Source organism: Camelus bactrianus, chromosome 27 (genome assembly GCF_048773025.1).
Source record: "Camelus bactrianus isolate YW-2024 breed Bactrian camel chromosome 27, ASM4877302v1, whole genome shotgun sequence".
Lineage (NCBI taxonomy): Eukaryota > Metazoa > Chordata > Mammalia > Artiodactyla > Camelidae > Camelus > Camelus bactrianus.
The window spans coordinates 21,184,910-21,329,088 of NC_133565.1; the positions used below are offsets into that span (position 1 = coordinate 21,184,910).

Here is a 144,179-nt window from a genome sequence, read left to right on the forward strand (position 1 = left end):
ACCTCCGTCAGAGAACGGGAGCTGATCCCAAAACACAAGGCCGACCCCAGTTGGGGCGGCAAGAGTGGTCTCTCCCACGCGCAGTTCTCCAGTGACTCGGGACATCCAAGCCTCCCTCTCTGATAACATCAACAGATGCCGAGCTCATCGTGGGGGTCCCCTCAGTGACCCTCTTCACGCTACACACCTGGCAAGGGGTTCTCGTGAACCCTGTTTTGTGTTTGGAGGCTTGGAGAGGCAGCGAACTCGCCCAAGAGTGTCAGCTGATTCGAAGCCAGGTCTGTCCGCCTCCCAGACCCACGCCTGCCATTGATCCTCCCCTTTCCCGCAACCCCTCCCCAAGGCTCAGCCTCCAGTGCCCTGTCCCTCTGCTTACCTCCTGGCTCTTCTCTCCCTGGCATTTATGTGACCTTTTGTCCTCTATTGTTTGCTTGTCTGGGGTCTGCCTCCCTAGTCCCCCAACCAGAAAATCAGAGAGGGCAGGCTCTCGTCTGGTTCACCATGTGCATGTCCACAGCACCCAGACCAGGGCCTGGCCCACAGGGGAAACCTCTCTCTCGTGCGACGGTCTAGTCCCAGGTGTGTCTCCCCCGGCAGACTGTGAGCCTTGAGGGGGCCTGTCTCTGCCTCCACGTCTAGATGGTTCTGGTCCCTGCTGGGCCCTCCCCCTGGGGTTTAATCTCCACCCAGAGCAGGTTTTGCAGAAGCCCCCCTCCCCGGCTTCCATTGTCTGGCTGGCTCCAGGATGAGGGCTGCGGAGTCCGAGGTAAACCCAGCCTCCCCTCCTCAACCCGTGCCTTCCCCACCCAAGGACTGATGAACGCTGCCTCCTTCTGGGTGGCCCCCGGGGTCTAACAAACCTTTTCCTTTTCTGCTATTGGAGCTCTCACTTCCAAAACACATTAACCCTAAGAGCTGCCTCCTCTATGAGCAAATGAAGGTAAAAGGGCTACCTGCCCTACAGCACACAGGGAGGGACGGGCAAGCCACAGACTTCCCTACCCGCCTCCTAGACCATCCCTGCCCCCCAAGGCCACCCCAGGGCATGGGGTCAGTGGGGACAATGCTTTGGTAACAATTCTCTCTTGGGTCACAAAAGAAATTAAGAAAGAGATAACACATGCGAAACCTCGTGAGGCAGCTCCGGCCGCAAGAAGTGGCTGCTATTCTGTGCATCTTCGAGGTCAGAAGCCTGTAGGTCAGGGACTTGCCTGTGTTCCACACAAAGCTCTGTCACCCAGCCCAGAACTGACCAGGAACCTCCAAAACCCAGCCCAGGGAAGGGCCTCACCACCAGCAGTGGGGGCAGCACCACCAGAGCCCTGGTTTCTACAGGATAAGCCGGGCCATGTCTCTTCCCCACTTGACAGAGCAGATGCAAGAGGCAGGTTAGGAGGTGACACAGGCCAAGTGGGTTTCCAACCTCAAAACGTGATGGCAGGGCTGCTCTGAGGCAAACCTGGTCCTGCTCCTTTAAGAGCCACAGGTTGGAACCCAGAGCCACTGTTTCAGTAAGTGACCTTTCTGTTGGCGCTAATTGGGGAGGACTTGCCTGGATGCCAGACATACGAGGCCCCGCCAGGGAGCAGGGAGGGGCCTGGGCCTGCTCTTTCCAGTAAAAGGCAGGCGTTTTGGCAGCGGTCAGTTTAGCAGCCTGGTTGCTATTGTAAATCACAAGCTGATTATTACACTTGTTCTTAAAGTTTCCCAAAGCTGTTCCAGCCGAGCTGTGAGTTGCAACACGATTGTGTGTTAAGTTTATCGGAAGGAAGAACCCTGGGCTCTTCTCTGAGTCTTTTGACACCAACTACACGTGTTAAAACCCCAGCACAGGCGGGCTGGCGGGCGGGAGCCCTGCAGCCAAGGGTCCCGGGCCAACAGTCACAGGAACTAACCCCAACGCTGAGCGGACACACGGGGTTTACTTGGCATCAAGAATTAAGAGCTTCACCAAGACTGAAGTTTGGTCTCAGAGTCACTTAAGTAGCAGTGAAAGCCCTTGGGCCTGGCCGACTTTCTCCGACTCCTATTCAGACGGCTCCCCGCCCGCAGGCTGTGCCACCCTTCCTCCGTCTGGGCCTCGCAGGCGCAGGGCGGCCCCTCTGCCAAATTGCTCAAGTTAACATCATTTGTGTCAGTCTTTCCATTATGAAGTGCTCTTTCCCCCTTCAAGAATATACAACCCAACTCTACAATTACCCTCAAGGCTGCAGGCTGGCAGGCACGGTGTTTTTATTTCCTTGGATAGAGGGAGGGGGCTGCGGGACCCCCGCCTGGATGTGCACCGACCGGCCTGGTCTCACAGGGACCTCCCCGGCTAGACCAATATAGCAAACTGAGGGCGGCCCTGCTCCCTCCTGGCGGCAGCTCCTCCAGGGCAGCATCAAGTGCGGGACGCGGGGCTTAGAAGACAGCGCTGGCCAGGGACCGTTAACCTCAGCCACTAGGAGATAATGCTAGTCTGCTGGGTAAGGTCCCGCACCCACCACAGCTGGTGCCGGGTGGGGTGGGGCAGGGAGGGAATGTAACTTTAAAAATCTCCATTTCACAAGCTGTCAAACAGCCCTGATGACCCAGCGACCAGAGGAAAGGAGGCGAGGCGGCCGGGACGGTCACAGGTCGTGCCGATGCAATGCAACGTGTTCGCCCAATTCTAAAAATCCTTAGTAACACTTTTTAATATACAAGAATCAAAAGTACAGCAGTTTTACAATGTAGGAAAATTTAATACATACTATATAAACAACATTATTTACATCAGAAATCACTAGGACAGTGGCATTTTTCACAAATATAAATTAATTACTGTTTAGTCAACAGGTTTTTAAAAGTCCACAATTTTACAATAAAGAAAACCCATCTGTCCCCAACTGAGTGGGGCACAGATGGACTAAAGCAGCCTGGACCCTCGGCCTGGCTCTCCTCGCCCGAGCCGGCAGCCCTCAGACAGGCAAGAGGACCACCGGCGCTGGGCCCCGGGCCACTGCTCCTGCTGACGAGTAGGTTTTGGTCTGTAGGATTTCAGCGTTGCCGTGTGAATTCGGAACTGAACTGCGTTTGCACCGCGCACCCTGATGCGGCTTGCAGGTACCAGGCTAGTGTCTGCAGCACGATGTGACAAGTGTCCTGCTTTCCCGATGAAGGGCGGGAGGAATGACTACAAGGAGGGCCCAGGGCTGTGAGCGCAGGCCCCGCGGAGAGCCCGGCTGTTTCCCTCTGGCCGTCTCTGGCAGCCCGTGGGGACGCATCTGGGGGCACCTCACCAGGGTTGGGACATACGCGTGAAGCCTGTTTGGGTTCGGGTGGTACCAACTCCCCTCTTTCTCAGTCCCTATTTCTACCTAGTAGTTAAACCTCTGAAAGCCAGGCTCCACGGAGTATCACCCTCACATTCCGGGGCAGCGTCTCCCATCCACAAGCCGGAGTTTCTACCTGTGCAAACTTCTGTTTTTGATCTAAGCATATTCATACTGACTTAGGGCCACAAGGAAATGCCTCCGTTCTCCCAACCCCTCTTCAAACACACTCCAAGGCCTCGCGTAGACACTGCGTGGGGATACTGCACTCCTCATCCTCAGTTTAACACTGGTCTGGCGGATACTGCCTTCTGCTACATCATATGGCACCAAAAGTCCTGAACGTGAAAAGAGCTCCTTTTTCCTCATGAGACATCTTTGGGAGTAACTCACATCTATTAACGACTATAGAGAAAATAAAACCTTGGTGAGGACTGAAATGCAGGCCCTCCAATGACTCCTTGTGGCCTCCTCTAAATGAAAGGAAGGGCCGCCCTACTGGAGGACGCGACCTGACTTCCCACGGGGAAGTCATGCTGGGCGCTCCCTGTCCACCCCCACCAACGTCGAATGGCTCAAGGACCAGCAAGCCGGCCCACCCTTCCTCTTTGGCCTAGGCAGCGCCAACACAAGGTATGTCAGTCCTGTCAACCAGAGCTCGACCTGTGGCCAAAGCAGATGTGATTTCCCATCTCCTCCCACTGGGCGATCTCACACGTCCTCAGTGGGGTGACAGTGGCCAGGGGCGCCTCTGCGGTCCCTCGGGCTCTGCTCTGGGCACGCATCGTACAGGCCCAGGATGACCGACCCCAAGTGCCAGGAGAAGACAGGCTAGGAGGTGGTGGGCCCTCTGAGCTCCCCACACAAGCTTTGCGGACCTGGTCTCTCCCGTGGACTTCCGCCCAGACAAGCTGGAGGATGCCCTGTGTAGCACAGAGCGACAGCCCAGCAGAGACCTCTGCTCCACTGGGTGATGCCACATGGGAGGGTCCTGGTAAAGGCATTAATGGTGCTGCCCAGGACACCAGCAAGAAAGTGATGATGATTTTATGAAGTCCCCACGGGTAAGGATGGGGAGTTTAACCCTGTGAACGCCCAGTGGAAGGGTTTCCACCAGCTCTGAGCCTGGACGCTTACAGGCACACTGTATGTTCAAGTCAGTCAGTCTGTCTCCATCTAGAAAGGCCTCTGGACACTCTTAACAATACTGGCAAGCTCTGTATAAAATGAACAGGATGGAAGGCCCCAGAACCAGTGAAATGAAAGAAGCCTGCCTAGTTGACACAACCACCTTGCCTCCCGTCCTGACTCAATTTGACTCTAGTGTGACCCTTACTATCTACAGCTCAGTCACCCTGTCCCTGGATGCTTCCTGTTCTGGAAAAAAATTAACTTAGGCTTCCTCTTAACTTGATCTCACTCTAAAAGGGTTCAACTCTAACAACGTCCAACTAGCAGTGGAAACGTGTTCACCACAGGTAACTAAGTTTTATCTGTCTACCCACAAGCGGCAGGAGACGTGTGATTCCGCGTAACCTACTTCTGCAAGCTGCGCAAAGGGAACCAAGATGCAGCAGCAGACACCGACCCACTGCCACGCTGAAGCCTCCCCCGCTGGCCGCACTGCCACCTCCCGCGCTGGGAACCCGTCCGCCCCCTCCCCAGCACCCCCGGCCTGGTCTGGCCAGCATCCAGCCCGCCAGCAAGTCTGCTTCCGCTTCCCCCTCCACTCCAGGCCCGGTACCTCACCGCTCATCACAGGAATCGGAAGTCCACCAGGGATTCCAGTGCCCCAGCCACGCTCCCCCCACCCCACTCCCTAACCCCGACATTCAGCCCGCTCCCAACCAACCCACGCCAACTCCAGTGCCGCCTCAGTCCTCAAAAGTCACTGCACAGACCCGACCTTCCCTGGCACAGGGGGCAAATGAGGCCCATGTGGGAGACCAAACCTTTGAAATGTACAGTGTGGGAAAATCTAGTGTTGGTGGGGAAGTGGCTGTCGTGGAAACTGCTTCCCCTTCTCTGTTCCCCCCACCCACCCCACCCCACCCCGCACCACAGGTGTCACATAATGAGGCCTGAGCATCATTTTCTCCCAAGAACACATTCGAGGGGGGTACCTGCTCCCCTTCAAGTCCTATGACATGAGACCCCACCCGCTCGCCCCTACGCCCCACTCCCCGTCAGCAGCATCTGTCACGTCCGAGTGAAGCAAGTCACGTGCTGTCCAGCGGGTCCCAGCAGCCCTCATGCACACGCTCCTTCCCCGACCCCCGCACCGAGGTCCAGGGCGCACTGACCCTGGCAATAAAACGTTCACGGCTCCGAGATCCCTTCTTCCTTCACTGGGAGACAGCCTGTGAAACTGGCACACAGGAAGTCCCCTCTTCCTCCTAGCACCCATCAGAGTGGGAGGCCAGGACCAGGCTGGAATGGGATGGGGTGCAAAGTGCAGGAGTGGTGACCGAATCAAAGCCTCCACTCCCTGAAGTGCTCCTCCAGCCGGCGAGCTGACGGCAGCAGCGTGTCCAGAAACTCCACTCGCTGGTCTAGATGCCTGGCTCCTGTGGGATCAGACCAAAAACATCCAGGTGCTTATGACTCTCGCTCTCCCCTTCTTTCCAAGCTGTCCTTTATGTTTTCCTAACATTCCAGTTATAATCTGGGTTGTTTTTCTGTTCTAGTGATCTCTCCAAAGGAGATCTGTGATCCAGGGGTGACTTGGAATCGTGAGGAGACTTCTGAGAAGGGGGCGAGCGAGGATCTGAGACTGCGGGGTGCAGCGGGGGCAGGGGCTGTTTATACTCCCCCAACTTGTCTGTGTGGAAAGAGCGATGATGGTCCGAGGGTCCCTGGCCATGGTAGCCCATCGGGGGGCGGTGATCAGACATTCGTCGGAAATCCTGCTGGTGGTAATTCTGAGGCCTAAATTCATCGGATCGCCTCCGCTTGGAGTCGTGATGGTGCCTGAAACAGACATTCAAGGATCAGCTGAAGACGAAAGCCGGATTCCCACCCTCCTTCATCGTCCACTGACTCTTACTCGTGCATTCACATTGAAGGACACTTCCAAGGACTCAGAGGCAAATACTTACATTACCAGAAACCGAAAAAACAAAACTGGAATAGTAACAAAGGGCTATTTTATACTTATTGGCAAAACACAGCCTACGAAATGACATAAGCCTCACCAAGCCTGCAGTGAAACAAGTACACACTTGAATCACTGATGGCTTTGTAAACTCATATGCCCTTCAGGAAAACTGGCAAGATCTACAAACATTTTCATATTCCTTGACCCAGCCCAGGAGAAAAAGAGCCACAAAAATGATTCTGCAAGTTATTAGTAACAGGAAAAATTACAATCAACCTTAATAGCCAACAATAAGGACCGGGTTAATTAAATTATTTTAAATTGACTCAACGTGAAGAATATTAAAAATTTTTAGTCAGAGCCATGGCAAACTGCTTGTTAGACTATTAACAGAGAGTTTGTGTAAGCAACAATAAAAAGACAAACAGTCCAGTTAAAAAAATGGGCAAAGCACTTCAACAGACATTTCTTCAAAGGAGATACACAAATGGCTACTTAGCACATGAAAAGATGCTCAACATCTTTAATGAGCATTAATCACTAGGGAAATGAAAATCAAAACTACAATGAGATACCATCTCACACCCATTAGGATGGCTGCACTCAAAAAATAGAAAACAAATGCTGGTGAAATTGTGGGAAAACGTCAACTCTCATGCACAGCTGGGAGGAATGTAGAACAGTTTGGTGGTTCCTAAAAACTTAAACAGAACTACCACATGACTGACAATTCCAATCCTAGGTACATACCCAAAAGAGCTGAAAACAGGTATTCAAGTAAACACGTATAGACCATGTTCACAGCAGCACTATTCACAATAGCCAAAAAAAAGAAAAACTCCAATGCCTATCAATGGATGGATGGAGAAACAAAATGTAGCATAGACATACAGTTGAATATTACTAGCCCATGAAAAGAAAGGAACTGCTGATAATATGCTACAATGTGGACGAACCTCTAAAACATTATGTTAAGTGTTCAAAAATGTCCATCACAAAAGGCCACATATTGTATGATTCCATTTATGCAAAATATCCCAAATAAGTAAATCCACAGAAGTAGAATGCAGACGATTGGTGGTTGCCAGGAACTGGGGAGAGGGAAGAGTGCAGAGCGACTACTGAGTGGTTACAGGTTTTCCTTGGGGTGACCAAAGTGTTTTGGAACTTGATACAGGTGGTGGTTGCGGAACACTGTGAATGGACTAAGTGTCACCGAATTGTTCACTTTAAAACCATTTATCTTATGTGAATTTCACCTCAATAAAAAAAGAGAGAGGGGGAGAGAGAAGGAGACGGGAAGGGAGGGAAAAAAGAGAGAGACTGACCAGGTTCCAGCCAAGATGGAGTAACAGGGACTAGATTTACTCTCCTGCCTGAAACAACCAGGAAGGGACAAAATGTATGAAGCACTGGCTTTCAAGACACCAGATGTCAGGCAACAAAGAACAGTGATCCCGGGGGATGGGAAACTAATGAGATGAGCCTTATAATCACCCCCCTTACTGTTTTAAGACAGTTTCCAGGGACAGAGAAGGGGAGATCAGGAGAATCCCAGCAGACCTGAGCTTTGGGGTGAGGGCAGAGAGGTCAGGACAGCTGGGGCTCTGAGAACAGAGCACAGGAGCAGAGAGCTCTAGGAAGAGAAAGAAGTACGAAGATCAGCAAAGGTTCCCCCTGAGTACTCGGCTGAACCGTGCTCAGCGTGTGTATGTGAGGAAACTACCCAAAGGCCAGCAGGGAGAAAACCACTGAGAAGGCTGAGAGGTGCCAGCCCGAAAAAGCTCAGGGTCGCAGGGCACTGGTAAGGCACCAGGAGAGCCCCCTCCTCGGTGGGGGGAGCAACGGGCCCCTGCCTGCGCCTGGCTTCAGTTCTGCCTGACAACCCCCAACGGCAAGATGTGACAGTACCAAACTGTTTCCAAGTAACCCAACTGTGTTCCATAACAAAGCTCCAGAATGTTTATAGAAATACAGAAATATCCAGCACTCAACTAGGTATCTAATCAAAAATTACCAGGCATGGAGGAAAGCCAGGAAAATAAGACCCATAATGAGGAGATAAAGCAATCAATTGAAACTGCTCCAACTGACAGAATTAGCAGACAAGGATATAAAAACCAGGTTTGAACCATATACCAGATTTCACAAAGGTCAAAGAGAGATGTGAAAAGTTAAAAAAAAAAAAAAAAGACTCGAATACAAATTCTAGAGATAAGACTATAATGTAAAAAAAGCAAAATATACTAAATGAGCCTTAAGGCAGATTAGACATTAAAAAAGAAAATATTAGTGAACTTGAAGACAAAGCTATAGAAGCTATCCAAACGAAACAAAGAAAAAACATAATTAAAAAAAACATAGCATCAGTGAGACACATTCAAGCAGCCTAATACAGGTGTAATCAGAATCTTCAGAGGAGAGAGTAGGGGAACAGAGAAAAGTATTTGAAGAAATAACAGTAAAAAAAAAAAAAATCTCCAAATTTGGTAAGATGATAAATCTACCCAATCCAAGAATTCCTAAGCACAAGAAACATTTAAGAAAAAATATACACATTATGTAAAAAGGAACAAAGATGACAGATTTTTCATCAGAAAAGGGTAGAGGAACATCTTTAAAGTACTGAAAGGAAGGGTCAGTCTCTAAATTTATACCCAGCAGAAACACCTTTCATAAATGAAGGCAAAATAAAGACTTGCTCAGACATAGGAACACTGAAAGAATTTATCACCACACTAAAACACAAGTTCTTCAGGCAGACGAAATGGAAATGCAGATCTACACAAAGGAATGCAGGCCAAATGCCCACTGGAGCCCGACACAGCACTGCAGAAGGGTGGGGGAGCAGGGGACAGACCCCTCCTCACAGGAGCAGCCACTATTCAGCCACGGCTGCTAAGCTGATGCAGCCGGTGTTACCAGATCTTCCGAAAAGAAGGCAGGACATGGAGATGTTTGCACGACATTTTCCTACGTTAAATTCAAGGTGCAGTCCCAAGTCTGTCTTTAGCCCAGGGAAAGCCAAAGCTGCCAGGAGGTTAAAACACAGCCACATCCTGAAATTCAGAAGAATAGGTAAAACCTCTCTCGCCCTTCCTACATGTGCTAACTCTCACAATTACTCTCATGAAACCCTGGCTCGTGACGTCATATCACACAGCCGTAGCGAAGGCAGCACAAACTCGAAAGGCTTTCACCCCTGAACTGCGGGCTCCAGGCAGGCGAGGACCACAGGCGGGGGGACCCACCCCGGGACACCGGCCACCCAGCGTGGTCGAGAGCCTAGCACGGGGCTTAAAAATTTTGCTTGCTGACTGTATTATATGGCTACCATTCTAAATCTCCTCAGAGGAAGGCAGAGAACTCTCCCTGCACAAGCGTAATGATGAAACCGCAAATGGCGCCCTGACCCAGAGAGTAATACTTAAAACCTGTACCTTGGCATCCAAGGGCCTCCCACTATCCAACCTATTAACCTTCCAGGCACCCCCTCCTGGATGCCTATCGTTGGCCTGGGCCGCTGAAGCCTATTTCATCTCCCTCTGCTTAGCTGACTCCTCGGGGCCCAAAGCCAGAAATCACCAGCCTCCCCTCCTCTTCAGCCCTCAGGAAAAACTCAAAAACCCCTCCTTTCAGCCATCCGCTCAGCACACAACGTCCGCTGCCCACATAACGACTTCTCCCTAATACTCTGAAGGTGCCTTGATGGCAGAAAACGCTGGCCCAGACTTGGAACCGTGCCTGCCTGGCACGTGATGAGAAAGAGCACCTGGCGGGTAAATTCATTATGTTTCTGTTGCCTGTTTCTCTCCCCGTGAACAGCAAGCCCCTGGCAGAGGTCAGTGCCTGGTCTCTGAAGGCCTTCTGCATACCGGTCGTAATAATCTCGGTGTCCCCGGTGGTCTCGGTCGCTGCTGTACTGGTCGTAGGGTCTCTTTCTGGACAGGTTGTTGGGGCGGTAGCTCCCCGAACGGTGGGCGTCCATGTGTCGCCTGTCCCCATAATGGTGGTCCTTGTACCAGTGCTGCTCGTACTGATGGTGCCTGTCGCTGCCCCAGGGTGGGTTGCTGTTGCCACCACCATAGTTGAACTTTCTTTCCCTCTGCCAGTCACCTCGATCTGCAGGGAAAGAAATGATGATCTCATGACTCTAAGAAATGGCTGCATTTCACTTCCACTGGTTTCAACTGAAAAAGGCTGATGACGTAGGTTACAAACAAGCATTACACTTCCTCCTTCTTGACCTTTTTGTTGCTGGTTAACATAACGATGAGACTTCACATTTGTTCCCCAAAATTTTAAGGCAAAAGAAAATTCACTATCTTTTTTTCCTTCTGAAATCTTAAGAATTACTGCTTTTCATTTTCTACACCTGCTTACCTTCCAATCTGGGGCAGACCCTTAGAATGAGATTTCACTCAAAAACAAACAAAAACACTACAAACATTTCAGAAAAAGGCACTGCTGAGTTTCACAGCCACAAGGCAGTAGCCTCCGTTTACACATCTAAAGTTTATCTACCTGCTGGTACCATAAGCTGTGTGCCTGGTCCCTGAAAACCCTACCAGACTGTCCTTACTGACCCTACTATTCTTCCTCAGCCCACTCCAAAAGAACGGCACTCTCCTATAACGTGATGCCTCTGACTCCGGACTCTGTTAAGTCTCCAGGACAGAGCCAAACTGAAATCTGTCTCAGCTTCTGTAACCTCCCTTTTTCCCTGAGGAGAAGAATCACACTTATTTGAATCAGAAAACACAGAAATCCAGGAATGGAGGCTATAGCGGGTTGAAATGTGGTCCCCAAAATGTATGTCCACTTGGAACCTATCCTGTGACTTGACTTGAAAACAAGGTCTTTGCAGTTGTAATTACGGATCTCGAGTTGAGATTGCCTTGGATTTAGGTTGGGACCTAAAGCCAATGACAGATTTCCTTCTAAGAGAAGGGCAGAGGGAGATCTGGGATGAAGAGATACACGGAGGAAGGCCATGGAGAGACAGAGGCAGAGACTGGAGAGATGCAGCCAAAAGTCAAACACCAGGGACTGCTGGCAGGCACTTACAAGCCAGGACAGAAGAGTGGAACAGATTCTCCCTCGGACCCCCAGCAGGGACCAACCCCGCCGGCACCCTGACTTCAGAGTTCTGCCACCACAACTGTGAGGACACATCTCTGTTGTCTGAAGCCACCCAATGTGTAGTACTTCGTTACAAGTCTTAGGACGCTGTTAGGGGCTTAACCAGGAGGAACTATGTGGCCTCAGGGGAGATCCACCTTCTGTAGTTTGTTAAGACCAAAGGCATGCTACCAAATAAATCTCTCTTGACTCATTTCACTGGCCTCCAGCATCTTTCTAGTCAGAGTAATGCCATAAAGGAACTTGTGCAGCACCTTAGAAATTTACATCATCAAAATAATGTACTATCAACCCGTGGCTTAAATTCACTGCTGACCTACGGTGGAGCAGGCCAGAGAACCAAGAAATAAAAACTGTTTGACTACTCAACCTAAGAATTCACAAACAACAAAGAGAGACACCTTCACAACATGAAAGGATCATGTGAAGACGGCTTCAAACCAAACAGAAAAATGTCAAACGGGCTGTCAGTGTCTGTGGTATAGTGCAGACACTTCAACTCCAGCCAAGTCAGTCACTTATTTCCAGAGAAAGCAAACAGTACTTTTATTTTTCCTTGAACCCTCCATGAGGTAGGAGGAAGTACTATTAAAAAGAGGGGGGTGAAGGAATCCAAGGAATAAATAAAAGACTGCATTTGGCTTAATAAGAAAAGTACTTTGACAGGATCAGAACATAAAATCAGTGACATTACATGAAGGACACAAAACCAGTCTAATCCCAGGAAGAAAACTCAGCACAACTAATACAACTGGATCTAAGAGCATGGAAACACCTCCCCACTATCTTGTACACTCATTACCTTTTCCCTCCCAATAAAATGGTGACCAATTAATTTCGAACTAAGAAGATACGGAGCTTCTGTTTCCAGGTAATTTACAGTAGCTGCAGCAGAATTACACTCTGCCCAGAATAGTAAGAAGTGCCGGATAATCAGAAAATAATCTGTTTAAAGACATCAAAGAGCAGCCAAAGCAATGAGGACTAGAAGGCGTAAGATTCCCAAGCGCAGAAAACCCCAAAGAGGTCGTAAGAGCTGGCTTCTGCTGCGTCTGTGAGTCTCAGCACAGCTAAGAAGCTGAAGTTGGGTTTTTCCCAGCGGACAACCACTGCTGGGGGGACAGACACGGGCAGGGCCGTTGGTGGTCTCTCTACGGCACAGGGACACTGGAGGCCTGAGGGACTTCAAACACACAACCTTAGAACAGTTGCTGCATCTGCAAGGGGGCAGGAGGCTCAAAAGCTAAGCTGAGGCCTTCTGCAAAGCAGAGCAGTTCAGCGCAGTTTCACGGTGCAGAGGAAACCAAGATGGGAGTTTAAGACCTGCCGGACGGCAGGGACAGACAGTGCAGCAGGCCCTCCCCTGAGTACCCTGGAGAGCCAGGCCCCAGGAGCAGGGGGGACCAAAGGCAGACTCCAGTAAGAGGACTGCCTCCCCCTCCATGTGCCCAGGGGAGGAAAGAGTTTAAGTCCTCTCTGGGGAAAAGTGACATCATCTGGAGCTTCTACAATTTTTAAAACACAGTGCCCACCATTTAATCAAAAATATCTAGGCATGCCAAAAGACGGGGCTACGTGACTGAAAACCAAAGGGAAACAAAACACATGTTACAAAATGGCTCACAATAATTCAGATATTAGAGTTAGCAGGCAAGAATTTTTAAATACCTATAATTAATGTGCTCCCAGAAGAAGAAAAGCTGGAGAAAATCATTTTTCCTAAAAGCTAGAGAATTTTACCAGAAGACTAAACTGTACTTGAAGGTTAAAAAAAAAAAAAATCAAATGGAAATCCTAACACTGACGTTCAGAAAAGAAATGCATACTTTCCATTTTGATTATTATGGGACATTTGATTCTTTGTAAAATCATATACTATACTCCATATACTATTTTCTTTTTAGGTTTTATTCTCTATGGTTTTTCTTTCTTATTACTTTTATCTTTAAAAGCAATTCATGCTCACGGTAACCAGTGGAGTAACGGACAGTAGAGAAATTACTAATTTATCCCAGTCCTCCCACATTTTTTACCAGCCTAATTGTTATTGTGTGTATGTTTTCACATCTTTTTTGTGCTTATACAAATACATTGTTCAAATATATACGATGGAAAACAGTCTGCTGGTTCCTCAAAAAGTTACACATAGAATTGTCACATGACCCAGAACTCCACACTCCTGGGTATATGCCTAAAAGAACTGAAAATAGGTACTGAGATACAGACACACATACATGCACAGCAGGAGGAGTCACAACAGCCACAAAAGAGACAACCCGAACGTCCATCAACTAATGACTGGACAAATTATAGTGTGACCCTGCAATGAGATACTATTCAGAACAGCCACAAAAGGAATGAAGTACTGATGTATGCTGCAACTTGAATGGACCTTGAAAACTGTGTGCCAAGTGAAAGAAGTCAGACCAGTACTGTATGAGTCTGTGTGATTCCATTAATGTAAAGTGTCCAGAATAAGTAAATCCATGGAAACAGAACACACATGGGAGGTAGTCAGGAGGTGAGGAGAGGACAGAATGAAGAGTGACTGCATAGTGGTTACAGGGTTTCCTTTGGGGAGGATCAAAGTGTCATGGAACTTGACACAGGGGCGGGTCACACAATACTGTGAATGTACTAAATGCTACTGAACTGTTCATTTAAAAAGGTTGTTTATGTTATGTAGTTTTCACCTCAATAAATTTAAACACATACACAACAGATATTTTACTGTTGCTGTTTTTTCCTCAAAATTTTATTTATAAAGCCAACTCACTCTTTTTAATAATTGCTAACTATATACAGTACAAATGTCCTATTACTCATCAAGCCATTCTTTATTAATGGACATTCTATTTCCAGCGTTTTGCCATTATAAGGCTGTAACAGCATCCTCAAGCATGTATGTGTTTGCATTCCTACAGGACAGACCCCCAGAAAAAGGGCCTATGTGTTTAGATAGCTCAGATTATTCTCTGGAAAGACTGTAGCAATTCACATTTAGTAATCTGTATAAATTTCACCCTTTAATTTTTACTGATCTGAATGGGTAAACAAATTGGTTAACTTACTTCTTGCTGGTTTTATTTTTTTTTTTTTTTCCTTTCCCCAGGAGCAATGTTGGTCATCTCGTCATACTGGCCATTTGAGTCTTCTCTTCCATATGAATTCCCTTTTCCTAACCTTTGCCCATTTTTCTATTTGGTTATCCTTTTGCTATCAATTTATAAGGGGTTTTTTTTTGTATATATATATATTTCTTATTGAAGTATAGTCAGTTTATAACGTGTCAATTTCTGGTGTGCAGCATAATATAATCCTTCAGTCATACATGAACATACATTCATTTTCATGTTCGTTTTCACCATAAGTTACTACAAGATGTTGAGTGCAGTTCCCTGTGCTGTATAGTATGAACCTGCTGTTCATCTGTTTTACATATATTAGTTAGTATCTACAAATCTCAAACTCCCAAATTATCTCTTCTCAACTCCATCCCCCCAGTAACCAACCATAAGTTTGTTTTCTATGTCTGTGAGTCTGTTTCTGTTTTATCAATACGTTCATTTTTGTTTTCTGTTTGTCCTTTTAGATTTCACATATAAGTGATATCATATGGTATTTTTCTTTCTCTTTCTGGCTTACTTCACTTAGGATGACATTCTCCAGGTCCATCATGTTGCTGCAAATGGCATTACTTTACTCTTTTTTATTGCTGAGTTGTATTCCACTATATAAATATACCACAACTTCTTTATCCAATCATCTGTCAATGGACATTTAGATTGTTTTCATGTCTTGGCTATTGACTTTAAATAGTGCTGCTGCTGTGAACACTGTGGCGCATGTATTATTTTGAATTACAGTTCCCTCTGGACATATGGCCAGGGGTGGGATTGCTGGATCATGTGGTAAGTCTATTTTTAGTTCTTTGAGGAGTCTCCATACTGTTTTCTGTAATGGCTGCACCAAACTACATCCCTACCAATAGTGCAGGAGGGCTCCCTTTTCTCTACACCCTCTCCAGCTTTTATCGTTTGTGGACTTTTGAATGATGGCCATTCTGACTGGTGTGAGGTGATACCTCACTGTAGTTTTGATTTGCATTCCTCTGATAATTAGAGACATCGAGCATTTTTTTCATGTGCCTGTTGGCCATCTGTAAGTCTTCACTGGAGAACTGCTTGTTTATGTCTTCTGCACATTTTTGGACTGGGTTGTTTGTTTTTTTATTAAGTTGTATGAGCTGTTTATATATAAATAAATTCTGGTATAAAGGGTTTTTCAATATTAGCAGTTTTAACCATTTAACTATTATATATAATGCAAGCTGTTTCCCTTAGTCTCTCATATGTCTTTTGTTTATTTGTGTTGGCTATGTTCTTCTTTAAATAACAGCCTTTTGGATCTTTGTGATGAAGAGAGTAAAGCACAAAAGTCCAGCTAGTATCTCTGGAAAGTAAGGTGATTCTTCTTTTGGCACCTGTTTTAAAAATTCTACTTAATGACCCACCTGCATTACTAAAGTGTCTCTTGTTGGGGTGATTGTAGTTATCTCTTGGGTGTCCATGCATCTGTGGACCATGAGAGGCAGGCAAATGAGGCTTCTGAGGGTGAAGGTTGTGCGGGGCGTGGGACTGAGACATCAGGGAATCCCGGCTTGAGCCCGAGGCCTCTGGTCGAAATGGTTTCTTACCACCAATCACATCATCTTTCTTCTTTTGCTCCTGCAGAGTAAAAGGAAACCAAAGACTCTCAAGATCCCAGGCAGAACTCCCAAGAACAGGATAAAGATCATCACCTTTAAATATCTCCCTCCTGACTTCTGACAAGTCCCTCTCAGCCTCCCTGCCATTTACTACCTTCTTAGGAAAAAAATGCTCATAAATTCCACCAAGCTTCCCAAGCATGAACAGCCTCACAGAACTCCATCTGTGGCTCTGACCTACTAGGACTACCAGGAAGCCAATCTCCACTGACCTGCGCCTGTAAGGACATGGGCACGGACTGCAAGATGTCACTGACGGGGCAAGGACAGGTGCCCAGGCTGTCAGCATTCTCGGAGACTCCTCCTGGGCCATGGAAAACCAGGACCACCAGCTTTCTTAGGCTAACTAGAACAGACAACCCCGACTGGTCCAGTGGGAACTAGTTCCCAAACCAAAGTCATCAGGCTAAACATTTAAATGTTTGAGTAACACATCATTAATACACAAGTGAAATATTTCAATATAAAAACATCAGAAAATACAGTGAGGAAAAATAAGACAGGTGAAGCGAAAAGTGACCTAAAATCTCACCACCAAGGGAATTACTATTAATAATTTGCTCCATGTCTTTCTAAGCCATTTTGTGTGTTTGTAAATACACACACATGCGCGCACACACACATGCACAGCAGGCCCCTCTTATCTATGGGAGATACATTCCAAGACCCCAGGTGGATGCCTGAGACCACAGATGGTACTGAACTCTACATGTACTATGTTTTTTCCTATACGTACATACTTATGATAGTTTATTTTATAAACTGAGCACAGTAAGAGAATATCCAAATTGCCACCATCCCTACTCTTGTGCTTCGGGGCCATTACTGAGTAAAATAAGGACTTCCTAAACACAAGCCCTGCAACACAAGAGTCGATCTGACAGCCACGACAGCTACAAAGAATTCATGGTGGGTAGCATATACAGGGTGGATACGCTGGACAAAGGGATGACTGACGTCCCAGACAGGACAGAGCAGGATGGCTCAAGGTTTCATCACACTACTCTGAATAATGCGTAATTTAAGACTTTTATTCTTTGATATTCTTTATCCAATGTATTGTAAAAATCGTACGTGCATACTTATTTCTAGAATATTGTATTTATGGTTGAATACTCCCTGATATGGATACACCAAGTCATTTCCATATAAACATGTTTAAATCCTTAATTACCTCCTTCAACTAAATTCTTAGAAGGAGAAGTGCACATTTGAGTCTTTCTGTAAATCACACTGAACTGTCCTCCAGAAAGGCTGTGACAATGCATACTAGAACCCCTCAGCAGGACCACCACTTTCATTGTCCACCTTGGCCTAACTCCTGACACCTAGACTAATGAAGCCCTTACCCTTTACTTTACATCATGTGTCCAGCTTCAAACACTCCCCCTCAGTTTCTTCCCCAAAGGGCCTTTCCCACCTATTTCATTCCCTCCCAGGGCCTTTCCTGATTATTCTTTCAAAGACTTTTTATGACGCATAAAATTTCTACTAACACTCAGCAATATTAGTATATTATTCCTGCAAAATTTAATCATATTCTTCCATGTAAAATTAAATTATAAACTACTTGAAGGTGCTATTCCCACAGCTCAACACAGTGCTGGGAATATGTTCATGCGACACATACTTCTGAGCTCCTGCCTTCCACGTGGCACCATTCCAGGTGCTGAGGATACAGGAGAGGATGAGAGACCTAAGACAGACCTCCACCCTTGCAGAGCTGACCTGGTAGCGAAGGAGGTGTTCATGTTCCTAGACTGGCCCGGTGTGGCTAATGTGGGCAGGGCTCATGTGGCAAGGCGGCAGGCCTGCGAGTGGATATGCCTGCACAAGGGACGCTGCCCTGCGGCACTGGCCAAGTCATCCTGTGCCCAACCCTCTCTACCAAAGAAGGGGAGGCAGCTTCTGGATGCCTCGCTTGCTCCTTTACATGAGCAGTTGGGACCCTGCATACAAATGCTGAAAGGACACCAGGTACACACGGCCCAGAAAGAAGAGACAAAGCATGTGCTGCCCATAACCCTGTTACTTACCAGGAGCCACATTTATAAGGTATGTGCACGTGGAAGAAGAAAAGGCCTGGTGAACGAATGACTCCAGGACGTAAGAACACAAACACCGTCAGTGTGACTACTGGTGGAGCATGTGGGGCAACTACAGCTGATAGGGTGGAACAGCCCGCCGTATGGACAGGACAGCCTCGGCAGGCTCCTTCACCCTCTCCTGGACCTAGGCCTCCATCTGTTACGTAAGGGCCGAGCACCAACGACCTTTCTAGCACCAACAACCTATGATTCTGTGATCATCTCCCCAGGAATAAACAGCAATTAAGGTGTTTTTCTATAGAACTGGTTTTAATCTATTTGTATGAATTAGGATTAAATTTGTATTTTACCTCCTCTTCTTGAGATCTTTTCTTGTGAGCCATCTTGTATAATTTATGCAATTTTCGAGCATCAAATTCTGTAAACTTGGAAACAAAAATCCATAGGTTCCTAAAAACAAAAACTTCTGGTAAATTATAGGATTTAAAAAAGAACTATTTATTCTCTTTATGGATGACAAGCTATTGAATTTTGCTGTGGAATACTCTCCAAGTGTAGAAATTAAGTTACAGAAATAATCTTGCAGGTCTTTGCATCAATAATAAATACATGTTTAGATGCTACTGTGAACAGGGTTTGACCAAAGAGTCTGGAGTCTAGGGTTCTGTCTCATAGCTCAAATCCCAATTTATTTCACTGGCACCTAGAGCTTCAGTCCCAATGTCTCCTTCTACTTTCTGCACTTCCTGGACTCTTCCTGGACCATGCAACCCATCCTGACCACCAGCTCCCAGGTTGGGCCCTACATACAGCTGGGCATCTCTCTGTATTGCTGCCCCTTCTTTCCTCCCAGCTGTCACCACCAAGGCCTGTCATTTCTTCCTTAAAACTCCAAAGGACTCCTCCACTCTAATTCCAATGCACTCATCCTAGCATGGCATTCCTGTCAACAGGGGAGCGATAGATACCCTCTCAGTGGGCTGGGAAAGAGGCCTCACATCCTCTCACACTTTCTAGAGAGCAGTTCCACCACCCTGTGCCGTGCCACTCCGAACACTGGGCCGGCTCCCTGACTAGTACACCTGCTGCATTGTGTGGAAAGCCGTTCACCTTCCTCTCTAAAGCCTTCTGTAACGAGGCTTCAGCCATCTTAACAAACAACCTTGAAACCCTACGTCCCTCCCAGTCCCACTTTCAAGGCTTAGCTGAAGCCTGAGAACTCTCTCCACTGAAGCAAGTCCGCTCTGCTCCTCTAGGCCAGCTCAAGTGCACCTGCCTGCCTCTCGGACGACTTCCCTCCCTGACTGTCCTTCTGCGTGCACTTCCTCCTTCTTGAGTTTCTACTATACTTGGTCTTCCAATTACCACTTCATGATGGACAGTTTCTCATGAGTAGTGGGCAAGAAACTCCCAATGGACTACAGCTGGCCAGGACCACAGTGTCCGGCGCTTTAAACGCAGACAGGCCCCAGGCACGGTATCAAGCCCCCTTCGTGGATCTGTGTACTGGGATGACCTTTTGCTATCTTCTAACAGGGATTAAGTCAGATAAAAAGAAAGCCAGAAGGCTAGATACAGGAATCCGGTACTTGGAAATGGTGGCAAGGGGAAGAAGCTAAGTTAACATCTCAAAACTTGAACCTTTTTTTTTTTAATAGGTGTGAAGCATGCTATGGATAGCAGGATGATAGAAGGTTTTCTTAAACCCCTTCTTCACTCAAAAACCAGTCAGTGAGAGCAGGCATATCACACAAAGATAATTACATTAACCACGACGTACATGAATTCAAAGTAACTGGAATATGGGAAGAGACTCACTGTTAACATTGTCTTTGAGAAATTTCAGTCATGTTCTCTTAAAATATCAAAAGTGAATGTACAAATGAATGCATATGTCATGATGCCTTACAAACGGAAGTTCTGGATTAACCGCATTAATCCAAATTACAAGCAGAGTTCTTCCAATTTTTAAAGAGAAGAAAACTCATAGCTCAGGTGGTTTTAGCCTGTTTCCCTCTCACGAGTTAATAGAGAACTAAACAGTTAGTTATTACAGTATATCTGAGTATCAACCAGAGATGGGTAATGTAGTGAAATGAGTTGATTTCTAGCCCTTCCAGGTTTAAAGACTGAGTCTTTATCCTGAGAACAGGCCAGCAAATCCAGTACCACTGCATTTCTCTTATGAAACAATGACATCATCATACCTATTCAAAAGCCTGGTCTCAGGGGAATGGAAAGGAAAACTGAAGCCTGCAGGTATGTTGCCAATAGACGGCTTTCGCCGGGAAAAAAATTTTCACTAGGTGGCTGTGTCATGTTTTATAAAACAAAAATAGAGCCCCCAACACACACTCTGTCATCAAATCAGACCAGGCACTTGGAGGCCAAGGCTGGTTACCTCCGCCACAGCTTGATATGCTCCTGGTCTGAGTAAGCTTTAAGGCACTCGGCTATCCGGTCTCCGATTTTCAGCAGGCAGTTCCGGGTGTGCTCCAGCTGTTCCTGCACATTCAGCCCCTTGTCCGGCTTATCCAGCTGCTTCAGTGCCTTCTTCACAGGCCTCATCCTCTCCTTGCACTGGAACAGGCCGAGAGAGGAGAGACTTAAGCCATCTGCAGCGAAGACATATCCTCCTGTGCTTACTGCGCCCGAAACTCCCAGAGAGCATGCAGCCAGCCTCCGGCCACAGGATCACGGGAGGAGGAGTGGGCACAGCCAGTGGGGCCAGTACAAATGTTAGAGTCAGAAAAACCTGAGGTGTAAGTCCCTTTTACACCTTACTTGGCCTCTCAAAATGCTGCTGTCTTCTCATCTCCAAGAGAAGCATGATAATCTCATAAGGACATTATGAAGATCAAATGAGAAGCAAAATTACAGACCTGGCCTAGAAACTTCCCATCACAAACTACCTAAAACTACAGGATGAAATATTTACAAGTCCGTTAGACTGGTAAGAAACCAAGGGAAAAGCTTCCAGATAAACAAAGTGGACTGAACACAAGAAGTTTTGTCTCCGCCTCCCCAACTCCACCAAAACAACAGTAAAGAAATTGTCTTAAAAGCAGATAAGCCCACAAAGACAGGGGAAATGAGAGAAAACAGCAGCAACAGAGTATGGGCAGAAAGTGAAGTGACTTAATAGACTTGAGGAAACGAGATCCTAAAGTCAGCAGGGGAGGGGAGAGGTGGGGATAGAGCGGGTGCGGCACCACGAGCTACGCATGTGCAGCTCCAGGAAGGGGCCAAGGGCCCTGAGGATGCACTGGCCTGTCCCCATCCCATGCAGGACCTGGTCCACGATTCATTCCCTCACCTTCCCTGTCTCATCTGAGAGGGACCACGTCCTAGGCCACGTCTTAGCTCCTAGCACCACGCCACGGAAGCATGTGGACAGGCCACGTTCATCACGGCTGGAGCTCACGCAGCTGGGACCCCAACCTCCTCTCACGCCACGCCACCCCGTGCTCTCCCCACTCCAGCCACAGCAGCCCTGCAGCCTCCTCACGCACCACGCTCGGTCCCACCACACCACCTCTGTGCAGACTCAGGCCTTGCTCTGGCTTGTTCTTCCTCTTCTGTTACCTTTTCCATTTCCTTCAGAACCCAAATTCAGAATTCAAAGATCTCTTCTCTAACTGAACCAGCCTTCCTAATACCCCTGCCTGACCAAATTCCCTTCTCACAGGACCCTGGCAGTATCTGGTTTTTCTCCTCCAGAGCCCCAGCACAGGAGCACAGACACGGTTTGTGTGACTGTCTGACTATCTCCCCTACTCAAATGTGAAGTCTAGGGTAATAGTTATCTATCCAACGTGGTAACTCCGGTGGCTGGCACACTGCAAGTATTCAATCAATGTCAGCTCAGTGAACACAAGTTTTCCAAATGCTTCTAAGCATCCATTGCCTTTCCAATTAGGAGCACAAGTCATGAAATCCATTTTCTAAAATTCTTTCTCACTAGAGACAGAGTAAGAAATCCTAGCAGCCTGTTCCAGAGCACATGGTCTTTAGATATTAGGAGCAATGGGTTTCCAAAGTAGTGTTCTAATGCTTAGACCAACTGAGGGCTGTGTGGCAGGAACGCTGTAGGCACCGTGGCTGCAGACCCCAGCATCCCTCAATTTCAGGACTTACTACGCTGAACGTCTCCTGGTCCAGATCATCATCCTCATCTTCTCCAATGGGGACAGGTTCACTTCCTGCTGTAATATGGACAGGACCCTGAGATCGCTTTGACTTACTGGAAGATTTGGCATCACCACCTTTAGGCTTTTTAAAAAAAAAGTTACAGGGAGTCATTGTCATTTGTGTATTCCTGTCTTGCAATTTTGACTTCTGCCCTATGTCACATCACAAGTGGGTCACACAGGATGGCCTCAGTTATAAAAAAAAGTTAAAGGCCCCTAAAATGTCATGAAGCCAAACCTACTTGATTAATAACTTTTAATCATACGTCGTCCCCACTTCTGTCTCTAAATGTAGCCAATTAGAATTTGAGCTTCATCAGTGCTATTTTGGCTTCTATTCCCTCTTCCATAAAAAAAGGTAAAAACATCATCAAAAGGTTATCATAGTTGTAAATTGGCAGAGCTCTCGCTGAATAGCACGCAGCAACGTTTAGCGACAGCTTATAAATGAACATACACTTTGATCTAGGAATCTGTATTAATTAAAATATTGTGATTGAAATTTACATGAATCTATGTGGATGATGTTCCTCTATCCATGGAAAGGTACAGAGGATGGAGATATACATACATATATACAGGTATATAAAAAATAACTATGTACGAACATTTAAAAACATAAAACAATACTATGCTTTGCTTATGATTATATAACATGCAGTGAAAGTCTAAGAACACAGATAGGAGGGTCTGACACCAGCTTCAGAGCAGTGTTACAGAGGAGGAGAAAAGAGGGACAAGGATTAATGAAACTGGGAGAAGTACCAGAGGGGAGCGTCATTCAGCTGAGGGGGTCTCAGTAATGAGTGTGTGAAACACTAAATACTGTAGCCAAAAAAAGCCACTTGAAGTAAACATGAAAAATGTTAACAGCTGTGACTATCCAGGTGCAGATAAATGGATGTTGGTTAAATCCTTCTTTGTGCTTTTATTTTCACCTTAAAAATTAAAAAAAATCTTTCTATGGAAGCACAAATGCAAAGAAAGATACTTGTCACAGTACGGTTCATTACATTAGAAATTAGAAAGCAAATTTAATATGGAAAATGTAAACTGTTTCTAAAATTTTATAACCAAACAAAATCTTCCTTATCTTATTAAAAGTGATTTTAATCTTTATTAACCTGGAAAGTTGTTTTGTGGTATATTGCTAAGTAGGCAGAAAAGGCTACCCAAACAGTCTGGCCTGATTTTTATTTTATATTTGTTCTTATATGCATAATAAAAAAAGGTAGCTCACCAAGAAATCTATTCGCGTTATAACTGGATAGCAGAATTATAGCAGTTATTCATTTGTACGTTGTAACAATGATTACAGATTAATGGCAAAATAACTTCATCAGAAGTCAGCAAAACACTGTACCAGAATGCTGTGGTTTAGAGAGAAGTTCATAAAACCCCAATGTGAAGATTATATAATAGTTTGGGGCTTACCACACATTTCTACTCCAAAAACGTTAACTCTTGATAGAATTTGGTTTGAATCCTAAACCTTTCACGTATTCAGATTCATCTGTGGATTGTGCTCTTTCTACCATGAATCTGAGAATGTTCACCTGGAAATGCAGATTTCTCTCACCTGTCCTATCTCATTCCAACACTACCTCTGAAATATGCACTAAAAGAGCAAGGAAAGGCTTCTGTATTAAAGAACACCCCAAATTCACACATTCCTCTCTGCAGGAAGAGGTGCAGGCATCCCCCGACAGCCCCATCCTTCCTCTGGGCTACACTCGTAACAAGACAATTATTTCAGAGTCCTCAAACCCCATTCTATTTCTAAATCCTAGAAGGGAATTGCAAAGACTGTAGGCATCAGAGGAAGTAGAGTGACATCGGTACCTTCTCTTTCTTATCTTTCGATTTCTTCCTTTCCTTGTCCCCTTCCTTGTCTTTCCTAGAACTCATCTGCTTCTCCTTGTTCTCCTTGTTCTCTTTCTTCTTCTGTTTCTTTTTCATTGGACTTTTTTCTAAGCCATCATCCTAGAAAACAAACAAGACTATGAGCTTTTGCCACAAAACTTTATACCTACTTGTTTTCTTCCTGGAGAAAAAAAAAAAAAGCACTGCCCCCAATGGGGCATCACCGTGCCCAAAAAAGATTGTTTTCAGGCGTCTAGACTTCAAGCTACCTGCCTCGAGTGAAGTCTGCAGAGGCAGACACTCTTCACTTATATCTTCTCTTTATTTCTCACAGCAACACTCCAACATAGGCATTACCATTCCCATTCCACAGATGGAAAAACTGAGAACTGAAGAGACTATACACCTGCCAGGTATTAACTGCTGAGGTTGCTAGTATCTGAACTCACATATGCTTGACTCAAATTCATGCTAGTTCGTCTACCCACTGCTGATACCTCCTGCAACTAATCTCAAAGTACAATCACACTCAGGATAAAATCCTATAAAGTTGTCACTCACTGAAACAACACACTGAATGCTACCAATGTACTTTTCACTTTGCTTAGGCCAGAGGTTACAAACTGAAAGGCCTTGGGCCAAACCTGATCCACAGGTGAGTTTTGTTTGGCCCAACAATGAAGTGAACTGTGTAACAGCTACCCCAGTATGTTAGCCACAAGCTCCCTAGTGAACCACAGTCTCCACCACTCCCTACCACTCCCAGCAATGAGGCTGAGTGTCAGCTGCCATTTACCACTAAAATTTGCATGGTTCCCTTCATTTACTTCCGTTATCTGTGAATTCTCAATTGCTGACTTAAATGAATAACCATATTCCTCTCTCACAGGTTAAGCAAAGACACAGATTTTTCTATTTTCATTTTATCTACTCTGGTATGTAATCCAAACACATTTCAAATGGTTTTATACCAGATGGGACAAAAAATGTAGCTTAAAAAATAATTTCAACTGAAATCCAACCTCATACCTTTACTTCCCCCTCTTCTGATGGATTATCTGAGTGTCTAGGAGACGAACACTCAATTCCATGTTCATCTTTCAGCCTGGGGGCTTTGTTTTCCTTCTTTACTCGAGGCTTCCGCTTCTTTAATTTGGCCTGGAAAGGGAAAGAAAATGATGATACAACCACAAATCAAGTCCCTCAAAAGCATGACCAAATAACATTACGATTCTTTAGAACAGTAGCAGCCATATAATTCCAACAAGAAAACTTGGAGGAAATTCAAAGGAATATAACCAATTTTACCTTAAGGAGAAAAAAAGAAAAAAAGAGACTACAGGCTTATACATATCCTGTGCCACACAAAAACATCCACATCACTGAATCTACTGATTCCATTTTTTGGAAGTCAATCTAAAGATAAAATTCAAAAGAAGGAAAAACACCTTACAAACATAAAACAAAGATAGTATGTGAAAGACAATAATAATATTAGAAGACCTAGAAGCATGTTGCATCTAAAAATAAGGAAAAGGTATTTATCTACTCAACCAAACATGATACAGCAATCTAAAGCAAGCATAACCATGATCTAGTATCTCTCTACAGAACCTAACTTCTAGTACGTCCTCAACATACTATCTGGAGAATGACTTTACTTATGACACTACTATGTGAAAAAGGACAAGGTACGGGATGAGGATTTTTTCCTTAAAATTTGTTTGTAACACAGGGAAATTAATACAAATGGCACAGCTCTAAAAGCACTTAAGGAACACGCACACACAAAGACTGACAGCACTGCGTGTAACTTATAGTGTCTCCAACTGTGATTCTCTTCCTTCTAGGCCTGAACTGAGATGCAAAGTTGGGGAAATAAAAGGAATAAAGCTCAGGTGAGTCCATTACCAACTTGGTTGATCTTTTTCACTGAACAAGTAAGGCAATCGTAACTGGTGTCCAATTTCTGAATTAACTGTGGATTCTTAATATCTACTTTATCCCTGGGACCTAATATTACAAGTAGCTGAGGGTTAGCTATAGTAACAGGCAAACTCAGTGATATTCACCAAGTAACAATGTTCTAAACATGAGGAAGCAGCATAAAGAAACAGCAACAGTTATGTCTAGACCGGTGGCACTGGGAGAGATGAAGACTACTTTGAGGCAATATTTGAGAATGATTTTGTAAGGAAGTTGCCAGAGTGTTCAGGTCAATTATTACATGAAGATTCCTATTACTACCAATCAAACTGTCATTGCTGGAAGCTCAGTACAACACCTGACAAGCAGCAGGTACTGCTCTGTGCAGCCCCCGGAGAGGGCATCTCTTCCCCTGCCTGACCCTGCAGGGCTGAAGCATCAGTCCTCTCGAGGACACCTGGCCGGCGGCTACACTCACCTCTTCCCCGCCTGTCACAGCCCCCTCCTTCTCCAGACTCTTCCTGAGCAGCTTCAGCAAGTAGTCCACTCGTGTCTGCAGCTGCTTCCCCTGGGGCTTTTTATCTGTCTCCACGGGCAGAATCTTCAACAGGAAAGGAAGAGAAGCACCCGCCACCACCCAGGTCCCGGTTAGTGCATCAGGATAAACAGAGATGACACACAACTGAGCAGTCCTTTCCCTCCCCAACCACCCAAAATACAGATAAAGCCTCAGATCCTATCTCATGTCCATGGCTCCCAGTCACTGAAAATCCCTCATGAGCCGTTCTCGTTTTACAAAATGGGATGGAGAAATCCAGCTCTCCCACTGGCTCCTACCTGTGCTGTTAACAGGGTAGAACAACTCAGGTAGGAGGGGCTTGTTGGCTTCATCTGCTAGAGCATCCCAGCCGTCGTGGATTTCCTCCTTCCAGGAGCAGGGAATCCCTGGAGCTAGGTTAAAGCTTCGTTTTAGATTGAAAATGCTTCTTAGAGCATTGCCGGAGAGCACTGAGCTATGCCAGGACACAGCTGGACCTCTCAGGCCAGGCTGGATTTGGTCTCAGTGCTTATGGCAGGGTGCTGTCACCCTCTGAGAACATCGCACCTGGGATGAGCATTGTTTGACGTGCCAGGAAAAGCCCTGCCAGGAGCACAACATGGAGCGCATCCTACTAAAATTTGAGCCAGTCAGCTTTCCCTGCTTACAGCTCTCAGCACGGCCTTACTACTCGGTAGCCTGATGTGCAACAGATAGGGTGGGAGGCTCGATTTTATGGGAGAAGTAAAGCCAGTGTTTAATTCCATTACAAAAAATACCAAGGTGTGGCTCATTCTTTCTTCATGTGTAGAACTGAAATATGGTTGTTTCAAATATTCAAATACGGTCTTAAAGAAAGTGCCAACAATTAAGGCTGAGGAGTGCTTTTATTATTAATAATCTTACCCTGGTATTTGTTGCAATGAGATTACACCTATAATTAAAAATCCAAAACTTTTAAGATTTCTCCTAAAATTACCCCAAAATTTTACCTGGCTATTTAGCTTCACCTCTGAAACAGTGCCACAGTCCACTAAAGATGGTAACGTTTCCAAGGATAAAGAAATCCAAGGAATTTACTATTATACTAATTCCCAGTTTGATTCCCCACCTCCAAGAAAAGTTAAAAGTAAGTAATCAGTATAAAGTTATACAACAAAAGTCTAGAAATCTCCAGCATCGCAGAATTTCTTACTTTGTCAGTTAACTTAAGCTCTGGATCTGTTTTAATTAACTCCCAGTTTCCATAGCCATGTTCATAAATTCCCAGCAACAGGCGCGAATCATCCTCCACTCCCCACTCGACATCAAAGTGTGCTGCCTTGACACGACATGTTAAGCAGTATCTGGAAAGATTTCAAAAGTAGGGGGACATTAGAAGAGGGGCATTTGGAAATAAACACAAATGAACAAAGTATTCTGATGTGTTAGAGAAAAGACAGTGGAAACACTACGTAACTATACACAACTGTAACTTCCAATCTCTTGTCTTTCGGCACAACCACCCAGGCACAGGCACACGTTGTACTCACTTTTTTTTTTCTTCAGGGTCTACAGGGATCGATTTATGCAGCATCTCAAACTCTTCCTCATGTTGGATAATAGATTTCACGTTAACCTGAACCCCAGAGATCTTGATTGTGGGGCCTCTCTTTTTCCCAGGTCCTTTCCCTACAGGACACCAATTTCACATTCGTTACTAGGGAAACCTGTTTTTCATTTTTGAGCCACGTGAATGTAATACTTATTCAAAACAATGATGATGAGAAAAACAATGTAAACATAAGGTTTACTCTTGGATGTATTCTGGGTGCTATAAAAGCATATATTTAGATCACTGTCCAAACCACTGAAGTTACTGAAGTTTCTTTTATGAAAAAAAAAAAAACCTATAATTTTTTTTGACTGTATTCAAGATATTTTAAAATTCTATTACTTTTAGCAATAGCCTTCTAGCAGAAAATTTCAAAGCACAAATTCTTTATTTAATGAAGAAGCTAACACACCATAAACCAGACACGATGACAAGCATTTTACATGTATGGAATTACTCAAGTAACCACCCAAACCCTTTGAGGTAGGGACTACCAGTGTTTCACAAATGAGACCTTTGAGAGGCTATCACTTGCCTCTGGTCTTGCGGCTAAGAAATGGCAGAACCAAGATTCCAGGTAAGTGAGCTGCCTCCAGGGCCTGAACACTTAGCCACAGCTGACAGAGCCTCCTCTGAGTAACCTCTAACAGTGAAGGGTGACAAAAGAATGGGGGCAGTGGCACAGATAAACCACAGTCCACTGAACCATAATGACAACATCCTCATCTCTTGTGTCTGAGGTTCAACAGTCAGAGTGTCCTTTAATAATAAGGACTTCAGAGCTTTCTCCTGATACCTCCTGGCTTTTAGAGGACAGGCAAAAACACCTTCTGGTGAGGAAGAGAAAACATGCTACAGGTCAAATCCAATTACAGCACTTTCTAGTGCCAAGAAAATCTCACTATAACAAAAAGGTTTATAATACCCATTCACTATTTTATTTATTCCAATTAATTCTCTAACTCCTTTATCACAACAAAACAATACGTGTATGTATTATGTCCAAGATCATTACTGACATCTGTGATCTGTGATGTCCTCACTTACGGCCAAAACGCCAATGTGTCCACTCAGCTTTACCCACTCAGGTCTTTGCATCATTTAGACCAATTTAAACTTCCTACCGTAACATTATATCATTCATCTTGTTAGTCACTATGTATCTTCTGCAAATCAACTTCATTTGTGAGTAAATCTCTGGGATCTTACAACTGAGCTCACATAAAGGCAGGTGAGAATGCACACCTCAAAGGATCAGGGATGTAGGGGTGCATGGGATACGTCCCTAAATCCTTTGGAAAAAGTCTGTCCTTCTTTAAAAAAAAAGGGCAAGCCCTTTAGCAGCAGGGATCCCAATCCACAAGGGCCAGGGTTTGGAGACTCACCGAGGAGACCTGCTGACTTACCCTCGCTGGCATTTTCTTTCAGCTGCTCTTCGTACTCCTGCATTGCTGACACACAGCTGTTGTGAATCAACTCCCCCAGGCGCTTCAGATCTGCCACAGACTTGTCCACCAGCTCAGCATCGCGAGCTATGCATTCCAGCCTGAGCAAAGACAAATGTGGGGACACTTCAAGGCCCTGTGCCCATGCTTCTAGCGTCACGTGAACAACCACTTAGTTTCACATACACTGGCTCCTGCAAAGACACTTTTCTCTACGTTCCTTAATTGATGGTTCCAAGGCGCCAACAAGAACCCTCCAACAGTGATGAGGACTAACTTATTTTCCAAACTTAAAAAACCGTTCCTTGAAACAGTCCACAAAACAGAGTAATTTCAAAAACATGGAGGGGAGGGTATAGCTCAGTGACAGAGTGCATGCTTAGCATGTACAAGGGCCTGGGTTCAAGCCCCAGTACCTTCATTAAGAAAAAAAAACTAAATCAATAAATAAACCTAATTACTTCCCCCCTCCAAAAAAAATCCAAAAGCTCAATGGGCTGTCTGATAACAGTAGCAGGTGAAGTGCCCGAAAGCTACTTGTACTCATTTGCTTCTCTCTCATCCCTTTCCTCCCTCCAGCCTATTTTCATTCATCACAGTGTTCCTAGAAGCAAAGTACAGTTACGTCTACAATGTTTTGTTGACCTCCAGTCATCTAGAGACACTTTAATGTCTAAAAATCAGGCTGTCAAAAGGTGCCAGATCTTAAATGGAAAACAGAACCAAAATAAAAGAAAAACAAAAAGAGAAAAACTGCTACATAATAAAGTGAAAAAGAAGTAGATAAGGAACTATTACATTACTAAGCTTACCGTTCAAGAGGGAGACCAAACTTCTTATACGCCTTGATGAACCTAAGAATATGATCAATAAATCACATTACAAAAACAGATTTTTAGCTATGTTAATGCAAACACATCCTATGATGAAATATGGGCCATGAAAATTGTCAAAAAATAGACTGGGCCCAATCCTTATGACCGCCATTAAGAGAATGAATCTGAATGCCTCTTGAAAATGGCCAAGTTAAAATAATGAGTGTTAAAAAGCTATTCAAACTAAAGATCAACTTTATTCTCAATGACTGGTCATGAAATTGCTTAGGGATATAACTGAGAACAGTAACTTAACTCTAATATTATCATTTTTAGAATGTACAAGTTTATGGAGTTCAAAATGTAATAAATGATTCAGTAACCACAACTCTTGTGATAAAACCCCAACATAGTTAACTGGTCTATTCAGTCTACCACCGTTACTTTTAATTCCATACTGCATTATTTTCCAGTCAACAATACAACTATAAGATTTTTAGGAGTGCCTCAAATACTTTTTGGAATAAGGCAAAGTAAAATAAAAAAAGAACAAGAAAGTATGGCCCATATACAGGGAAAAAAAAAGCAGTCAGTGGAAATAGCCCCCATGTAATCTATGTAACAGTAAAAATACAAAAGCGGGGGAAGGAATGAACCTATACTGGAGTAAAGTTTTACTGCAAGTTTTACTTTACCACTGAAATTTAGTTGGTAGTAGTCCAAACAAAATTGTCTTAAGTTAAAATATTAACTATAATCTCCACACCAGTCACTAAGAAAATAATTTTTAAATATAGTAAAAGAAAAAAACAAGAGTATTAAAATGGTATACTAAAAAGAATCTATGTAACACAAAAGAAGACAATAATGGAGGAATAAAGGGACAAAAAAGACATAATAAGACATAAAAAACAGAGCAAAATGTAGACATAATTCTGTCTTATTGGTAACTGCATTAAATACAAATGGATTAAAGACTTTCAATCAAAAGGAAGAGATTGATAGAATGGATTTTTAGAAATCGCTTAACTATATACTGCCTACAAGAGTCACAAGCTGGATTCAAAGACACAAATGCATTGAAATAAAAAAGAAAAGATACTACACATACAGTACCCAAAAGACAGCTGGAGTGGCTACACTGATGTAACCAAAATCGAAACTTTAAGACATAATATTTTTACTGGAGACAAAGAAGGACATTTTATAATGAGAAAAGGGCCAATCCATCAAGACATATAAAATACATGCATCTAACACAAGAGATCCAAAATACACGAAGCAAAACGGACAGAAGGGGAAGATAATACAGCAATAATAGAGACTTCAACACCCTATTTCCAGTAATGGATAGGGCAATCAGGTAGAAGGTCAGCAAGGAAATGGAAAATGTGAGCAACACTAAACCAAACAGACCTATCAAACATCTACAGAACACTCCACTCAACTGCAGCAGAAGACACACTCTTCTCAAAACAATACAGTGGGGAAGGGACGATAGGAAGCAGGGTACACATACAAGACTGATGACAAATTCATAATGGTTAAGATGATACTTATGGGGGAAGGGGCTACATTCTATCAATGTTTGCACATATTTACATCTTTCCACAATAAATTGAGGAAAGAGGAATGAGTATAACATTTAGGGGGAAATAAACACTTCACAGCTTCAAATATTGACCTAAAAGGACTATTTGATGTAATTATAATATGGACTGAACCATAAAGCTAACCGTCTTCGTATTTTCTACTTTCTTCAGCCTTAAAAAAAAAAAAAAAACATGGAAACTAGGACAAAAACTGGTTTGGAAGCAACAACTTTAGATTTTTCTGGAGGGCAGAGGGCTGTGAATCAGACACCAACAAACGTGTAATAAACTGACACAGAAAGACGGTGGAAAAATTGACTGTAAGTGAGAAGAAGCAAGCTGCAGAATAATGTGCTGTGTATACTAATAAACTGAACCAAAGCACCAAACTGATACCAGCGGTAACACTGACGGAAAGCAGACTGGGTTATCCATGCTACTTCAACATTTTATATTTACACTATTTCTTTTATAGACATAGATGTATACACATACATACGTATGTATCTATGTACTTATGCACGTATGTATTCCTAGTCTTCAATCCTCTGCCCTCTCTTGTCATCGGTGTCGGGGATCCAGCCAACCTGAGGCTTACAGCATGCCCTTCCAAACCAGGTCGAGGAAAAAGCAGAGCCCCGACTAACCTCCGGATCTCTGCATCAGTGAATCCCTCCACGAGGTCCTTCCGGACGCTTCGGGGGCGGCCCCTGCGCTTGGGCTTCTTGTCGTCGTCTGAGTCGTCCGTCTCACTCTCAGAGGCGGAAGATCTCTGGGCCTGCCTCTTAGACTCAGTATCAGAGTCACTGTCATTCGTCTGAGCCTGGAAAGGCAAAGCCACATTGTACCAAAAGCCAGGTCCAAGAGGTCTAAGGACTAAGACCAGCCCATCTTAATTCTGTAATACTCAGAACTGCTCATCATATCAGGCAAGTCAATATTCCCTTGAGGAAGGAGGCAGACGGCATGTAATGAAGTAAGACCTGCTTGGGATAGTCACACTGCCAGAGACATACTGTAACGTGATTAAGCAAACGGGAATAAAAATACTTGGATTGTAGGTTCATGTCTACTTCCTTGGGCAAATCACTTTGTTTTCCATTTGTAAAACGGGGATAATAGCACCTATAATAAGGGTTTTCATATGAATTAAATGAGTCAGTGGATGTAAAAGCACTGACTTACGCCAGGCACACTATTAGCTACTATTAGCTCACGCTGATTTACTGTGATCTTGGACAAACCCAAGTCTGTTATCTCCAACAAACCAGATAATAAAGCTTAGTCTACTTACTTCAATGTTGTTGCAAAAATCAAGTTAGATACTGCCCATAGCGGTGCTTTCTAAACTGAAGTACAGTTATATAATCTCTTAGTAAGTATTTAAAACAAGTGCTGTGAACAAACACTTGAGGCAAAAAAAGGTCTGACTCTCTGAAAGTCAAAGGCTTTGCCAATTAGAACCAAATTATTAGAATTACTGGTTCTAATTTCAAAGGCAAAATGCAAACTTGTGTCACACTCAAATCCTGTTCAGCCATCTCTCAGAGCCAAGTGCAGAGATGAAACGTCTCACAGGTGCTCCGTGGGTCCTGCGCATTTTTCCATTTTCCTCTGCTAGGTCTCCGACCCTATGCCTGGGAACCCTCCACATCGGGACAGCAGCGAAAGGCCTCTTCCTTGAATAATCAGCACTTCTGCAGCCATTGCAGCCTAAGAAGTACTTTCATATCTTTGATCTCAATTGATCACCTTTTTAGTGGAACTCCGAATTCGAGGCAACATATAGATTTCCTCCAGCTCCTTCTGCCGCTCTTCCTCCTCTACTTTCTTCCTTTGCTCCTCCGGGATGATCTCATCCCAGTCCTTGTGCGGACGCTCTTCTAGCTCTTCTTCATCCTCCATTGTTGCGAAGTTGGCAACCTTAAAACAGATGGACAACCCACCGTCTGATGTTTCCCTAGTTCCCAAACACCACCTACCAAAACACCAGCTCATGCAATGCTGTGAAGGGTAACAGGACTCCTGTGATAGTAACATCATCAAATAATCAAAGTTCTACTGATCTCTCTCTCCCTTATCCCCCTCCCCACAAAATCTACTTGCCAAATCCTAAAGCTCATCAAAAACATTACTGAAAAATAGGGAAAGATATAAAGATGTAAACTGTCTTAAAAGTTTTACTGAAAGATTTGTTGTTCAATCATACACATTTTCTAAGATACTAATTAAGAAATTTTAGGTTTATTTAGATTACAAAATGCTGGATACTTAATACTAATCCATTATGAATTTACAGTTCTGTAAATTATAAATTGCTACTGAATAGAACTCATTTGAAACGATGCATAACTAAAAGCAGTAGCTATTGGTCTAGCCAACTGGTTATCTCATCATTTTTATCAAAAGTATGGAAGCTAAAGGTATATAATAATTTCATATGCTCAAAATTGTCAAAATTGCACATTAGTCTTAGGAATGAAAATGAGAATACAAAACGCAAAAAATTCCAACAAACTTAGAAGAATATTCAATGTACTTCATATCAAATATTTAATATCTAATGTCTATTTACATTGAAATAGTATGTATCCCAGAAAGAAAAACATCTAAACGTATGCATGTCATACTATGGCTAGAGAGAACACCCACCAGCTCTGGCCAGCCTCTGGGCAGCAGTGGGCAGGCCCCAGGCCTGGGCTTCACAGTCCGTTTCTCCCCGGGGTAGCCTTTATGATTACAATGAAGCTAAAAAGAGCTTTTGGAGGCTCCATCCCTCAGAATCACTTGGAGCTGACAGTGAAGTCAGAACTTTATAACTTTTGGCCAAAATTAACTCTTACTTCCAACATGGATATCGTGGATCCTCACGATTAGGTGTTTTAAATTCCACAATAAAACAAGAGGTGTACTTTCTGAGATTTAAAATTTAACATTTTTCTATTTTATAAAATGAATCATCTGGCCACTGTCTCAAATTAAGCACCATTTGTGATTACTTTAAACCTAACTTTTAAAATATCAATTGATACAAATACCAATATTGCATACATGTTAGTGGCTCATACAGCTGGGAATCGAACTATTCCAAGAGTGGCAATAACGGTTACACCAGACTCGGCAGGAGGCCCCCTGCCTACAATGTAATCACAGCTCCACACATGCGTGACTTTGGGAAATCTATTTAGACTCCTTGTGCCTCAGTTTCCCCACCTATAAATGAAGATTGTTGTAACGGGGGGGAAGGGTATAGTCAAGTGGCAGAGTCCATGCTTAGCATGCATGAGGTCCTGGGTTCAATCTTCAGTACCTCCTCAACAAGTAAACTTCATTACCTCCCCTCCAAAAATAAAAAATAAAATATTAAAAAAAGATTGTTGTAAAAACTGAAAGAATTAATATATGTAAAGCACTTACAACAGTGCTTAAAGTATACAGTAAGAGTTATACAAGGATTGGTTATTATTAGTAATCTTAAATATCTCAAAAAATGTGGGCTGTGTTTCCCACACGTTAAATTAGCATAACAAAAAAAGGATTATCAGGAAAAACGTCAATTCAGTGACATACTCCAGAAACAGAGAGCCCCTAGGGTAAGGAGATGCCTACTTTAATTAAACCAGTTGACTAGGTACTGAAACATAATGGCCAAAGGGCTTTAGAAAGACAAACGTCACCAGTAAGGTGACTTTTGATCTACTTGTAATAGGAAGAAATTTTTACACCTAAATAATCATGTAATATTCTGACCAGGATACCATTATGAAGATTACTTCTGCTTAAGAAGAGAGCAATGGTCATGGAAGTGAAATCCAGTTGAAACAGCGAACAATTCACCTCCACCCTGCCTCCTCAGACACAGTAACTCTGCCCCTAGAGCTCTGTGGTCCACTCAACCCCTTCCTTTTTCTTCCACTGAGACAATTTCTACCTGTGGCCAACCGTGGACTTCATCACAAAACACTGCTTCCTTCCACATACTTCTTCAGTCCTAATGGGCTACCACACGTAACCACCATTGTAACCTCCAGGTCTCCCCTGCTTCTCCAACCTGCGTGGAATCAACCCATGAGCCATCGGTTCAAACATGGTTGATTCAATCTGGGAAACCTCTACCACTTGGACTCTCGTATGCCTCCCAAGCCCATCTCCCACCTTGGGATTGTCAACTGATCCAACTTCTCTGACCTCACGTATTTCTGGAGAAAGTCATATGATCCTGCTGACTGGCTCCACTGCGAAGCCCAACCTTCTATATTCAGCTCTACTCCCTATCAGGTTCCTCCCAGCAACTCCTGGCCCCTGCATGGGGCCATCCCAAATCTTTCTCACTTCTCAGCAAACACCTCACTCACTTTCCTGGTAATTAAGGTCACCAGCTGGACATCTTCTCTACCTTCCTATTCCCTGAAGTATACCTTCCTTTTTCTTTCAAAGCCCAACTCCTCCATCTCTGGTTTTGATTATATCCTTTCCAGTCCAATGTGCAATCACATTTTCCTTCTTTCCTTAGACCCTTCAATATTTCCCTATTCTCAAGTTCTTTCCTCAACCTATAAACAGGGTAACACCTTTTAAAAAATCTTGCCTTGCTTGACTATTCTGTTCTCATGAGTTACTTTCACTGTTGGCTTCACTTCATTTTTAATAATGAGTATACTCAGAGCTGTTACCTCCTACTCATCTGGTGCCCAGCTTCTGCATTTAGTCCTCATCTCATTTAATATTCTGTTATATCAAATACCACTAACCACCCTGTAATTGTCCTTTAAAAAAAATCCTACCAAGTCATCAGGAGCTTCCTGTCACTCTCCATTGACCTTTCTTTGTGATGATCCTATCAATGTCTCTTCCACAACCCCTCCACAACCCGCAGAGCTCCACACCACCCAGTTCTCCACCCATCCCACTGACAACTCATTCTCAGCCCTCGTCACTGACTTCTCCTCTAGCCGCTGACTCTGGGCAGGGCGGGCTTCAGAGGTTACCCTCACGGGGAGGACTGCAGAATCTGTGCTCACAACATACTTGCAACTCTAGAGAACGATATGGGAATCTGAGTCAAGGGTAAGGGAAAAGTAGAGTGTCCTGCACCCAGAAAGTACTCACAGGCATTAGTTACTACCGGTTAATAGATCAACGCTAAGGACTTCGTCAGACAATGGTTTTCATACCTTAAACTGTGACAGAAGCTCATCTGTTGCACTTGTTGAGACTTCATTCTCTCTGGTTTCAGCCAAGCGCAAAATTTCATCAATATCCATCTCCTAAAAAAACAAGACCAACACAAACATGGTAAAAAGGCAACAGTGGTTATTAGCATTTCCTGAAAATGACTGGTGCAAACAAACCGACTCTCTTCTCCAATACTCCACTGTCTCTTACACTCTGTTTTACACCCTTTACATCTAATGTTCCAAACTTCTATTCATACAAAGGATATGTTGAAACTTCAGAAATTATAACAAATAAAATTGGAATTAAAAAGACCAAAGATAAAATCCTCAAATGTTTTTCTCATTCCTTCCCATTCAATTTAGGAAGAGCTTTGAGTTCTGCAAGAAGAAAACAGAAACTATGCCCTTCAAGTAATTACGGTTTCTCTATAAAAGCCTCAGACTTAGAATCTGCTTCCAGAAAAATTCAGACTCTCACGGATGATACTTATCAAGAAAAAAATCTTCCCTCACTATTAATTACCTGAGGCTCTGATTCTTCCCCTTCAAGTTCTTTGAAGAGATCCTCTGCTCCAAATTTCAAAATAGCTGTCAGCTCTTCTTTATTAAAAGGATTTGAACTGTAGAAGTAAAATGTAGCTGTAAGCCCTCAGGAATGTCAAATAACCTCTGCGGGGTTCTAAACACCTATTCTTCATAAAGAGGTCAAATTACTGGTGAAAACATAAATTCTGCCACAAGAAAAATGATCTCACAAATATTTCATTTCTTTCTTTTTTTTTAATCCAGAGGATAAGTTTGTGCTGGTAAACCTAACCTGACAGAAGACCAGGAAACCAATTATCTTCCTGTTGGCTCATCTATTACAACATGGTTAAGCAAGAAAGATAATTAGCAACGTGAGAGAAGGGAGCTCTCCCTTTGTCCTTTGACTCAGAAAGTTACCATTCAACTAGAATTTTCAAACTTCTCATCTCTGGTCCAAAATGAAAGAACTAGGTTCCTCTTTAATGGAAAATTGTCACCTGAAAATACTCTACTTAGGAAGAGCTCACTGGATTTCACATGTAACACAAGCTGTAACACTGCCACAGAAGATACTCGATAATCCGATCGAAATATCAACTCTCTAAGAGGAACAGTTGTGCTTCCAAATAAAGCCAGTTGAGACTTAACTCCTTTCCTTTTATACCTTTCTGTTTTCAATAGGACAAATAATCAATCTGCACACAAACATTTTTACCAATAGTAAGAAAACAGCTGCCAGTTCAACCTGGTGCATTCTTACTGCTGAGAAGGCCAAGGCAACGCTGTGCCAGGATGAAAGGGGGAGCCCAGAGCTGCCACTGCTGCTCTGCGTCATCTGCCACAGGCAGAGCCAAAAGCAGAAGGCAAGAGAGAAGGGCAGGAGAGAAAGACAGAGAGGGCACCTGAGAAAAAGGCTGACATGTCAGAAAGAGGAAGAAACGGGGAAAAAAAAAAGAAAAAGAAAATGCCATCTTGCAGTTTCGGCTTGGCCTTTTCCAGGTAATTAATGGACTATTGTCTGTTGTAGAGCATCCTATTTGAAGAACTAATTATACCAAATGTTGATGTAAAATTGACTCTGCTACCTCCCCCATCTTTCTGGCACTTACTTGGACCTTCCCGAGTTGTTTTCCAGAACCGTCCGGCCAGTGGTATCCATGCGCTGAATCACCAGATGGTCCAATACCATCTTCTTTTTGGCTCGTTCTATGATCTCTTCCTCCACTGTCCCCTTTGTAACCAAGCGGTAAATATTTACCTATAGGAAAAGGTAATGTTACGCTTACACCTGATCACACACACAAAAAAGTCACCTCTGTCTAAAACCAAGAGCGGAAATAAAAATTGATTTGTTCTATGCTATGATATACCCCTGGTAAGCCATCCACCCAAGCAGACAACTTAAGTTCATGCAATATTTTTATCATCTACAGCACATTACATTCTTAAATAAAACTGCCCCTAAGGGACTGTTACTATAGCCTTGTTCTAATGGTAAAAATGTTGCTAAAGAATATTCCATTTCACCAAAGCCAAATCGTTGGCCAAATACGAAACTTATGAGTTACCCAGTATTAGAGCAGACTTTGAAATTCATCTACAAATGAAAAAGGTGTGTGTGTACTTTTCCAACATACTTCAGAGAAAACACTGGTCATGCATAATAAAAATAAACCACTTTCAACAATACTAGAATATTTAACAACTTTTCCATATTAAAATAGAGGGAAAATTTCAGTTCTAAGTCTATGCATCATGTATCTTTCTTCAGATAAACCAGAAAGTTACTGGTGATGTACTTTTCAAACAGTGAAATGGTTCCGTAATAGACTAATCTTACAGCCATATCCAGAAGCCTCTCCCCACTGACCTGCTTCTTCTGACCAATTCTGTGGGCTCGGGCTTGTGCCTGCAAGTCGTTCTGGGGGTTCCAGTCAGAGTCAAAGATGACGACTGTGTCCGCGGAAGCCAAATTGATTCCTAGGCCACCAGCCCTTGTCGAGAGCAGGAAACAGAAGTCCTGTACACAATGCAATATACTACTTTATGCAGTGGCCTTCTCAGAAACAGTTTCACAGTCCAATAAGCCCTTATACCTGGAAACCCCTGCAGGTGTGAAGAAAAGTGAGATATGATGGACAAACTTTATGGAGGCTACAAGAATGTAGGGACTGGATGGCAGAGTGAATTTTCATTTGATTAAGAGGTAAGTGTCAGTGCAATGAACTAGGGAGTAATGTAGAATCTGATAAGGCAACAGGAACAAAAGAATTAGTGTTCTCTCCTGGCTAAAACTAGTACACAAGCAGTTAACAGAAACCAGACAAACTCAGTTATCAAGGGGGTCATTTCAGCAAGTTGCCAAGATACTGATTTTCTGGGTAAAGGTGGAGTATGCCACGTGAGGCAGTCAGTACAAGCTAGGAAACTTCACTGTGTGAACGTGCATTCATCTGTTAGGCTGGTGAGGAACACAGACACGCTGGACTAACAGATCACATGAGGGAAGCACAGGATCCTCAGTCACCACAGAACGTGCGCCGAGGAAACCAGAGCAGCTGTGGCTGCAGAGGCATGTGTGGGAGAGCCCCAGGCACTGACATATTCCAGCTGCCACAGCAATGATGACAGGGATCAGGCTGGCACAGCACACCTGCCCGCATCTGCATGCTCAGAGAAAGACGGCAGGAGGCAGAGAATAAACTCTGAGCCAGCGAAAAAGAAAGCCAAATATTTGTTTTCAGGGAATTCCATTATGTATATCAAAGGCCGACACCTTTCTGGCATGGAAGTGGCACTCAAAAGCTGGTAGCTCTGAGTTACATTTTGATAAATGGGTATATTTAATATATATACATAGACGCAATGAAAAAGTCTCCATGTTCTACATAACGGTCACATTCGGCAACACTACACCATAGAAATAAAAATGGAGCAGCTGTCTCACAAGGATTTTAAACAGGTTCAATAAAAAACCGATCAGCAGGTGTGTGGAAGCACATCCTTTGTGATCCTCGGCAGAGACACTGAGCATCACCACACTCACTCTAAAGAGAAGCCTTCAGGTAAGCACTTGAGAATGAGATACCTAAAACTTAAATAAAATCTGGGGTCTGAATGATCATACAAAATATTTTCCATGGCACTTTTCATCAAAGATAACGTGAATTAAGGTATTATGTGTGTCTATCATCAAACTGACAAAGGTTAGAAACTATGAAGCTAAGGGTGAGGTAAAATGGAAATATTCACACATAAACAGTATGACCATAAATTGGAAAAATTCAGCAAAATGTGTCAAAAATTTTGTCTACATGCTCATATATGCTTAAGTAAGCACACAATAAAGTAATAAATAATGGTACAGGCATGAGAAAATATTAGAAATCACAATTTTTTTAAATCTTTTATTACATGGGAAAATGCTCAGAGTAGAATTCTGAGTGGGAGGTGACAACAAAACTCTGTGCAGTTTGATCCCAGCTGGGCCAACATATACAGAAATAAATGTTTTCCTCCAGTATAAATGGAAACACACACAACTGAGGTGCACAGCAAGCTGTCTCTGGGATGGGAGTTTGGTACAATTTTTCTTCTTTGTACTCGTCACCATCTTCCAAAATTTCTAAATGTGCATATAATAGTTTCCCTCAGTGAGAAAGCGTTTAAACTTCTTTAATTAATTTAAAAAGGCTCAAAATGGCAGAAAACGGTGGAGAATCTATATTCTACATACAGCCATGGGCCAGGGGGATCAATCAGAATTACAAAGAAAGCAATTTTAGCCTTTTTTTATTCAACTCATACTGTTTTGAACCAAGCGTAAGGAACACAGAAGCAATCTCCACAAATAGTGAGTAATGACACTGGCTATCGCTGACGGGTGCTGTCTGGGTGCCAGGCAAGTGCTCAGCGCTGCGTGCTGACTTCTGCACTTAACCCTCACAGCAGGGCTAGCGAGTAGGGTTTGGGGCGATCGGGATTTCACAGTTGAGAAACAGGGAGGAGAGAAAGGAGGAATGGGAATTAGATAGTTATCGGTATTTTTGGTAATTCCTCTTTTCTTTAACTATTCAGAGCCTTGGTTCTGAAGAGATTAGTACCCAAAACTCCTCAAGGAGAAGTAAACTTTCAGGCTGGAGAAGCGGCCAGCATACTGTAGTCTAACTAGGCCCTACATGCACCTGGAGAGGCAGGAGGCATGCGATTCTGCAGCCACAGACAGACATGAGGAGTGTGTAAAACTCTTCAGAAAGCAGAAAAGTTAAGCCTGGTCTGTCTACACAGAACAGTGGCCCAGACTTGGGCGGTTCTAACGCTCTCTCCAGAGCAGTTCTAATCCTACCTCCAGCTCTCTCCGCTGCCTCCTTACCTCCACACACTGCTACAGCCTCACCTGCACCAAACCTCTTCTCCCCACTTCTCTCGTTCACACGGCATTTAACAGTTTGATGTGCACAAATTACAATGTTACCATGGTTTCCAATGTGTCCTAACTAGCTCTTCCATATATGCCTTAAAAACAAAATTACTTTACAATGTCAAATTCAAGCTGGAGACTTAACTGATGAACAAATGTTGCTATCTGCCAAAGCAAGGAAACTAAGCCACATTCTACCAGGGTCCAACAAATCTGAGACACGGCAAACAAACTTTTCAAGACACAAGTCATCAGATCAGAACCTTGTGCTGTCAATACAGATACATGTCAGAATCAATCCTGCTGGCCAGCCCTCCCCAACCTTTGCCTTGCTGTTGTTCTAGACCCAGAAATTTGGTATCTGGAAGCCACCAGAGAACACAGTTGCTATCAGGACTATTCTGTCATTAATCCGGACCAGGGGAGATAAACAAGCATGCATATGCTTTTTCTGGAGTGGCAAACAACAAAATCAAGAGGCAACTTTCATATTAGTGACTTCTCATTCCCTTGTCAGGTAGGAGAGCTGCACTGTGAATTTGTTTCTGAAACGGAATACGTGAAGCCAGAAAGGCTTTCCCCTTGATACGGAGCCCAAGCTGCCCAAACAACAAAGCCATGCACGGTGTACCTCAGACCCATCCGCATTGAAGTGGTCCAGTGCCTGTTTTCGGATTTCTCCTTTGATGGAACCATCCAGACGCTGTAAAAATAAACCACAAGAAAATCATAAGGTAGGAAGGTCAGCGACACTCAAAATAGACACCAGACTTGTAACCTTCATCACTCCAATACCTACTGAGTAAAAATAACCAGAACACACTGGCAGAGTGCTGTCAAGGGGCTGTGCTTTAAGCAGCACACCCTTACTTGCCCCAAGCTCTCTGGTTACAAACTCGAGGTTCTGGTGCAAAGGGCTACCTAGGCCTATCCCAGGATCAGAATGGCTGCCAGGACCCGTAAGGAGAAAGATGGCAACCCAAGCCAGGCTGACAGGCCTTGTTTGCCCTACAGCTGTGGGTACTGAAGAGATTAGGAAATACCACCACCGGTCACCTAGTAACTAGCTCCTGCAGAAAGATGACTCTCTTAGCTAACGTGGCTGAACGTTGCCCTGTTATTAAGTGCTACAGAAGCCAAAATTATTTACATAATTTTGTTTGGAGAACACTTTTCCATAATATTGAAAAGTACTAAAATTTAGTGGGTCATATATCACAGCTTTTCCAAAAACTACACTCTAAAATCAGAGCAAAGTGTCCAAGCAGGCACGATGCATCTTCAAAAGAGCCTCTGGCATTTACTAGCACGTACAATTCTTATTCTAGAGTACATGTCAACTCTAGGTCCAAAACAGGGTCACCACAGAGAAACTATATAATGTGTAAAATAAATACTAAAGAATGATTGATTACCTGTATGCTATACCTATAAAGCATTTATCACTCCTTAAAATCATTTTCACATTTCTTCCCCTTAATTCACACTTGAGATAAGCAAAATACCTCATTTTACAGAAGGCAAAACTGACCCGACAGCTGTCATCAGTGGTCATGATCAGTGATGGCGTAGGGCCGAGTCCATGCCCACCAAACCCAGAGCCACCTGAACACAAGTAGAACCGCATGTGGGAATCCCTTCTCTCCTTTCTGATGACAGACTCTACTCAGAGCCTTAACCCAAAGCTAAGTTCAAATGCCAGGTTCACAGCCTATGTTTGAAATCAGAAAACCCAAATGACCCTTTTTTTATCCTCACTGGAAGACATGATAAACCTGAGTGGACTCCAGGCTACTCCCTAGAGAGAAAACTAATGCATTCTTATTTTACTTGGCATCAGTGATTAGCTAGACCTGAAAGCTCACAGGGATCAGATGCACTGAGAGATAACCGACTTTCTATAGTGTGCCATTTCTGATCTGACCATATTCTAAGACAGCTACCAAAAGGCCACACAAGGTACTATGGATATAAATACTTTCAGGTTATGTTAAAAGACAACCTCTTACTGAGTTTTAAAGCTTGGCCTTTGTGGGAGAGAATCCAAGATTCTTCAATAACAGCATAATTACATGAGTTGGTAGAACAGTCCATCAAAAGTAAAGAAAAAAATTTCTCTAATACACCTTAAAACTCAAGCCCCATAAAAATATTAGGCCAGAAGTCAAGGTAAATTGCATTCATGTCTGTAAACAGATCACAGATAAATTTCCCATAGTCGTAACACGTAGAAAAATATTATGCTATTTAAACTCTTTCCCCTCATCTTATTTTTGTCTTTATCTTACAGGAAATTAATGAATGAAGACAAAAACCCGAAATCACAATTGTGCAGAGCATACTCAGGGACGAGCGAGGTTTCAAGTGCACTGTCCTCCTGAGCTCCCAGCCTCACAGCCAGGGCCCGCGCCCTCTGGGGTGAAAGGCACCACTCCGCCACCTCCCTTTTTCTCTCTTCCCAGGATGCGGGCTTCTGTCATCAGGCTCACACGCCCCCCTCTGTTTGCCACAGGCTTGGAGACGTAAGATACCACCTAACACACTTTTCTCTTGCCCAGTTTTCCTTCCTCTAATCCCCATCCCTCCCCCACCAAAAAAAGAATGACCTTCCCATGACCTTTCTTCATTACAGGGTAACCTAAAGGCATGGAAGAAACATTAAGACCCTCCTGGAATCTTAATCTCAATTTGTTTCAAGCAAGAAAACTCATCTTTTCTACTTGAGGGTAATTTAGCAAGTGAAGTGTACATCCCAATCCAGAGGGAGGGAGAAGAGGAAGGGAGAGACCCCGATCACCCAGCATCCTCACCTGGAAGGGATAGTGCTTTATAGTCAGGTACTCGGCCAGGATATCCAACATTCTCACCATCTGAGAGAAGATAAGGACTCTGTTGCCCCTTTCTCGAAGTCTTGTCAACAGTTTATCCAACAGAATCAGCTTCCCACTGCTCCTGATCAGGGACTGAAGATTGAAAAGACATTCCAATCGTCATGTTCAAAACCATCCTTTAATCTGCCCGTAATCTCTAAAAGTTACTGTTTTTAAAAATCATCCTTAAGCTTTTTGAAGTCCTCTGCAACCCGGCTGACAAGCAATTCCAGAAATGTTCTTTACTTGGTATCTGTGACAATACACTTTCCAGATTTTTTCCTAGCTACTTGACGTTTCTCACCTGTTTTTAAAGGTTCTCTTGATGCTCCCTGAAGAGTCATCAAGGAGGAAAAAGAGCATTTTGATAAATGCTACAGAAACTAAGTCGTCTTTAAGAAAAAAATTACAAACAAGGTAACCACACACCAAAAGAATCTCCTGTCCATATTCCCTTTCATTTTCTTCAGGGGGTTTAATCAGGTAACAGTGGTTGCAGCATTTTTTCAGTTCCATCACAATGTTAAGGAAACCAGAAGTGCTGCCTCTCGTTCCTTTGGCAAGAGCCTTGTAATTCCTGGTCAGAATCCATCTGCAAATTAAGATAAGAAAAATATTATAGATTTAAGGAAAGAGTTGGAGGTACCAGAAATTTATAAAAGAAAAGTAGTGTTCGGTGGAGATGGGGGGATAAAAAGACAGGGAGGAAGGCTTTAGTTTGTATCTCCTGCCACCTAACCAGGACCCCTCACACATCTCCAGACTGTTTCAGACTATTAATTACTCTGCTGGGTATTTGAACCTGGCTGAACACAGAAACATTAATAATAAATAACAATAACAGAAAAAAATTTATATATAGCTCATAAATGTAAAACAATGACTGTCACTGAAGCAGTCTTTATTGTAGGATAAAAGTGGAAATTAAGCTGTCTACAACTACAGAAAGCAGTTAAATAAATTAGACATACCGTAAGACAGAAGCTATATACCCATTTAAACTGTTTTAAAAAAGGGTACTTTACATGATATTCATGGTAAGTATGTTTTGTATCCCAATTTGAAAAGGGAGGTGAAATGCATAAATATTCATGCATATCAATATATATGCTTTTAACCACAAACCTCAAAATAATAGAAGTACTTTTTTTCTAAGTAGTGAAATTTCTTTACGCTTTTAGCAATCATACTTTAGGAATCTATCTCAAAGAGGAAGAATGCTCCAGGATTTTCACAGGGACAGATCTTAATTCCATGCGGGCCTAACCCAGCCAACAACTTACTTGTAATACTGTTTCTGAAGGGCCGACATCTCCACCCTGAGAATCTGTTCCACTTTGGCAGGAAGGGATTTCTCCACGTCTTTTTTGACTCTCCGGAGAAGGAAAGGCTCTAGCACCTTATGAAGACTCTGATAGCCATTCTCTCTTCCTTTCCCATGGTCTTCCTCAAAGTCTTCCCAGAACTCAAACCTAGAGATGAAATAGTACATGTAGCATTACTTAACTACACAGAAAAAAAGAAGCATTTTTCCAATTAAAATTTCTTTTAAAAGGAACTAAGTAGAAAAAAAAATCTGTTAAAAAAAAATGAATCTTCTCTATAAGGAAAAATAAATTATCAGTCACTAGCTCTTGAACACAAGAGAAGGGAAAACAAAAAGCTAAGGGGAAACACAATGGATAATGGCAGGTTTCCAATTCTGAGACTGGATCCACAGTTCACAAAATATTTCCGTGTATCATACAATTAGTACGTAAGAAAATGTGAGTTATTGTGATAACGTGTTATGCAAAAAAATTAAATCATAAACTATCTTTTAATAAGCACCAACTGATTGGGAAAATAAAATTCAGAGGGAAAAGAATAATTAGTGGCGATATTAGAGCTGTCACTGCTCTCAAAGGTGAAAGTTAGTTATATAATTCCCACCAGTCATCTTCACTGCTCATAGATTAAAAAGTTAATGGATTACAATGACGGTAAGACTACAGCCCCCAGACAAGAAGAACAAAATGTGCGATAAAAATTTAATACTGACAGAACTTGGGGACACAAAATTTATTAATGAATTTAAAAACGTATCACCCGTAATAATTCTACCTGAACTCTACAGATAAAAGTTTCTCATGTTTAAATCTTAATTCAACCATCTTTAGTTTAATAAAGGCTGTATGGCAGAAATTCATAATGGGACATTATGATCAACTTCTTTCCAAAAAAAAAAAAAAAAGAAAAATTTATTTCACGAAGCTTCGAAAAATATGCTTTGTGTCTCACCACCAAATAGCCAACAAAGTGCCTGTAAGAACTAGCTTAGTTGTGTGTGCAGGATCTGCTCTCTGACATCAGGTGGCCCTGCTCTGCGGGCGAGTCAAGTCTCACAACACTCAACTCAGTGACTCAGCATTACCTAGAACTATTTAAGACTCAAGCACGTGCTCTCTGATAAGACAGAAAATTCAAAGACAGCAAATGCCAGCACTGCTACTGGGTACAAGGATGTCAAGAGTCTGCTGCCATTTCTGAACTCATGGATGGCCAAGTGCTGCGTTAGGTACTGCCAGGTGGGTCAGCATCCGCCTTCGTGACACCTGGTCATGCCTGAAACAACCATGATCAGAGAAGTGGACAAAATGATCTTTTGGGGTGAAGATCGAAAAACATCATTGAATCTTACAGCTTGAAAAATCTAAGGTAAAGTGTATTTTGCCACGCTGCTATGAAAATACTCTAAGGACATAACATAAAATGAGGAATTAACACTGGTAACAGGACTAAAAGGAACAGTGTGAAGTGAGCCGTCTCAGTGGCTCCTCACACTAAATGTATGAAGCAACTGCAAGTGAGGGACGATCACGACCTGTCAGGCCATTTTCTGTAAAGCGGGGAGATAATTTCAAGAGAATGTTTTCATTTACTTAACACACTGTAATTAATTAAAATTATACTAGTCTAAAAACTAATATTTTATTTACAAGATTTACTTCCCTTACCATTTTAGGCAACAAATATTTTCACCCACCTAGTGTACTCTTACATTTAATATGTAATTTAATATGTACTCTTACATATTAAAGGAGTTACTGTGAGAGCATGGTTTCTTTATATACACACTCAATTGTTTCTAAACTGCCTACGGCTGCCTTCTATCTGCACAGCAGGTGAGCAGCTGTGACAGAAACCATAATGCCTACAAGATGAAAAAGTTTACCACCAGGTCCTTTAAGAAAAAGTTTGCTATTTCCCGCAGCAGATAACTGTCAATTCACAACACCATATATTGAAAAAAAAATATGGTCGGAGTGGTGAGCTTAAAATGATACCACATCACAGCCTAGAACGTCGTTACTTTACATATCTCCCTGTTTAACCAACTTCTGACCTTAACATGTCTCTCCAAGAGGAGAAGTTCAAAAGACATTGACCTTGGTCACAGAAGACCAGAAACTGATCTCAGCCCATCCACTTATTGACTGTGTGACATGGGGTTTCATGATCTCTCTAAGACAGCATATTCTTACCACAATCTGAGGCTAAACATACAAGTGCATCAAAAAGCTCAGATATGGGAAAGCAGTATACCATGTGAACAATCACCAGAACAGAGATGCGGAGCTCAACAGACCTAAGGAACAAGAAACAGAACTAAAGAGGGACACTGCATGTGATAACAAGGTCATGTGTGCATGCACCTAACAATAGAGCCTCAAAACTGACAGAAGTGAAAGAAGCAGATCATTCAACAAGTAGAGTTAAACACTGAAGTCCTTCACCCTCAGTTACTGATAGAACAACTGGACACGAAGTCAGCAAAGATACAGAAGGCTGGAACAAGACTATCAACCAAGTTAACTCAATGGACACTTACAGAACTCTACCTAACAAAAGCAGAATAAACATTATTCTTTTCAAGTACACATGGAAAATTCTCCAAGACAGAAAATATACTAGACCATATAACAAGTAACAATTTATTTAAAGCATATTCTCTAATACAAAGTTAATCACAAATCATTTGGAAAATATCTAAATATCTGGAAATGAAACAAGCTTCTGGGGGAAAAAAAACTGCATGAAAGAAGAAATCACAAGATAAATTGGAAAATAGGTGAAACTGAATGAAAATAAAAACGTAAGAGATCAACATTTATGGGATGCAGCTAAAGCAGTGCAGAGGGGGAACCTATGCCTTTAAATACCCATAGTGGGAAAAGGAAGAAAAAGACTTAAATCAATAATCTCAAGCCTCCATCTTAAGAAAACAGAAAACAAGAAAAATAAATGAAAAGCAAAGGAAGGGAGTAATAAAAAAAATGAGAGTAGAAATAAATAAAATTTAAAAACAGGAAAAAACCGGTAACATCAGAAGTTGGTTTCTTTGAAAACATCCTCAAAATTGTTAAACCTTTATCTAAAATGACAAAGAGACAAGACATAAATTACCATAATCAAAAAATGTAGTCACTATTGATCCTTCAAAAGTTAAAAAGATTATAAGGAAACACTACAGCTGTATGCCAACAAATAAGGCAACTTAGATGAAATACACAAATTCTTAAAAAGACACAAGTTAACAAAATTAAGTCAAGATGAAATAGAAAACCTGAATAGACCTATAACTAGAAAATGAATTAGTCATTAAAAATTTTCTCACAAAGAGAAGCTAAGACTCATAGGGAAACACTGGTGAATCCTACAAATATTTTAAAAAGAAATAACACACATTCCAGCAAAGATATAGAAAAGGCTAATGAACACATGAAAAGATGTTCAACGTAACTAGTCATTAAAGATATGCAAGTCAAAACCATAATGAGATACCACTACACACCCACCAGAACAGCTAGACCCCGAAAGACTGACAACATACCAAGTGCTGGTGATGACACACAGAAACTAGAAAATGCAAACATTTCTGTTTCTAAGTGTAATGCCAAATGGTACGGTCTCTTTGGAAAACAGCCAGTAGTTTCTTAAGAGCTTAAATACTTTCCAAACAACCAGGCAATTCTACTCCTAAATATCTATTCATATGTCCACACAAAGACGCAACAGCCCCAAACCGAAGCAATTCAGACTCTATCAACTGGTGACTGGACACACATACAATGGAACATCACTGCATAATAAGGAATAACTCCTGATAAACTCTGTAACATGGGTGAATCTCAAAATTATTATGTTAAGTAAAAGAAGCCAAAAACAAAAGACTGCTCAACTAGGATTCCATTTAGATAGAACTTCCAGAAAGATAAATCTCAGGAGATGAAAGCTGACTGGCGATTGCCTAAGGCTCTAAATTGAAACAGAGATTAACTACAAACAGGCAAGAGGGAACTTTTTCAGTGAGGAAAATACTCTAAAAGTAGGTTATGGTGATGGTTGCCCAACTGTATAAATTTGTTTAAAAAAAAAGTTGATTTGTATACTTACAAATGTGCATTTTATGGTATGTAAATTACATCCCAAAAGGCTGTTTAAAAAAATAAATAAACAACACATGGGGAAAGGGACCATTTATAAGTTGTTCCTTAAGCCATCCAAAATGCCTTGCTCAGTTTATGGCACACAGTAGGCACTCAAGTCTTTTCTAAATTAAAAAGAAAACATTGTGGAGCATTTACCTGTCAATTTGACAACTCTTAATTGAACTGTTCACAGCGTGCCAGGTACTATTCTAGGCAATGTGGACCGCAGATGAATAAAGTAAACAAGATCCCTGCTACTTTTGGCATAATTTAATGACATGGGATGAACAAGGAAATAAATGGAAAACAGAGGTGCAGTACAGAAAATAAAATGGGGTATGGATAATAAGCATGTCTAATAGGCAACTTTTGGTTTAATAGTCTGAGAAGACCTCTTAAAAAGTGGTGGGATTATAAGCTGAGGCAAAAATATTTAAGAAGTGGCCATATGAAGGTAAGGGGGAGGAAAAACTTCCCAGGCAAAAAGAATAAAAATGGCTTGACATGTTATAGGAACAGAAAGACGGCTAGAATGGCCACAACGAGTGATGGAGAAAGCGGTGAGAGATGAGTCAGAGTAAGGAGGGCATTCCTAATTAGGGTAACAAATTTAGATTTCAAGTATCACTGAACACCACTGGATAAGTTTTATGAAAGGTCCATATACCATTTCTCCCACAAAAATATTTTCAATAAAGACATTCCATGTAAAGACATGCTTTCGTTATCAACAGTTTAAATTCAAGATATTCTTTAACACTTGTCAGATTGTGTACCTTGTATACTTCATTTCAATTATACTGATTACCTTATAACAACACTGAGGTCTGATGCTTCCTATTTACCAGCTATTTCCCCCAAAGCATTAAATGATCCAAATATTTGGTAGACAGTATGCTTTCCTCCTTTACTTATGTCTGGTTTCTGAGCTTTCTATCATTTACTATGAAACATTTTACTACTTTCGTTGCTGCCTCAGTTCAATACTTTGCTTTCCCCAAACCATGCCATCTGTTTTCCCTAAGGTCTACTAAAAAAAAGTTCAGAAGCATTGGCATTTCAGACATTCTAGCATCTTTTGAAACACATAGGAAGGAGCTTACTTCTCCGGCATAATAAAGTGCAGCAAGGACCAGAGCTCTTTCAGGGAATTCTGAAGAGGGGTCCCCGTAATCAGGAGCCTATGGTTGGACTTGAAATCAATCAGAGTTTTATACAATAAAGAGTCATCATTCTTCAACCGATGGGCTTCATCCACTCCCAGAAAGGCCCAGTTAATACTGCCCAGCACAGTCTAAAGTAAAAACAAAACAGAACGAGCCACCAGGTCAGAAGGGAACCCAAAAGCACTTGCAAGTGTTAATTATCTCTGTACAAAAACCATCACAAAGGTACACATAGGAACATTTATTCTTCACTGACTTAAAGTCCCTCAGGACTCTTCTGTTTATTCTGTTAGTGGCCAAATTGGTGTCTACGCAGAAGGGCAGGTCACTGTCAAAAGGTATAGGGGGGGTCTCTTATGCCAGGTATTGCTGCGTGCCTCAAAGCAAAAACGCAAGAACTGGTATGCTGGGCAAAAACAACACAAAAACAAAAACCACATGATTTTGCAGTCTCTCCTTAACGAAGAGTCTTCTCCGCCTACTCTCCACCCCAACCCTGAAGCACAGAAACACCAAGAGCCACCAAGTGGAACTGTTTATACTTATACATTCTTAGTAACTGTACAAAGGAGATAACTTAAAGAGCTTCATTTTTCTGTCCCCCTCACAGAGACCAGTCACAACATCTGTTCTACAGAAATGCTTAGCAATATGATGGCACTCAAGACCAGTTTCCAATGACTGACTGGAATCTCCTAAGTTACTGGCCTCAATACCCTTTCATCCTGTTTAATTCAGTTGGATTAGGTGACCCTTCAACTGTTAAGGTTCTGTTTTTTTTAATTTATAAACTTAATATTCTTTATAGTTTTTGTTTTTTACTCATTTGTTCTTTTAAATAAGAAAAGAAAAATAACATGGCAAGTGGGAGGCAAAGACCCCACCATTTGGACAAGTTGTACTCCAAAATCCAGCCTTTTAGCTACCAACTACACACCTTATCTTTTAAGAGGATCTCGTATGTTGTTATAAGTGCATTGAACTTCAGCCTTTTGGTCTGAGAGTGAATCCATTCATATTCTCGTATCTATAAAAGAAAACGGTAATTAAGATACAACTTCCACCTTTACCTTTCTGTATCACCAGCTAGTCTTGTGACAGATGCAATAGAAATATGTCAAATAAAACTGATTAGAATTTAATGAATACCTTATACATTCTAAATTGATCTAAATAACTGAAGTACAGAGCAGTAAGAGAAGTAAAAGATCTACTGAACAGCAAAACCTTTATTATCAGAACTTCTCAAATAAATAAATTGTCACCTCCCCATGCCCCCCACCCCTGATACATCTGATCAAAGAAATGCATTTCATCAGTAATTAAACCCTGGTGACTTGAACTTATCTAGGGATCTCCCAGAATGAGAGTTTTCTTTAGGAAATATAATCTGAACTTTTTGGATAGGGCATATTTTTTTGTTAGGAAGTAAAACAAATTCCAGTCTCTGGCTTGGCCAGAAATTTCAGTAATCATATAACGGAAAGATGTGGCCCCCAAGAAAAAGGAGAGGGAGGCTTACAGGATGAAAATATAATTTAATATGAATGAAAATGTCAATGTGAACTAACACAAAAACTAACACTTTCATACTGAAGTATAATGTACATAACTGGACACATAGCAAGCACAATGGCCTATGACAAAGCTCCTACAGGTGGGTTGTGAAGTTAGGAGCTGGAGAACAGGTCTAAGAGAGCAGGTGATCACCAAGTGAGAAGAAAGAACAAAGAAAAGGAATACTGGAAAGAAAAGATAATGTCCCTGACTCCACAGTTTTTTTTCAAAGTTCACTTTCTTTGTCCTCATCTTGAATTCAGTGCTTGAAGCCATTTTGCATAATCTAGAAAGTTTTTTTTTTCTCATTTTTAATGGTTAACAAATGGATTAACAAATCTAAGAACTACCATATAGTTAAAAACTCAAAACTAGGGCAATGAAATCTACCAGAGTTTAGATTAGACAATTTAAATGAAAATATTTAGTAAAAATAAATCTGAATTAGCAATGATAATATACGGTTGTAACATCTCTAAGATTTGAGGATTCCTGATGGCTTGCTCTTATTATAAGCAATCTCTTAGAAACACTTTACTCCAACACACATACAGTGGTGGAAAAGGAAAGGTGTGGGACGAGACACTTCCTTGTCCCAAGCCCACATTCCAGCTGGCCTGGGGACAAGTGTTAAACTCTCTGAGTTAATTTCTTCCCCAGTCAGTTGGAAAGAGTACCATTTACATTGAAGACTATCATGAGAATCACAGGTAATATACACATAAAGCACCCAGAGGGTCTGGCACATAACAAGTACTTTTTAAAAAGTTAGTCATTATCAAGAAAAGATTTGCTAAACAAAGATAAACTTAAGTCCGTGTGTTCTAAGTTCCTGATGCTCAAGTTAACTTTGATATCAGACAAATAATTCTCATCTCTGCGGCTCTGAAATGGCTCATTGTCCTTTCATTCCTTTCCTGTAAGTTGCTCAACCTCACCATTTTAAAAGGATAGGAAACAAACTCTAAAAACTCGATTATTTTCAGTAATAACTCTCTTCTCAGCGAAAGTAATATGAACATTCCACAAGGTATTATTTCTATCTTATAATCCTTTATAAAGTGGTCTTAGAAGTACAGAAGACAGAGAAGAAAGACTTAATACTGCAACCCCAGCTAAGATTCCCATTCATGTACTGCTGCTGCATTTCTTTACATAATAAGCATAAGTTTTAAAGAATATCTGAATTGTACTTCTGCGATACATTAATCTCCCAAAGCCAGGGGCATAACACAGTGTCAGAATCATAATTTTACTAAAAACTATAATTGGTCAATTTCCAAAATACATTCATAACACAGATTCTATCCCAGTTCTTTTTGTTTACACACCGTATTTCTGCTCATCAGGTCACCTATGTAAACCACTACGTTAATCTCTGGTGCCCAGATTTCAAACTCCCTCTGCCATGAGGTGAGGGTGGATAAAGGGACGACTATAAGAAAGGGGCCATACAGCTGGTGTTGGTGGAACAGGTAGGAGAGGAATGATATGGTCTGGATGGTCTTTCCTAGGCCCATTTCATCAGCAAGGATTACACTGTTACTTCTGCAGAAAGAAGAAAATAAAAACAAAAAAATCATTAGCTCACACACATACACACAAAACACAAAACAGTATGTGCACAAACAGCAGTGCTATCAATGCCTCATGATGTCACCGAGCAAGACGTCGGCCGCGAGCCTCAGATGTCCTTCCTCTCAACTGCGATCAAGTCTCCTACGTAAGAAGAAGGCTGAAGCTATCAAGAGCGGAATAACAGGTAATCTAAGTACAGTCAAGGTTTAGGTTACTGCAAGAGCCTCTTCAGACTTCGTTCTTATCTTGCATTTTGCTCTCGTGCATCTACCCCTTGAAACAGAGCAGGCAGTTTTGTTATCCTGGTGTACATGAGCACATGACCTTGGGATCCATCACTACCGAAAGCAGGGGCCACCCCCAGTGCTGGTGAACCCTGTCCACTACTCCCCAGACCCACGTGCTGAGGGTGCACAGAGCGCGTTTTAAACACGTTAGTGTACAGAGGGGTAGGCTGCAGATCGGACGTCTGAGTCCCACCCCAGACCTGCCGAATCAGTGTCTGGGAAGGGGCTTGGGAATCTGTATTTTTACAAGCACTTGTGGATACTGTGACACAGGTGTATTCCCTGGACCACACTTTGAGAAATACTGCTCTAGGAGATGGGCTGGATTTCGACAGGACATGAATAGGAAGACTGTCCAGGTAAAAGGAAAATTTTTAAATTTAATTAATAAATTTAACTAAAAGTTAAAGAAATAGCAAGAGTTAGGAAAGTACATTCAGGAAATAGAAAACAGCCCATTTGGCAGGAAATTAAGAATGCATGTATGGACGTAAGGTTACAAACATTAAAAAGTTCTTGAAAATCAGGCCATGGAAGGTTTATACATACATAGCATATGCTTAATCAGTGAACCAGAGAGAACTAAAAGCAAAATTCAAATTAAAGACAATTTGATTAGAAAAACAAGACAATCTACTAAGAAGAGATTCTTCTGAGTCATTTTCCTCATATTTCTCTCACCTTTTCACACTACTGGGGAGGAAACGGGGTCAATTTTCTCCAACATTTCCTCTCCCTAGCAAACTGCCACTGCCCATTTATACACACGAGAGTAGGTTTGGATTGATTTCCCTGGTTTTATGGAATCAGACCAAAACAGCACGTTACTTAATACAAGGTTCCCATGACCAGGGCCTGGCAGCTGCTTGGAGCCTTTTCAGCTGACTCTGAATTAGTTTAAAGTAGGAAACGCTAGCTCAGGACTGCACAGGAAACACGGTGTGCTTTGGCCAGGGGCTCCAAGGAGCCCTCAAATGTAACGTGAGTAAAGTTAGATGACACAACTTCTTAAGGCTCCACTGAGCTTCGTAACTGTCCTTTAAAAAGGCCAGGTCTCACTACTCTCTGAAACAAAATTAGTTTTCAAGCAGTTTAGAACAATAGTTCCATCAGACCTCCATTCTCAGTCATACAAGCTGAATCTCCTCAAGATCTCTGATTCTCACAACTGAGTGTTAAATACTATATGAGCTTTTACAGAACAAAGAGTAGCAGATGAATCAACTGGTTCAACGGGGAAACAGTCACTGTAAATGTGTCTCTGTAAATAAAAACCATCTTTTCGGCATTGAGAAAAGCAGCTTGCATGTTACGTTTTTACTTTCAGGTTGTAGTCTAATTCTGGGATAAGAATTCTTGCTTTACCATAAAACACTGAAGAAATTAGGAGATCGCATATGAGAGAAGGAACTTGTAGACAGACGTTAAAGGTACTTCTTACACTGTATGCTCCCTGAGGACAGGAAGGTCCTGTCTTGTCTTGGTTTACTATTAAATTCTCAAGCCCTACATGGGTCCTGGCATAATAATTAGGGAATACTTGAATTTTCAATTGAATTCGGTGAATAAAATTTATGAGGACAGCCTCAAAGTACCTTTAAACCTCAAGTGCTATCACTGTCTCATCTCCTCCCCTCCCCACAAGACTACGGTGATCTTGTTATAAAAAGTAAAGGATAATTTCACAGGCTCAACAGTCAAAGACTTTCCTCTAAACGGAACAGCCAGTACAGCAACTGGGGGGCAACAGTGCCAGGGGAGATCACACACTCTTCAGCACCACTATATGAAATTAAGTTAAAGGTTTCCCTGGCCTAGAAAGAAAACTGAATTTAAAAAGACATTTTCTTCTTTCATCTGAGAATAACTTCCTTCCATACCAAAGATTTCGGCAAATTGTCTTGCTATTTATATTTACGAACAACGTATTATGACACAAGTCTCTGGCTATGACAAATTACCGCCCCCTCCCCTCAAGTAACTCAGTAAGAAAGTACTCTTTATTTCACATTAACCTGGTATGACACAAACAAACTCCCAAAAGCAACTGCTCCCAATCACAAATCTTTTTGTTTCTATAACATACAACAGAAAGGAATTCTTCGCATCTAACAATAAAAAAGGCCAGAAACAGGGAAGAAAATTTCAAACATATTTCTCTACCTACTTGCACCAGGAGTGAGCAAGCCAGTTGAGACCTTCTAGCTGATAATCACGGAGCTCCAGATTCTCTCCTCCTAAATATGCTGGCTGCTTCTTTAAGGCCACAAATCGTGGTCTCTGCTTCAGGGCCTGAAAAACACAATTTTAAAAAAGTCCAGGTCTGAAGAAAACCTTCTTCCTGTTCCTATGTTAAAATGCTAGCCATGATTTCTATGCTCTACACAAAAGCACAAAGATTTAAATTTCACATCTGAGGCACCAACCCACCCAACCCACCTGAGCCTTCGCATCGTGGTCTATATTCCCAGAGTCCCTGCATTCTGAAATATTCTTTAGTTATTGCTCCTTTTCTGACCTAAGTTTGTGAACATCATTAAACAGCACTTACTTTATGTCATCTCTACTGCATGGCAGTGAGTCCCCTATTTTCATCTTAATGTTATCTTATTCTAAACAGCACAAAACAATGCCCCTGGTCGGATATATGCTAAATGCAGCAGAACCTTACCAAAACAGCATCTGCAAATTCTGAAATGCAGCCCACCTACCTTGAACCCCTAACTGTATGAGTTTGGTTTTCTGAAGGAAAGGAAGCTGCTTTTACCTCCAGAGGTGTGAAGAATTGGAGTCTAGTAAAGCCATGTCTCTATGGTTTGCAAATGTGGATTCTGTGGCCAAATCAGTTTGGGAAACAATGGATTAAAAAGTTATATAAGCGTCATTGCTCATAACTTTTCAAAGTCTAACATGCTTGTGTATGCTGTGAACTCACAGGAGAAATTCATTCAGGAATGCTTCCCAAAGTCATTTGGCCACAGCAGTCTTTTTTTTTTCCAGGGAGCATTTCTCTGAAGATTAGCACTCTGTGGAATCAGTGCCCCGTTTTGAGAAGTATCCTCCTAATAATGCGTTTGCTAAGGGAACTGCTGACAGTTTCAGCTCTCCTCTGGGAGCACCTGGCAGGAAATGGAATCAGACGCCTCACGCGCACCCACCCAACACTGGCTGTCCACTTCCGCCAAGTCTCCTCCACAGTGCTTCTCCCCTCCGACCCTCCCCACCTGCAGCTACTTCCCTAGTCTCCACACTAATTCTTCCTTCATGGACATCTTCCTGGCAGGACATTCTGGCTTTAATAACTGCTTACTCTATAATAGAGTCTCCTACGTGCTTGCTGTTAGACGAAGCTCTCCAAGTGAAATACTGTTCCCTGCCTGCTGTCCTACTCAGGAGGGTAGGTGGGTAGGCGGGTAGGCTGATCTATATCCACAAGATAAAGTCAAAACACCCTTCAAGGTATTCAAGACATACACACTTTGAATCTCCAAGATCACCTCCCCACGCTTCCAACCCTGAGGTCTGGAAGTCTTCCTACTGCACTAGAACATCTTTCTCTTAGTATCTTCCGTAAGAGGGCAGTAACCTGGGCTCCCCTTTTCTGTCTATCCACTTCCAGTCTACTCTTCGAGGACCAGGGCGCTTAAAGGACCGCAATTTCCTCTTGTTTTAAAACCCCTTCAATGACCACTGGGGCTCGGGGACTTCTAGCTCTGTACATATTCTTTATAACACTCACGGACCTTCAGTTACACTCTGCTTAGAGGTCCGGTGCCATGAATTTGAATGTCAACTTCTCAGAGACAGAGTCTATGTCTCACATATACTTTTATTATTGAGGACCCAAACACAAACTTTATACAGAAAATGAATTCCAATGAAAGAAAAGGATCTGCACAACCCATCCAGCAAATAAAAGAGCCTGTATATTTAGTTTCTAATCTAGAATTCAGAGACATTCCCCTTTCCAGTCACTTCTCTTTAAAGTGCTTAAATTCTTTCAAGTATTCTCCACAATATCTCTTAATTAGGTATATCTGACTCTGTAAATAGTAAGAATGAAGTCAGCAAAGCCACTATTTAATTCATCCTCTCCTTTTTGTTTTGAGGGGTAATTAGTTTTATTTATTTTTACTTATTATTTTTTTTAATGGAAGTACTGGGGATTGAACCAGGACCTAGTGCGTGCGAAGCATTTGCTCTACCACTAAGCTATACCCTCCCCCTCCAACCTCTCCTTTTGTTTTCACTATTTTCCTTTGATGTCAAGGTTTCTCTTTAAAACGGGAATTATCGTGTACTTTTGTAGTATTTTCTCTTCCCAAGATCTATGTGACCAGTCCTTTGTAGCAAACCACCTTTCCCCTGAAAATGCAAAAGCCAGCATTCACCACACCTTGCATTCTCTCGTTGGGATGGTTTTTGAGTTGTTTCGACTATGAAAGCTGTCAATACAGCTCTGGAATTTCTTCCCAATCAAGGCTTCATCCTCCCAGCTGCACTCTGAATAGGGCAGTCCCATCCATTTGCATAGATATTCAGGTTCGTTGGAAGGTGCCGGCTTCCGACTGTGAGCTATTTCATATATAAAAATTTATAGATCAGCAACTGTCAATTAAAGGAGAGGAGTGACATTCTGTTTTATGTGTAACCAATGAAATGTTATGTGACAAAACTGTAAATACTCTGCAAAACATGAACTGCTCTTAAATGCTAAACAGCATTTATAAACAAGATCTCTTGCTTACCTGGAAAATCTGTTTGACCCAGTGTAGATTTGCTTGTCTTCACAGCTAAATAAATGGAAAATTAGGTAAGTTATCACCATAAGTGACAAAACAAGGAAAGCATGACATTTTAGGTCCTACAGCTTAGACTACAAATATACTCCACTATCTCACATCTTAAAAAAAAGAAAAGAAAAAGCAGTCTTGTTCTCACGGTCCTGTCTAGCGATCACTCCATTTCTCTGTTCCCCCTCTACAGTAAAACTCCCCAGGGAGACTTGTTTGTATTCTCTGTCTTCTCACTGTCCCTTGAAGCCACCCCATCAGGCCTGTATCCCCACCACTTCTTGGATCCATCTCACAGTGCCAGGCCTCCTGCCAAATTAAAGGACGCAGCCCCTTCTCCTCCCAGAGCGTGGGAATCACCTGGCTCCCGGCACCCCACGCCCCCAGTGGCTCTCCTCCCATCTCACTGGCTGTTGCCTCTCACTCTCCTCTCTGGCTTCTTCCTGCCTGCCAAAAGCTGGGATGCTCTCACCATGTGTACATTTCTGATGATTCATTACACCTTAGGCTTTAAATACTATCTATATGCTGATAAATTCTCAAATTTAGATCTCCAGCCCAGACTAAGAGGTCTAAACTCCACTCACATACGCTCATATATGCAACAGCCTTCACAGTACTATCCTATTTAGATGGCTGAGGAGTATATCACACTTACAAATATCAAACTAGGCTCTTGATTTCCACTCCAAAAATCAGTTCTTCCCTTAATCTTTCCATTTCAGCAAATGGTACCTCTAATTACCCTATTTGCTCAGGTCAAAACCCTTGGCATCATCCCCACCACCTCCTTCTCAGCCCCCACATCCGAATTTACCAGTAAATCTTGTTGGCTTTTCCTTCAGAATAAATGTAGGTCTAGGTATCTGTCTATTCTCATCAAATACGCCCACAAAATTTCATTTTTTAATACACATTACTCCCAAAAGAAAAAGCTCCCTTATTCCTGGAGCTCAAACCCTGCTTAAGTGAGTTTCCACGTACTTACCTATTACTCTTTCTACGATCTGATACTGTTTGTTCAACTCCGAAGCCAGCTCTTGTTGGCAGTTGAAATATTCCACATCTTCAGGAGAAACTTTCCCTAACCTGAACAGAAGGCAGGCAGAAAAAGTACATTTTTTTCATACACATCTATCAAAGCAAAACCAAGGTAGGAAACAGTCTTCACTTCCATTTGTCCCTTCAGTAATCTTTTACTAATAATTAGACCAGAGACTTTACAAAAAACATATGCTACTTGCAGAAAACACTGAAAACTTCAGACTGAAGGACAGACCAGTTATTCTCCTCCTCATGATGTGGCCTATTTACAAAGAAACATTTTAAAAGTAACTATTTTGTGTGATGAATTCATGTGATCTTATGTGATAAATTCATGTATCTTCAGAGATAAGGACAATAAAATGGTCTTCCAGATTTACAAGAAAACATGCCTTTTTTCATCTATGTATGAGCTTTAGGGGTGATTAAATGCAGCTTTTTTTGAAAACTAATTATTCTTAGTTATTAAAGGACAGCACAAGCAACCAGAACCTGAGTATTACTGGACTTCTGAGGACTTAAAATTTATAATCGCTTTACAACATACCCGCCTTAGGGGTACGTATTCTGTTTTTGACTCAAAAGAAAAATACATGTTTTACTGAAGTAGCACTTTTTGTACAGGAATAAAACAGGAAATGGAACCCATTTGTCCCTGTTCCTAACACAACATAACCTGAACACGCAACACTGACAGATACATCTTCAGGGGGAATTTGTTTTTATATTTTGGGGGGTTTTTTTTTGAGGGTCATTACTGTAATGTTAGGAACTTGCTATTCCTCATTAGTCAGTTTAGGTTGGTGTGTGCTACTGCCCCACATATTTCTCGTATGCAACCCAACACATGCACAGCTGGAAGTAAACTAAAAACCCAACAGGCTATCACAGTTTCAGAAATTACCTAATCATTTCTGTCACATCATTTCTGCAAACTGTGTATAACCAAGATTAGTTTTAAGTGCATGAATCATAACCCAGAGTTCTAGACTATTACTTCCTGCCATCTAAGCTACCCCAGCATAACCACAGAAAAGTAACAAGGTGCTTAAGAACATGAGCTGTGGACTCAGGCTGCCAGAATCCCAATCCTGGGCCCACTCCCGAGTTGCTCTGTATCTCACTCTTCCCACCCGTAAAATTTGGTTCAGCAGTACCAATCTCGTAGAATTACTGTGACGATTAAAGAGATTATGTGTGAAAAATGCTCCATAAGCTAGTTACTATTATTAAACTCTACAAATTTGCTGGCTATACGCAAAGAACATACAGTGTCTTCAGGTCACAATTTTATAAAACGTAACTGCAGACGCCTCCGTGCTCATTCAGATGATCGAAGCAAAATCTGATACCCCAAATAGACATGTTTCTCCAGCACTATTTAAAAACCTCCCCTTCCCCCAGGCAGCAGATACATTTCTTTAATCCAGGACAGATGATGTACCATTGCTTGATTTCATCCTCTTTCTTCTTGAAGTTCTCTAGCTTCTTTAGGCCTTTCACCTTCTGCTGCTGTAAGGACTCTTCGCTCTCCCACGTGCTATGGATGTACGACCAGCCTTTCCACTTGATAAGGTACTGGACTTCGCCTTCATCCTTTTCAGGGTCAAAGTCGCCACTAGGGTCTCCATTAGCTTCAATCGCATAGACAGTAGTAGAAGCTCCAGTGGCTGCAAAAGGATTCAGTTAAACTTTAAAAAATGTATTAAACTAGACACTGAAAAGTTTCACAAGGACACAATTGTCTAAAGAGTCTCATTTTGGATGAAGCACCAAAACCCCTCGATTTCAAACAAGCAAAAATTCACTAACAATACACAATGAACACGATCAATAATTGTAGGTATTTTTAAATTTAAAACCCTACTTTTACAATTTAAAACATTCCAAAGTTTGCTGGTGAAAAATCAAAGAAATCTTTGTGTCCAAATACAATAAAAAAGGGACAGCGACACCCTTTTGTTTTGGTCCCTACTAACTCAGAAAACAAATCTGTCTCTCCAGGAATATTAAGAATAAGGTAAGAAAACTAAAAATCTCCTCAATTATCCCTCCACCCAAAGTTCTCTGCTAATTCTCTCAACTTCAAGTGAGGCCGGATTACAGAAAGAAAAAAAAAGACAAAGAAAAAGGAATTAGGTATCATTTTGTTATTTCCCACATGGGAAGATTATTTTAAAAAACGGAATTATTATGAGATATTTCAATCTGGACACAAAAAACTCTTCCACTGCCGTCTAAAATGTATTTAACCAACGTGACACTTAACATAAGGAGACACAGAAACAACGAACTAAATGTAGACGTATTTAACGTTAATAAGCAAGAATCTGCTACATCACTGTTTTTTTTAAGAAACTAACACATCTTTAACTAGCTTAATTTTAAAATCTCAAAGACATGTGGGACCCAGCCCTATAGTCTCAGTTCTGACACAGGAAGACTGGGTCAGGAAAAGTTCCACTTTTCACAACAAACATTCATCATTTCAGAGCTGAATCGATAAAATCTGGGCCATACTAAGCAGCGATAAAAAGTGATCTGCCGGCTTCCAACAGCAGGGTCTGGGAAGGGGCAGCAGAGCCAGGTCTGGCCACAAAGGCAAAAAGAAGCCCTGAAGCAACCCAAGAAGCAGGCCAAGGAGACGGACGAGGAAGATGAGGAATTCAAGCAGAAACAGAAAGAGGAGCCAAAGAAATGCAAGGAGCTAAAAGCAAAGGCTATGGGAAAGGGCCCCCAGGCCACAGGTGGAATTAAGACATCTGACAAAAAGTAAACTCTTCCTCATGCCTGAGACGATGACCCTTAACTCCATGCCGATGACCCTTAACTCCATGCCGGCGTCTAAGTATCTGGATTCCTTGCCATAACATCTGCTACCCACCATAGCTAATGTGAAGTGTTTCTGGGAGCCTGCTGTACATTTAAGGACAACATTTGTTTAAAAAAAAAAAAAAAAAAAAAAAAAACCACAGTAATTTTCTCCCCAAAGACACATACCTCCTTTCTTTCCCAGCCTTGAATCTAAGACCTTTTCAATAGTTTCACTGTTATCCTGCTGTTCATCAACTCCTTCTCCAGTCATTTCAATGAGGTCATCTGAGTCGGTCTCAAAGTCATCATCTTCTTTATAACTGCATGAGGAATAGGGCCAAGTAAGTGAGAAACTATCTTTTCAGATTCAAACACCGCCATACACAGTAACATCCTTAGAATGAGGAAACACACTCTTCTGGCTCCACAATGCTGTTTTATAGATCAGCCACAGATAAAGTGCGCTCCAAGTTCTTTTCTCCTACTTAAAAGTAGCAATGCATGTTCGTAGATTTATTAACAACAAATGGTTTGGAAGTTACGCAAGAGAAAAACACAATCCTGGATGCAGTACAACTGAAGGAGGAAAAAGTGCTAAGCTACAGAGTAACATACCCAAAGCCTAGCCCTAGCTTTCAAATTATTAACTGGATACACTTGACAGGTTATTAATAAAGTCAGGATTCAGTTTCACCATCTCTTAGGAGACCAAAAGAAACCTACGTATCCTCTAAAGAAAGTTAAATGCCCTTTGATTTATATGAAGTAGAATATGTATGTTTGCATATAGCCATTCCTTCCTTTCACTTTCTATTAATGCCTTATATCCTATCAGTAAGCTTGATAAAATTATTATATCCAAATAACAATACATAAGCTGAAACTTGGAAGGATTTGTCTGAATAAGAGTAATTCAGAAGTGAGAATACAATCCAAATGTCTTTCCTGAAAAAGGATGTTATGAAATGAAGATCACATCACTGCTACCTCAGTGGAACATGAACTTAAAGCAGTTCTCTTTACAGGAATGAAGGCCTCCAATGATGTATCGCTATTCTTCCCATATTCTTTTTGCAAGAACCCTGACCAGATTTCTGAACACAACCTTAAGACACTGGTCGTCATTTTTGCCTATCAAATGCCTAATCCTGGACTTAAAAGAGTCAGAACCAAGCCCTAGCCAACTATACGACCACCCTCACTCACTCTAATGAAACCTTCCGGGGCATCACCTACCTAACGTTTTTAGCCGCTCTGCGACGAGTCTGCCTTTTGGGAGCTTCATCGTCCTCGTCATCCTCATCAGAAGACTCCTGCTTTTTTCTTTTTCCACGCTGAGTCTTAGGCGGCTTTTTAACACGCGGTTTGGGCACTGTTCTAAAATGAGAAAGAAAAATGACAAAGTCTTTATCACTTGGTGTCTACTTCAAATCTACATAACATAATCTGCTCTGTCTCAGAGCAGGGTTCATATTTAGGGTTAGCCGGGGGAATGTCAGACAGGTCTATTCCTAGGTCGCTTTCCCTGAGATTCCAAATCACTGGAAATCTGCATTTTCACCATGAAAGTGATTCTATTGCTAACACCCTTCAGTCATTCACAGGAGATATAGCCAGCCCTCCGCATCTGCAGGTTCCACATCCACGGGTCTCACAGCAGCAGAGTCAACCAAACATGGATCAAAAATTGATATATATTTTCCAGATATGGAAGAAAAAAAAATTTCCACAAAGTTCCAAAAAGCAAAATTTGAATTCGCTGTGCACTGGCAGTGATTTACATTGTATTTACAGCTATTTACAAAGCATTTATACTGTAGTAGGTATTATAAGGAATCTAGAAATGATTTAAAGTATCCAGGAGGGTCTGTATAGCTTATATGAAAATACTACACCACTTTATATAAGACTTGAGTATCTGCAGATTCTGGTATCCACGGGAGGTCCTGGAACTCATTCCTGGCAGATTCCAAGGGACTCTGGGTTCTAAGGCAACAGTTCTCAAATGTTCCTCAAGATCACCTGACATTAATAGACACATATGGCATGTTGCTGATGGTACTTTTTTGGTGGGCAATTTGGAAAAATCTATCACAGTTACAAATATAACAATGTTACTTCTGGGGACTGATTTTACAGATACAAAGGCACAGTAAGGTATACTGTGGTATTACATGCAATGACAAAAGATTTTAGAAAACTAAATCATCAACTAGGAACTAGTTCCATAAACAGAATACTATGTAGCTATAAAAAGGGGAGTTTTCTCACGTATTGATACAGAAAGATTTCCAAGATAATGAAAGAAAAATGCAGAAGAAGATGCATGGAAAGTTATCATCTATATAAAGGAAGTAAAGGACAAGAAATGACCACACATATATTCTTCCTTGGACGTAAAGTATACCTGCAGGACTGCCCTGCCACAGACCAACGGAACAGAAGGAGCAGATGGCCCCTCTGGTGACTCCCCTGCAACCAGGACTGAGAGCCACAGACCAGGAGCTCTCCTAAGGAAATCCCCAAGGACACCGTCGGTGGTAAAAAGGTGAAAGAAGAAAAAGGGAGCCAGACACTCATAATCATATCTGTTTCTCTCATACTTGCCACAACCAACACCACACAGATGATCAAGGATTCAGTCGATGAAGGGTAAAATCGAGAAGACAGAACTAGAATGGCATTCCAGTCCTGAGAGCTGAAACTCAGACCAAAGGAGACAACACTTGGTGAATTTCCCTGCTGGGGTGAGGGGTGAAGGGGGTGGGTACAACATCCTAAGCCAGGGATAGACACATGTTTGCGGAATATGGCCAGAGTATAAGTATTTTTTTACTTTCTCAGACAAGAGGCAAAGTTGAGGTCATTACTTATATATTTAGGTACTTACATAACAAGAGAAAATAAATTTTAACAAATATTTATTGACAAAATTCAAAATAAAATAATAATCATGGAGTACATTTTTTGTAATACAACATCTAACTAATGAGAATAGAATTTTTTTTTGAAGGGGAACTTAATTGGGGTTCAAATTTAGTTTTCCCTGTCACCAAACTAGTGTTCCCTATTCACCTATAAAAGCTATATTTAGTTCACAGGCCATACAAAAATAGGTGGGGGCTAGGATTTGGCCCAAAGGCAGTATTTGCCAACCACATCCTAAGCAATACTGCAATGAGGTGAGTCTTCCTGGGGCCTCTCTGCCTCTTATATTCCTTTCCCCATCACCAGTCCCTTATGCTGCCATCTGTCTGACCAAAAATTACCAAAGTTTCCTGCTATCTCAGCCTACTGTCTTCTCTGCACGGACTTTCTGCTTAATGTTGTATGTAAACTATACGAACAGAAGCCTATTAAACTTGAGAATCAGTTCTCCCAAAAAGGACTTGTACACTAGTCAGATACACAGGGACCTTTTTTTTAAGAGTGGAAGACACGTTCGCCCCTCACAACTAGTCCACCTGGAGTAAGAAACAGTAGAATTCAGTCTGAGCTACATACCGTGCAAACACACAAAAGCAGTGCAAGTAGCCCAGTCATCTAATCTAACGATGCAGGCTGGCAAGAAGTTAACCAGACATTCAGAATCCAGGATCACGACACACTGTATCCCATCAATTAAGGCTTGCTCTAGCACTGCATCACCCTTCTCAATCTAACACACATCAAGCTGGACCAGGAGCAGAGATGTTCAAGCAAACACTGCACCTTCTGGGGACAGGTCTTCTGGCTGTCACTTTTTTTTGCTCTGGTTCGCTCTCTGCACTGGTGCCTTGTTCCTGTTCATCTTCTGAGGGCTCCCGTTTCCACTTTTCTCTGTGATCAAAAGCAAAGCAAAATGTTTTTTTCTAAAAGAATTCTTCAAGACTGTTTAGCTTGAAGAATCTGACAAAACCAATTTTGACTCAATTAGCCAGAAAGGCAGAACATGTATATTTTAGATATTATGCTAAAAAGAGATTTTTCTAGCTCTATTTAAATGATAGTTGTGTTCCTTCCTGGGCTGTGATTAACATCTACTCCTATTTTATGTCTGGTAACAAAAATTAGTGAAAATGGAAACTAAGGCTGTATTTTTTAAACTATTTGTTTTGGAAAAAAAAATGCTGTTAAGTCTCTAATATTCTATCTTTATTTACAACTGCATTGACCAGACTGAAGCCATAATACATACTACATCAGTGGTTCTCAAATTTTAGCATGGATCAGAACCACCTGAAGGGCTGCTTGAAAGATTTCTAGGCCACATTCTGAAAGAAAACAAATAAAATGCATCTACACGATCCAAAAAAAAAAAAAAATTCTGGGCCACAGCCAGTTTGTGATTCAGGAGGCCTAATGTGAGGCCTAAAAATTTGAATTTTAACAAATTCACAGATGCTGCTGACGCTGGGCAGGGACTTCTTTGAGCACTACTATCTTAGGGACGTTTTAATATCTCAGTTAAATATACTTGACAGAACAGTCCCTAAAATTATTTTTCAATGATAAACCTACTACCTACTAATTAATCTATTCAGCTAACAAAGTAGTTTTTAATAATTATCCAATACAACTGGTGTTCTTTTGCTCCTTGAGAGCTTAGAACTGGAAGAGCCATACCCCATAGGTGCCCTCCTGCCCCAAACGGGTTTTGACATTTACTTGAAGACCAAACAAGACATCGCAGGGACTTAGCTCATTTCTCACTTGCAGGGAAGAAGGAAGGAACATATACAACAGCTAATAAGCATGAAATATCTAGGGGGGAAAAACTTAACAGGAAATAACACGGGCTTTCTCTCTAAATAAAATAGTTACCGTTGTGCCTCTGGGTCTGTGTATAGAAAACGAGGTTATGCTAAAGACAATTGCTGCAGAATTGCAAAGTCAAATCAGTATTCTTCATGGGAGAATAGGTCAAAGTAATACCGGAAGAACCTTCCCAAAAAGTCCAGGAGTCACCCTACGCTTGGAAAAAGAATTTCAAGTCATCCATGAAAGGCAGTGGAGCACGTCTGTCTGCACTTTACTCAAGTTCTGCTGGCACCATTACTTGCTTCATATCCATTTCCCTAATAGTACGTGACTCCTTGTGGGCAGGGAATCTTTGTAGCAGAGCTTAGCACAAAAGCAGACAAACAGAGATACTCCTTTGTTAAAGAAAGAAAGAACCAAAGAGTGAGCCATGTCAGTCTGTCAGACAGGTAGGGTGCTTCTGGAAGCAGACTGATAAGATATTAAGGCCCACTAGTATCACCTAATATTCTTCAGTCTCTTTAAAACAAATGACACTCTGGGTACCTGCCTTCTTCTCCTTCCCTAGAGCCTAGTACAGTAACTGTGTGCTAAAGAATCTGAGGAATAGATGGTGATGACCAGCAAGGAAAAAAGGAAGCTGTCTCCACCAGCTGGGAGGTTGGCACATAAAGCTAGTCTCCCTCAGGCCAAGTCCAGAACAGCACACCCTTCAGAAGGAGCTCACACAGTCAAACAGGAGGGAAGTGGTTTCACAGGAAACAAGCCTGAAAGAACATGCACATTGGACGTAAGGGGGAGTAGATCAGATGAGAAAAATCCACAGTCAAGTTAACACTTGTAATTTACGTAACTGCCAGGAATTGAGAATCTTTATCAAGGCAGCTAATGAGGTCCACTTCTGTAACTCTAGGAGACTCAGATAGCAGTAAACACAGAGAATGACTGTTGAGGCTAGTTTTCCAGTTAAATTGCAGATCTGCAGACTTACAACCGGGGAGAATCCAAATCTTCTAGTTTGAGAAGGTACAAAAACTCAGCAAATCAACTGGTCCAAAGGCCTCTTCCTACATAGAGGGAAACTCAAGCCCAGTGACAACAAGCCGTTTGGTACATGTCAAACCCCTGTTACCCTCAACCATAATCCACTGAAGACCAATGAATCCAGGAAAATTAAAGCCAGGCTTACACATGCCAGGAGGAGCTGAATAATCGGAGGCTTAACAGGCCTAAATGAGTTTGTGTGCATGTGTATTTGAAATTGGCTGGATTATTTTAAATTTCATTTTAATTTTCAAGGCAAAAAAAGTAAGTTAGGATCAGCAGTACTAAGTCACTCTGTATAAGGGGTAAAGTAAAAGGAGTCATCAATGACAAAAAGATTACTGCTCAACCCTGCAGAGATACAGGGCTCTCCAACAGGTGAGGCTGCGGTCCACTCCTAGTTTGCTGGCTTTTTATAGAACACAAACTGTATGAGAAAGACTCCTTGACTAAGCTATACGTTATAAGCAGGGCTACAACAAGAAGTCTGAAATAAAGACTTGTTGATTAAAATATTTCTGACATGTTAAAGGAGACTCAAATTGCCAGATGGAGCTCCAAGAGCGAATCAATGGAATTTCTGCCAAATTTTGGGAACTGGGGAGATAAATACCAGGATTTGGCCACTGAGGCCCCAAGGCAATTAAAACAGACATGAAAAGGTCAGAATGCGAGTTAACTGGGTACAGCTTTCCTCCCTTACTGGGAAAAGCGGGTTGGCAGGACACAGATCACATCTGAGCAACTGTAAAGGGGGGAATGAACAAAAGCCATTTTTAAATAAAGCTGGGCTAAACTCTAGTTAAGAGTCACTGAGGCTTCTCAGGAGCTGCCTCTAAGAGCTCAGAGAAGGAACTTCTTTGTCTTCCACGTGGAAGGCAGGTAAGGAAAAGATGGGAAACAGATGCTTTAACTTCACTGATTTTCAGTAGCCTTTCCTGAAGAGGATGCCTTTCGGGAGCTGGTCCCCATCAAGAGGGGAATCGCAGGGCTAACAGGACTCTCTTCCGCTGTGTCACGGGTCTGCGACAGACTTCTAAATCAAAGCACGGGCAAGGAAGAAGTAACTTATCCCAAGAGGAAAATGATTACGGCTGAAATATTTTTTTTAAATCCAATTTGGAGAGACGGTTCTGGAACCACTGTACCATGGGGTTAAGCACTACTGGGATCACAGTGAATCAGCAGAAATCCTCTCCAACATTTCACAAATTTGAGTAACATTAAAAGGTACTGCCTGGAAAAGGGTTCAATGATCAAAACAGCATGCGTGGGTTAAGTAAAACTCAAAATGTTATTTGTATGACTTTAAGCCAGGGTTACAATCTCAAAACACCCACTGGGGCTAGGTTAAGGGCTGTAAATGGGGTCAAATGAAGAACTCATGGCCTGTCCAAAGGCCACAAAGGCCAGTGTTATTCTCAAAAACTAGAAATCTAGACTCCTACATACCAGCTCTCAATTTCCAATGTTGCCAACTAATTTGAAAAATGTTTTCAATAATGTGTAAGAATACTATGTGTAACCTCTTCTAAGCTTTAAAATGCTAATTCACATGACTCAAGGCGAGTTTGTCCCTTGTAAGACTATTTATTCTTCAACAGTGTCAATGTCATAAAAGCAAAGGTCTGTGAAAGTGCTCTAGATTAACGAATCCTGACAACTAGTACAAAATCTAACCCTAGACTGGATCCTGGACTGGACGTCAGAAAATTTTATAAAGGATATCATTGGGTCAACTGACAAAATGGGAATATGAATTTGACCAAAGTGTTTTAGTAATGTTAAATCTATTTACATTAAAACTGTACTGTCCTTCAGGAACTATATACAGTATTTTGTAATAACCTTTAATGAAAAAGAAAGAATATGAAAACAAATATGTGTGTATATACATGCATGATTGGAGCATTATGTTGCACACCAGAAACTGACACATTGTAACTGACTATACTTCAGTTAAAAATATAATATATATATATATATATGCACTTAAAAAAACTGTACTGTGCTTTTATGAAAAATAACATCCTTGTTAATAAGAAATACACACTTAGGGGTAAAAGACCATGATGTATGAATCTTAGTCTGACATGGTTCAGAAAAAAACATTACGTGTGAACACATAAATATACACAAAGAGAGCACCACAATGATCAAGCAAATGGGGCAAAAATGGTACCCAACGGTAAATCTTGATTAAGTACACAGTCATTCTTCACACTACTTTTCTTCTTACAGTTTTTCTAAAGTTTGAAATTAACTCCAAAGAAAAAACATGTTTGAAAAAAAAAGCTCCCTTTAAAAACTTTAAAATCTGTGATGCAATATGCAGGGTTTCAGAAAAGCATTTCCCTGTGCTAATATTTCAAAATTTCCACTCTCTTTGAGTGACTCTCAGTTCTGAAATTCATGTGCCCACACACCAGGTTCTGTTACACTTGCTCAGATCCCAGAGGCCCCTGAAGCGCTGTGCCCTGCCACCTGAGTCTTAACAGCAGTAGGACGTCCTCTAATTAATGATGCTAATTAAACTGACTCAGGAGAAGAGTTCTCCACAAGCCCTAGTACCCTCCAGCTGCCCAGAGGATGGCAAGAAGCGAGGCTACCCCAGGGCCCAAACGAACAAGCAAGAGGGGAATGACCTCAGCTTATGGTCACTTGCGAAGGAAGAGCCCAGGTGTAGGAGAGCAGATCACAGAAGACACAAACCCCCACAAGGAACACAGAGGTTCTACTCAGGGAAAAGAAAGGTCCATGAAGACCTCTGAGAGTAGCCAACTCTGAAGAGCTCTCAGGATTGACAGGAGAGGGAAATTAAGTACAGAAGCCAGTCAAAAGACAAAGCCCGATGTGTTACACTTTGGCCAAAAAAAAAAAATGTGGGCTTCTGCATACACAGATAAAGCCATTAAAATGAGAAGGTCGGGTTTTCAAGCACAGCACCATTTAGATCCCAGCCAAGAAATCAGCAGGATGTAGCCAGACGGTGGAGGAAAGAGCACATGATGGACTTCCCCGCAAAAGGCCTTTAGCCTGGGACCAGCTGAAGACAGGGTCCTCCCAGCAGGCCCTGGGACTGGGGCAGAACAAAAGCCTTCCGAGCTGCCAAGCACAGGCTTTCCTCCAGTTATTTCTCCAACTCTAACGAAGTGTTTAAAACACAAATGCAAACCGCACGTACTCTGGGCAGGGCAATGTTAAAGATCACTTGACTTAGTGTAGTTTCTAACAACTGTTAGGTCAGCAGAATAAGTGTTACTCTATTTTGGAGATGAGGAAATGGATTTGAAGAACCCATGTTACTCTGCCTTAGGCCAAATACTTAAATTAAGGATTACTAATACTTTAAAACAGAGAATATATGACTGAGGCTCTCAATAGAGGCCATGGACAATTGTTTATCACAAGAAACCCCTGAATTTGTGTGTAAAGTTTTGATTATTTTTCTGAGACGATGGGCTATAGAATTCAGATAGTCAGAGACTCATACGTCCCTCAAAAAATTTTAATTATTTCTTAAAAAAAAAAAATTTAAAAATTGACCATGAGAGGATTTTTTAAATAAGTTTTAAAATAACAAATATATATAACCTACATTATAAAGGAATTTCATGTTAAGTCCATACAATTAAAACTTTTCTGGCTTATGAATTACAATAGTAAAATCATGTGGAAACAACAATGTGAAATTTCATACTAAAACGGGTGTCCATTTTTAATTTTTAAAATATAATTTTTAATAATGTTTAAAATATAATTTTTTTAATTTAATTTTTAAAATAGAATTTTGCCATGCTGCATAAAAAACAAATGGAAAGGAAAAACAGCCAATCCAAATGTGTTCCTGGCTTAACTAGAATAGAATACCACATGCCTGTATGTTTGTTATTTGCACACATTTTTAAGAAAAAGACAATTTGGCTAACTGGGCAAATCAGACGGAATAGCTGGGGTTTGCCCCCAAAAGTAGAGCGACATTTACATCTGAAAAACAGAATCCTGGCTTCCAATGCTGCTGCTGCAGCAGATCCAGGTGGACAGGAACCCACGACAGCAAGAGACAGAAGGCGACTCTGGGACCCGGGTGCACTACAGACACAGTGAAGCCCGTCCCGGAAGTGCTCACGTGTTCGAAACCACCAGATGAGTAATTTCCCCCGCAAAAGACTTACTGTTTTTTCAGCTGCCTCTGGCCTCTTCTCTTTGGGCTCCCACTCTCAGACCCGCTACTTGCCTTCAGTGTGCGAGGGGGGATAAATGATTACAGACTTTAATTCACAGTTCTTACGGATAACATTACCCCCTGGTTCAACAATCTACTGAACATAACGTTATTCAGCACGTGCTTTTAGACAGAAAGAAACCTAGGCATTTGTTTGGTGTGCTCACTCTTCGTCTGCTTTGAAAATTAATTTGTCTGTTGCTGCTGTGCTCTCTCTAATACCAGGAAATACTTCCTTTGGCTTAACTTCTCAGAGCACAGTCCGATAAAATCTTCTGTGACAATGGACATGTTCTGTCTCTGCAATGTCTAACCCAGTAGCCGGCAGTCAGTCACATGACGGAGCCCCTGAAATGAGCTGGCATAACCAAGGAATGGAATTTTTCATTCCCTGATTTTAATTAATACATATTTTAAAAGCCACCTGTCTAGTGGCGAGCATACTGGGTGCTGCAGATCTAGAATATCATATGGAAATGCCACACAACGTTTAGTTGCCAGTAAAGGTGGTAACTACTGATCTATCTCATTTCAGAATCATTAAAGAACACGTTCGGTCATTAGCCAACAGTGCTCTGCTAACAGCGCTAGGCCAAGTAAGTTTATAATCAGAGACGTTTGAAAACAGCTCTTCTTCCCTCAAATTAAGCAAATTGGCAAACTGCTCTTTCTGCTGTTAGTCTTGTGCCCTACAGAGAAAGTGTTAACTTATATACAAAAAGGAAAAGATTTATACAACTATGTGCTTGGTTTTAACAAATAAGGAAAAAGAAAGCTAAGTAAAGTAAACCAGCTCAGAGGTCACTCAAAACACCACAAACGCAATGCAGGTGTTATGGTCAATTACATTTTTAAAGTATATTTACTACCCCAAACTCACTAACTTTTGGCTATTAATATTTAACTTTTATGAGGAGGATGTTATATAGCTAAGAATAGCGAAGTCCTCCTAAGAATGCAGACAGGGGATATTTCACCGAGAGACCACAGAATACCTCTTCAGAATGTAGTCTACAAACCTAATACAGAGGTAAAAATCCACAAAAATATCACCCCAACTGAGAAAGGTCTGATTCTATAGAAACAACAGAACACAGTACATAATTCTAATTTTAGAAATCATCAATCTATCCAATCTCTCACAATTTGATCAGAGAGTAAATACGTGTGAAACATTTTATACTGCACATTAAAAATGAACTAGTAAATCAAATTTTTGCAGTTTAGGTAAAATAAGATAAAATACATTGCTTGAGTTAAGCAAACTCTCCTTCCTTTCTCAGGAATAAATCTGAAAACTACTACCATTGTTACATTTGTTTAGTTACCCAGTTAACAAGATCTAAGAGATTTAGAAACTAGGTATTTTAAAAAGGAAACTTCTTGCTATAATCAACCACAGTATGAGAAACATTAAAAAAAAAAAAAAAAGAATTTGAGGCCAGTTCTATATAATACTCTAACTTTCTACTAAAGCATTCACTATGACATGATCTTTCTGGTAATTTTCTTTTCTTAAAAGCCTCATGTGGCTTTTCTTGCTGTACTGGGTTGAAAAAGCTCACTTTATAGAGTCACTTAACTCCCACAACTGAAGTTCAGTCTCATAAATGGTAATACATTCGAGTCAGAAAGGATGAGGTAAGATAAGGAGTTTAAATGTATCCCCTTCAAATGTTCTTTTTCTTACCTCCTCCTTAATATTAAATCGTGATGGTTCTTGTCTGCTTCGGTTTGACCGCCTAACCCCATAAACATCAGGATATTCTTCCCACATCTGTAAAATTAACAGACCACACGTGAATCTTTTTTTCTTGACCCCCATTTATTATTTACATTACTGGAACATGAATTTCAATTTAAGAGAATTCAAACAACTAAATAGCAAAAGAGTGGTTTTGTTAGCTTTGTGTATGAGGCAATAAAGGACCATCTTTAAAAAGAATAAGGCGTGTTATCCCAGAACTCATTGAAGTTTTAACAATGCCTCTTCATCACTAAATGGCTATTCAACTATATGGTACACTGCTTCCCCATTATTAAAATATAAACTTACAGCTGAGCAGCATGGATCACTTCCACTAAAGACAAAATATTTACTGACGAATTTAAGTCCTTCATGCTTTTAGTTTCACCTTTGATTGCAAAAGACCCATCACCAAGTTTAATTAAGAATCAGTGCATTTGCTTATTTCTTTAAATTCCTCAGGATGTGTCACATACCAGGTACAGGCAAACGAGGTATTTCTAACATTTAGCTGGAAGTTTTCAGAATGAGACCCACTGCCACCCTTTTTCCAGCACACTTAATTTTATTCTCTGGCAGTACTTTAACCCTTTGCCTTTAAGACGTGATATCTAGTAATAATCCTCACCGGTGATCAAAGTTTAAAGAGGGATTAGTTGAAATTTTTTTCATGATATATTAACACCCTTTAATAAAAAGACTCAAACCAACAAATCAATAGAAAAAAATGTAACAGCTTCCCCTTCTTCTTCAACCTCTAACAATTAGTCTGACCCAGCCTCTCTCTCCTTCCCACGGATAACTGCTAAGTATGTTGTATGTTCTTTTAATAAAACCAGTCACCTACAGGCAAAATGAATTTAAATGGATTGTGGAACACAGAAGTGAAGATGTTTTACAGGAGTTAACCATACAGAAGAGATGCTTAAAAGCCAAGATTAGAAATGGGGGTTTATCATCAAACACAGCCAACAGTTCATGTCATGAAAATATCTGGAGTTGAGGCAAGAGGAGAAGCCATCATGAAATGTGTGGAAAGTGAACCCCCAAGATGACAAAAATGACAAAAGATCCAGAAACACACAATGTTACTAAGCCAAGGGAGGACATTATCAATAGCGCCTTAAAAAAGAAAAAAATGCTGGGTAAGCTGAAGGAAAACAAGGCCTCCAAAGGTAACAAGCAAGATGTTCTAGGAACAGACACTTGAGAACGAGAAGCCGTCTAATCGTGTCATCCAGGGTCCTCAGTTTTTAAAAGTGAAAAATCCGTAACCACCTTAGAATAATCTGAGTCGGAGGACAAAAGGTCCTGAACGCTCAGGGCTCAGGACAACTCGGCAGAGGAGGGACGGGGAGCCAGGCTGCAGCCCTGCCTGCCCCACCCCCAGCCCTTTCTGGACCTCTGCCAGGGCGTGAAATGACTCAACACAGGTATTGCCGGAGCTTTTATGAACTGGGGTGGCTCGGCTATTGAAATGTCACTACATCAGTTAGTTTTATCACTTTAAAATCTTAGACAGGCACTCAGGCTCACGTGTTGGGGCTTTATTCCAGGATACATTCTGATGCGTACATCTTAAAATCATCTCTGTATTTGTCCTTCTGAGGGCTGATGACACCTAATTCAACCCTTCAATTAAAAAGCTACCATGTGAAACGGAAGTGTGTACAGAAAACAAAGGGCTTTCTTTAGAAGTTCTCGTTTCAGAAAAATCATGAAAGTCACAATCCAAGCATTCTAATTGGCTAGTACAAGCATCCACGTGCTAACTTACATTAACTTTTGGAGCCGATCACCTTGACCTTAGTATTTCTGCCTAGAGCTGTACTTCTGTCTTGAAATTCAAACTTAGTAATGAGAAAGTCCCTTCTTTCTTATCCTCTTTTATCTTTTTAAACGAAGTCACCTATGTAAGGTCTTAGAGTTAACAGCTGTGAATCTCAGACAGAGAACACGATTTCAGCTAAGTTTTAAACACATTATGCAAAGCATGGTTTCTATGGTTTCCCTTACTCTCTGCAAGTAAAGAACTTCCCAACGTACAGAAGATGGTTATATCCAGACTTGTTTTTGCCCATTACACTTCAAAAATGTGTTGGCAGTCTTCTGGAAAGAGCACCTGCTTGAGATGTACAGAGGACACCAGGCTCAGATGTCAGGCTCTGAAGGTGGCCAAGCAACGCCTTCTGCTACAAGTCTGGGTGGCAAATTTGAGTCAAATGATACTCAGAGAAGATCTCTAAGTGGTACTTCTACATACAGGGTCTTTCTGAAATAAGGCACCACATGAATTGTCTCTTGAGATAGGCCCTACACACTGAGCAGGCAAATATGCACCACACTTGAGTGTCTGAAGGCCGCTTCTCTGGTGATGAGTGAGTTGCCAAGGACAATGTTCATTTTCCTATCCCTAACACTACCCTCAGCATCCCCTCAACCTCCCACCAGCTCCTAAGGGTCACTTACCATTTAGCAATGACTACGCTGGGAACAGAAGAACTGAAATAACATAGTTAATCCCAATTCTGCCTCAAGAGGTAAAAGCAGTTTTGTTTTGTTTTTTAATTTCAGGATTGTTGAAGCTATTCTGTAGAACCTGCAGATAATTTAAAATCGTTTGTACTACTACGAAAATCTCCGTGTGCAAATGTAGATTTATAGTTTAGAAGAAAAACTGATTTAGCATAGAGCTTTGAATTTCTGTAAGACATTTTATTTTTAAATTTCTAAAAGCAATCTTTAATATTTTAATGATTCAAACATAATTCTCTCAAAATGGAATTTTAAAAGATCAGCTGCATTCTCATGATTAAGTAGACCAAGTCATTCATTTTTTTCCCAGAAGGAATGCATCCCAAAGTTTGGGCATCAAAGAGAAAATGATATGCAACTCAGTTTCTGCCTTTTTTCATTCTGTGCTGGACAAGTCTTCTATTAAGCAAAGAATATATACATTGCCTGGGTACAGATCATTTCTCTTCTGTGAAAAGTATTTCTCCTTCTATTCCCCAATGAAACAAAAACTGCCCTTATTCTTCGATTGTGATTATCCATAACTAAGCTTTACAACTGCATTCCACAATTACCTGCCAATGACTTTCTCGGGTATTATTCAGTATCACTTAAAGAAATCATTTTAACCACCTTTTTTTTTAATGTTAAAAACCAAAAAAAAAAACAAACTATAAAAATTTGTGTTTTGGCCCCATAGTTTGATGGTTCATGTAATTATTTTCCTTACAGCCCTGTGTCTATCAGTACAGCAGACGGCAACCCCCATTTATATCCACAGACAGTACACCACGAGAAAAGGCGGCCGTAGTTTTCACTATGGAGAGACACTAATGAGTGTTCAATGGGAAACAAAGGTCTGCTAGCTGGTCCCAGTTCGAGCACGTTTGTATTGTACAGCAAAGCCGATACCTTCTTCACATCAGCTATCCGTTCCTTCTTCGAGGCTGGCTTCTCTTTGGCTTCTGGGAGAGCTGGCTGGGATTTGGAGCCTGCCGATTCGCTTTCAGATTCCGACTGACTCTCCGAAGACTCAGAACTACTGTTTGACTCGCTGCCATGTCCGCTTCCTGGATCGCTGCCCTGCTCACTCTCCGACTGGCTGCCTGAGTCTGAACCAGAAGCTTCTTCAGATGCTGAATGACTTAATTAATTTAAAACAGAGAGAGAGATTTTTAAAAGACTTAAGAACTGCCAGATAAATCTGTTTTTAAAAAAAGATCCTAGCGTTAATATGACAGCAGACAGTTAACTTGGTCATACAAGACCAATACTTTCAAATTCAACTTTTATATTCTTACATTGCAAATAACGTCATTACGATCATTCTCAACATCCCTAATAGCTACCATTTCCTGAATACTTGTACGATGCCATATACCACCTCATTTACAGATCAGTTCTCTTAATGAAAGCTCAGAAAGGGGATATTATTTTGTCCTTCATTCACATAAGGAAAAACTGAAGCTCTAAAGTTGTTAAGTTACTCTCCCAAGATGACACACATAGGATTCGAAACCAGGTCCATCAGTCTGAATCCACTAAGTCTTACTTGTTCGGTATCAATGCCTCCCTCAAGACAAAGACAAAAATACAAAAACCACCACCACCACCAGGATAGAACGAAACAAAACCAAGGCAGGGTCACCCAAACAGAAAGAACACAATGTGTTTGCAATTATCCAGTCAGTGGTCCCCTCAACCACAGGTGCAGGTGGAAACACACACACAGTAACCCCGGCCAGAGCTCCTGCCCTGAAATCCCCTGCAGTGAGTCCCAGACCCGGCAGACTTAACTGAAAACGATAAACAAAGAGCACATTCTGATCCCGACGAGAAAGCCTACTCCAACTACGACTGCCGCTGGCTTCCCAACACGCCACCCCTTCCTCATTCCAAACACCCCTCAGCCTAAGCAGGCAGATGAAAGCAGAAGCCACAAAACAGAAACACAAGGCAAGGGAAGGCTGAGTAGCTGGGAGCAGGGAAGGGAATACAATACTCCCTGTTCTCCAAGAGTTAGAAGGTAATTCCTGGGCCCGCCGGTGGGAGTGAGGACACTCCGAAGAGAAAAGGCCTCAAGGTGATGGACTCCCTCAACTCTTCCGGCTGAAAGCTATCTTTTCGTTTAGGGGCAGAGCAACAGGCAAGTAGCAACCCAGAACCTAGAGTAACACCAACAGAAAGGTCCCTGAGTTTAGCAACCTGGGGATAACAGACACAGGGCATGAAGGTAGGAAGGGTAAGGGGGGGGGGCGCTTCGTATTTATCACCACTATATCCTCCAGATTAGAAATGAGGTCCTATCACCTGACAGACACTTGTCCACAGAATGAACAGGAGAGAGAACACCGGAAACTGGGATTGACCCGGATAGCCCGTGTGAACCACAGCCAAGCACAGCGCAGCAGAGGGCACTCTTAGTTAAGATGAAGGAGCAATGAGAGTAAATGGAGGGGATGGAGGGTCCACCTTGAGAAGGGCAGCAGACGGTGAAGACCATTTATTAATTACCTGATCATCTAATAGGTGCAGGACAATGTGCTGTGTACCCTACATGTTTATTCTCCTTATTCTCCAGAACAACCCTTTTAAGTATTATATTATTATCCCCACGTGAAGGATGAAAAAAACTGGTATTTTAAAATAATCTGGTCAATGACAAAACTAGAAAGTACTGAGGGTTGAGGAGGGATTCCAACTCAAGTCTGGCTCTAAAAAGCTCATATCCTATTTCACCACAGGGGTTCAAAGCCTTAGCGACTCAGGAAACAAATCTCCCTGTTACACAATGTCCCAAACCAGTCAGGCATGCCTATAAAAGGGACTCAGCCCCTTCAAGGCGTCGTTATGCTTCCCGACTCCTTGGCCCTTGGCAAAGTAAAGCTGACTAGGCCAACTGACTAAGGGATCTTAAGTCACTTTTCCCCACCTGTGACCAATCAGAAGGTGGTCACCAGGCAAGAGGAAAAACAAGGAGGGCTGGACAGGACAGTTAAGAAATGCTGGCTGTGGCACCCACGGTCCTGTCCTAAATCACCCCAGGCCTGCACCATCTCTGACCCTGTGCCATCCTCTGAAACATGACATGTAGGGTCATGAAAGTATCAGATGTCAGCTACGAAAGCAGCACTATGTGAACGCCAACGCTTTAACCAATCATTCGAGGTTTTAGAATTTCACATCCAACATCAGAGTCCCCTTCTAACACAAAGCTCTTTCAGCGAGCACCCACTAGTGAGTCAGTGTCACACAATCCAGGGCACCAGCTGGAGTTTAATAGTTTGGCCTCCACCATTTGCTCATAGACAGAAAGCTCCAGAATCTTCTTGTACGTAAGGGATACAGAAAGGCCACTCTGCTTGAAAGGGGTGTTAGGGATGTACCTGGAAGCTGCATTTACACAGCCAAAGCACCCGAGTGCTTGGAGAGGCCTGAAAAGTGACGAAGATAGTGCTGCCCACCGCCTCCCAGCTCCCCTGGGCCAGGTCACTGGGAACATCCAGTCCCAGCGCGCCTTACAAATCCCAGCCTCCGCCCATTTCTCAAAACTCATCACTTAGCCATTCCTTCCCCTTACCCCCAAGGCTCCAGCCATACTGCCCTACTGCAGAGCACCAAGCCCCAGCACTGCTCACCTCCAATCTCTGCTTCTGCATCAAGCTTTATAAGTAACTCTCCAATTCTTCAAGCCTCAGGAAGGGATCATATATCTCTAGAAAACACCCTTTATGCATTCCAACCCTCAACTCAGCTCCTACTAGTAGGTTATGTTCATAATACCCAGTCACCTCTGCGATCACAGTTACTACCACTAGGAACTGAAACCAAGCAGATTCTTTCCGGTCTGAGCTTCAGCCACCATGCTCCACTGGCTCTCGCCTCACTTTTATCAATGACACACATCCTACAAGACAGACTCGAGCCCCAGCTGTTCACATCTGCACCACTGTGCCTCCATGTGTACCACCCTATACAGGTAATTTGGTCACCTGTCAACCTCTCCAACAGACTTGAGAGCTAAGTCATCTTCCTGGATGTTTCCTGCGCCTGGTATGTTAGAGAAGGGAATGGACATAGTGGAGGGGGGGTGTACATAATGACTTTGCTAGAATGTGCAATTTTTTTGAAATTCTTTTGAAATGAAGAGTTTAGTTTTTTAACTACTACTATAATGCTTAAAACTCCAGACAAGAGATTAAGCCTGGAACCATATTTTGGCAAACACCACCAACGAAAATAGTCACAGGACCACCACGTACGCCCCTGAAATATAAAACACTCCAACAAGATGGAAAACCTCCAACTACCAACTTAAAGAGGCAGAAAGCCACAAAAAGCAGCATTAGCCTGCAGTGGATAACTAGAAGAACTTGGTTAGGTAGGAATCCTCTTAGTGCATTGTGCTGAAAAGCCAGTAATCATTGCAAATGTGGTGGAAATATCCAATGCCAGTATTCATCGCAGGGTATGTGTATGTATATGAGTATCTCACTCTCTGAACTGTCTCATAGTATGAATACACTACATTTTATTTACAATGCCCTATTAATGGGAAATTTAGGTCATTTTTAAACTGTCTTCTTAACCAGTAAGCTACAAATATTCTTGATACACTTCCATACCTCTATATTTCTGAGTAGAATATTTAGATTTCCAATTATTCACTATAATCAATAAAACTATAAATATCTTTGTATATGCCTTCATGTGCAGCTCTGTATTTGTATTTGTGTTGTAGAGTAGTCTCTGGAAACGTAACAATGCATACCTTTTACGTAAAAGACATACCCATGATTCTACCAGTATATATCTATCTGCATAAGTGCATTTTAACCACCAAATTGCTAACAACGGTTTACTCCACTGGATGGGTTATCTGAAGTATGCTAGTGGATTCTGTGAACTAATTCGCTTCTGCAATTTCCAAAAAAAAAAAAAAAAAAAAAAGTACCAATGAAAATCAAATCCAAGAAAAGATAAACAGGAAATTTACAATTGCATTTGCCTCTAGGGGTTTAGGGAGGCAGATGGAATCAGAGAATGATATTGGTGACATTTATGACTGAGGCTGAGTGGTGAGTTCACAGTTGTTCATTATGTAAGTATTAATCTTTTTAACGTTTCAAATCATTCAAAATATATCCAGCCAAGTTAGTCAAATTCAAGGCAAGGGATCTAAGTATCCTGAATTCTTACACAAAATGAGCTATGAATGACATATGAATGAGAGTGACACTAAGGTTGTTTTTTTTTAATTATTTCTAAAACTAGCAAGTCAGATTTAATAGACTGGAAAAATATTTAGGGAAAAACTATAAATACCTTCACATTTAAGGCACTGACAGTCTAATTATTCGCTCAAACAAGATATTTCTTGAAATATGCAGATTCACTACTAGTGCATAACTATGATACTAAATACTATCAACATTAAACTGCAGGTTGCAATGCTGTTTAGAGTCGGAGATATGGAAAGTGCGACTGAAAAAAGGGTCAAATCAAGTTAGTGGTGAGCAATCCTTTAACCAAGCTATCACCTAAATGAAGATAATAAAATTCCCTGATTTCCAAAGGCATTAATCGTTTTAAGGCAATTAAAAATGGAATTTTCAAGAATGATCATCCACCATACATAATCCTCTCGAAAAATAATTTTATCTGAAAATTACTCAATACCTAAATTGCAAACAAGTTTTATAATTTTTGACTGAACACGGGAAATACCATGTAAAAATAAATTAAAGGGACTCAAGTCAAAACTGGGATTTTTAAGATTTCAATAGAAAAATAAATGTTTATTTTAAAAAGCTTAGCACTTCTTTTCACTTGCTGAAAAAAGGACTTGGTATCTCTTCAAAGTCCTTTTTGAGGCTGGCAAAAATGGAGTGATTACGTTTTTAACAATTGGACTTTGAAAGCAAGCAGCATCAATAGCTATCGTTCCATCCTTAAGTTTTAATCGCCACTCCTCAAATGACCACACGAGGGCAGCACATCAACACTTCACTGAAGAGCAAGCCTGTGGGTTCCCCGCCCAAGAGCTGCCATTTCCCCACTTACTGGATAGGGTTTATTTTCCTAAACTTACAAAATGGCTGAACTGCTGGGCAGACCTTGGGGTTTTTTTTGTTGTTGTTGGAGGTGAAGCAAAATGTGGTAAAAACAAAAAGCAATCTATACTGGAATTTTTATAAAACTTATTTCCAGACTTATATTCTATCAATAATAGCTAATATTCATTCATACAATGTGAAATCTAAAAAAAAAGATACACATGAACTTACTTACAAAACAGAAACAGACTCATAGACATAGAACACAAATTTACAGTTACCAAAGGGGAAGCAGGGGTGGGGGGGGGAGGGATAAATTAGGAGTTTGGGATTAACATATACACTGCTACATATAAAATGGGTGACAAGGACCTACTATATAGCACAGGGAGCTGTATTTAATACCTTGGAATAAGCTATAATGGAAAACAATCTGAAAAAGAATAGCAATCATATAACTGAATCACTCTGCTGTACACCTGAAACTAACACAATATTGCAAATTATACTTCAATAAAAGAAAAAAATAGCTAGTAATCGCAGAGCACTTCTGTGTCAGGCATATGCTAGCATCCTCCTCTCATCCTTAAGAGGATCCTTGAAGCCATCCTCAAACTACCCTTTACAGAAGGGTCTTCGCCCCCACCCCACAGCCTGAATTATTAAATCCACATTAATAACCTCTAAATGGTATTGCTGTCCTTGTCATCCGTAATCAGTTAAACAGATTATTAAACCACCCAACAAGAGATGAAGGTCGGAATCACTCCAAGGGTGACGCAGGACAAGTCCTCATTCATTTCTGTGTATCTTAAAGAGAATACAAAGGCAAAGATCATTAAGTCACAAGTTTCTTACTGATAAAGAATCCTTAAATAAGCCGAACTGCATCTTTAAGACCTCTGGTTCAAGTCCTATGATTCTGAAGAATAAACTACATTATAAACATGGTTCAAAGACAAGTAAGAGACTGAGAAATCTCAATGTACATACAACCAAGGATTTATATTTACAACATATAAACAATTACATACCAAAGAAAAATCCAATAAAAAAACTAGGCAAAGGAAGTGGACATGCAATTACAAAAAAGCAAACTGCAATAGCCAATAAACATATGAAAAGGTAGTTAAATGTCACTGGTAATTTGGGAAGTGCATTTACAACAAGATTATTTTACACTCATCTGCTTTGCAGAAATTAAAAAGTCTGGTAACATTAAAGGATGGTAAGAAAGTAGGGAAAATAGTACTCACACACCATTACTGAGAAAGAGATGAGAAGCTTTGGAAAGTAATTTGGCATTATCTGGTATACATAAAAATATGCACATGAATCATGCAATTCAATCAGTGGGAACATATAACCTCAACAAATTATCAAACGTGTGCAGGAAGAGGGAAATAAAAAAATGGTCAGAGTTCTGCTCGTAAGATTAAACAAAAACAACCTAAATGTTCACGTACAAAACTGTAAAAATAAAACGTGAAATATTTGTACTACGCAATGAACTACAACAGTTAACACTAGGGATGAATTAGATCTAGAAATATCAATGTGACAATCTCAAAACCACCATATTTTTAAAACACAAATATATTATATGAACCATGTACGTTCTAAAAATGCCATGGCTTTTATATGCCAAGTTCATGACAGTGACTAGGGGAAAGGCATAAACAGGATTTTAACTATATCTAACTTGTTTAAAACTTTAATTTTATTCTTTGAATCTTTCTGAATTTCTAACACTGCAGAACTGATCGGCATCCTGAGGCAGACCGTCCCAGGATTTCAGCAGTTCTGGAAGTTACTTTAACACTGGTAACACTAAGGATCCTCTTCTCAGAAAAAGGCATACAGATTCCTGGGCACCACCCAGAATGCCTGAATTCAAACTTCCAGGCGAGAAGCCTGGGACTATGTTTAACAAGTATCCCAGGTGATTCTTAAACAATTAAATTTAGAAACAACCTAACACCATATAAAGCTAAATGCAGAGGGAACAAACTTTTTAATCAAGCAAGGGATATGGAGCATGGCAAGACTCTGACCCATCACCTCGATCCTCAAAATTACAACTTACTAGCCATTTACTGCCTCTATTTGAATGTCAAGTAACCTATACTGCAGCTGAAGACGCCCTCTGTTAAAACCCACCACACTCAAGAACTAGTTCCCTAGAGGTCACGCCTACAGAACTATTCCCCACCCTGGCTTTGCAACAGACACACCTGGGGCACTTCTGACAATTCCGATCATTTCTCCACCCCTCCCTCCCTTCCCCTAACCCTCATCTCCTCTTTCTCCACCTCCCTTTCCCTCCCCTCCCCTCTCACTCAAAAACCCCTAAAATCCAATCAGGTATGGGCCCGATTTTTTAAATTCTCACGTGATTTTGATGCAAAGCCTATTTAGGAACTAAGTTTAGAACAACAACAACAAAAAAAAAGAGATTAGAAGCAAAACCCAATCTCCACAAACTGTTGCCCAATCCAAACTACACACGTGGCACTGGAGTCACACTGGACAAGGACAAAGTTCTCCAGTGCCCACCCCCGACTCACCATTCCCCACATCCCCCTGTTGTTTCTCAGACTACTCCCAGGGGAATCACTTCCCAGATACAATTTAACTGGACTCTTCCGATGTAAAATTATGGCCTTTTGAAAAGCAGTGTATCTTCTGGCATCAATCACACCGGTGATTTTCAGTTTCTGGTTTCTTTAAAATGTAAAGTTTTTTAAGATACACAGAGCACAGAATTATTCTACATTTTCACTATTTTCCCCAATCACCTGTATAGCTTCCTCTTACCCATCTAACCCTGGAGCCAAACTACCAGCGTCTGAATCTAATTCCACTATTTTATTCCCCTTGTGCCTCAGTTTTCTCATCTACAAAATAAAGGCGATACATACCTACCCCGCAAACTGATGTGAGGACTCAAATTAGCAATCAAAGACTCAAGAAGTTACAGGCCCCTAGCAGGCAAGACAAATGGTAGCTATTACTGAATTTTTGCAGAACAATCAAATCAACTGTTTTCACTGAAAAATCTCTCTACAATCATTTCATCTATTGCTTTGTTATTTAATTAAAACACAAAACTCTAAGCAGAACCAGCATAAACGAATGTGAGAAGGATCTACCAATCCCGGCTAAGGATACAACTCAACAGAAGGAACAGGATGGCAAAGGGTACAAAAAAGCCCAGCAGGACACAGGACCACCCACAGAAGTTCAAAAAGAGAGAAAGCTCAGTGACAGTTACCTTGGGAAGGGGACTGCTGGCAAGGTCACTAGCATTTCTGTTATATCAACCCTCACACCAAATAAAATACTTTCAAAAACCCTTAAAACAGTGCTTGACAAGAGTAAGCACTCAATAAAATGTAAATCTACTCTGGTATTTTCTATAAAATGTTCACCACACGCTATTTCCTTTCATGATAAAATCCAAAATGTAAGATTACCAGCCACTGCTGGACTTAGAAGTAACTCATACAAATGGGATACCCTGAGATTTATTTTTATATTCTGTTCCCTTATTTTGTTTTTAACACTGGTTACAATTCACAACCCAATGGGTGACAAACACCACTCAAAATTAACTGCTTCCCTGCAGGGCGCCTTGGCCACTGCTCTAGCCCTAGGTCTGAGACAGTTACCTTTATCAACTAGAGACAAAAGGAATCCTGAATGGAATGCAGTTGCATTCAAAGTTAACTCTGGAATCCAAACTTTTGGAGGTCTCTAAAAAGGGTTTAAGTAGACAATTACAGTAAGGAAGAGCCACCACCAGAATGGAAAGCAAGTGGAGGTAAAAAAACAAAAACAAAAACACAAACACCTCCCTTCAGCATACATTTTAAATGTGCTACAGCTGGATCTGGTATGACATTTAATACAGGAACTCCTCCTCTTCCATCAAGCATACAACTCCCCTTTTCAGCACCCCGCCCCCCATCGCTTCCAACCTCCAAACTCAAACTGCTGCTAAAACTGCCCTAAAAAGGGAACTGAGAAAATGGGGCAGGCAATGGGAAGACAAAGGGTGAGAGAAAAAAAGGTAGTAAGAGCTCCATCAGAAAACCTGAGACACATGGAGACGCATGCAAACATATGGGGAAACACGCAGATTTGAAACACATGGAGCTTTTAAAAATTAACTCAATCACGGACGTTGGGCTGGGCATTAATATTTTTAGAAGCTCTCCAAGGTCTGATGAAGAAACCAAGAAAAAAGAAAAAACCTAAACGAACTCACAACCAAAAGTAAAGGAAATGAAGGAAGTAGAGGAAACGAAAAGGCACAAATCTTGAGTCTACAGTTCTAACAGAATACCCTGCCCACTGGTCATTAGGTTAAATCAAACAGATAGCGCCACGTGAAGACTGATTAGCAAAAGCCAGCTACACCCAATTAGGTATTTGTTGTAAATATTACTGCTGTTACAGCACTGCGCCTTGGTATTGCTCATTCACCCCTGTACAGCTGGAAAGGGAAAGGAGGCAGAGGGTAAACCAGGGCAGTAATTACCAACTCCAAGAGGAGGAAATAAGGCAACTACTCAGAGTGACTGCCAAGAGGAGGGCTATGACTCACACAAGAAGCTGTTCTGGTCCAGAAAGAGCCATAGGCTCCCTTCAAAAGGCCGGGTTCCTTTGGGGGGGGGGGGTAAGTTCTAGGAGTAACTGCAAAATATACCCAAAGTTTCAACTAACTAAAAGAGGGCTTGCCCTCTACGGTCATTTTTAACAAACCTCTCTCCTTATCGGCCTAAACAGACTCCTGGGGGAGACAAGGCCACCAGCCATGGCCCTCAGGGGCAACCTGGCTCTTAAAGTGCAGAAAAAGTAATAAATAAAGTAAGATAAAGCATTAGGAATCAAACATTACTAACAGCTTACATTTACAGAGCACTTTCAATGTAACAGACTCTTTGCAAAGCGCTTTATAGGCATCACACAATTTAATCTTCATAACCCAATGAAGAGTCTCATCCACATTTTAAAAAGGAGAAAATTCCAGGTCCTACAGTGTATTTCATTGGCCTAACTTGGGAACACTCGTTTTCAGTACCAAAGTTAAGTGCTGCACTAATGCTATTATTATACACAGCTCTTGACCTGCACTGAGGAAACAAACACTTCACAAATTACAAAGTAACTCATTAGAACTGAATCCTAAGTATAAAATGAAGACTATTTTTATAATGACACTCTTCTGAAAAATTCTCCCCACCAAGATCAGACTGATCACACTTTCCCCAAACTGTGGGGGGACTCTCCAGTAAAGGGAACTGAAATACTTTTGAGTATGCAATACAGTCCAGAAGCTATCACTAAACCACCAAAAAAGGTGACCCTTAACCAAGAATGGTGACACACTGTTACAGGTCAATGATGCCTCAAAAACAAACTCATAGAAAAAAAGAGATCAGATTTGTGGTTACCACAGATGGGGGGGGCGGTGAGGAGGAAGTGGGGGTGTAGGGGGAGGGGAATTGGATGAGCACAATTAAAAAGGTACAAACTTTCCAGGTATAAAGTATCAGGAATGTAAGGTACAACGTGAAAAATATAACTAACACTGCTATACTTTATACATAAAAATTGAGAGTAAATCCTGTTCAGTTCTCAATACAAAGAGAAAAAAAATTTTAATTTTGTATCTATGAGATGATGGATGTTCACTAACCTTATTGTGGTAATCGTTTCGTGATGTATGTCCACCAGATCATTAATGCTGTACACCTTAAATTTATACAATGCTGTAAGTCAATTTTATCCCATGCACCTAGTATAGCAGCTTTGTTAGAAGGGTCTCTGTCCCCAGACTTGTCCTATCAAAGTTTAGACTGATTAGGAGCAAGGCCATAACATAAAAAATGTGCTCCAATGCTGTGCTAAATCACTGATGATAAAATAAACATACAACAGACCCTAGGCATTTGATGAGCCGAGTCAACTTTTGTTGTTCTGGCTGTACACTAATAACACTAAAGTTCTAAAGAAGTAGTAATAGGCAATTTTGGTGAGATATACATTTGAATTCAATACCCAGTCAGGCTGAAACACAGAGGGAATTATTCAGCTACAATAAACACCAGCATAAGTAAACCAACATAATAGTTTTCACTTGGGTACAAAAGAACTCTAAGGTGATTAAATAGAATAATTTCTTCACTAAAGTGACCCCCCCAGTTTAAGAAAGCCAAGTGAGTTCAAAGGTTTTCAGAGGAAAAGCCCTAAAAGACTTAAAAAAAAAAAAAAAAAAAAGAGAGAGAGAGATACTCATACCTAGAATAAATTTACCAGATGTCACACAGAGCCGACACAGAATTTTTGTCAAGAACAAGTTTCCTGAGCCACCTTTTATGGGACAAATGGTAGGCGTCTAGTAACAGGTGGTCTTTGGAGGTACCTCTCATGACTGTCAGGGGTTTGCTGTATATGGGAGGGGGTAAGTAAGCCAACTATAAAACCTGTGAGTTTCAGATATTATCAGGTAAAATTCAACTGAACTTCCAGATTCATCTCACAGTAATAACTTAATAAAATCAAGCTTTTATAACAAAGTCCTTATGAAATAGTTTGCCCACCTTCCTGCAATGACTTCATCTTTACAAAAGACGTTACTCTCCAAAAAGCCAAATATCAATCAGAAACTGCAGGTTTTCAAAGCAAGAATCCAAAAGAGAGAGGATCAATCAGCACTTTTTCTTGCCATTTCAAGCCATTCTGCACACAGGACAAACAGCCATAGAAGGCTCAGTGAACAGCCCTAATAGGCTAGTTCTTCAAAATTTAACTGGCTCCAAGTGGCATCAAACACTTGATAGATGAACTGCTGTATCTTAATACTCAGTTTAACTCATATGGTAATTGGGCTAGAACATTTTCAATGGAGCAGAGTAGTTTACATCCTGGAACATGAGTGCAATGTTACTTAATTCTATTCCACTTTTAACTTAGGGCATTTTACAAATAAAATTCTAATACAACTAACCAGAATTCAATCTCATACACAGAAGAACTTTTCTTCTTCTTGCTTTAGATACACCTTAAGGAGTTGCTCTTAATATGCTAATAATAATCATCAAGTTCTACAAGTGTTTGTCCTTAAGGCTTTGAAATATCTCATATATATATTTTTAGCATGTAACTTAAAATCACTTACAGAATCTTTGAACAAGTCTATAGAAAAAAATGAAAACCCAATTTCACCTAGTTTCCATAAACTATCCAAAGAATTATTCCTAAAGAACCAAGACTGGCAACCTACAAAACCAACTGATGATGCATTTTTACCTTCTATATGTATTTTACCTCCTATAAACTTTATTCAGAAACTTAAGATGTGCCCAGGTAAATATCTCTACCTACACCCAGGAGGTCCAGATCTCTTTCAAAGTACCATATTTAACTCAATGAAAAATTTATAAATTACTGCCAACTACATGACAGCTCATTCCTATTACTGCTAAAGATACTCGAATAGTGTAGGAAAAACTTTTCACTACGGCACAATTAAGAAGATACCAATATAGTCTTTCCTTCATGCTTAAATTCATTATTTGTGAGCAAATTATAAAGTCACCATTGGTAAGCTATGTTTTTTTTTAACCATAAATCCTTGCAAGGGTTTCCAAACAAGGCAGACCATAGACTCACAGCATTTTAACAAGTTTACCAGGAATGAATTAAAACTTCCAGAACAGGAGATCTGAGAAGTTTCCCAAGATTTTGCCAAGTAATTCCACTACAGACCAAGCTTAGAGTTACTGTTCTTTAGCAAGTGCCATTAACACCTAAAGAGTTGTTTTCTGACACCTGTTTGCAAAGTAATGGTTGCCTATTGCTGTATTGTTGTTAACCTAATATTTATACTTATTAAGCCAAGTGGAAATTCCTAGCTGTTTTCTACTTAATTATCACTTTGTTAATCTTAAAGATAAATCACCTTGCACATACTGACCTGAGTTTTTCTCCATCAAATGCCAACTGAGAAAATGTTTGGTAACAAGTAAAAACGCACGGGGACAAGTTAAAATACTCTTCCCTTTGTTTATGAGCCATGTATTAAACACAGGTGTAACACTCGTTAACACGTTTCAACTTAAATAACAGTATCTCCTCTTGACAGTGAAACACTTTTGGTCAATGGTAACAAAATTAAAATCACTACTGATTCTTCACAGAGAACGCAAAAGGGGGGGGGGGGGGGAAGGACCCGCTAGGATACAAAAAAAGAAAGCGAAAAATGTAAAAAGTGGTAGATTTTCGATTTGAAGGTTTCCGATTAGTACCTTTTACTTTCTCCCAAAGCAGAAGCCGCTTCTAAAAGGGAAGCCCTTCCTAAAGAACGAGCAAAGAACACACGCTGCTGGGTGGGAACCGCTACAAGGCAGGGCAGACAGCGCCGCCAGCAGCGACCTCGCTCCGGGAAGAGGCCGCCCACCGGAAAGTCCCGGCCGGAGCGCACGTCCCTTCCCTTCCCCTCCCCGGGGTAGGCAGGCCGGGCGGCCTGCTGGAGCCTCAGTAGGCGGAGAACAAGACGACCCAGGCTGCGCACGCAACCTAACGTCACGGCGTTCGCTCCTCCCCGGCGGCGAGGCGCCTGACGTCACGGGGCGGAGCCTGCCCGAAGGCGGCCACTGTTGACCCGCTGTTACCAGGCGTGCGCACAGCCAATCAGCACTCGGCGCCGGCGCCGGCCGGCCTTTGAACTCGGCACGGCAACTTCCTGCTGTTTGGCGAGTACACAGTGCAATGCAGTATGTCTGTCAGCGCTGCGGCACAAAGGAACAGCCATTTTGTGACTGAGCTGGACCTGCACCAAGATGCCAGGGACTCACAGAGCTGCTGCCTGCACTAACTACCGAGCTGCCTTTTATTTCAGTACCAAAGAACCGAAAAAAAAAGGAGGGAGGGAGATGTTTTGGTATTTCAGGTTTCAATTCGCTTTATTTTGTCTTCTCAAAAAAAGAAAAAAAAAAATCCCGATTCTTTTAAGAATTATCAGCTTCATAAAATGGCTGCCACTTTAAAAACTGACTTCCAGTCCACAAGCAACTGCATTACCCCATTTCTAACTATCCCAAGCCCTGTAGAGTAACTGCTAAAAGGCTGATTAAAAAGCAAGATTTTGCCCGCACCGCATGTTATCAAAATAAATCTGGTTCAAAGGCAGAGGATTTGGAAAAAAATTTAATAAACTTTCAGTTCTGATGATAAAATTGAAAACGCTGCGTCCTAGAACACACAGAGCTCTTTGTGTGCACACTGTTCCATTCACATTCCCTTCTCTTTCCATTCTTTGATACTACTGAAGTTATACCCCCAAACTGCAAACTATTTAGATAAGTGTGTGGTATACATTTCTATGTATGTCCATCACTGAAACTTTGTTTCAAATTTTTTAAAATTTTACAGATAAAGTATCTTTAAAAATCATGTTTTTGAAAATGAATCTTCAAAACCATGATATACAAAGTATAACATTATTCTTAAGCAGTAACTTCAAAAGAATACAGGAATAACAAACTTACATAATGACTCTTAAGTGTTGCATTATTTCCAAAAACAGGAAAATATCAGATTTACCTAAACTTACACTCAATCCTTTCAGATCCTATAAATTCTCAAGACCAAAAAAAGTTTACTTGACCAGCAAACTCCTCCCTTCCTCTCCTGTGGCTCAGGCTGCCAAAGTGATTTTTGTAGTATTCCCTAAACATTAGACTTTATGCCATAGAAACTAGGTCCTTATGGAGAAATTCTGATGGGTTAAGGAAGGAGCCAAGTACTAGTTACCAGAACAGCCACCTTACTTTTAAGCTCAACAAAAATATAACTAATCTACTATAATAAAACACCAATAACATTCTATAGCTTTACAGTTTGAAAAGGAAGTGATGTCATAATTATGTACATGTATTAAGGTATGCAATTTAGGGTAACAGCATTTTAAAACTCCCATCTTCTTTTCAAGTGTCACTCAAATATTTTTTGACATTCATCAGGTATATGAATCTAAACATACCTAAGAAAACATTTAAAATTACAGCCCATGCTTGTTAAGCTGCAACCCCATTACCAGTAGACAAATGCATTGCAACTTCCAAGCAGTTTTCCAGGTCAGTGAAAATTATTAAAAGAAAGAATAGCAACACTGCTTAATTTTTTTAAATTAGAAAGCAGTCTGATCAATGATGTTAACCACAAACCTTGCATGAGAAAGCCAAAACCCATGTGAAACTATGCAAATTATACACTCAAGGGAGTACCAATTTTAGGTACTGAATCTTGAATAATTTGTCAAATATACCTGGGGATTCCTATTTCTTCAAATCACCATTACTTTTCAGAAAAATCAGTTTAAGATTAGTAGAGAAGTTTTCTGTCCTAAATCTAACCTAGATAATTATATGGGCAATTCAGTTCCAAAGACAGCAATCCAAACTATGTGACAACTCAATTTGCAAAGAATTTGTAAAGGTGTTTTTAAAAGCAAGGTTCAAAATATTTTAAGTCTAATAAAATATAAATAAAACAGCATTTGTAATAAACAAAACCATGTCCAAAACTTTCAAATTCACTAACCTAAATATAAAGTATATGAGTTATATAAAATTATAAAAGTAAAAGCAAAACTGGGGAGAAAATAATATAACCAAATTCTTTAAATGCATGATTTAAAATTTATAACATAATTCATAAAACATACATCAAGAAATGCATTCATATATACTTTTAAAAATTAATATACAGATCATACAACAAAACATCTTAGAGGCTTTTCAAACAACAAAACATCTTAAAGGCTTTATTGCTTATAGTCACTAATAAGGTGAACTCCAACAAATATGAAACAAATCATGATTTGAACAAACAGTACATTTGTAAGCTTCAGAAGATAAAGCATTCCAGGCGGCTCTGTCGAAATAAATCAATAAATTTAAAGCAGCTACAACTAAAATGCAAGGATAAAATACTACATCTATCAACTAGAGCATTGTCTGAATATAAGCATACAAATGCAAACCTCAAAGACTTTAAATATAAAATACACAATTATAACCACAGCAACAAACACAAAACAGAAGTATATTAAGAGTATTCCAAGATTTCTGTGATCATAGGTTTGATTTCATAAATGCAGGAACTGTAACCATCAAGAGTAAAGGTTTTGATAAATCTTATCAAAATTTCCTAAAATGTCAAGAGTATGAAAAGAAATAAAGAGTCAAATAAAAATATAAACTGAGAGGCATCAGTCAAAGGGTCCTTTTTGCAATTTCATTTTAAAATGTACATTTTTTCATTCATATAACTTTCTCAAATGTCTATTTACTATAATTTACTACCACAAGGCTCCTCTATGGCCTTCAGTTACAAGTTTGGGTATCCTAGATTCTTCAAAGAAAAAATTTGCCTTGTATGTAAAATGGTGCAATGCAGCAATGGCTAAACCGACAAGGTCATTTTCCTACAGCACAAAAACCTAAAAACTTAAATTTATTAACAAAAAAACTGTAGTTTACAGGAAAGGCCCCCTTGAATAAAGGTACCTTACCTTTTGACTGCTGTAAGAGGCCTTAAGTCACAACTCAACTTTCATAAATTGCTACCAAAAAATTAGGGTGTGGCATATTAGCAATCTCAAGGTCACGCTTTAAAAAACGAACCCAAATTAGTAAAATACTTAAAATAAAACAGACTGCTATCCTTGTCTGTCAAGGTAAACAATGTAAGCTGAGGTTTCCCCCAAAAAAAGAAAATAGGAAGAAAGTTGATAGCTCATACCTCGATGCATTGCTGTGTAGCGAACTGTCCTCCTCTTGGCTTTTGTCCTTATTTCTCATCATCTTTTAATTCTTAAATATTAAGGGGGAGGGGGAATCTGTGTTTGCTTTGAAGTCCTGTGCCCAGGTATTTACTGTCAAAAGTTGAAAGAAAGGTAAGGTCCCAGCTTCTATCGATGTTTTTTATTATCAGGAACAAAGTCCTGACGATGTAACGATATTGTTATAACACAACAGCGGTAAGCACCAAAAAACAAAGTATTTCTAATTTTTCCTTAAAAAAAAAAGAACAGCATAAACCGAACAGGGGGAATCATCACTATCAATAAGGAAAGTTTCTCAAAGTAACACACTGGATACAAATAACAATCTCTGTATCTTATTGCGTCATCCAGGAATTCCTCATATTTACAGAAAATAAAGCAAACTTAAACATGTAAATCTTTTAAATTATCACTAATGATCATGAACTTACCTGATCCATGTAGTAGGTCCAAAGCAAGAGTCCTATCTAGTAGTAGAAAAATATCAGATCCCAAATAATTAAAAATAAAAACAAAATTCTCCGTTAAAAACCGAAAAATAAATAAAATAATCCTCAAATATGTTAACTGGTCAAAAAAATAAAGCAACAATTAATACTAAAACGGGTCCGGAAGAAAAAAAAACCTCATTAGGAGAGCGCACAAAAATGGAGGTGCGCCATGGCTTCTAAGCTGGAAAAAACAACGACCTGGGCTCTCAGTACGGCTGCTTCTTTCCAACAAGGCACGAAAAGAAAGCTCCCAAAAGCTGCTTTTCTCCCTAAAAAAGGTTCGAATCGACCCCAGTAAGTCACTAAGAGAGGCAGGGGGCTGCGGGGGCCCCCTGAGGCTGCCCGAAAGTTAGGGAAAGTTGCGTAAAGTGAGGCGAAGGCAGGGAGCAGAGCGCGCTCTCTCTAAGGCACAGCCGCCATCTAGAGCCTCCTTCCCAGCTCTGAGAGCTCTGCCTTTGATTGACACTCTCTACATTTACCCCACAACTCAGGTGATGTACCATAGACCCACCCCTTCATCTCCACCAAAAAAAAAAAAAAAAGATCCTCCATCCCAGGGAGCCTAAGGACCCCTACCCCCACCCCTCCCTGCCCCTCCAGACCACCCCATCAGGGGGAGGGGGGAGGGTTTCTTAACCCCCTCTGGCTCAAGCACCCTTTTTAAGCCAGAGAGAAATGTAATTTGTTCCTTTTGTCTAAAGATCTGCTAAATATTTCAGTCCTTGAGCTAAAATAACTTCCTCTCTGGACAGGAAGTAGTGTTTTATCAAGCCATTTTGAAAAAGGGATAATTCTTAGAGAATATAAAGCTCAGCTTAAGTAATAATCTTTTTAAAAAACTACCCCCACCATGGGTAAAATGGTTTCTAAATAAAAGCAAAACCTCAATTTCATAAAGTAAATTGAAGTCTTGCCTTCTTTATGAAACCTGAAAATTATCTAAGGACTAAGTTTGAGGCGGAATTTTCCATCCCAACTTAAAGAGGGGGTACAACTCAAGAGCGCCTCCCTAGTGTTCAGTTGCATTAGGGCAAAAATTAACGCAACTAGATTTTATTCAAGAAATCTGGATTTTTCTTTGTACTTTCACAAAATTCTTTAACCCATTATATAACCTTAACAAAACTTCATGCAAAAAAAAAAAACTTATAACCACACTGATTCAGGTAAAACAATGTTCTTAAATTCGAGAGTATGGAACTCCAATAAAAAAACAAATCCAAGAAACTCCACCTCCAAAACCAACACTACACATATCTCAACCATTCCCCTGTATTTCAAATCAAATTCTAAATATATACCCATTTCAACAATGGTAAATTAGTAACAATCCATCATATCCTATGGAAAGCTATCAAAGTAATGTCACATATCGAAGTAATGTCACAGGGCAAATTCTCCTAAATATCAAAACCATGAAATCTAAGGAAACAAAACTGCTAATGCCAAAACCAAATTATTCAACACTCTCTCTCTCAACAGGAACCCCAAGAAAATAGTCACACACACCCCAAATCATATCAACTTTCCTTACTCAACATTATAATCTGCCAGAACAATGAATGGCCTTCCCTCACTGAGAAATCCATTTTAGATTTATTCCCAACAAAAGCAACAATGTTGCACCCAGGTAAATGAAAAATCCATAATCAAAACCCAGTTTCAATTCCATACTTTCTACAAGATTAATTTTGTACCAAAATTAAAATCCAAAATTCCACTTTTGATTTATACAAACCAACCATCTCAAATCAGCCAATGGGAACAAATACTACACATGTATTGATCACCAAACATGTGTACTCTGGTATTTGACATTTATCACAAACATGGTATACAATACTTTCTCATCAAAAAAATTCAAACAGAACTATTATTGTTTTCTATGTAATGGCAAAGTATAATCAATTCATTTAGTGTATCAACATAAAAGTCTACCACACCTTATAACAGTAACTGAAACCAATTTTAGTTATCAATAAATGAAAACTGCAGTATTCACCCAGAATTCAAACATAAGTTATCTATGACATGGTGTGGTTCATTTATTCTAAACTCCTAAATTTACAGAAGACAGATTCTATAATCAATTCTATTTTATAAAACATATTATAGACATTATTGTCACCAAAATTTAAGTCCTTTTATGAATACCCTCAGGGAACCCCCCTATGAATCCAACATCTCTTTACCAAACTTTATTAAGATGGTAGGAGGATTCAGTTTAATTTAACTATGTTCAGATATTCTGCAAGATGTTTTATTTATAATATTTAAAAAGCATAGGTAAAAGGGACTTTTTCTATCAAAACAAAGTAACTCAGAAAAATATCACTCATACTCAATTTTGAGACAAAAGGCATTTTGTTTTAAAAGTTCAGTAAAATCTCACAGCAAATTAAACATTCTATTATTACCCACTGGTTAACTTATTTTGCAAGATGTTTCAAGAGAGCATAAAATAGCATTTTAACTGAATAACCATCTCTTAAAGCACAAGTAAGTTTCCACAACTCTAAAAACACAAATCTTAACCAACTAAGTGAAGCATTTCCCAGCCACACCATTTCCATTTTATCAGCTTTATTCAGTGCACTTCACTGCTGGGCAACTGTAAAGGTCAAAGTGTTCTTTAAGGCAACACTGAGTATTTAGCAAAACTTCAGCTTAAAAAAAAAAAAAAAAGCCCAAACTGAGAAATTTTAAAGTGTTAGAAATTTTATTAAAGTTAACATTCCACAAGGTCATACTCATACAAATCAAACTGCAAAAGATTGCAGGCATATAAACTATCATCTGTCAACGTGCCATCTTTCTTCTCCAACGTCAAAAATGTTGTTTTAGTGATACAAAAAGTCTTTAGAAAGTCAAATCCACTGTCCATTTGTGTTGAGTAAGAAACCTATATCTTCATTCATTTCATGAAATCCATTTTAAAAGAACCCTGTCTTGGTTGTATATTATCACAGCACTCTTGTATTAATCCATTTTTCTCAATTCCCCATAGTGGACTGCCATCTTGATTTCTCAGTGGTAGGGTCCATTTGAGACTCTTCAAGCTGACTGGGTGCTTGATGAAAACATTAAAAGAAAAAAATGCTGTTGGAATATCAATAATCTTATTCCTTCAAACAGAGAACATCCACCCACCTTGAAGATACTCTTACCATACACAAAGCTTTAATAATTTTGTAACTGCTTTAAACTATAGAACTGTATTAAAGTTGTATGGGCTGCACACACAACTTCTCAATGAGATAATCATGGGAAAGCCCGCACACCAGTAACAAAGTTCTTCTACTGTCACAGATACATATGTAACCATAAATATGTGGCAGTGAAGAGTCAAATTTTTAATAGTTAAATGTTATATTGTTATGCTGTCTACATGAGAAGTGAAAACAAAAATTCAAATTCAAAAATCCTGGGAAGCAACACTATGGATTCTAAATCTCAATGCAGAAAACTTTCCAAGCTTCTTCAAATAAAACTAAATATGGAAAAGTCTTAAAGGATGATAAAAACAAAAACCAAACCAAAAAAAAAAAAAAAAAAAAAACCAAAAACCAAAGCAGTGGATCACAGTTTCCCAGTCCCAGATGTTAATTAATTTTGCAAAGATAACACAAATGGCCAAGATAGATGCCACTATCTTTAGCTACATATCTGAGAATGCAGGATATATGTAGTCACTAGAAAACAAAAATGATCAAAAATGTACAATATCTGCCTGGCTTATCTGATACTTGCCATAAAATGCTATCAGATTTCAAATTAAATACAAACAAAATATTCCCATTGCAAAAATATCAAATGTTCCTCATTAAAAGAATTTTTTTAATCCATTACTTAACTAATTTGAACTAAAGTAATTAAGGGAAGCCAGGAGATTTTACCATTAAATAAATGATCCTGATTCACCATGATCAAACAGAATTAGAAAGATAAATTTTAACCCTGGTCTTATAAATGTTGCAGCTCTCAAACTAGTGATAAAGTCTGGGTGATTGATTAGGAGGTTATTAAACACAAGGGCATTTTTTGCTCATTAGGTAGTTAATGCCTTGATTCCAAAACTGTAATTAGGCTTTGTTGTCTACTATATACAATACAAAAATCTTAATAAACTATTTGATTAACCAAGAGACACTGCCACTCATTTAAAAAAAAAATACTGAAAATGAGTGTCACATCAGTAAACATCAAGCAAGGTATTTCTCCTTAGTATATTTTGCCGATTTCTCTCCAGCCTAAAAGGAGAACTAAAAATAACTCATTCATTCCCCATATCAATAAGATATCTTCCACTGGAATTGTTCACTCCTTAAAATTAAGGGACATATATTTCTATATAAAAGTATAAAAATAAAAACACCATCACTTCTCTTGCAGTGTTAATTATAAACCAATTTCTCCCCAATCTCTACTGTTACAATGAAGTTGGGAAAATAAATACTATTATGAAGAACAATGACATTAATGCATTGATAACATTACACTCATTTCAATGGCTACTGGTGCAATTTATTCAATCAAGTACACTGAATGATAAACTCAGTGTTTTATATTCTTCAGCCACATGACAAGAGGTAAAATTTATCCCAGACACTGTATGAAATTTCCTTTTAAAACCGTATTTTTTTAATTTCCAAAAAAGTCTAATGATATGAAAATCATACCAAAATTAATTAGTATAATGCACCAGTTTGTGTGACAAAAATAGAGATTTTAAAATGCTAGCATTTTGGTCATGCTATCACATATACTGTCATATATTTATAATGAAAAAAAGAGGAGGGAGGGAAATGCTACAAGAAAAGCCATGATCAATCTGCACTCCTGTAAACCCAATCAAAAGCCAGAAGTGAGAATTCTGTTAATAAAGCAAAAGTGCTCTGTCAAGCATGCACCTAAAAGAACAGTGAAGGATTTACGAGTAAGCCATTTATTTTCATGGAATTCCAATTTCTTATGAAAATTAAATTTGTAAATAAGCAAAGTCATGTTTAAAAAAAAAAAAGCAGGCATGAGTTCTATGAGCCTGGAAATTTTCTTGGTAACAAAATCCAGTTCTTCATCTGTAAAACACAAGTAACAGCAGTACCTACCTCGTATGGCAGTAGTAGTGAGGATTAAATGCATTAGCACATTTATAGATTTTACAATACCTGGCATATAGAAACACCTCAATGAATGTTAGCTATTATTCTAATATACCACAGTAACCACAGTACCTGAAAACCTACAAACTAACCTTAACCTTAATGAATCACAATAATTTATCTTCCAATGGTCATGCTATATCTGAAAAATCCATAGGCTTATGGGGTCAACTACTTAAAGACAAAACACTTTATGCTTCAAAGAGAATTTAATCTTGCATTAAAATCAGATCAGTACTGAAAACTGAGTAGGGTTTAGTATCAAAGTCCTACTATTTCACATCTCTCTAGTAATTTGTGAATTACTGCAAACATACTGAAGAGATGATGGTTTGATCTAGAATTCCATCATGAAAGCTTCAAGCTCATACTATGTAAAGTCAGGAGAATTTTTCCTCAATAAAGTTCACTAGTTTTACCTCCTTTTTTAAGGAAAATTGCTTGCTCTAAGATAACAGCCACAAGCAAAATAAAGGATTCTATGGTAAAAAGGCAGTTAGTACCTACTACCTCTTAAAATCCCAATATTGTATATCCAGAAATTAAAAACATAAAATTGAGCAAGGTCTTCTCTTTAAGTTCTAATGCAGTAAATTTGTTCAAAACACTGGAATATTATAAAATACCTTGCTAATTGAAACGCAAGCAATCAATTCACTACTGGATGGGTTTAAGAGGGGCTCCCCTGAAATAAGCAACTTCCTTATTACCTCTACTTCCCAGCCAATCCCTATTTTAATAGCAGAAAATGTGGGAGTCAGGGAGGTGTTAAGATTAATGATTCTTAATTTTTAAAATGAGATGCTCTAATAAATGCTACAATTTGATAAACTAATATAATTTGTATTATTTTAAAACTCAAATACTAATGAAAAACCAATGGGACAAATGGGTACAAAATTACAATGAGAAGCAGACATGGATCCTTCTCATCATGCAATTAAGCTTCTTGGTACTTATGATTTCCATCTTCTTCACAGTGTCTTTAAATGTGAAAATATTTCATAGTGAACTCACATATTTTTTTCCTATTACCAAAAATAGCTTGAATCTTCAATAGATTTACAACCTATTAACCAATCTGGGTTCTAAATGAGGTGGGCATAAAACCTAACTACAAAAAAACTAGCCAGCTGCTGTTTGCTAAGAGAATAAGATCAATTATGTTAGCTAATAAAAAGTCATCTTAAGGTTTTACAATCAAATCAAATCAAATCTTCAAATTATCCCTATTAGTTTAAAACTTGACTACATGTGCATATAAGATTGAAAGCTGTTGTTTCTTGTCATCTTTAAGTTTTTACTGAGTCAAACTTTTAGCTTTCAGACATACCTAAAAATTAGTATTTCAAGCATTATAAACTTATGTTTTAACAGTGAATTTCACTGTTTATAGATTAGACCCAAAATACTAGTTGATAAATAATGTTTAATAGAAACTATATACAATAAATCAACAAATATTTACTGAGCATCCACTATGTGCCAGGCAGTTAATTGCTTTAAAATACAAGACATGAAGTCACTAAATTGCACTACATAGGGAAGTTTTCACCTCTGCCCTCACCATCCCCAACAAAAAACAAAACAATTCACTATTTTATAGGCCCTAGTAGCCATTTATACAACAGAAGCTGAAGTAGTAAACAGAAGCAAAGATTATCATCTAGAATCTAGATTCCCAAATGTGATTCAAAAAATTATTTTTATGAAACAGCTACTAAATAATTATTTTACCTAAAAAGTTCTGTCAATAGTAAATAAATCCTTTTGAGAATTCATCCAAATTCGCTTATACCGTCTTACTACTAACTCTTTTCCCAACCATTTCTCAGGTTGGGATTTAGAAATTCCAAAATAGTAGTAACCAAACCTTCTAATATCGAGGCATAACCCTCAGTGTGAAAATAACTTTCTGTTGAGCTTTCAAAGTTTAAGGAGCTTCTAAGCTCTACACAGGTAAAGCTGACAAAAGGGATGATCCAGGAAAAGGGTGGGTAAGGTTTCCTTATAGGACATGATACTAAATATGTTAGGGTTTGTGGCCATTAGCTGTAACTGCTCTCAACTATGTAGTTGCAGTCAGAAATCAGACACCAACAATGTGTAAATGAAAAGAGCATAGCTGTGTTCCAATAAAACTTTATAAAAATATGGGGGTGTTTAACACCCAGCTCTAGGGTGCAGTATTAGAAGCATGTTCAGATTTGAGTTTCTTAACAGTTTAACTTTAAGAAAGCAGAAAGTGATAAAAAGGTTGGAGTAAATAAGTAAAATTTTAATAAACTTCATATATATCTAACCATGTTGATTTTATTTTTGTACTGCTTGAGTTTCACTAAATCCCTCTATATTTTTACAACACTGACTCAATTACTCAAAATTTTCAGTCATATTTAAAATTAAAAGACAAATTCAATATGTAAATTGAGTAAAACTTACTAAATGCTTCCACCAACATCTATTTCGCTGTACAGGCCCCTTAGATTATTCAGCCTCAGGATTCATATTTCTGCAGAAAACAAAAATAATACAATTGTATGCACAGAAAAAGACAAAAAACAGATTTATATGGAAACTTCCAACATCTTATCAGGATCATTCAATGGAAGACCAAGACATACATGCATTTATAAACAATAAAGTCCAAGCAGAAGATCAGAAGTCATAATTCAGAGGATCTTAATTTGACTGTTCAGAAGACTCACCTGTAGAATACATAACTGCACAAACACACATCAAGTCTCAGTCTCCAAGAATTCCCTAAGTAAAAATTTGGGCTACCTAGGTAGATCTAATGGGCAGCTGGGATTGAGAAATAACTGCCTAACACACCCAACATCACTCCTTCCTAGTACAGAATTGTTTTATCTTCTGGTCTTTCACCTAACCTACTTTCACAACTTCTAAAGGAAAACTTCCATTACCAACCTGGTAAGCCCATGTTTCTTGCTCCTTAATAGTGCCATGTTATTTCACATTATCATGTACTTTAATAAATCAACACTGTTCCAGGATAGAAACCTTAAGCACAATTTCAAACTTTTTTTTTTTTGCTACTAATCATACTGACCCACTTCACCCAACACTAACCCTTTCTATGTACTTGATAAAAATATCATATACATACTTTGCACTAGTTAAAACTGAATACCTCATAAACATGGAAGATGTTATCTGTACCTCAAATACATATTTGAGAATACAAGTATATACTTTTTTCAGTCACTCCTGCTCCAAAGTATGATTACAATCATCACAATAATAGGTAGAGCTACCCAAAAAGCTGTTTAAAAGTTCAATATTGAAGTGTAGCAATTTAAGGACTTTCAGAAAGCCAAAGAAATTAGGATTTAGACTAAAAGCAAGCTACCCAAATGCTTTTCCATGACTAAAGTTTCCAGTTTTCAAATTATAAAAGCAAGTTCCTGATTATCTTACCAAACCTAAATCCCTCTAATCGTTTTGACTAACCATAACCAAGAAATATTACAAAATCTCTGCTTCAAAATTATTTTAAGAGTAAAATGCTAAAATATCCTCCCAACAATAAATGAAGCAATGTACGGGAAGCACAGAATTATCTATGAGCTTCCAAATTTAATCAGACCTTGTAAAAAAGATAGTTTGTTAACAAAGACAAATCTTAAATCAGCCAAGTAAAATAAATTGATTTAACCCCTAAGAGAAGGATAGAATGACTTATGGAATATTGGTGAGAGAAATGTCTGAGAGAAATCCATCACATTAGTCTGATTATGTGTTTATAAAAAAAAAACAAACTATCTAACAGTACTAACATGTGCCTTGGGGTGCTCACTCCACCAAAAACAGAACTTGGATCACACTGCACTACCACAAAAATTACTGACACCAATGTAATCTACCATATAATCTCCTTCCCAAAAATTGACAAAAGTACTCTGTCTTCCTTTTAAGGGGATAAACCAAGTTCAGCCTAAGCAGCCTACAAATGTTGATGATTTTGCTCATATTCCTGTATTTAATATTTTGCAGTATCAAGGATCCTCATAATAGTATGAAATTACAGATATAATGTAAATAACAATTTTGATCACTGGTCCTTTTATAATAAAAGGCAAAGAGGATTGTGGTCAAGCCTTGTATCATTACTAGCCCATTTGTGCTTTCCTTAGAATATTTGAATTTGTCACCTTTTAAAGTCCTTAAAGCAATGTTTACATTTAAATTAACAAAAATATCTGAGAGCACTGTGAAATACAAGATTTAGTGATAAAGTCATTAACAATCATCAGAAAACTTTGTCACAACTCACAAACCGTTAAAGTTAAGCAAAATATCGAGTCTGATAACCTAAATTATTTTGATTATTATGTAATACACAGTAAGGATATAATTGCTTGTTGGGGAAATACTCAATTTCAAATAAATGGATCGTTTCAAAACAAAGGACTGTTTTCCAAAACATGGAACTATGTAGCTTTACACAATGTACAAATCAAAACTTTATCAAACTGTTAGTAGGAAACATGCTACTTGAATGTTAAGAAAACAATCAAGTTATACAGTTTTCAAAGTTCAGAATATCACTGAATTTAGCTTATAAAGGTTAATTATATTCAGAAATAACAGCCAATTTGAAAATTTGAAGTTTCTACTGAATCACTCATTCTAGCAGGGAAAGGTAGCAGGTAAGATGAGGATTTAAAGTACAGAAATATCTTAAAAGAAATTAATTATTTCAAGCATGTAAACTATAAATCATCATTTATACTCACGATGGTCAGCTGCAAATGTTACACTAAATACACTAATCTTTGAATTATTTAATAACTAAGAAAAAATCCAAACAATGCTTTTAGCACAACAGTCCAAATCTTTTATTTTTTTTCACACCTTAACTGCTTTTTAAGATTAATTTTCCATTATGTCTGCATTTATACTATTAATATTAAGAATGCCTAAAATTAAGAAATTTGGGTACACTATCACCCAGGTGTCATGAAATAATACCCATGATCTGCAATGCAAAAATTACAAAAACTATTCTCCATTTTGTTTAAGACAATTAGACACTCCACTACTATTTTTACCATACAATTTGAGAGCAAAATGGTACCTTAAGAGATTGGAAGTTCCAAATTCTTTATACAAATTAGAAGACTAAGGTCCACAGTGAATAGAATGTTAAGATCACAGGGCTAATTTACATTAGAAGCTGGGTCTCCTGACTGCTGAAATCAGTTGTATTTTCCACTCTCACACCCCTCTTATTAATGAAGATGGAGATGTCCTCAAATTACCTTTTTCCCTCCCCATAATGCCTCTCAACAAAGAATAAAATCTCAGAGGAGAAAAGGTACATTAATTGGTTGTCCACAGTCCAAATTTTTAAATAATCAAGAAACTGAATAGTAAACTAAACTTGAATGAAAATTTATATTTAAAATTACCTATTTCACATAATCTAGCCATGTCACAGACTGTGTCATGTCAGTTCATGAAAACTTTGTGCGGACTATGGGTGTGGCTTCTTTCATTTCTGTGAAACTTCACGTAATTTTTTAAAGTTATTACCATAATAACAAATGCAATGCAACCCAATTACCAACTTGATCAGGGTGATTTTTATGATTCACGAATTCAAAATGCTAAAATAAAGACAAATATTTAAGTATTCATCAGTTTGGTTCTCAAGCAGAAAATAGTAGTAAACTAAAAAATGTACTTATGAAATATGGTAATTTAAATAATAGTATCTTCGTTTACATTTTTGCCGATGTGTCCATTATTTTTGTCCATCAAAAATACTGCCAATTTTACAGGCTTAGCTCAGCAGCAAATATCAAAACACTGACCATAAGTATTATCATAAAGGTTGAAGTACATGCAGTTTTTTTAAAATGTGACTTACTATATGTAAATCTTTATCTTGTTCGTAATGAGGAAAGCTATATTCCATTACATTAATTTAGAAGTTACTATCTCATTCTTATTTTTATATAATTATTAACACTGGAGTAAAAAGGATAAAAAATTCTTCATTTACTATCTCTAACTTCTTTTTTATTTTATGGGTTAAATTATACCTTTGGTAGGCATTATAAATTTGCCAGTTTATACTTAAGCTTACATTAAACTTCAGATACATTCCTGTCTTAAGAGGCCCTATTCTCAACTTTTATAACAGTGCTCAACCACATTTCAATGCCAATCCAACATCCTATTGTTCGTTTACATAGAGGAAACCCTAATTTTGGCATTTATGTTAAAGAAGCTTGAGATAAAAGATGTTTGACATTTTTGTGCATGTTACATCTTTAAAAAGTTACGGCTAAAGGTCTAATATTTGGTTTTCTTTTGCACACTATAATAAACACAAATTTAATCAAACTGCAAGGGACTGAAAAGCAAAAATTAAGCTAAAGCAAAGGCAAGAAAAATATTATCTATATCACCTATTTGAATTAATAGAATAAGCCAATACCAACAGATAAAAGAACTTCCACAAAAATTACAAGGACAAAGGTAAACTTGTCCCTGTATTAATTATTTGGCTATTCTTAAAACTTCCCAAGGTATCTCATTATGTATTTCCTCTGGTAAACCCCCTGCTGATATCGGCTTGACAATAATTTCCACATTCAGTGTTAAGAGGAAGAAGTAATTCCTGAAAATTTTCATTGTATGTTTTTTTCATTCGCATATCTATAGTTTAAGATGTTAAAATATCGTATACATGTTGAAATTATTTTAAAAAGACTTATTAAGCTAAAGATTAGAAGTCTCCTCAGTCACACTATTCTAGTTTCCTATAAGGTAACTTATTTTGTACCAGTTTGAAAACAGACTCATGAAACTAAGTCCTTAAGGAGATAAGTATTTTAAATTGATTAAATAATAACTATAATATAAAAGTGTCGTTTTTGGAATAAGTTAAGAATCGTAAGATTTGCAAATGCAAAATTCTAGGCAATTTGTAAAACAATCTGTATCACCAAAAAAATTGCTAAAGAATTTACATTTCAGATTGTAAAGTATATGTAATTCTGATGAATCAACTACTGACTTAATCATAATCCTAAAGCACCATTTTATTGAAAAGAGAGTGTCTCACTGCTCTGAAATCAATTACAGGTATCACCTGTTTTAACATTAACATAAAACTGCTTTGATGTAAGGTAAAGAATTTGATGGGCTTTTTTCATCTCTTTCTCGAGATAAAGAAACATTCTACAATTTATGTTACGTTGACAAACTAGTGATATTTTCCTACTCCAATGTTGGGAGGTATTAAATTTCAGTGTTGGATTAAAAATTTACTTACTTGCTATATAAAATACAGACTTTGGCAAAGATTTCCTTTATCCTCAAGGATTAAATGACACGGTCTGAGTCTTCAAAATGGCATACCTTTGGGGGAAAAAAAAACAATACTCTAAACAATTTATTGATGGAACAACCAATAGCAAGTAGGAATAAGTGTTTTAAAACTTTTTATTATATAAAAGTAAACAAAAATTAAAATCTTTGTTCACAAAACCTGATTTTTGTAAGTATTCCCCAAAATCTATTAGTATGAATAATAACTAGCTTAAATTTTCCAATAAATATATTTCTTTAAATATTTAAAAGATAAAACTGTTTGCACAGTGTATTACACTAAAAAGAAAAAGCGTATCCTTTGGTTTATGGTTTTCCTCAAAACATAATCAGTCTTTTCTTGTTCCCAAAATTAAACAAAGGCTTAAAGGACCTTCAGTATTTTAAACTATTCAAAAGGCCCATTAAGTTACAATGGCTACCCATATATACTTTTCATTCAATGAAAAGGTTTTAAAGATTTTGTAAAATTACTTCAGATATTTAGTTCACTCATAATCACTACTTACTAAAAATATAAACTATCAAAGAACAAAACAAAAACCTAGTAAGCTTACTTTTATGTCAAAATAATAAAAATTTACCCACTCTTACCTCAAATAAGAGAGCCGTATTTGTTCAGAACCATCATCAACCAAATTTAACTTTAATCTTGTAAGTTACCTTTAAAAAAGAAAAGGAAGATGGTATCAATGTTTTGATTTTTAAACATTTCTTGGCCAAAGTTTCAGTGTGATGAAACAATGAGAAAATATTCCAGAGACACGATCAATAGACAAATTCAAGAGATGGCTCATCGACACACTACCTGTACATTTAAGGTTGCAGTTATTTCCTATCTTAGTATCTATCAGTCTTTGTTTTCCTTCTTTTGGCTGCATGGACAAACATTAAAATTTAAGGCACTGAGATTAAAAAGATACAAAACATCCACATCTTGGATAGATTTAACATTATGACCTTGTTTTCATTTTTATTTTTCTTTTGATGCCAAGCAATACACAAAAACAAAGGGAAAGTACCATTTTTAAAGACTGAAATCATCTTAAAATTTTCTTTATCATCTAAAAATACCTTTTACAATTTTGAGCAATTAAAAATTAACTCCTCCAGGAGAAATTAGTGAAGTTAAAATGTCTGGTTACTTTAAATTTTTAAAACACAAGTTATTTGATCTCACCAAGTGGGATATTAGCTTCGTCTAAAGCAAATCTAAAACATGTAGTATCTATGACCTTTATTCAATTTCAAACTAGGGTCTGGAACATTTTCAGTCTCTCCCCTCCCCCATTTCTCAAGTAAAAAGATCTTATGAGGTTAAACTGCTAACAATTATTTTCTTATTCAAAGAGGATTCTGAAAAACTACATTCAGAATATTAATTTAGAAGCGACTTGCAGTGTTCAAAATTTCAAAAACGTTGATTTGAAAAACCAAAATTGTTACTTAAACAACAGAATCTGCACCATCAAGATATGCGCAACTGATGTAACATGAAGCACTATATGAATACTCTTCAGAAAATAAAACAATTTCACTGACAAAAATACTCTCAAACACAGTCCATTACACCAGTATCTATATGGCTTTTTAAGTACTACGTAAATCTGCCCAACACTATTTTCACGTAGATCTGCACCTCTACAACACAAGAGCTACCGCAGAATGAAGACAGATATATTCTAAAATACACAAAAGGTTTGTGCATTTGTGGTTTGTTCTTCAAATCCCTAAACTTAATTCCCTCTCAATTTTTTAAATTCACAGACTACACAGAGGGCTCTGCAAAATTTTTAAAAACCAAAACATACTATAAAAATACTGTTCCGTTTTAAGCATATCTAGATTTTTAAGCATGCAACAAATGCAACAAATATGGCTCCTCTTCATCGCCCATTACCGAGCAGTCCTACTTTAATATTTACACTGCGAGAAAGTAACTTCACAAAGAGATTTGGTGTCAGAATATTCCTTTGTAAAAGTTTTGTTGACCATGGCTTAAGATAATATACATTATTTTTTCAAATAATAAACTGATAAACCTAAACTTTTAAAAGTCTCGGAACTGACCCAACTACGTCCTAACATTCAGGTATGGTAAGTTACAGATAACGGCTCCTTGTGACCTTTTTAAAAGTACCAAACAGCACATTTAATCATTATTTAAACATCAGAATGTCAAATAATCTTAGCGTAGTTACTCAGTAAAACAAACTATTTTAATCAAACGTCATCGTTTAGCACCGTAATTAAAATCTATTTCCATTAAACAGCCTTGACGACATAGTAAACTTGTCTTCGTAATTTGTGAAATACCAGAAGCACTCCTCCAACTTGCATTTTTAAAAGACAACCTTAACGTCATAAAGGTTTTAACAAGCAGCAAATACCTTCTCTTTTTTTTTTTTTTAACACTGCAGCCGTTTTCAAAATCGGCTTTGAAAGAGTTAAAAGCCAACACCCAAAAGAAAAAAAAAAACAAGTTTTATTTTTGTTTAAACGTAGTCCGGGTTCCATTGTTCTTTTAAATTCGACCACGAAGATGAGTGCCCATCTCACCGGAAAGAGGTTAAAAAAGCTCCCCCGTTGGAGAACCTGAAAGGGATTTCTCTTTTCACCCTAAACATCAAAATAACTCACCAGGACAGAAAGGGGCTCTCCTCGCGCGGTCCCCTCCAGGCTCTCGCTTGCGGTCACCGCCGCCGCCCCTTTCTCGGCGGGGCCGGTCCGGGTAGCGAGGCCGCCCCCGCCCGCCGCGGGGTCTGCAGCGGGGCCCCCCGCGCCCCCCAACCCCGGGCCCCGCGCCGCCGAGGCTCTTCCCGCCTGGAGAGCCAGCGAGCAACGCGCCTGGGGCCGCCCGAGGAGAGCCAGCCGCCGAGGCCCGGCCCGCCGCCCCCTCCTGCACGCGCGCTCAAGGACATTTTGCTTTTCCTCCCAAGGACAAAGGACAATAAAAGGAGCCGGGGAGCCACTCACCGGGTCTGAGCACCGCTGTTGGCACCTCCTGGTCGCCTACACCCGAGTCCCGCGCCGGGTCGCCCGCCCGAGCCTCCCGCCCGTACCGGGTCCAGCCGCCAAGGCCCCGGGGAGCCTCCGCGACCGCTGCCGCAGCGGCGCTTTCCGCGTCGTGGGCCCGGCCGCCCCAGGCGCCTCTGCCGCGGGCTCCGACCTCGGCGCACGGCCCGCTTCGCCTCAGCCGCGGCCGCTTCGCTCCCGCGGGCCTGAGGGCGCCCGGGCGCAGCTCCCCGCCGGCCTGCGGGCCCCGCGGCCGCGGCGGAACGCCTGACAGCTTGGGGTGCTGCTGCCTCTCCGGCCATCTTGTGCCGTGTGTGTGGTGTCTCTCTCCCGTCTCCTCTCTCGGCTTTACTCCCTCCTCCTCCTCCCCCCGCCCCACACACCACACAACATGGCCTCTTCGCTGCGGCGGCGGCGGCTGCGGCGGCACCAGCTCCGCCGCGCTCCAGCCCGCTCCCCTCCCCCACCCTCCCCGCCTCCCGCCTCCCGCCCGCAGCCCCGGGTCCCAGCGCGCATGCGCGCCACCGCCCGCCCGCCGCTGCCATTGGCTCCGCTAGCTTCCTGCTACCCTTTCCCGGGAGCGGCCTCACGCACGCTCGCAGGCGTCTTCCTCCCGCCTAACAACAATCACTTCGATACTATTGGCTAATCCTGACCCCACCTCTTCAGCTGCCTCCGCGCGGATAGGCCAACTTAAGTGCCATTCACCTCCCGTAGGTGTTTCTGGTTTTCTTGTGGAGTTCCAGCCCGCGATTGGCTGGTGATGGAATCTTTGGGTTTGGAGGTGGACTGTTGATTTGCGCCCCGCAGTGCGGACCCCTAGAGGCGGGCTGGGGGTTTCCTTGTGCCGGGGGGGGGGGGGGGGGGGGTGGTTCCTTGTGCCGGGTAGGCAAAGCCAGTATCATTAGTACAGTACTCTAGAAATAAGGGCTTCTCCTCTGAGAAAAGCTTGGGATTCGATGCTTCTGACTTCAGATTTTTGTCTTTTTTTTTTTTTTTTTTTTTAAGGAAAATGACTGACAGGATGACGAGCATCAAGATGCAGGTTCATAGCCTTTGGGTGAGCAGCCATATCTCCTCAGCTGTAGAACTCAAGATTTTTCTTCTAAGTGACCAGTCCTTCCCTAAGGGTCAGAGAGTTAGGGCCAATGATTTTAGAACAAGCACATCCCACTAGCCCAGTATCCGAATTGAGATGTCATTTATTTGAGGGTTTGCAAGCTTCTTGTTGCCTGTTTATGACAGGCAGCCTGTAAGTATGTCCAGTGTCCCTAAGCCTTATGAATCAGTATCTCATAATCCTGGTTGGGCCAGATTCCACCGTTTAGGGAGTGTTTGTTAAAGGGGTAGCTTGAACCTGAACAATCATAGTCTACCTACCTGTCTAACCATCTTCTCCCAGAGAATCAGGCAAAACAAGTTCAGTTCCTTTAAGCAAATCTCACTCTAGTACTTCTTCCTACTTAAATCTGGAAGCAACTCTTGGCAGACCAAGGAACAACTGGAAACCTAAACTTCCCTGAAATGGTTGGGAAAAGAAAAAGTGATGGCTCTCTCCCAAGGCCAGCACTGGGGAACTCTTGCTCCTCTTGGCAAGGGACCTCGAGAAAAAGAAAGGAACGTTAGATGCTTTTAGTCTTAGTGGATTTATTTGAGGGGAGAGGTCTTGGGACAAGGTGAGCAATTCTTAAATTTTGTTGAGACCCTATCCTTGGATTAGAATTAGAGAATGTTAAATACTCATGGGGCCTAGGAACTAGGCCTGGCCCCTTCTTTAAAATGGCACAGTTGTTCATTGACTGGATTCAATATGGTATCAGCTGCTGATGGCAGAGCTAGAACTAGAACCCAAGTCTCCTGACTTAATAGATCTTGGGTTCCTTCTGTGCAACCTGGCCATCCTCCTTAACAATATAATTTGAGCTCTAAATGGACACATACACACAAAAGCACTTCTTTAACTGAAATTCAACTTTCTCCATTTAATTTCCAAGAGACATTCCCTTCCACAATCTAGCTTTGAAACTTGTGGACTATTTTCTCTGAAACAGCCCTACCCAGAACCCTTTTTCCTCACCCTTCCTGGTGTCTCCTTGCTCTCCTATTGTTCACCCCCTCTTTTCCCCTCCTACCGCTGCCTGAAATCTATGATTCTGCTTGTCCAGATTCCTCACCAACTACTTCTGAGCCAGCAAAACAGGCCTGAACAGACCTTTATGTAAAATGGGTATGGCAGAAAAACCATGAGTTAGCTATGTGCCAGGCATTGTCCTGAGCCCTCATTTAGGTTAACTCAGTCAACCAGACAACTCCCCTATGAGACTATTATTACCTCTGTATATTATCTCTATTAGGAAACTGAGGTGCAGGGAGTTTAACTTGCCCAGGTTCACACTGCTAAGAAGTATTAGAACCAGGATTGAGCCCAGGGAGTCTGATTCCAGACCCATTCCCTTCTGCCTTTCCCAGTTTCTTTTTGAAGCCTGCCCCCTGGCCAGGTAGGTTCAGTTGGATCTCCTGTTGTGTGGAACCATCTGATTTGTCAGCTGCTCCCTCCCCTACTTCACTGAAGTGTTCCACCTTCAGAATTGGACCTCCCTCCAATTGGGAAATGTCAGACACATTCTAACTTTATTCCCAGACCTGGACCCCACCCTACTCCTGTCCAGTCTCCTGGCATGTATGCCACCGGGGGACCATCTAGCTCTCTTGTTTTATTCCTTCTTGATTGTGGACCCCCACAGTTCTACTCCCTTTTATGAAGATACCCCTTGGGCGGCTTACCCGAAACAGCTTTCTTCTCCCAAGTTACATCCCACATAGCATCTTCTCCAGAAAAGGACCTGATCTGCCACATTGAAACTTTTTTCCATGTCACACATGACAGTCGTGATTTCTTTTGCCATATCTACGCCATGTCTTTAGCCATCCCTCGTTAAAGCTAGACTAGCTCTGTCCTAAATAAAAAGCAGACACCTGGCAGACCACATTCTGTCCCTTCCACAGTTCCTTTTCATGCTAAGTGATCTGCCAATGAACCGAGAGGCAATCCCTCCCTCATCCAGTCCTGCTGGCTCCTATTACTGTCTATTTACCAGCGAAAATGAAGAGCCCAGCCCTTAGCCTTGACTTACTTACAGGAAAGACCTCTGCCTGTGTGTGCTCTGAGTAGTTCTGTTCCTATTTGTGTCCAAAAGAAAAGTTGGATAGGCAGAGAATATTTCTGGAAGGATACAAATATCTGTTTACACTGGTCACCTCTGAGGAGACCTCGGAGGAGGATGGAGAATAGGGGTGGAAAAGGCACAAGGTCACAGGTCACACATCACCTCCAGATGTGAACAGCACCTGAAATGTCCTTGGATGATGATAAGGATTCCTGGTACATAAAATGGGCAGCATCTCATGTTCCCCATGTACTGTGACCTCACACATGCAGAACTGAGCTTCCTACCATGCTCCCTGCTTCCCTGCAACTCCCTACGTCTGTTTCCACCCTCCTTTCCTCCTGTAGCAATTAAAGAAGAGCTAGCAGGATGTGCTTTCCTGTCCTATGCGTCCACCTTCGCCTGAGGTGATCAGCGCATCTCATAGTGGAGGCTCAGCTGAAATCCAGGATGACCTTAACTCAAGTCAGAGACACAGTTTTCAGATCCAGGCCTTTCCAGATTCCCACAGCTCTGCTCCTGCTCTTTGCAGTTTCTCTTGCTGCTTGTATTCGGCGTGACTTACATGTAGACTCTGTCTTATCTCCAGATATACCCTGCTCCCTTCTCACACAGTCTTTCCTTTTCCCAGGGTACATCACACACAGGGTTGAAACTCACTGGCTCCTCAAAACATAATTTTCAAACACAGTTATTGAGTCTCTTCCTTGTACCAGGTACTGTTTTAAAAGCTGAGGACGCTATAAATGGACTGGGGTACCTCTTCTCATGGGGTTTAGATTCTAATGGGGCAGAAGTCCATACATAAGAAAATATCAGGTAGAGAGAAGTGCTATAATGATGGAGGCCTAATTTCAGCTGAGTTGTCAGGGAAGGCCTCTCTGAGGAGGTGACATTTAAGTTAAAGCAGGAAGGACACAAAGGAGGCAGCTATGTGTATATCTGCATGCCAGCTCCAGGCTAAGATGGCAGATGCTATGCGTGCAACTAATTTTGCTCCATCCTGAAACTGCACTAAACAGATTCTCTTTTTCTTCCTTCCTTCTTCCTTTCTTCATTTCTTTCTTCCTTGTCATAAACTCATGGGGAAAAGAAAACAGGAGAAGAGAAAAGAGCAACACAATTCCAGATGCTGGAAAATATATGAGTGGTAACTTAAAATTTAGCAGACTAACTATTAGAGAAATGCAAATCAAAACTACAATGAGGTATCACCTCACATCAGTCAGAATGGCCATCATTAAAACGTCTTATAAGTAATAAATGCTGGAGAGAGTATGGAGAAAAGGGAACCAACCCTCCTACACTGTTGGTGGGAATGTAGTTTGGTGCAGACATTATGGAAAACAGTATGGAGATTCCTTAAAAAACTAAAAATAGACTTACCATATGCTCCAGCAATCCCACTCCTGGGCATATATCTGGAGGAAACTCCAATTCAAAAAGATACATGCACCCCAACGTTCACAGTGGCACTATTTACAACAGCCAAGATATGGAAGCAACCTAAATGTCCATCAACAGATGATTGGATAAAGAAGATGTGGTGTACACACAAACATACGTGCACACACAATGGAATACTAGTCAGCCATAAAAAAAGAATAAACTAATGCCATTTGCAGCAACGTGGATGGCTCTGGAGGTTGTCATACTAAGTGAAGTAAACCAGAAAGAGAAAGAAAAATGCCATATGATATCACTTATATGTCGAATCTAAAAATATTAGACAAATGAACTTATTTACAAAACAGAAACAGACTCATAGACGTAGAACACAAAACTGGTTACCAGCAGGGAAGGGGGGGGCATGTAGAGATAAATTGGGAGTTTAGGATTTGCAGATACACACTACTATATATAAAATAGATAAACAGCAGGGCCCTACTGTATATCACAGGGAATATATTTAGTACCTTGTAATAGCCTATAATGAAAAAGAATATGAAAAGAAATATATATAATGTATAACTGAATCACTATGCTGTACATCAGAAATTAGCACAACATTGTAAACCAACTATACTTCAATTAAAAAAATAAACTGGCAGACCTGAGAAAGCGGAGATCCAGCCCAACTTCTACTCAGAAGGCTCAGAAACTGCTAGAACCAGGGACCACCGGGACTAAGGATGGGGGGGAAGGGTAAAATAAGAAGACCTGAGTGAAAGCAATTTGAGAAGCAGTTAGATCCCACATCACATCCCTGACCCCAGCAGAAGATTGGAGGTTTATCCTGTAGGGAGAATCTCTGGTCTGGAGGATGCCAGGCACACAGAGGACATAGGTACCATGCTGGAAATGGGGGGATCCAGAGGCCAGACACACAGCAAATGCAAAGACTCCAATTGTCTTGCCTTATTTGGCTCTTAGAATGCTGGCAATGTGACATTCATCTGCTGAATGGGAGACTGGAAGACTCTTCTTGAGGAAATCTAATCAGTCTAAGAGCAAAGACCCACAGAGTCTGACACTGGAGGACCTCCTAACTCCTCACAATGGTCCAGCCAGGTCATCCTTCAGTGAGGCTCAGGATCGATGCACCAGACACCTTTTGGCCACCACTTCTAATCCTCTTGGTCTCACCTCTTGCTCTACCCGATGTTGCAGCCACTGTTCCATCAAACTCCATTCAGCTTCTCAGAGCCAAGCATGATGGTTAATTTTATGTGTCAATTTGATGGGACCACCAGATGCCCAGATATAAATCATTATTTCTCAGTGTGTCTGTGAAGGTGCCTCTGGACAAGATTAGCATTTGAATTGGTCGACTGAGTAAAGCAGATATTGGGCCTCATCCAATCTGTTGAGAGCTTGAATAGAACAAAGAGGCAGAGGGAGGGAGAAGTCACTCTCTCTGCCTTCTTCCTTTTGAGCTAGGTCATTGGTCTTCTCCTTCACTCAGACTAGAACTTACACCATTGGCTCTGTTGGTCTCCAGTTTGCAGATGGCAGATCATGAGATTTAGCATAATCACATGGACCAATTCTTTATAATATCTATATCTACATCTATCTCCTATTGGTTCTGTTTTGCTGGAAAGCCCTACTACAACAATTTTAGTCCCACGTCTCAGCCCTGAATCTTGCTTTCTGTCCCCAAACTGCTTTGATATCTATGTGGGTCTGCAGAACCACTCAGCATCAGCATTTTAGGCATATGAACCCAGAAATTCAGGGAAGATGACATCTGTGGGGCTACCTTTGAGGACAAATGCTTCCCCCCTGAGTGGATTGTTCTGAGACACATTCCACAAGACTCAGAATATCCCATGGAATGGAGTAGCAGTCACGGTAGCAATGGCCAGCTAGGTGACATGTCTAACACTGGTGTCAGCTTTCATTCTGCCTCTCTCCTCCCACTACCCCTCATTCCTTCCTCTTTGGATCACTTCCTAAATGAACTACCTCTGTATAAATCTTGCACTCTGTTTTGGGGGAAACCTTGGCTAAGACACAACAAGGCCCAATCCCATACTCAGAGCTTCCAAACAGCCTTGTACTCTTGATCAGGGACAAACAGTTAACGCCAAACAACTAAAGAAAGCTTCTCAGATGAAAGATAAGGACTAAAACCAGCATAGAAAAAAGTAACCCAAAGGAAAAACAGACCATGTGGGGAAAAGACATCAAAAAATACTTCTTTTGCATTATCATTAGTATTTCAAAAGGAAAAGAGATGCTATTGCATCTGTGAAACAAAGAAAGAGTACCACGTACATAAATAATTCAAAGGACGAAAAAGACCTCTTGGAAATCGAAAACATTATAGAAAAAATGGAAAACAATAGAAAGAATAATAAAATGGGAGAAAATTCAGGAAGCAAAGCAAAAAGCAAACCAAAAAGACAGAGATGGACAAAAAGAGGGAAAATTAGAGCACAAGTCATGTCCAGCGTTTGAATAGAAACTCCAGAAAAAGAAAACGAGGACATTACATTGGAAAGAATCTTTAAGTAAATCCGTCAAGAAGATTTCCCAGACTTGGACACAACTTCCAGGCAGAAAAGGCTGATCAAGAAACAGATAAATTAGACACGCACCAAATTCTATCTTTGTGCAATTCAAGAACATAGAAGGCAAAGAAAAGATTTTAAAAGCTTCAAGGGAGAGGAAAAAGTCACATACAAAGGACCAGGAATCAACAGCTTCAGGCTTCTCAGTAGCATCCCTGGAACCAAGAAAGTAGTGAAGCAACATCTTCAAAATGCTAAGGGAAAATGATTTTCAACTTCAAATTCTATACCTAGCCAAATCACCCAGTAAATGTGAGGACAGGATGAAGACAATTTTCATGCAAAATCTCCAAAATAATCTTTACCTCCCATGCATGCTTTCTCAAAGAGTGATTGTTAAGGATGGTTTTCACAAGGGAGCAAACCAGGAAAGAGGAATTCATAGGAGAGAGGACAGAGGCAATCTGTTGCAGAAGGCAGGCAAACAGAATACTTGGGTGATTGGTACAGGGAGATTCCAAGGTGTTGGGTGTGCTCCAGACGGCCACCAGTCAGAACTGGAGCAGTGTAACCCGAGACACAGACATGCTGAGGAGGGCTTCATCCAGGTGCTGCCTCCTGTCGTTCCTTCCTTTTTACCAGAGGACCAGATACCCAGGTGAACCTGACCCAGATTCTAACTTGTACATAACCTATCTTGGACCGTGGGTTGATAAAGCCCCTTTCTCCCCTGTCAACCTGGCCACCTAGACCGGCTGAGGAGAGGAGTTCTTTCTTCCCCACAGACGTGGCCTGCTTTGATCTACTCCTAGGCGGAGATGAGCTTAGAAGCAGATAAGAACAGAGAGCGTACTCCCCTGATCACATAACCGCCACATGTCTAACACCGGCCTCCTCTCGACATACCAATCCCCTGATGATGCCGCACTGTGTTTCCCCAGGACTCAGTCATGACACTGCCTAGGAGAGGTTCTGGTAAATTCCCAGCGAAGCTGCAGTCAGACTACAACCTAGGGACCATTCTCTTTGTCTTCTCCTGGGAACCTTCCTCTAATTCTGGCAATATTATATTCTATGATAGCGAGATGTGTGCTTGCAACTCAATTTTTCAAAATAAATAACTGCGTAAATCTCAGGGAGACCTCTATAGATGATTTTTTAAAACTATATTTTAAAAAGAAAGAATGATTAAATCGAATTAAGTCAAAACATAAGAGAATGGGTAACCTCTGTGGGGGGAGGGGTACAGATAAATCATCAGGACTCTCTCCATCTCTCAGGTCTGCCCTCTACTCGGGTGGCTTCTTTCAGGAAAGCCCTTCCCGCGTGGTAGCTAGATGACCACCAGGAACTTGAGGCTTGTTTCTAAATCTCCCATTCACCACCCCTCGACACACACACACAGAAAAATTCCTTATCATTTTTGATGATTGACTCAGCCTGCGTTACATGCCCATCCCTGGAGCAGCAGCTGACTGCCAGGCCTGTCATTGCTCTGGAGAGATAGATAGCCACAACTTGGGCTTGGGAAAGAAAATCAAGCTGCTGTTACCAAAAGGAGGAGGAATGGATTCTGAGCAAGCAAATCAAGAGAAGTCATTATAAAAAACAAACAAACAAACAAACAACAACAAAAATAACCACTGTACAACCACTGTCTTCCTCGCCCAGTATGTGTGGCCAAATTGGTAGGGAATAGATATCCACTGCAAGACTGTGGGTCATGTTTTTTGTGTGGGGGGAGGTGGTGATAGGAGAGAGTTTATGTATTTTTATTGCTCTGAATACTAGCTAACCTGTCCAAGGTTAGTTGTCCACACTTATCTTTTACATGATAATTTGACTAACATCTTTCTTGGGTCCCTGGCAGCATGTGAAAATGTTATCTTAAATCCCTATATAGTTTGAAATTTGATTTGCTTAGAGTGCTCATGAACAATCATTTTTTTAATTACGCATGCTTCTGAGTTCTAATGAAAGCTTTAGGCACTCTCAGAAAAGCGGACGTCCCACATACACAGCTTTTCATACGATTTTGGAGGTTCACGGAACCCCTGCAATCCATTCAAGCACTTCAAGGGAAAAGTGTGTCTTTTCTCACGTTCAGCCTTAGCAACTGAACTCAGATTTCGAACCTGAAGCCTGACTGTTTTCCACTAGCACATATTTTATTGGAAATGCTCTTTCCCTTTTCAGAAAGTCTAATTTTATCAAACTTCAAAAGAGAAGGTAAGGGAATTTGTGCTTCCCAGCCAAGATGGAGTATCAGGAGCCAGATTTACACACCTATCTGAAATACTTTTAAAAAAACAGACAAGGTGGGTGGGTATAGCTCAGTGGTAGAGTGCATGCCTAGCATGCATGAGGTCCTGGATTAAATCCCCAGTGCCTCCATTTAAAAACAAACAAACAAACAAACAAAAATAAAATAAAAAATAAAAACAGACAGACAAAATGCAAGAAACGAGGGTTTTTAAGACATCTTTGTTACAATCGTGTAACAAAGAACCACGATTCTTGAGTAGAGGAAACAAATGAGATAAGCACTGTGGTTGCCCCAGTTTACTGCCTGAATTATGACTGCATCTCGAGGCCTTAGTGCAGGGAGGGGTAACCCAGGCGGAGCCCCAGCATCTCCCTGAACAGAGGAAGATGAGGTGGGAGTTCGAGGAGGGCGAGGTGGCTGGAGCTACCAGGGCAGAGTACCAGAAGGAGGAAAGCATGAGTCATAAAAGAAACAATTAATAGTTTAACTTCGTAAAAATTAGAAGCAACTCTTCTTTGAAACTGTTAAGAAATTGAAAAACCACCGATTGGGACAAAATACTTGCAAATCACATATTTGATGTAGGAATTATGTCTAGACTATTATAAGGAATTCTCAACATTCAATAATAATAAACTGCAATTTTTTAAGTGGGCAAAATATATCAAGAGTTCACCAAGGAAGATATACAGATGGCCAATAAGCACACGAAAAGATGTTTAACATCCTCAGTCACTAGGGAAATCCAAATTGAATCCATAGTGAAATGCCACTATGGACATAATAGGAGATTTGAAAGTTAAAAAAGCTGTGCCACAGGGATGAAATGTACAAAGTGGTAAATATAATTTACACTACTGAATGTGATATATGAAAGTTGTTATGAGAGTAAATCCTGAGTTCTCATCACAATTTAATTTTTTTTTCTATTTCTTTAATTTTGTACCTATATGAGATGATGGATCTTTATTAAACTTACTGTGATAATCACTTCATGATGTCTGTAAATCAAATCATTATTGTGTATATCTTAGACTTAGACTATGCTGTATGTCAATTATATCTCCATAAAACTGGAAGGAAAAAAACAGAAATAAAAAAACTATGCCAGGTGGTGAGGATATAGAGCAACTGAAACTCTCATACTTTGCTGGGGAAAATGCCAAATGGTACAATCACTTTGGAAAAGTTTGGCAGATTCTTGTACATGCGACCCTACTCCTGGATGTTTACCCAAGAGGCATGTCTGTAAAATGGAACACACTCAACAGTTGTTAATGACTGAGCTATTGATACAGGCAACATGGATGATCTCAGCAATAATTTTACTGGAGTGAAAGAAGCCAGACGGAAGAATACATACTATATGACTCCATTTATATATAATTCTAGAAAATGCCAACTAACAGAAAGCAGATCAGTGCTTCAGTTGCCTTCAGGGGTGGGAGAAAGGATGGGGAGAGGTGGAAGACTCTTCTACTTCACAAGGCATGAGGGAACCTTTTCGTTATGCTGATGGCTTTGCAGATGTGAACACATGTCCAAACTTACCGAATTGTACACTTTAAACACATGCAGCTTCTCATCTGTCAGCTACATCTCAACAAGGCTATTTCTTTAAAAATTGCAAAAAAGTTTGCTCATTTGCTTGTTTTTGGTAGAGGATCCTATTAAGATTGTACTTGAAGAACATTTGTTCCTATTTCATTCGTTTTTTTCAGCACACATGTATTTTATATTTTAATTTTTAAAATTGTTTTATTAAGTAGTTAACACCTGGTTCAACATTCAAAGGTACAAAAGGGTATATAAGAAAGCAACCTAAATGCCCATCAACAGATGACTGGATAAAAAAGTCATGCAATATTTATACAATGGAATACTACTCAGCCATAAAAAAGAATAAAATAATGCCATTTGCAGCAATGTGGATGGACCTAGAGATCATCATTCTAAGTGAAGTAAGCCAGAAAGAGAAAGAAAAATACCATATGATATCACTCATATGTGGAATCTAAAAAAGAGAGAGAAAAGGATGCTATGAACTTATCTACAAAACAGGAACAGACTCACAGACATAGTAAACAATCTTATGGTTACTGGGGAAAGAGGGTGGGAAGGTATAAGTTTGGGAGTTTGAGATTTACAAATGTTAGCCACTATATATAAAAATAAATTTTATGAAGTTTCTTCTGTATAGCACAGGGAACTAAATTCAACATCTTTTAACAACCTTTAATGAAAAAGAATGTGAAAACGAATATATGTATGTATATGCATGACTGGGACATTGTGCTGTACACCTGAAATTGACACATTGTAACTGACTATACTTCAATTAAAAAAAATTTTTTTAAAGGGTATATATACAGTGAGAAGTCTGTTCCTATCCAACCAGCACTCTTCTCTAAAAGCAATCAATATAACTAGTTTCACCAGTGTCTTTCCAAAGATATTCCAAGTTTTATTATAAGGATCACACTACTGAGATTAATTAGAGTATGGTTATATTTTACGTGTTGGCTTAAAGACTGCTGGATCAAGGGCAGGTTCAATATTAGACATACAGACTGGTAGGGTCCCTGTAAAGTCGTGCCATCACCAGACTCCCTCCCCTTAAAATATGACCATCAACCTCAAGTATTTCTCTCCTAGACCTTTCTTCTTCATCACCCACTAATGACTCACCTCTTGTAGTTCTTCACACCTGGGCCTTCCTGACACGACATTGTCCCTGCTTTCTTCTGACTGCTCCAACCATTTCTTTCTCTGTCACCTTTCCCTTTGCCTTCCTGTTCTTCTCTGGCCATTTACGTGAATGCAGGCCCCAGGCTGTCGTCTTGATGGATTCCCTGAAAAGTTTCATCTACTTACAGCTCTCCACTCCAAGTCAAGTATAAGATTGGTGCTTTACCCACTTTAAAGCAGCTACTCAGCTAGACCAATGGTGTCACTCTCCTGGGATCTTGTCTGGCTCCTGACTGCCCCTCACCTTTGCACAGCCCTCCCCCTAGTCCTGCAATATATAAGCGCTCATTTCCAGCGAAGTGCTAGTCCTACAGGACCAGTTCATGCAAACTGTTCTGTTTTCTGTCTTCCACAGTGATTGCTTTCCCTCCTTGGAATTGCTATGTGTTAATGGCTGTGTTATGCGGTAAACTCTTATCATAAGTTAATATTTGTCTGTTTGAGTGTATGGATCATAGTTCCCTAAGTAGGCTCCACGGGGCTGGATGGGGGCCAGAGACCTTGACTTAGACTTTGTCTATCACTGCACAGTTGTTGATTCTCAAATAACAGCTGATGGAAGACTTGCTATATTAAATACCCACCAACTGTAAATCAGATTCCATTAAACAGATCAGGGGAACTTGATACTAAGTGAGTTTCAACATGACTTAGCCAAAGTAAATCATCACAATTTAATGCTCTTCTTATGGAAATATAGGTTTCCATTTATTTGAGCTCCTTAAAAGTAGGACACACCCTGTATGTCGGTGGTCAAAAATAGATCTTGCCCCTGGCAGTTGGATAGAATCTCTGGAACACTGATGTGTTATGCAATAGCCCCGAACCAGCCAACCAGAAATATCTCCATCCTGAGAACTCCTTGGGACTTAACCTGGGCTTTTATCCTTTTCAGGGTGCAGGAGAGCGATTCCTTGGCGTGTTTTCTCTTTACTGGGTGTGGGCATTGGGAAGAGAGAGTGTGGACAGAGGCAGTACAGCAGCAAGCAAAGCCCAGAGACCTTGGCATCCTCAGCTGTGAGGTCCTGCCTGGGCGTGGCCATTGCCTGGCTCTCGTACTCCGCCAGGTCCTAATACTCCTTTACCATCCAAAACCATGACTCCGTAGAAATCCCCGCATTGCCCAGTCTGTTTGCACACCATTTTCACCCTTCACAAACCCACGAGATGAGGATGAGATGGCCTAGGGGTCCTGGAAGCCTCGGGCTGATCAGAAACAGCTGTTTCCGTTGCACAATGACACAGAGTCGGAGAACAAGCAAATGGTCACGCTTTATTTAAATTTTTGATGTTTTGTTTATCAGAGATATTTTCACATTAATTTGAACTTTTTAAAATATTGCATTAGAATATGATTTGTCTTGATTTGGTGTTTCTTAAATTTTATGTCCGAGGCAACTTCCTCACCTTAATCCCAGTCCTGCCAGGACTGTAGTATTCGAGAAAAAGACTCGCAACCAAAACGGCTTTGGTTCTGACCTCAACTCTGCCATTAAAAGCTTTAAGACTTAAACTTCCTGGACCTCAGCCTCACAACTTCCTCAATCATAAAACGTAGGTAATTATACCTGCCCCGTTTTCTTTGCAGGGCAGTTAACTATGACAGTCGGATGAGATATGTAGGAAAAAAATTTTTTTAAACAGCTCCATACACAAAATGTCTCTTCTCCAGCTCATGCAAGCAGGCAGGAAGCCAAAGGGACAAAATTTCTTCCTTCTTCCTCCTCTTGCTCTACTACGGCCCTCAACGGATGGGACGATGCTCACTCACACTAGGGAGGGCAACCTACTGTACTGAGTCCGCTGATTCAAATCACGGACATACCCAGAAATAATGTCTAATCCAACCACCCCTTGGCCCCATCAAGTTGACGCATAAAATTAACCAACACAATCACTTAAAGCTAGAAACTCTCTAAAGACTCCTATAATTTTTGATATGCTGTATTCATTATCATTCAGTTTTTATTTCTTCTTTGACCTAAGGATTATTTAGAAATGTGTTGTTTCATCTCCAAATACATGCAGTTTTCACAGATAAACTGTTGCTGATATCTAGTTTAATTCCATGTGATAACAGGATGTATTTTATATTATTTCAATCATTTTAAAGTCATTAGGACTGTTTTATTGCCTAATATAGGTCTAACTTGGTAAATATTCCATATGAACTTGAAAAGAATGTGTATTGGGTAGCTGTCAGGTGTAGTGTTCTATAAATATCAAGTAGGTCAAGGAGGTTGATAATTTTATTCAGATCATCTATGTCTTTGCTGATCAATTCCTGAGAAAGGGTGTTCAAAAACATCTCCAATTATAATTATGGAATTAACTTTTTTTTTTTACTGTTTCATGTGTTTTGAGGATGTGTTGTTAGGAACATACACATTTAAGAATGTTACCTCTTCCTGATGAACTGACTTCTTTTCTCATTGTGAAGTGTTCTTCCTTTTCTTGAAATGTATTGCCTCGCTGGAAATTAACTTGATGCAATGGGGGACTCCAAGTACACTACCTTGCAAACAGTCCCGAAGTCACATAACAGAGAGGCTCATAAGCTAAATTAAAGTGCTTGAATCACATAGTTTATTCAAATCAATTTAAGACACACAGTGAGAAGCAAGGGAGAAAAGATAGGGGAATTAATACACTCACCAGAAGGTGCAGATAAGGTGGAAGTCTCACACTACGTAGATCTGGGTTCCCAACATTCACATGTCCTGTTTTTCTGCATTGCATCATCCTTCCCCACTGATAGTAGGGTTATGAGGACCAGAGTTGAGGTTAGAGAAAAGGGCCCAGAGATAGGAGGTACCCTGGGCGAATCACACACACAAGCTCTGTGAGAGACTCGGGAACAAGTATGCTTAGCCAGTGCAGCAGCTTGCCAAGTAGTCTGCTGAATGCCCAGATGTTATTGGTGCTTCTTGCACAGAGGACGTGGGGTGAGAATGGGTGCCACCAGTGGGTGACATTAAGTATATTAAATACTCACGTACATTTAGTGTATCCTGAATATGTAATGCCTTTTATATATTTAGCATCTCTTATGTCTCATGCATATTTAGTGTATAATGAATATTCTGTATCCTTTGGCCTTTCTTTTCTTTTCTACCCACATTTAACATACACACGCTGTACTTACTATTTATCTATACTTAATACGTCTTAAAATGTTTTATTTATGTTTTACAAATTATTCATGCCAAAAATGCAATGTGGTATCCTCCCTTGGGTCCTGGAACAGAAAGCCAACATTAGTGGAAAAACTGGAGAAATCTAAATAATGTCTGAAATTTAGTTAACAGTAATGTGCCAGTGTTAATCTCTTGGTTGTCAAAAACGTACCTTGGTTATTTAAGATGTTAACATTAAAGTGAATTGGGTAAAGGGTGTATGGGAAAAGCTGTACTATCTGCTTAACTTTTCTGTAAATCTAAAGTGATTGCAAAATTAAATTTTACTAAGAAAAAGCAAATGTACATTACATCTATTTTATTTGATACAATATAACCACTCCTGCCTTCTTAGGCCTGGTGTATCTTTCCCCATCATTTATTTTTCAACATCTGCCTTTTATTTAGAGTGTTTAATTCATTAAAACTTGCTGCAATTATTGATATGTTTGGACTTAGGACTGCCGTTCTATGACTTGTTTTCTGTTTGTCCTCTGTTTTTCTGTTCCTTGCTTCCCTTTTAGTGTGTCTTTTGGATTACAGACCTTTTTTTTTTAGAATTTATCTATTGACTTTTTTTTTTAATTGAAGTGTAGTTGATTCACAATGTGCTATCTATTGACGTTTTAGCTATACCTTTCTGCCTTTTTTTTTTCAGTGGATTCTGCTATATTCCTTTCTCCGGATTTCGACTCCGCTTCAAACCTGCCTGTTTTCATTCACTCTCCAGAGACGCTGGGTAGTTGTCTTCCGCGTCGGTTACGGTTATCCGTGGCACTTACTCTTTCCGTTAGTCACTTACTCTTCTGTAGTGGAAGCGGAACTCCTACACAGTGGAATCTTGAGCAGAAAATCAAAAAAACTGAGAAGAACTATAGCTGACTCATTCCAGAAATAATGTTTTCAGGAGACGGTTCAACACTCCCAGAGCATCCTAGTTCTTATCTTTTTGGAAACTGGCCCTTGAGACTTCCCTTTCATCATGAGTGCTCCCTCATTCTCCTCCACTTTTAATGAGAGCAGATTTACGTAGCTTACAGCTACAGACTAAGCTGCCAGGCTCATCCTCCTGTTAGAATTGGAGCACTTTCTAGCCTTTCACCTTGGTGTCCCACGGCCCCTCCACTCCTGTTGGCTTTCCTTTCCAGGCCACATGGCAGCCCCTGTCTGCACAGGAACACTGAGACTACAACACAGACAGGCACTATGAACTTTGCCCTTGAGATCCTGTCCTCTAAGGAAGGTGGCAAGATGGGCGTTTATGAAATGACTGAGGCTAACACAAAGCAGAATAGGATTAAGGATCTAAACTGGGGGCTAAATAAGAATGGCTATGTGAGATCCAGAGGTGGAAAGCCCAGACTGGGTGGGAACTGCCTGGGGGAGCTTCTTAGAGAAGGGGACTCACCCTGAGCTGTGAGGACCCAGGTAAGCAGAGATTGATGCTCTGCAGGGAGTAGCAGGGCTACCATCAGTCTCCCTACACCATGCTTTGGAAAAGTCATACATTTTAAAGTTAATATGTTGACATAGCAGCTATTCAAACTGGAATAGAAAAAAAAGAAGCATCAATGTATACTAGCCTACATTTAAAAAAAAAAAAAAAAAGCAAACTATATAACAGAAAACTAGCTTTGCTCCAAACCTTTGTAACCCAGCTGTACTTTGCACTGAGCGCAGTATATAACATTTAAAAATTAACACGACTGATGAAAGAGGAAAGTCAGTTTACAACACCTACAGCCTCAGACTTGGAGGTCAGAAAGCTTTATGTGTGACACGACTATATTTAAAGGTGAAGTTGAAGACACTGGCCAGCTCTGATAGTCATGGTTTAAAACTATAACAAAAAAGTGGGGGACGGTACAGTTCAGTGACAGGGTGTGTGCTTAGCATACATGAGGTCCTGAGTTCAATCCCCAGTACCTCCACTTCAATAAATAAACCTAACTACCTCCCCCAAGAAAAACAACAAAGAAAATTGTTTTTAATTACACATTAAAAAAAAAAGAAAAAGAAGAGAAGGGCAGAATTCTAGGAGCCCTTATTTTCCAGTGTACTCAAAAGTGGGAAAATACATAAAGTTCAAGAAACATGGGCAAGGCTGCAAGGAAGTGTGTTGCTCAGTGAGGAAACACAGAGGGGCGGGAAAAGCCTGAAGTTTGGAAGGAAAAACTGCAAGGTTGGGTGAGAATTAGGGCTCTCAGCAAGCAGGAGGCAAGGTTTTACTGCTTCCCTGAAACATCACGGGGCTGCAGTCTTAACCCTTTCTTCACCAGAAGTCTCCACTTCCGTCTATTTATAGAAAGAAAGATGGGGGAAGGGATTTGCTCCAGCACAGTTAACTTTATACAGCTATTGTATAGAACAAAGCGTAGGTAGGAAAGCTATTGAAAGGAGCCCTTTAATTCATCTTCCCCCTCAGTCTCATTACAGAACAATTGAGGAACTCTTGTGTTCTGTTTGTTACGGGTACACACCATGAATGGTACTCTTGGGCTCGTTCAACAGCTGAATAACCACACCCTGGCCTCCAGGGAGGAAGCAGAAGAGAGCCCTGGAGACAACACAGGCGTGTTTGGTCTTGGTTTCTGAGAGCAGAGGTACGCTTTTTAATACCTGAGGAGGAAGTGAAATAGAAGAAGTACTGGGGGGGGCTGGGCAGCTTCCCTGAAGGACTGAAACTGTGGGCCTGAGAATCAAACAGCCTTGGACCTAAGAGAAAAATCTTTAGAAGCAGCAGCCTACCATGAAGAATTAAAGGGCAGGGAGGGGCGCAGCCCAAGCTGATGAGAGTCACACGAGTCCAGAGCTCAGGAGGGAAGTGGATTCCTCTGGCTCTGGAAGGAAAAATGTCTCCATGACTGCGGAAAACCTGGAGCCACGCCAAAGGCTCAGATTTGAGAGAGCCTGGGGCCGTGACCGCCTAGTGTTTAGCACTCTGCGTTGGGGAAGAACTTGGCTGCCATATGCAGTTGGGCAACGAAACAGTCACGATGCTATCTTGTGAGCATTGATGCTGCCTAGAAACCAGAGTGATACAAATGGTGGCCTGACCTTCATGATCATGCTTCAAGTGGCAACTGGACTCTAGGGAGGTCGTTTTTCTGGGGTCAGTACAGAAGGTCAAGCAAACCAAAGCAGCACCTTTCCCCCTAAAGTTTACGTAAATGCGTGAGAAAGGTCCATTTGTGACACACTAAAATACATACATGCCAGAACAGCTTTGTAGAAAATTGTATCTGCTTTTTTAACAGTTGTGGTAAAATACCCCTAACCTAAAATTTACCGTCTTAATCACTTTAAAATATACAGTTCAGTGACATTATGTACATTCACACTGCTGTTCTGTTGTGCATCTGTTTTTTCTTTTTTTTTAAAGAGTTTGTGAAGCACTTCAGGATTTTGTGGTTTATTTGGTTGTTATTGAGAACATTAAGTATGGCCATTCAAGAGACTGGGAAATGCCTCTAAGTGGAGCGTTTCAGTTAGCAGAGGACTGGCTTTGATTCTCTTAGGGTTCCTGTTTTTCACAGGGTCTAGAAGGTCTGTTATCAGCTCCACATTGGGCAATGAGAGCGTGACCGTGTGCTGGTCACAGTGTGTTAGTCTGACAGGCAGTCTTACAGATGCATGGAGAGCACGAACCCGGAGCCAGACTGCAGGGCTTTGAACTGAAGCTGTGACACTTACTAGCTGTAAGACCTTGAGAAGCTGCTTTAGGTCCTGTGCCTCTATTTTCTCTTGTTTAAAATGGAGGCAATAAGGAGAGGTGGGTATATATAGCTCAGTGGTAGAGTGCATGCTTAGCATTCACGAGGTCCTGGGTCCATTCATTAAAAAAAAAAAGCAGTAATAATATCTACCTTATTGAGTGGCTATGAGGAGTAATTGAGTGACTATACAAAACCCTTAAAACAGTGCCTGTTATGTCTTAAGAGCTGTGAGGCTTGGCTATTATTTTTAAGGGAGGGAAGGGAGAGAAAATGAGAGGTGGAAGGTGGAACAGAGGGTGATGTTCCTGCAACTGAGCTTTGAGATGGAGAGAGACGGAGCCAAGTTGATGCAAGAGGGTGAAGTCAAAACAAAACAAATCAAAGCCAGGGTGGAAGTAGTTTCTATCCATAATAGAGGAGCTGTTCATGACGCTGGGCCTGAGGCAAGTTAAGAGTCTTTCATTTTGCTGATGTTTTGTTTTGGATCCTTTTGCTGTGATAAATCAGAGGCTCAAGTACAACTGTATGCTAAAGTCGACAAGTCCTCCTAGCAAACTATTGAAGCCAGAGATTGTCTTGGGGAACCCCTCCCAGGGAAATCTTAGAACATCACTGTTTTAGTCACTTCAGAGGCTGCCTACTGTTTGGGTTCAGTGCTAGGATGAGTGGTGAGAAACCCGGTCAGTCCTCTGACTACGTTGCCTGCTACCATAATTCCTCTGTATTTTTTCAGCTTCACTATTTTTTAGAGAACTTTGGATGATTTTGAAGCCCAGAATATGTTATTTGATGGTCATTCCTTTTCAGGCATGTAATGTAAATAAATTTAGTGATTTTTTTTAATCATCTAAATGTTTTAATGTTAGCTGTCATCTTTATTGACAACAACTAAGATTATCTTGAGCTTGAAATGCAATTATTGCATGAAGAAAATAGTTGTAATGGAATTTATTTTTGTGAAAAATGCACTAAAAGCAGCACGTACCTTAACTAATTAGATAATAATTTTAAAAGCTTTGAAATGCTCCAGAAATATTTTTCCTCATTCTTTTTCTGTAAGACCGTCAGTAACGTTATTCCACTTTAAGGTGAAAAGTTAAATAACCAAACTGAAGTGACTTCCTATTTCTGATACCTAACCAGTGTTTCAAACACGCCAACAAAATTCCTTTCTTGGATTTTAAAGGACCACACAGAAGGCTAAAATTTCCAAGGTAGCCTTGAATGGTTCAAATTACCTTTGGTTTAAGCATTTTTATACTTGTGATTGACCATTGGCTGTTTCAAGAGCAAAAAGAGCTCCCAGACAGGACTTCAGGCTTTGCTTTGGCACTTGAAACTTTCTCTTATTAGATTTCACCAAGAAACTCTTCCCTTTAGTTAGCTGTCTTTTGTATTATTCTGTGGGGTGACGAATTTTTTAATGTGTCTGCACAAGAGGTCTTCTGGGGCAACTGCTGCTACTGCTGAACATGTGGAAAGACAATTATTCTTTCAATCTGTGAAAACAAATTCCAACAAAAATTTTCAAAAACTTAATTAAAATGAACCTCTCTAGCTCATTCAGATGAAATTGCCATGTGGCTTTCAAAATAGCTCTTCCTGAGAAAATGCTCGTGAAAATAAAAACCAGACGAAGGCAGCTTAGTTTGAGGCTGGATTATGGGGAAATCTGAATGTTGGTTCCTGCATCTCTTACAGAGTAGGTCTCTGAAAGTTCTGACTAATCCCAGATCGTGATTCTAAGTCAGCGATGCTCAACATTTCTGTGCACATTCTAAACACTTTCACTTGATGAATGGATAAATAAAAAAGAAGGTCCACCTTCCAATGATCTCAATTATCCTGTTGGTTCCCTTACAGGGTAAGTATATATTTACTGTTTGAGTTTTCATGCCATTATCTTTCTTGAGTTATAAGAACTTCTGCTTCTATTTGCAAAGCAAAAAAATGTTCTCACTTAAAATGAGAAATTGAATCAATCTCCTAGACCTTTTTCTTCATTAAAAACAAACAAAAAAAAAAAGGAGTAACATATGCTTCTGTGTTGTATTTGTTTGCTAGGGCTTTGGTACCAAAGTACCACAGACTGGGTGGCATAACAATGGAAATTTATCCTCTCACAACCCTGGAGGTTAGAAGCTCGAGAGCAAGATGTTGGCAGGGCTGGTTCCTTCTAAGGACTGTGAGGGAGAAATTGTTCCCTGCCTCTCCCCTAGCTTCTGGTGATTGCTGGCAATCTTTGGTATGTCTTTGCTTATAGAAGCATCCTCCCGCTCTCTGCTCTTATCTTCACAAGGTGGTCTCCCTGTGTGCAATGTCGGTGTCCAAGTTTCTTTTTTTTTTTTTCAAGGACACCAGTCATATTGGATTGGTGGCCCACTCTACTCCAGTATGACCTCATCTTAACTAATTATATCTGCAATGACCCTTTTTCCAAATAAGGTCATATTCTGAGGTACTGGGGGTTAGGACTTCAACATATGAATGGGGGGGGGCGGCATGCAACTCAACCCATAACATGTGAGTGCACTTATTTTAACAGATTACTACGTGGCCTTGCATGAGAGATTTGTCCTCTCTGAACCTAAGTTTCTCCATTTCGTAGGAAGGGTGATTGTTACTGCTCTTACTTTCAGGATGGTAAGTCCCCAGGAAGCCAGGGACTGACTTGTTCTGTTGAATAAGCTGAGAGGGAAGTAGATCCAACTTTACTTCTGTCTGGAACCTGGAAGCAAGGCTGTCTCCTCACCCCATCTCCAGTACTGGTGGTGGAAAGTCCTTTTTTTCATTCAGTTCCAATCCTTGGACTTAGCTACGCTTCATTACCAGCTGAGCAGCAGTTACACACACGGTCCCATCCCCACTGCTAGGATGGCATAGCTCCCACCTCTCACCCTCCCAGTACCTGAGTAGTTACCACTGCAGGTTCTCATATCTGGCTCCATATTCTCCCTCTGATTTAGTGCCACCTTGGCCAACTAATGCCTCCAGCCTCCTTTTCCCAGGACCTGCCTTGATCTCTCAAGACTAATAAGGGGGTAGAGCTGATGTTCTAGCCTGAGCCTCCACACCACCCCCAGACAATGGATACTTCACTGCACACTCAACAGTTCCTCTTATCCCACATCCTGTTAGATCTGAAACCCTCCAATAACCATATTGTCCAAGCTACACACAATGTGTTCCTAATTCCTAGAATGGAATTCACTGCAATCTGGCTTTTAGAGCAGTACATTTGGATATCCAGTGAACCAACCATAGGAACATTCTGGCAAGGTTTGCCATCACAAGGGGTTACTATCTATCAAAATCTTACAATGTATTTAATGAAACCTAGTGGACTGCATGCTTATAGACAAGCTTTCAGGATCATGAAGACATGGGCTGAGAGGGATGTTTGAAGGAAAAGAAGACTAACTGTGTGCTATAAGGAAAGAAAGTCAATCTAGCGGGAAGAACAGGGTGAAGGTTAATTTCATGTGTCAACTTGGCTAGGCTATGGTGCCCACTCATTTGGTCAAACACTAGTCTACATGAGGCTGTGAAGGTATTTGGTAGATGTGATTAACATTTACAATCAGTTGACTTTAGGTAAAGAAGGTTTTCCTCAATCATGCCTCATCAAATCAGTTGAATCTCTTAAAAGCAAAAACTGAGGTTTCCCAGAAAAGAAGGAATTCTGCCTCAAAACCGTAAACGTGGGAATCCTGCCTGAGTTTCCAGCCTGTCCTTTGGACTTCAGACTTGCCAACCCCCACAATCATGTAAGCCAATTCCTTAAAATAAATCTCTCTCTCTACTTCACTCTGAGTATTGCTTTAATGCTACCTACAGAGAGAGAGAGAAAGAGATTTTGTGTGTGTGTGTGCGTGTGTGTGTGTGTGTCCTATTGGTTCTGTTTCTCTAAATAATATGACTGATATGATCAGATGCATTCTTAGTTGTAGCCAAGAGGACAGGATGAATTTGAAAGAAGAATCTGAGATGAACTAACTGAGAGACTAGAAACCAAATCTTTGGTAATTTTCCACTCTGGGTAGTAGGGAAAGAGAGGAGAAAGATAATGGCATTTGACAATGCCAAATAATCTGCTTCCCACTTGGAAGTTACACCAATAGGGCAAAGTCCTGCAAGATGTTTTTTCAAATCCACATATCTGAGATCCAAAGGTGGAATGGATTCTAAACTTACCTCTACAAATAAATGCTTAGAAAATTCCCCTTGTGGACAGGCTATAAGCATAAGATGGACTTTCCTTCCAACTCTACACAGTTCTTGAAAAGATGCAATAAGTAGGTTATGCTAGCTTCAAAGGCAATGAAATGAATTATGGATGACTCAATGGAGAGAATTGAACAAATAAAAAGGTACATCTTCTGGGCCAAAAAATCAGCTAATTAAATCAAAACTCAAAAGGCAAACACTAGATGAGAGGACTTATTTATTAATAATACAGAAAAGTATTAATAGTCTTAGTATTTAAGGAGGTCATAACATTCACTAAGGACAATTCCAATAGATAAATGGGCAGAGGAATTTTCTACCAGATAACTCTCAAAAAACAGGCTGGCAAATATTTGAAAAAAAAATGTCCAACCCCGTAATTCAAAGAAATGCAAACAGAAGCAACAATGAGATCGCGTCTACCACCTATCAAATTAACAAATATGGGGGAAAAAATGAACCTATTTGCTGATAGGAGTAAATAGCCTATTGGAAAGCAATCTGGCAATATCTAAAGGCTTTAACCCAGTCATTCCTCTTCTCGGAATCTACCTAAAGAAGGCTTGAACCACAAAAATGTTTCACACAGCGTAATTTAAAATAGCAAGAAATCGAAATGTCCTACCAAAGAGGAATGGTTCATTCCTTGAATACGTGTCTATTCACTGGAAGTCTACACAAGGAACTCATAACAGAGACTGCCTTTGGAAAGGGAGCTGGGTGAGGAGTTGAGGGAGAATTACTTTTCACTGTACCATCCTGAAGTTTTTTAAACTTGCCCATGGATTCTGTTAACGTTTTGAATGTGCATGGTGTGTATCTTATATTTCTTTGTATTAGCCCACAGGAACATAGCACAATTGGGGCACATAATGGGTGCTCAAAAATACCTGTTGAACAGAAAATCATGTAATTTGGTGCTCAAAGACCCTGGGAGTAGACGTTAAAATCGGTCACTCTGGGTATTGCTTTAATGCTGACTTGTATATTTTAAGGTATATCAATTATCTTTTATACCATAAGTTACCCAAAAGTTTGCTAATCTGCCAATGAGAAAAACAAGATGATTGATGAAATTTTTTGCTGAAACTCTATATGGAGGGATGCAAAATGCCTTAATTCCTATGTATCCACCTATAATCTTTTCATAGTTAAATTAAATTAAACACCCTTCAGTATCGAGTAGGGAAACATACAGATAATCACAAGGTTTTAATTATTACAAAAAACAAAAATGTAAGTCGGGGAGAGTATAGTTCAGTGGTAGAGCATTTGCTTAGCAGGCACAAGGTCCTGGGTTCAATTCCCAGTACTGACACTTAAAAAAATAAATAATAAACGAAACTAATTATACCTACCTGCCCCCTCCCCTGCAAAAATAAAAATAAAAATAAGACAAACTGGAGGAGGGTATCGCTCAGTGGTAGAGCACATGCTTAGCATGCACGAGGTCCTGGGTTCAATCCCTGGTACCTCTATTAAAAAAAAAAAAGACAAATTTTAAAAAATATAGGGTCTGTTTTGAGCATTTGTAGAAATTATGTTTGTTTTAATACACTTTTTGAGGTGTTTGTAATCTACAGCAATCCTCTTACTCTCCTCTGTATGAGAGACAGGGAACAAGGTCATTACTGTAACAAATTGAACTCACCGGGGAATTTATTTCTTTGGTGCAGCTTCATGAATGAATGACATCAGTTGAGACTGGCACCTGATTTGGTACATGGATTCCTTTCCCTAACAGCTCCCCCGACCCCTACAATAGCCATTTACTTTCCAAATATCATCGTCGGCTGAGGAAATTAGCTGGCAAACTACCAGAAGGAAGTGTATGTCACTAAATGAAATTCCTGAAATGCAGCTTTTGTTTTTTGTTTCTTTTTGCTCTGCCAGCAACTTCAGATTATGAGAAAATGCATCCTCTGCGTTGGCATAGCGGAAGACAGTTCAGGACTGTTCCAGAAGGTACAGCCATTATTTGATACAAAGTACAAAGGGAGGGGAGTAGTGCTGGAGGAAAAGATTGAAAGAACTTTTCAACAAAGGATCTGTTTTTGCTTCTGAAATTCACGGAAGGAGTTGGTTTGATGTTGAATGAAGTCCTATGGGTGAAAGGCCAGCCCAATGTAAAAACGCAGACTTGGAGGCAGATGTGCAAATAAGATGTATTAACAAGAGAGTGAGGAGGACCAAGCTCAAGGGAAAAAGTAGTGAGCCAAGTTCTCCCAACTGGTGGAAGGGGTCTTGGCTGCAGAATTTCTCAATGAAAGGAAACCAACCCACAGATTCTCTGGAATGCAGGTGGGCTAGATGGTGGGAAATCAGAACATTTTATTAAACTGGAGAATAAAGACTGAGATGCTAGTAACCATAGCCTGTGTATCTGGGTCCCAGTGCACCAACTGACAAATTACCAGTTGCCAATTGCCAGCCTGGGGCCAGAAGTCCGGAAAGGCAGCCCAGTCAAATCTCAAGGGTATGCCTTGTCATTGAGGGAGAGGGGACAGTGTGCTGTATTTATTGCGATTTCCATAGTGTTTTCTTTGGTAAGAGGAAGAAGAAAGAGAAAAAAGGAGGAAGAGAAAAGAAAAAAGGAAAAAGACAAAAGATGAAGAAATTCTCGTTTCTCAGAGAATAAAAATGAGCAAAGGGAGGAGGTAGAGGCAGGAGCTAACCTTTATAGATGTCATCTCATTTCATCCTCTCTACAATCCCAAAGCAGGATTAATTTAGTCCCATTTTACAGATGAAGGAGGCACAAGGCTGTGCAGCTTTTAAGGCGTAGAGCCGACCTGGAACCTGACTACAATAATTCCCCTCTTTCTGTTCTGCACATGGAAACGTTCAACAGTCAGCAAAGAGGACACCCGTTTAGCCATGGTTCAGTCAATCAGTGTACACGTGTAAAGGGAAATCAGCATGTGAGACGTTACTTGCAGAATTGTTGCTGTAATGTGAAGTTAAATTTCACCTTTGGGAAAGAAGTAATGAAGGGCACGGAAAGGCCTTTAACTCCTTTACATCAATCCTGAGCACATAGAAATGGAAATTACAACCAGTTACAATGACTCGCTAAAAGACCTGGCCTTGGAAAAAAAGAAAGAAAGAAACCTCGATTAGTTTGTCCTGGAAATAAAAAGCTGGAAAGAGATGTAGTGTTCTGTGATACAAAAACTGGACTGCAGAGACTTGCTGGTAATTTAAATCATCACCCTCTTCCCCCCCTAAAAGGAGGGATGGTAAAACCTTGGGGTGTTTACAACTACAGAGATGCATTAAAAACATTTAACTTGGAATTCTCTGTTCTGACTCCCTTAGAACATCACATATCTCTTAAAATTGATGAATTGACTTAATGTGGCCTTGTCTAAAAGCAGAGATTTACGGGTTGAGTTCCTTTTTTTGGGGGGGAGTGGTGGTTGAGTTCTTTCTTTGTTGGTGCTGATGTTACATCAGACCCAGAAGGAGCCAAGACAGGTTCCAATGTGGTGCCAAGTCCCTCATTTCACAGAGGACAGTACCATGGTTCCAGACTCTGCTGGGTGCCTAGTGTCATTTCAAACCCTTTGCTGTCCTAAGACTCTTCAATCAGGCATCATTCACCCAGTCCTGTAACTACTTATCCTCTAGCTCCAGGGGAGGGTAGTCAGGGATGCAGCTGTGGTCCCCCCACAGCTGTGACTAAGGGCCCTAACTTGTGGTTTTAAGCTGCATACTTTGTCCTTGTCTTGGCCTCTTTCCTAGCTCCTGTCCCTGCATCTTATTAAAAGGGAAAAATATAGTGTCCCCTTAACTGACTATGGTAGAAATGAGACAAAACCACCATCATAACACAAATGAATGAATTACTCTTTATTAGTTATTTTTAGTTGTGGTAAAATACACATCACATAAAATTTACCACTTTAACTGTCTTAAAATGTACAGTGCAACCATCACCACCATCCATCTCCAAAAAATCTTGCAAAACTGAAACTCTGTACCTATTAAATAAAAACTGCCCATCCCCCTTTCCCTCCAGCCCCTGGCAACCACCATGCTACCTTCTGACTTCAGGTATTTTATTCCTCTAGATACTCCGTATAAGTGGAATTGCATAGTATTTGTCCTCTTGTGACTATTTCACGTAGCATAGTGTCCTCACGGTCCATCTATGTTGTAGCCTGTGTCAAACTATCCTACCTTTTTAAGGCTGAGACCACATTTCATCCTTTTAACCACTGATGGATGATTGGGTTGCTTCTTCTTTTTTTTTTTTTTTTTGGCTGTTGAACTGATTTTTTAAAATCTTGCATTTGATTCAAAATTTTAAAGAAACTTTCAAAGTACTTTTCCATATATGATCTTGCTTTATTCTATTTATCTTCATTGTAGTTAGGGATAAATGCATAGGGCTATGAGTTTATGAGTTTTGAAAGGACAATCAATCACAAAAGGTGGAGAACAACCACCCAAAGTATCACACTGCAACCAGTCCACGGAGAGGCCTTAGCAAAGTCACCCAGGGTGAAGAGGCTCTCACCATCTTGGGTGTCGGGTTGCCCTTGGCACAGTGGAGAAGTCCAATGCCAGGTTGGAGCAGGCAGGAGAAGGAAGGGCTTGCTCTAGACCCTGGCATTTGTAATCTGCTGCCCTGTCATTTAATTGTATGCAAAAATATATATATACTAGGTTTGACGTTGTTGTAACATAAATAAGGTCAGAACACAAAGAAGATCAACTCTCTTGCAATTTGTTTGTTAAACCTGACATTTGCATAGTGCAGGATGAGGGAGATTTTTCACCATGGTTATCCCCATCAGATGGAAGATTCCACAGAGCTAATAAAAAGAGAAAGCAGCTGAAGAATATGACAAGTAACTGATGAGCTCACCAACATTCATTCAGTCATTCAACAAACATTTAAAAGGATGTGGTAGTTTCTGCCCTTTCTTGTGGGTTTTCTGACTTGGTCTTTGCAAAAGCCCTCTGCGGCTGGCCTGTTTAGTCACATCTTACAGGGTTTGTACCAGGCACAGTGCTGAGGGCTGCTCATGTGCTGTGATTTACAGGCAGGGGGGCCTGGCCTGGCTCCACCATTACCAGCTGGGCCACCTGCAGAAGTGGCTTCACTAACCTGAGTTTCAGCTTCCACATTTCTAAATGAGGTCAATAATAAAGTCCACCTCCTAACGCTGTTACAAGGATGGGATGAGATAAAGCGTGCAAGCCATTTCATCCAGTGCCTGGCAGACAGCCAGCATGCAACATAGTCATCATTGTTACATAGATGCATATATATACATTCATCTCCATTTACCTACCCAACATATACATATACATATATATAATTTATATACATATGTAATTTATATATATTTATATATAAATTTATATATCCCATGAGGTATATATCTTTTTTTTTTCTATTTTACTTTTTTTTAATTGAAGTATAGTCGATTTGCAATGTTGTATTAATTTCTGGTATACAGCACAGTGATTCATTTACACATATATGTTCCTTTTCCCTTTCTTTTTCATTAAAGACCATTACAAGGTATTGCATATAGTTTCCTGTGCTATACAGTAGGACTTTGCTGTTTATTAGAGGTATATGTTCTTTATTTTATTTTATTTTATTTTTTAACATCTTTATTTATTTCTGTCACTCCCTCAAGAGGTGCAAATTTCAAATTTCCAATTTATCCCTTTCAGTTCCCTTTACCCCTTGGTAACCATAAGTTTATTCTCTATGTCTGTGAGTCTGTTTCTGTTTTGTGGATAAGCTCATTTGTGTCACTTTTTTTAGATTCCACATATAAGTGATATCATATGGTATTTGTCTTTCTCCTTCTGACTTACTTCACTTAGAATGACTATCAGAGTTTTATATTCTTAATATGCCCATTTAATGAATGAAAGTAGAGCATCTCAGAGAGATTAAATAACTGTCCAAGGTCTTGTGTGTCAGGAGTAAATAACAGGGGTGGGGTTCAAATCCTAGATCTCTTCCATTTGACAGTGGTGGATCCCCTGACCCGGGAAGTCTGTGATGACACCTGCGCTCCATGTGGAGTCCTGGGGTAGCTGCCTGTGGCAGTCCTGACCATGGCAGGGGGAGGTCAACAGGTGTGCTCAGTGCTGGGAGCTGGTCTGGGCCCCAGCAGCATCCTTACCATGTGGCAGCTGCTGCCTGGGTACACAACATCCACACCCCAGCTCTCCATCTGACCTGCACTCATTTGCAAGCCCTGAGACTCTTTTCCTGTGTCTTCACACCCCTCCCTCCTGGCCCATTCTTCTCATCTCTCTCACCCTCCCTTTGCCTTCCCAAAGCCACATTCTCCCTCTCCATTTTCCTCTAACCTTTTTTCTCACCTCCCTCCCTCCTAGCCTAATTTGGAATGGATCTAAATTATTCTGTGCTCATTAAACAAGGCGTTAAGTTTCCTGTCTGAAGTTTTCAAAGCAAATGAGTTGAATATTTAAACCAGGCTTTTAAAAAGCCTCAGATATCAGTGGCTTGGAGAGATAGAAGAATATATTATAAGGAAAGCAAATCCAGCAAAATGTTAATTGCAGAATCTAAGTGGTAGATAGATGGGTGCTCGCTGCGTAATTCTTTCAACATCTCTTTTATGTTTGGAAATTTTCACAATAAAATGTCGATGGCGAGGGAGTCAATGGCTTTCTATGTGTCCATTTCAGCGAATTTTTGTGGTGAAGAGGACAGGAACGGTAGCCTCAATATGAAAAGGTTTCTCCCCTATCCTGGCAGAATGTATTTTGGGGGTGGGGGTGGGGAATGGGTGTTCTCTGTGTTGGCGTCTCCTTTGGGAGGAAAATCACTGAGGGGCTCACCGGGGGGCTGGCAGTCAAGCGAGGCATCTTCAAACAAAGCCGGGCAGTAGCAGACATTGAGCTGTCGGCCTTTCTGGGAGGAACCACTAGCCTTACCAAAAGCTCTGATTTCAGCGAAGAGAATATGGGAACCGAGCTGAATCAAGGTGCCCAGGTGTTCTCACAAGAGGAGCCGCCGTAGGTAGGAGATCTGCAGAGAACCCCATCCCATTGGTCCCCTCTCTCTTGGCCCCATTGCCCTGGCTCACAAGGAGTGCCTCTCGCTGCATGAGTCACAGCCCAGTCCTGGAACTGAAGGTTCTGCTGGCAAAGATGACAGTGGCATACTGGCCAGGCACATTTGGGAAAAGTTGTGGTGTGTTTCCATTGCTGCTGCTGCTCCCGGACATCAGCGATCAGCTAGTTGAGCTGCCGTCTGCATGCTTTTCCTGAGCTGTACCTCCGTGTAGCCCTGTGAATTCTCTTCTGACTGCAGCCCTATAGAGGAAACTCCGGCAGTAATATATGCCTTGCTGGCTGGGGGAGGGCATGCCATCCACACCCCTCTCCCCGTACGGGTGACATTAAAGATCTTAGAGGGGTCTACACGGCACTGCAACAACACGCCAGCAGACGCACAGTGCTGGCTTGACAGAGCTTCTGATCAGAAGCAGCCCAAACGCTATCAGAGGGGACTGACTGGTTGAATAAATTACGCCACAGCCCTAAGAAGGGAATCTATGCAGCCTCTTTAAAAAGGCAAGAGAGTTGGGGGGAGGGTACAGCTCAATGGTAAAGTGCATGCACAAGGTCCTGGGTTCAACACCCAGTACCTCCATTAAATAAATAAATAAACCGAATTACACCCCACCACCACCAAAAAAGGACAAGACAGTGCTTTAGGTATTGACAGGAAATAATTTCCAAGCTACATTGAGCATTACAAATAAAAAGGAAGATACAGAACACTGTGTATATAGTATGTGCCCATTTGTGTGGTTAAAAATATGTCCCTCTGTGGTTATATATGCAAGAATATCTTTGGCTGTAAGTACAAGAAAGGTTAGCTCAGGGTGTGGGGACAGGAGCAAGGGTAAAATGAAGACTGACATTCACTAGATAAAATATGCTTTTTGTGTTGACTTTTTATCACGTGTGTATCTTCTATTAAAAATATATTACTTACATAGAAAAAGTAGAAACAAAACCAGACTCTCAAGGCATCAGAACCATAGTATTCAGGCTGCTCAAACTCCCTTTTCTCATGTGAGTCCCAGGTAATGAATTCAACACTGCAGCTGGAGAGCTGGAGACCAGGTCACAACACAGCAGGGACCTGTGGGCAACAGGCAACCAAGTATCTACTCTGGGAGCCCCATCCCCACCCGACCTGTGCCCCAGGGCACATTCCCTTGGCCATTTGCATCTCTAATTTCTGATTTCCAGGCAAATGATTTGGTGAGAGGGGAGGAAGTGAAAGGGGAAAATCAGTAAGGCTGGGGTTGGGAGTGGAAGTTGTGGCCATGTCAGGTGTTTCCAGGTGGGCCTTTGGCAAGATTCTCAGAGGTTAGTAGAGCTGTGGTCTCTCACACTCCCTAGGGCTCTGACTCCTGGGGACAATTGGCCCCAGATTTTGATGCCAAGCTGCCTAGGTTTACCCTCCTGACTCTGTCACTGACTGGCTGTGGGACTTGCGACATGATACCTTTTCTAAGCTTCAGTGTTTCGTTCAAAAAGTAGGAAGGAGGGTGGGGATGGAGGGTGAAAAATGCTGCTAAAGATGTCCAAAGGTCGTTGTTAAAATTAAGCTTTCCATAAATGTTGCCCAGCTGAGATTCTGGAGCCAGACTGCCTGGATTTAAATCATAG

General features: G+C 40.7%; 1 protein-coding gene across 6 annotated transcripts; it reads right to left on the reverse strand.

Moving 5' to 3' along the window:
• Positions 1-2,705: 2,705 nt before the first annotated feature.
• On the reverse strand, positions 2,706-112,618 carry CHD2 (chromodomain helicase DNA binding protein 2). 6 transcript variants are annotated; one of them, XM_074353899.1, is made up of 43 exons: positions 112,197-112,618; positions 109,815-109,883; positions 109,165-109,250; positions 104,298-104,367; positions 96,634-99,763; positions 96,160-96,292; positions 79,202-79,433; positions 75,719-75,805; positions 73,979-74,040; positions 67,731-67,838; positions 65,256-65,396; positions 64,206-64,339; positions 62,650-62,875; positions 61,150-61,250; positions 60,117-60,161; positions 59,765-59,943; positions 57,536-57,660; positions 54,835-55,051; positions 52,884-52,973; positions 51,884-52,074; positions 46,593-46,781; positions 45,739-45,901; positions 45,250-45,402; positions 43,071-43,142; positions 39,890-40,039; positions 39,129-39,277; positions 38,015-38,111; positions 37,489-37,581; positions 34,067-34,237; positions 32,962-33,137; positions 30,720-30,761; positions 29,869-30,008; positions 28,401-28,539; positions 28,064-28,214; positions 26,809-26,931; positions 25,434-25,562; positions 24,384-24,524; positions 22,489-22,623; positions 20,753-20,931; positions 18,702-18,801; positions 16,049-16,262; positions 10,269-10,515; positions 2,706-6,266 (listed from the first exon to the last, which is right to left on the reverse strand). In XM_074353899.1, the coding sequence occupies exons 6-43, from the start codon at positions 96,219-96,221 to the stop codon at positions 5,933-5,935; spliced, it is 5,487 nt and encodes a 1,828-aa protein (XP_074210000.1). In that variant the 5' UTR covers positions 96,222-96,292; positions 96,634-99,763; positions 104,298-104,367; positions 109,165-109,250; positions 109,815-109,883; positions 112,197-112,618; the 3' UTR covers positions 2,706-5,932. The 6 variants fall into 6 exon arrangements, with proteins under 6 accessions (XP_074210000.1, XP_074210001.1, XP_074210002.1 ...); XM_074353900.1 differs by lacking the exon at positions 112,197-112,618 and adding an exon at positions 111,861-112,126; XM_074353901.1 differs by lacking the exons at positions 96,634-99,763; positions 104,298-104,367; positions 109,165-109,250; positions 109,815-109,883; positions 112,197-112,618 and having other exon boundaries at positions 96,160-96,627.
• Positions 112,619-144,179: the final 31,561 nt, after the last annotated feature.

Bases quoted from the DNA above. Each gene is read 5' to 3' on its own strand.
- CHD2 (XM_074353898.1), bottom strand. From the start codon at position 92,430: ATGGCTCATAAACAAAGGGAAGAGTATTTTAACTTGTCCCCGTGCGTT. The intron at 20,932-22,488 runs GTAAGTCCTGAA...GGCCTGTTCCAG, and splicing joins ACCAGGAGACGTTCAGCGTA to TGCAAGGAGAGGATGAGGCC. The intron at 18,802-20,752 runs GTAACCAGCCTT...TTTTGTTTTTAG, and splicing joins CATATCAAGCTGTGGCGGAG to GAACCTATGGATTTTTGTTT.